The 144179-nt window shown below is 47.7% G+C and overlaps 1 protein-coding gene and 1 long non-coding RNA gene across 11 annotated transcripts; one reads left to right on the plus strand and one right to left on the minus strand.

Annotated features, from left to right (window-relative positions):
• Positions 1 to 25553: 25553 nt before the first annotated feature.
• BASP1 (brain abundant membrane attached signal protein 1) lies at positions 25554 to 83396 on the minus strand. Of its 10 annotated transcripts, none has more exons than XM_038535435.1 (2): positions 83298 to 83396; positions 25554 to 27235 (listed from the first exon to the last, which is right to left on the minus strand). In XM_038535435.1, the coding sequence occupies exon 2, from the start codon at positions 27223 to 27225 to the stop codon at positions 26527 to 26529; it is 699 nt and encodes a 232-aa protein (XP_038391363.1). In that variant the 5' UTR covers positions 27226 to 27235; positions 83298 to 83396; the 3' UTR covers positions 25554 to 26526. The 10 variants fall into 10 exon arrangements, with proteins under 10 accessions (XP_038391363.1, XP_038391359.1, XP_038391357.1 ...); XM_038535431.1 differs by lacking the exon at positions 83298 to 83396 and adding an exon at positions 83077 to 83228; XM_038535429.1 differs by lacking the exon at positions 83298 to 83396 and adding an exon at positions 83068 to 83216.
• LOC106558747 lies at positions 83098 to 85074 on the plus strand. Its single transcript, XR_005358691.1, has 2 exons — positions 83098 to 83614; positions 84416 to 85074. It is a non-coding gene; the product is annotated as an uncharacterized LOC106558747 (long non-coding RNA).
• The last annotated feature ends 59105 nt before the right edge of the window (positions 85075 to 144179 follow it).

Consider the following 144179-nt stretch of genomic DNA (forward strand, 5'->3'; position numbering starts at 1 on the left):
GTGTCGGGCTCCGTGCTAAGCATGGGACAGAGCGGGCTGGAGACTCTCCCTCCCTCTGCCCCTCCTCCCCTTATCTCTCTCCCGCTTCTAAAAAAAAAGAAGAAGAACAGCTTGCATTGTATACACATAAATGAATAGCACTTCCCTCAGAGTTGATTTGCATTAGCCCAGAAGCATGAAATAGCATATGCATGGTGCCTTTTGCACAGAGGACACGCATGAGCTTTTAATCAAATACACCGTAGGACAGGGCACCCAGGAGTTCAAACACAGATCCTTGGGCCCCACTCTGCTGTTTCCGATCCCAAAGGACTGGTCTGAGCCTGACTGTGCTATTCTCACTTGGAGAATTTGAATTTTAGATGATTTTTACACGTCACAAAAGAGTACTCACGTTTTCTAACTGCTTAAAAATACGAAAGCCATTCTTTGTTCATACAGTATTAGGCAACTGATCGAACCTGGCCTGTGGGTGGACCACGGTTTGCAGACTTTTGACTTAAGAGTATTGATTTCCAAACTTGAATATCATCAAAAATCCCAAAAAAAAAAAAAAAAAATCCCTTGAAGGTGGACACCTGGGTGGCTCAGGGGTTGAGTGTCTACCTTCAGCTCAGGGCTCGATCCCAGGATCGAGTCCCACGTTGGGCTCCCTGCCTGGAGCCTGCTTCTCCCTCTGCCTGGGTCTCTGCCTCTCAATCTGTGTCCCTCATGAATAAATAAATAAAATCTTTAAAAAACAACAAATCCCCTGGAGGAGTTGCAAATACTTCATGGAACAGTAGAGTTGGCACAAACTCTGTAGGTATAAACTACACCAGCAACCGAATCTCCCGGGGGAACCGATTTAAAGTTCTCCTGGGACCCGGTTTCGCTCAGAGGTCACCTGACACCTTCCCTGAGGACCTCCCCTGGTTCTGACTATTTCACACCGGTGTGTGCACCGCCTTCCAAGCCAGGGTCAGCCTCCGGGGGGCGTGTCACTGCTCCGTTTCTGATCCTTCACCAACAGCTGTTTGGTAGGAAATCTCTTGCTTTTCCACCTACAAGCTCCCCGAAGAACATGGTTGGAACAAACATAGCTCGAGGAAGGTGGTTCTCTTTCACTCTGGGGACGTTTGTCGGGGGGTGTCTTGCAATCTCCCATTTTTGAAGCCATCCCGATTTCTGCTAGGGGCCACCCGGGTGACACTATTTACCACTCTAGGCTCTTTCCATGATGCTTCGGGCAGTTGCCTTTCAGAAGTCACGTAGATGATGGAACACTAGATGCCAGCCTCATTCTTACTTGTGCAATTTGGTCCCTAATTCAATTTCTAGCAGCAGGCGTCGTCTCTGTCGCCTTCTCAGCAGATGCGGTGCAGTCTTCCGGATTAGCCCGATCCGTCGCCTTAGTGTTAGGGTACGTTCAGCCCGGCAGGCCCGTGTCCTTATCGTCTTTACCACTTGGTAGCATGCAAAGTACTTCTTAGTTAAATATTTTATTTTAGCCTGTCTCAGATTTTATCATTAATCTAAGACCTTTATTACAATCTCTCAGTGATATCTTGCACGTCTGTGCAACTAAACAAACATTTACTTTGTGCTAATACAGGGTCAGCTTAGTAGGTGGCCACCTATCAGCCGTCTGTGCCATCCTGCCATCGCTCTTCCTGACGTCCATGAGTTACAGCTCCACCCAGGCTTCCAACAAAAATCCAGAGGTTATTTTTCCTTATTTTACTGCCTATAAATTTTATGAAAAAGAAGAGTGAGGCCTAGAGAATTTAACCAATTTGCACAACGGAACAATAGTTGTAAGAATTATAACCCAGTTCGGCTCACTTGGTCAAAGCAAAGAACTACATCGAATATTCAGACAGGGACCATGTAGCTGGGGGATGGGAGGGTGGGAGGAAATTCTAGTCCTGGGAAAGGAGGGGAAAATGTATATACATATTTAAAGACATATACACACACACACACACACACACAAATATACTTACGTATAATACAATATGTAGTGTAGTATATTTTATATATATGTGTATCATTGTAAATAGTACAAAATAAAATATAAGAAAAATCAAAGTATGGTAAAAAATAATCATGCATATTTCAAGTAATACTAGAGAAGGAAAGAAAATTACATTCTATGTGAAAATGAGGCAGAAATGTCCTCTAAGTGGGGAAAGGACTAAGAGGAAGAACTCAGTCACGTACTGGTCACATTTACACAACGACCTTTAGATTTTTAAAAATTCAACCCCGTTTTTGTTTTCACTGCAAGCACAGTATGTGTCTCAGAGTATGTACTCGATAAATGTTTGTTGCATTGAATTCAAATGACTTTGGTTTGCCAAGATTATTTCTTTTTCATAGCGCTCTGAAGGAAAAATCTTTAAATGGATTTTTAGCCGGCCTTTCACAAACGTCTCTGCGGCGCTGGCCCAGCCGAGGGTTTGTGTCTGATTGTCCGGGGCGGCTCCCGTCTCTGCTCTTGCGCTACAGTTCCGAGGAGGAGAGACCTGCCAAAGGGCCCCTGGGTGGCTCGGTTGGATAAGTGTCTGCTCTTGATTTCGGCTCAGGTCATGATCTCAGGGTCATGAGATGGAGCCCCGCATCGGGCTCTGCCCAGTGGGGAGCCTGCCTGACATTCTCCCTCTCCCTCTGCCCCTTTCCCCTTAAAGAGAGAGAGAGAGAGAGAGAGAGAGAGAGAGTCCCTACTGTCAAATCACAAAGAATTCAGCAAACATGTTAAGGGCCTTGAAGCCAACCAGTTTCTTCAAGGAGTCAGCCGAACCCCGATTTCCGTTTACATGCTATTGCTATCATTGTTCAAGTCAACTTCCCCAGGCAGGGAGAACAGAGCTTTTGCTTGGGCTTCAGTTCCGTGTCTGCATTTATCTAGAGCTTGCAAACACCTTCCGTCCATATTGCTGTAAACAAGAGAAATCAGGGGGTCGGGGGCGGGGGGGGTGCACTTGAGAACTCCTAGTTGGGAATCATCGCAATCAGATCTTTCACTGCTACGTAGGCTTAGAGATGCCTTTAAGCTCCCATCAACCTTTAGAATTTTTTTTAATGCAGTTAACGTTCCTGTGAAGAGTTTCCATCCAGTAAGTCAAACTGCATAAACTCACCGCTTCTCCAACTAAACGTTGTTGTCTCAAAAGGCGTAGGATGTCCGTTTAGAGCTCATTCGTGCCTACAGTTCACAAATTTATACGAAGCAACAAAATTTCACGTCTGGAAGAGATTTTCTTCAGCCTTCGTACTCTTTAGACCTGTCACTTGATCAGGCTGGGGAGGGAGGGAAGGTAACCACACACCTTTCCCGTCTGGGGTGATTTTCCATTTATTTACATGCATACACTCTTTTCCTTTGCTACACATATGTGTGTTGTGATTAAAGCTTAGGATGGGTCAGAAAGTCCATCCAGTCCCACCTTCTAAACTTTGTAATGAGAAAACCAAAGCCTAGAGAGATTGAAATCCCCTCCTGAGAGGAGGAAAAGGGCCAGAATTAGAAACCAAATCTAATGACTCCCTGATGACACTTGCCTTCCCTATAGCATCATCGGCCCTTTCTGCATTGTCACTTAAGTTCTTGTTTACCTATGTCTCATCTTGCCAACTGGACCGTCTTTAGTTTGGTCCCAACGCCATTCAGTAAGCATCATCTCTGCTCTGGGCATCGTCCTAGACGTGGAAGTAAAAGGTAAATGACACCTGCCCTCCTGCCACGAATGTTATTCCCTTAGGGGACCCGTGATCATTAGCAGTGAAGAAAATCAGGACTTGGTTCATTCGCCAAATAGGTATTGGGCTCCTTCTCCTAAGCAGGCACTGTTTTATGTACAAGGGTGAATAAAAATAGTAAAAATTCTGCTTTTGTAGAGATTATATTTAATTGGGAGGAGAGGCAAGGAAAAATTAACAAATAAATATGTCAGCTGCTTTAAAGTGCTGTAAAAACAAAGAGGTGAGTCTGGGCCCTGTTTAAAAAAACATGTTTAAAATGTTTAAAATGTTTAAACATTTGAACATTGTTTAAAATGTTTAAAAATGTTTTTAAAAAATATTTATTTATTTATTCATGAGAGATGCAGAGAAAGAGGCAGAGACACAGGCAGAGGGAGAAGCAGGACTCCATGCGGGGAGCCTGATGCGGGACTCGATCCTGGATCCCATGAGCCAAAGGCAGATGCTCTGCCACCGAACCACCCAGTCGTCCCTGGAGGGAACTTTCTAATAAAGGGTGTCTTTTGAACCAAGACATCAAGTGAGTGAGACCAACCCAGCTGCTTGCTCTTTCCCACTGGGACTGTCACAAGCGCTTCAAGGTGGGATGAAACAGGGTGAATATAGGGTTATCGGAAATTAGATCCCTTTGGTTCAGTCCTAGGACTAGTCTCTTAAAATTCGTATTACTGAGACGAGCCTGACCTAACACAGATGAGCTGTTGCACCTGGGCACGGGAGCGGTGTTTAGCGCCTTCTCGGTGTTGCGGCTGAAACGTTGTCATCTTCCCAAAAGGAGCCCCCGTATCTGGAAGCGGTCACTCTCCGTCTCCACCAGCCCCCGGTAACCACCAATCTGCTCTCTGTTTCCCTGAATGTACTCTTCTGGGTGTTTCATGTAAACGGGATCCTGCGGCAGGCAACACCCTCTACTTGGGGCTTCTCTCAGGTGGCATAAGGCTTCCGCAGCTCATCCACGGGCAGCGGTGTTCATTCCTAGCACTTTCTTCCTTCTGTGCCTGAAGGCCAGCCTGTTCCTGTGGAGGCCACGTTGAGGGGTTCGGCGCAGATCGAACCCACTGGGCTGGTCTCACCTTTGAATATCGTGACTAAAGCTTCTAAGAAAAATTGTGTACACGTGTTTGAGGACCTGCTTTCAAGTGTATTTTTTTTTAAATTCCCTTCTTCATCCATTCCTGAATCTGTTGAAAAGTCATGTTTGGGCGCCTGGCTGGCTCAGTCGGTTCAACGTCTGCCTTCTGCTCAGGTCATGATCTCAGGGGCCAGGGATGGAGCCCCACATCCGGCTCCCTGCTCAGCGGGGCGTCTGCTTCTCCCTCTGCCCTCCCCCCTGCTCCCTCCCTCCCTCCCTCTCTCTCTCTCTCTTACCCACACACTCTCTGTCTCTCAAATAAATAAAATCTTTTTTTTAAAAGATGCTGTTCAAAACTTTGAAAAATATTTAAAATGACTCCACAGTGATGAAAGGCCGAATGTATTTTAACCTCCTAAAGGAGTGCCGGGCACGTAGGAAGCCCTCAATAAATAGCAGTTGTTATTATCAGTAATAATAATTAAAAGAACACGGTGCTAAACAGCACACGGCAGAAGGCAGACGTCACAGAGAATTGGTCCAGTCCAGGCAGGGGGGAGGAGGGGAGGAGACTCCTGCGGAGGATCCAGCTTCCCACCTGCTCCTACGACGCTTCATCCACCCCAGACACCTCCCAGGGACTGAGAAACTGGCTGGGATTTTTCTCAGCCAGTGCATGCAGTTTACCCGTCAGCCTATAAAATATTCACTAGTCTCCAGGTTTGCCGGTGAACTTGCTCTGGGTTTTCCTTGAAGTCACACAAAACTCATGGTGAAAAGCAAGTGGAAAGAGGTGGTTGTGTTCCTGCCTGTGTAACTTGGCATTGGCCAAATCTCTCGTTTATTTATTTTACACGCAGCTGCTGACATCACCGCCTGAAGCAATATCCAGCAGGCCTGATCCCGGCTTGTTAGCCACCCAAAGTCAACACCGTTGACAAAAATTGTGACCATAAAATTTCATTTTTAATCTAGAGCCAAATATCTGCTCAAATAATCGCCTGATGATCCTTTCAAAGTATTAGAATTTTGGAGAAATCTTTCTGGGACTTGTTCTGTGACTTCAAAGGGCGTATCACTGGCATCGCTCTACTTCCCCATTACATTACGGTTATTTTATCTGCCCCGATGAGCCTCACCGAAGGTTGCAACACCGACCCTGCGCTCGTGCTCACTGAATCCACGCAAGACCGTCACCCTGCCTGGGAGCCGTACGAGTCTCTGCTTAGTTAGACTGTGTTTCGATTTCTAACAATTATGCCTTCTTTTTTCTTTTCTTTTTTTTTTTTTAATTTCAACTAAAGGTTCCTTCACACGTTACAATAGTAATCCTGTTGGTGGAAGACTTGTAACACCTAGATGAATTGTCGTTGGCAGCTCCTAGCCAATGCTAATTTAATGTCCCTGTGAAGTGACAGTCTTGAGAAAGACGTGTCTTCCTTAAGCAAATAAAAGTTTTCTTCACAAGAAACAAGATCCTGTTCACATATGTGCACTAAGGCTCCTTCACTTGCAGAATCAAATTCTGTCTTTAGTCCCCAGCAGAGGTGTCCGTCTTCTCAAAGAATCAGATTACAGGCCAGCTTCCGGAAAATTCTCCGCAAGTGTCGAAAAAGATACACAACGTGAGGCCTTCAGTCTCTCAGAGCTCAGTGACTCCACTGAGTTATCGGCACAGCTTAGGCCAAACTCCAAACAAAATAAACACCATTACAGGCGACATTTTTCTGCAGGAGAAATATTTCCTAACCTTGAACATTTGTTGCCGTTGACCCAGTAAACTACACCGTGCAGACGAACACAAGGTCTCTGATACGTGGCATCGGTGAGGCTGCAATTCCCACTTCCAACCAGAAGGTCTTCAAGAGCAAGGTTCTGTGTCCCTGGTGCCTGGCAATCGGGGTTGTGATGTTGAAGGACTACGAAAATGAGTAGGGGCTCGATTCCTGCTAGTTGCTGAGCAAAGAGGTTCAATAAATGTCCCTTCCTAGACCTTGAAAACTCAAGGAGCAAGTGGCTATCAATATTGCCAAAACTATCAGAAGCATTTTAATCCTGTATGTGCAAGTATTGAGAAGGTTGTTCTTGGGGGGCGGTGGGGGGAAGACCAATAATTCTGTAAGAAAGAGTCATTTTAATTTATGCTGCTGTAGCCGTGTTTGTGATCGAAAAGTTTGGAAGTTCATCAAGAGGGGAATAATTAAATAAATTATACCAAGAATTCTCTAAAAGCATGACACAGGGGACGCCTGAGTGGCTCAGTGGTTGGGCGTCTGCCTTCGGCTCAGGGCGTGACCCCGGGGGTCCTGGGATCGAGTCCCAGCTCGGGCTCCCCTGAGGGAGCCTGCTTCTCCCTCTGCCTCAGCCCCTCCCCCAACTTGTGTGCTCTCTCTCTCTCTCTCAAATAAATAAATAAAATATTTTTTAAAAAGAAACTTGATAAACAAGTAAAAATATCAATAAGTTTCTCATGACAGATATAATCCACTCTGACTTTCCTATTTCCATGATTTGATGCAAGTGTGTTTATTGTGCTAGAGACAGGATCGTGATTACAATTTATTTAATCTGAATTCTATTCCCAGCATCCTAAATTTGCCCCAGGCTGCATCTTAATAGTTTAGAGAGGCCTATGACCATCGAAGAATAGTAACTAGAGCTTTCTTTTGTTCTGTTATGAATTCGAGGTTTTAAGAATAAATTATATATAAGCTTTTTTTTCCCCTTAGTACAGCATTTATAACTAAAGAGTATATATAATCCTTTTGGGAAATACATTGCTGTCTAGGTTTATATTCTTCGAATACACTATTGTTATTATACTATATATTATATTATTATGCAACATTACTACATACTGTAGCTTGAAGTGGTGTCTTAATACACATCCTTGTCCTTAACGCGTATCTTATTAGATGCGAGGAGAGCATGGGGGAACTCGGAGATGGAGTGAATTTCAAAAATAGATAAGGCTGACATGATAGACTCAAATCTATGGGCAAGATGTGTTCCATAAATGGCTAAATTAAATATTTTTTACACATTTAAAAATATTTTTAAAAATCACATTAACATTAGCTCCAGGTATACAACACTGACTGATATAAAAATTCAGATTTAAATACTACACATTTTAAAATATTTTTAGGGACACCCTGAGTGGCTCAGCAGTTGAGTGTCTGCCTTGGGCCCAGAGCATGACCCCGGGGTCCCGGGATCGAGTCCCACGTCGGGATCCCTGCAGGGAGCCTGCTTCTCCCTCGGCCTGTGTCTCTGCCTCTCTCTGTGTCTCTCATGAATAAATAAATACAATCTTTTAATAAATAATAAACAAATAAATAAAACAAAAGTATTTTTAGATATTGCATTAACTGTCATATAAATTCATTAATCTCCCACAAAAAAAATCCAAAATGAGGGCTTCTTTTGAGAAAAAATTCTGGCAACTCTGAGCCCGCATTCACTTATAGCAACCATCCAGAGAAGCTGAGGGGCAGCCAACCAACCTCGGAGAACAATTTGCCACAGTCCCCAGTGGGCCCCACATGGTTCCAGAGCCCCCTGAGTTTGCAATCTCTGGGTTCCCCACTCCTGAGTTTGCAATCTCTGAGCTAGAGGACAAGGCAGTGTTAGGGAGCAAGGAAAGGTGAGGGGCAGACAGCAGCTGTGATGGGAGGGGGTGAGGGTGAGAGTCAACGGTTCCGTATACCACACACACACATCGTGCAAGCTCACAATTTTACAACTTAATATGACACCAGAATGTCACTGCTTAATACCAAAGACTGGTTAGAGCCTCCCTGGCATCTGTAGGCAGGAAGAAGAAACCAAAGAGGAGAGGTAGGCACTCCTCATCACAGCGTAACCAAGGGGACCGCTAGTGTCTGGGGGATGAAATGAAAAGAAACCAACCCATGGATGGCATTGAGCATAATTTAAGCTTTTCTTTGTAATTTGGTTGTCTTTAAGCGCCCCAGATATTTTACTGTGCACTGTGGTGCAGGTGCTTCACTTTCAAGCATTCTTGGAAAATGTTGGCTGAGATTCCTTAGCTTCACTTTCATTCTTCCGCCTTTATCACTTCAGTGTATTCTTTTATTATTTATTTTTTTATGGGGGTAAAATTGACATGTGGCATCACGTTGGCTCCCGGCGTACCACATAAGGACTGAGGACTGGAAGAGACTGTGAGTTGATCGCCGCCATAAGTCCAGCAAACATCTCTCACCATAGTTGCACTTTGTTTTTTCTTGTGATGGTAACTAAACTTATACTTTAAACAGGGAAAGAAAAGGTGCGCTTGCCCCATGCTCGATGGACTCAGGCCATGATACTTCGTCTACTTTCATGGCTTTTCGGTCTCCTCCCTCTACACACAACCACTGCTGATAATCCGTTCACCCTCTTTCTCACCCACTCCCTTAGTTCTTGTCTGACACTAAGAACTTCTGGAGAGCAGTGCCTCGTGGGCTTCATAGCATGAATTTTCCTTGATTTCTGTTCATGGTTTCTTTGGCTTCTTTCTGGGTTCAAGTTTCATGAGTTTCCTCAAGCCTGACCCCACCCCCGTCCCGGAGGACAGGGACATTGTAGTGCTAATGCACTGTTTGGTTTTCACAAAACATACTTACAATATTTTGTTGGTTAAAAGAAAAGAATGGGGGCACCTGGGGGGCTCAGTCGGTTGAGCATCTGCCTTGGGCTCGGGTCATGCTCCCAGGGTCCAGGATCGAGCCCAACGTCGGGCTTTCCGCTCAGCGTGGAACCTGTTTCTCCCTCTTCTGCTCCCCCTGCTTCTGTTCTCTCTCTCTCTCTCTCTCTCTCTCTCTAAAATAAAATAAAATCTTAAAAAATAATAAAGTGGGTTTTCATTTTTAAAATAGGAAAAAATGTATTTCTTTAAAACAAAAAAGTGACTTTTTACTGCTGGAGATGTGCATAAGTGTGGCCACCAAAGTGCCTCAGTCCTTAACCGTTTATGATTTTGGCTCCAGATACGTACTTATAAAGGATGCTTGCCCCAGTTTATGAGGGACCCAAGATAAATATATTTTTCTCAATAGCTAGAAAACTTCTAATAAAAACAACTTCAGAAGGACCCATCTCATTTCCGTTATTAGCTCTACTCTGCCTTTATGGAAAAAAGCGTGAACTGATTCTTCCAGAAATTACCATCAACGTAGCCATAATCCTTACACTCTCTGATGGCAGGAGGGCAGAGAGTGATGGTAACAGCGTCACTCGTCCTCTACTGCGCTGTTGTCTATCAACCCTTTCGTGTCATCACCGAAGCTTCATGATTATGGCCCATTCCTTCCCTGGGTTCCTTCTCCACCTACTTACACGCACCTACACACCTGCGAACACATGTGTGGAGACCCGCTGCCCCACCTTGTCACCTGTTGGCCCACATATGAACTTTATCTAAAATTCAAGCCTGAATCTGCAATGTCTCAGTCCAATTCTCCTTTTATTTTTCTATCTCTAACAAATGTGGCATATCAACCTCGCCCCTATCTGAACTCATTATCTATAAATAATGGGCCCTCCCAAAGCACATTAGTGCTTCCGGAGGAATGTTGCCCTTTTAGAGGTTTGATCCCCTAGACAAACAGGGCATGGAGCTCCAGCCACATTTCCAACATGAAAAATAGCCCTTTGTTTTAAAATTATGATTTTTTTTCCTAGGGAAAACGGAATATAGCTTATGATGACCAAGGCACAATTCCTCGAGGCAATAATTGAGTAACATTTTTCTTCTTCTGAAAGTCAGACTTTTGAAAAAGTCTAGCCATCTTGAACACAGATATGAATACAGAAATAGGTTCGGCATTACTGTGGAAAAATCCAGATTATTAAGTCAGAATGTATTGCTGGCTCTGCGTTCACAGCGCCAGATGCTGGCGGACAATGCACCAAGCATGTTTATGCCCAGTACTCGGGGCTTCACCCTTCAGACGGGAGGAAAAAAATTACTCTTAAATAAAATGGCAATGCAATCAAGAACAAGTAAGGCTTTAAGGCAGATTGAAAATAAGATGCTAGCCATACATCCACGGAAAGTCAGCAATATCAAAACGTGTGGATGCTGTCAAGCACCCATTTGAGATGGAGATTTCCATAGAGACAAACCAGCGAAGATGGAAGCCGCACTCCCCGAGGACCCGGGACTAGAAGCCGCATTTATCCCCACAGGAACCTCCTGGGGTAGATGCTGTCATCACCCCCCTCTTACAGATGAGATCAGGGGTGAGCAACCGGCCAGGATAATCAGCAGTTCCAATCAGAACTGCCCCTGGAGCCCAGCAAGAGAACCCCAAGTCTCTTATTCACCCCAATTCCATCTGCCTTCAAGAGCAAGAGAACTAAATCTTTCCTTTTCCGTTGGTGCAGCTTTTTGTAAGGACTTTAAGTGGTAAATAAAATCGGGTCTGCATGTGGCACCTTTCTTAAAAACCCATCTGGTCTTACGTCCATAACTTTGTACTTCACGTTCAGGGGAGCTTCCCTCCTCGGCCGTATGATCAATGAGCTGAGGATTTAGGGACAGGTCTTACCATTAGGTGAAGAGGACAGTCCTCTCTTCGATGGGACTTAAGGATGTCCACCTCCAGAAACAGCTCTCCCAGCCACTGATTGCTCTGAGTGATTGCATCCCCAGAGCGCATGTGGGAACGGCCACATGGTGACAGTTTGATACAAATGTGTCTTCAGCCTGGTTCCTGCCATCCCAATGATCCCGTAGCCAAGGGTGGCATGGGGGGTGACAGCGTGCTGTGGCAGCAGTGGCAGGTCACAGGAGGTGTTTCAATCACCACCTCCTCACCCCCGCGTAAGGGAGGAATTCCCACCAAGAGTTGTGCAGGTGGCCAAACACACGGTACACAACACGGGCCAGATGACAGCAGTGGTTTGTGAGTCACACGTGCTCACAGCCCAGGGGAGGGGCACACCGCTCGCAGGGTGCAGGGGGAGGCTCTTGGGAGCAGCATGAACATGAGGGGCTGCGGGAGGCTGGCTTTGTAGTCACAAGGGCTGAGGTGGCTCTCCCCTCCCGAGACAATGTGAGGAGCTCGTGTGGGTAATTCCGAGGACTGGCCGGAGCAGAGAAGAGCAGGCCCAGCATGGGTCTCCATGACGGGGGCACCGACTGGCTGGGGCACCTTGCCCGGGGAGCACCGATGGGGTTTGGCCCTTCCAGACTCTCCCAGTTTCCCCCAGATGTGGAGGCAACACATAATACTGGACCTTAATCTTAAGGCTTATGCGACAGGTGGACAAGTGTGGGGAGAGATGGAAGAGAGATGAGCTAAAGTGGGGAGGTTAGGGCCCTGAAACTGCAAAACCAGGTGATTTGAAGAGTGGGCTGGAGGTGGCTCCCAGCAAACTTGAGGGAAGACCTCCCGACGGTGGAGTCTCTACAGAGAAGTAGAGAATGGGTTGTTTCTTCTTAATCACTATTTCTGGCCCGGCAGCCTGGAAGTTAATGATAAAGCCAGTGAAAGGAGCTCTTTGCTGTGTTACTTAAAAGAGGATGGATGGTGTGTGATCGGACTCGTCTTTCACTTCTCAACTGATAGCACTGGCAGCTTAGGTACGAGAGAAATGATGTTCAAAATAGCTCAAACCTAGACGGTGTCTGTTGAGCACAGACACGGTTTCTTGTTGACAGTTTGGTCATCGATATACACGCAGTGTGATGTCTGCCTGGGAGACTGGCAAGATGGTGTTAGGTGGTTCTGGAAACCAAAGGAAACACAAGAGTGAATCACATAGTTATTTCCTCTTCAGTGTTCTTCAATCCAGAGCAAAGGCGGGTTAGAGTCCCCGCTTAGGCGCTAGGTCTTTACCCCATCCTAATAAATACTTACCAATCTTTCTGCAGCCAGGACACCTCTCACCCCCAGGCAGCGGCGGCCCACACCATCTGCCTAGAATTCGAGTCTACTGTCTTGCAGTGTCTCCTATTTACGGCAAGGTGGAATGGTTTTCCATTTTGATAGCGAAATAAAGTTTTCTTTTTGAATAAACATGTGTCCGTAGAATTAGATAAATCAGTAAGTGAATTTGAAGAGAACATTAAGTCAAGGTGTTGTATGAATGCAACAAAATTAGGAAGTTTATACATGAGCAAATGAAAGAAAACTTTGGATTAGAGACATTTTTAATATGTGTACATGTGTGTAGGCGTACCTATATAGTTATGACATAATATATATCCTGATCAGTCTCAAGTCTTCTGAAGTCTGACAAAGAATAGCCTTTTTTAAGAACTAAAAAAATCTACAATCTCTATTTTTTTGTGTGTGGGATAAGCTGTCAATTCACAATGATAGTCCCAAGATTAAATCTCCTATTTCACAAAAAAATGCTTTTCCCTAACTGACAACATAGTAGTAGGTGATCAAACATGCATACTCTACAGTCGTGTGTAGAAATCTAATAGTGTGTGAAGGCAGTAAGCTTTATTCCTCATGGTAACAAGAAACATCTGGCTCATGAGCCTGGGGTCCTGTCTAGAGATTAGGCCAAGAACTCTTCCCCAGAACTTTTTAGAATACCCTTGTCTCAAAATTTCAGTGCATGGTTCTTCTATTGAGTGAACCATCATCAAATGATCAGAAACATCAGGATCATCCTACCTCCCCACCACCCACATCGCATCTCGGCACGTCTTCAGGTAGTCAGATGTATTGTGGTGGAAAGATTACTCTGGAAGAACTGGGCCTAGCCATAGGCCTGCCCCCTTAATATGGGGAATGCCTGGACTCTTGCTAAAGGTAGAGCCAAGTCTGGCAACAAAACCTGGTACCCAGAGAATCTGGCAAATTTCAACCAGTCTAGACAAGTAGTGAGTGTTAGGATGTAGAAGATGGAATAATGGTAACAGGATCATCTGCAGAGGTGTGAGGGGCAGGGGAGTCTAGATAACCAGCAAAATTCAGAAATTCTACAGCCAGCCTCTGTAGAAGCCTATGTTTTTAGGAAGCCTATGTTGGCTGCTGGCTGAGATCCCACCACTGGCAGTGAGCTCAACACCAGGACTCCCAGTCTAGAAGAGGAGGAGCATAGGTTTATGAGGGCATAGGTTCTGGGATATGCTGCTCATCCTCTAGCCTAAGGAGGTCCAAGGTGGGGACTGGGCCTCAGGACGAAGGCCACAGAGCCTTTATAAACATCAACGTTGATTGAGCTAAGGCTTCGGAAGCCCCCTGCACTCTATACTGGAGGCAAAGATGAATCCTAGTGTGGTAGTGAGGCAATACTGTCCAACATTTCATGTTTAAGTCTTGCAGTTTTTCAGATATAAAGAGCAAAGCACAAAGCCTAGAGATATTTTTTTTAAGTACCAGACTGGAAGAAATTAGATACATGCCTATGCCATATATTTTCAGAAATGGACACCCTACAATCGCACAAAATAATAATTATTTGAAGTCCCCTAAGACCTTGCTACTCAATACGTGGAGCAGGGCCCAGCAGCATGGACATCTCCTGGAAGCTTCTCAGAAATGCAGTGCCTTTGCCCCAGTGCAGACAGACCCACAAATCAGAACGTGCAATTTAACAAGAGCTCTAGGTGATTGAGATGCGTATTAGTTTCGGGAAATACTCTGAGATGTATACTAGCTAGCCCACTTCTCTTTTCAGTGTGTTCATTCATGAAAATTTAGAAAATTGCCTTTCTTAGGCAGAAAACTCTCCATCATAGTGACTATGAGGAGTTATCTTTAAACATACTCGGTAATTGGCGAAGGTAAATAAGCTAAGAAACTTCCTCCTATCTCTATCCTCCACCTCTACCATTTCAGAACGGCAAAAATTCCCTTGTACTCAGCAAACCTATAATCAGAAATGCAAGTGGGATGAAGACTGGTGCACACAACAGGAGTGCACACGTTCCCACACGTTTGGGAAAAGCCCTGGAAGGTCTGAGGACAAGTTGAAAGCTTAAGCATCTACGGTAAATGCTTATATGCTTGGGTGTTTTGCTACATAAATCAGAAAGATCTTCAAATTTTGACCTTGTCTACTGGTTGAGTGCTCAGGTGGGTTATCAGCTTCTTCCTCATTCAACTTGCTAGTTCCCAGTTGCCGTGCTCCTTTCTGGGCTCTATCCGTTTTCAGGCATCTGTCCCGTCTACAGCTCTGACCTCAGAACCTTGGCCTTCCCAAATCCTCAGAGATCACATGAGACTCGCTTGTAGCTCTTCCGTAAACTCTTCCTCTTTCATTCTCAAGGAACAATGCAGAGCCATGGTCTGAGATATAAAAAAGGCGCCACAATTTAAAATACTTTTAGACTTAACAAAACTGAATCATCAGCAACATTTTGGTCTCTTCTTGCTTTTGAAAGTTGTGGCGGCTTGTAGGTGGTATGAAATCTCTCATAAGTATGAATATGCTTTTGCTTCAGAGAACAGGGAGATAGAAAAAATTGGAAGAATTTGATTCGAGCATCAGGAGGACCTCTTATGAGTGAATCTGAACTATGGAATATAGACAGTTGGGAAGCCAACAAAATGACCCTTCGGAAAAGGCAACCAAGATTTCATCAAAGTTATAGACCACGGATAGATCCAGATATCTCCTTGGAGACTGGGATTATAAGACAGTATCAACCAAGCTAAATACCATGATTGGCCACAATTTCTCCTTAAACCCAGATGCCAGGTTATATGAAGAAACTACCGATGTGAGCGTTTTTGTTAATTAGAATAATCTATGTACTTTATAATTTTCATACAGATTGTTTCCATGGTATCAAAAATTCGATCACTGAACAAGCTTGAGTATGATAACAGTATTTTTTTTTAAAGTGCAACATAGGTGAGGTGAAGCATCTTTTTTGTATGACTTGTGTAAATGAAGAATAGTAAGGATTTTTTTCTCTAGTCACTGATACATAATGAAGATATAGGTAGGTGTGTAGGTACAGCATGCTAGTACGTGCTTTAGTTGATGGAGATTATGAACACATTTTTTCCCATTAGGAAAAAAAATACCATGGTTCATAAAAAGAAAATCTATAAAAGAATCGTGTGTGTTTTCACTGGAAGTTTACCAAATCACCGTGTGTAACATACAGAGAGACGATAACATTTATGTTACTTTACTGTAGGGGCTTTGCCAGAATAAACTTACTCTCTAGTTATTTAATAACTTTAATGGATTGATTATAACTTGGTATGTAAACTCCTAGTTCCTTGTTTTAAAAAAGATAAAGTTATTTAATGATTATTAGTTAGTCGTTAGAGAGACTTAGAGAATTAGGTAAGAAAACACCACCTCTTCTAATCAGTCTAGAGCAGCCCATTGAACTTCCCAGGGGACCTTCAAAAAAGGCTGAATCTCAGACACTGAAACGGATCTCAAATTTCTCAGGACTCATGAAGAACACGACAATAAATGTTACTTTGACCAAAGAACATTAAGCAAAATAAAGGCCTTGCTTATTGCTTTTGTTTTGGCCAAGTTTAAATTGAGCAACAGTATTTTCAGCAGGATCTCTATGAGGACTTCTGTTCAATGCCTGCCCGGTCCCCTGTGGAGACTATTGGAGATCCCCTGAGATCCAGTAAGAGATGGAAGCTTCGTGATGCAATTTCTCCAACATCTCCATTAAGTAATAATACTCGGCTTCAGTCTGTGAGTCACAGATGTTTGTCATTTGTAATATCTGAATTAGGACAAGCCCTCACATCCCTTCTTTTCCAAATATGATTTACATTTTAAATTCATTAATAAGATAATGGATTATGTTGCTACCAAATACAGGACTGGCTATATTAATTGAGTTAAAAATGGGCAAGCATGACACGGTTTCAGTGGTTCTAGGATGATCTTCACTAACAATAACTGCCCCGCGCCCCCAAAGCCACCCCACTCTTCCCCCATAACTATTTCCCCTCCGCCTGACCAGTTATCTGAAATTGAACAATTGGGAATCATTTTTACTTTTTTTTTTTTATCTCATTTTAAAAGTCAAAGAAGTCTGGGAGAGGACACAGAGGTCATATTACACAAATCATTTACATCTCAACAAATATTTTTAAAATACTAAGTGAGGCAACATTCAAAGCACTAGAGATAAGGAAACAAGGAATGTGCCTGCCCTCCAGTCTCTCAGCCTAGTGGGTTAGAAGCCCATGCCTCTGGCTGCGGGGGAGCTGTGTGCCAGCTACAGGGGCCCTCGGGAGCTGTGACACTCCGGTCTCCTTGAGGCCGAGGGGCTTCAGAACCAGGGACAGGACCGCTGGAGAAGGAGTAGACCCCTACAGGCCCTGGGGGTAGGGGTGGAGAAGGCTAGAAATACGCAGGGCGGGGACTGTGAAGGGAAGGAAGTGCAGGCCCCTCAAGGACAGAGCAGCGGTGACAGGTGACTTTGAGCGCATCCAGTCAGCCCGTAGGTTAGGGAACATTTGGGGAAAGAGGAAGAGGCAAGGCTGCACGGTGATATTATGAGTTCCATTTTACAGATAAAGGAGGGTGAAGAACTGAGAGGTCAAGGAACTTGCACAACAAGGTCCCTGCGCTCGTAAAGTCTCAAAGATAAGCTTCCAGCCAGAGGACCTGCCAGCAGCTTCTGGATGCCGTTTGGGAGACAGAGAGGCTCAAGAAGCATAAAGTCACCGGAGGTCTTCAGAGAGATTTCAGGCCATCGGAGCCACGTGCTTAGCCCTCCTAAGGTGGGTGGTGCCAAGCAGGGCCCACCCCCCCACGCTCCCCCCCCACCACCCCTGTGCTTTACATGAGGGCCAGCCTGCTAGGGCTCCTGAGGCCAAAGAGTGGATATCTTAGAGAAAATTAAGGGCTTCTCCATTCTGCTCACTCAGGTAGCATCTACTTCCAAGAAGTCACCACCCAGAGAGATGCAGGAGCAGAACTGATGGCCTCCCTACCCATTGCTTTGGAGGGACCACACCCCAGGTCTTAGGAAACAAAACCCACGGCCTTTAGGGCCAAAACTCTCCATGCTCAAAGGGAAAGAAACAGCCTCATCTCCATCTCTCACCTCCAGTCATCGGCCAACACCCAGCTGTCAGCTATCACGGGTCCCCTCTTGCAGTGACTCCATCACCCCCATAATGCATTCTGCTTCCTTGCAGACTTAGCTGGCTTTCCTCCCCAACCCCAGCCTCTGCCACCATATGCATGGAACCACAGCGTCACAATCAGCAAACTCCTTTGTACCCTCAATGCTCTTCTCAGAGCACCCCTCCCTTCCACGTCCTGCCTCACTGAAGCCACTGGGCACAGGACACGTCATACACACAGGATGAATAAATACCATACCAGGCTCAATCCATAAAATATGTTTTTGCTTTAAAAAGAGAGATTTATCATAAAAATCAGGGTGAGGGGAAGAATGAAATTGCCCCAATCTTCACTGTCTCTGGTTCCAGAAAGAAACGCACATCCCAGTACTATATCCATTTGAGGAGCACTTAAGTACCAGGCCCTGTGCTAAACCTTTGTTTCTCACCACCAGCCCCTGAGGCAGAAACATTGTCTAGTTCTCCAATGAGCATTCTGAAGCTCCAAAAAGTTACATCTGTCCCCAGGTCCCGGAGCCACCCGAGTATAGAGGCGGGACCCCAATGACTTCACCTGCCGCACACAAAGGTAATTGGTTCTCCCTCCTTGATTCACATCTGTGCCACCTCTGTAATTTGAATATTTTCAGGAAAACCATCTTGAATTCTGATGCCCACCCCCACCCCCCAAACTGGTTTCCATACACCGTGTAGGTCATGTATTATTTTCTTACAAAGGAGGCTGTCTTCTCTAGGATAACGAGGGTCTCAATTCCACCGTTATTGCCTTTGTATTTCCAAGAAAGCATTAAGAATTACATTTTCCTAAAAAAAAAAAAAATACATTTTCCTGTGTAATTTAAGTGGACGATCAAGCCAGAGCTTACGGGCCTAGTCTTTTTAAGGAACTGAGGCCTCCACTGCGGCTCACAGAGAACATATCCTGAGCTGGTTACTCCTAGATTGTGCTGAAAATATTCACAGTAACCCTAGTGTTATTATTCCCTTTTTTCTAAGGGGCAAGCAAGCCTCAGAATGTTAAGGTAATTACTTCAGATCAGAGTATAAAGCCACAAAACCCAGATTTTAACCCGGTGCCTTTGCAATCTTGTGGAAGTCACACTATCAGAGTGCATCCCCCAGAACAGGGCCTCACACAACTCTTCCTATCCCCGTACCTTCCATAAGAACTCTGGACTCACAGTCACGGCTAGGGGCCCGGGAGGTTTTTATGCCAACATCCAAGAAGACTTTATGCCCCCAGGTTGTCTGGCATCTAGGAACCCCTGCCCCGCCTACTGGAGCAGAGCTTCTTGTGGTGAGACATGCACGATGCTCTTTTAACAAGCATCCACATCAGAAAGTGTTCCAGGTGATCTTGCATCCTAGGTGTATCCTCCTCAAGTCTCTGTTACAGCTGGATTGGGGAGTTGGGGGGTGGTGGTGGTGGTGGAGACACAGGGGTCAAGGGCAGGTGAGTTCCGAGTAAACTCTCCGGCTTCCTGAACAAACGAATAATAAGGGTTATGCAAAGTCAGAAAGAAGAGCACGCCTGCTCGTGTACTCAGGAACCACACATCTAAAGGAGGGTGGAGGGGGTCAGATGGGGGAAGGGGAGTAAGAGACACAGGCTTGCAGCCTGGGAACAAGCAGTCACAGGAGCACAAGGCACAGCAGAGGGGACACAGTCAATGGCCCTGTAATGTCCCTGTTGGGTGACCGCCGGTGGCTCCGCTCTCAGTGAGCACAGCACAGGCACCAGCTTGTCTAGGCCCTGTGTCCTGCACCTGCACCCAGTGCGGCAGGGGCATCAGCCACATGGCAACAGCAGCCACGACCACACTGAGGATGTGTGTCCTTTATAGTCCTGGCCCAGGGTCAGCATTTGCATGTAGGGACAGAAGTGAGGAGGGACAGAAGGAGGGAAGGAGCAGGGAGGGCAGGGAGCAAGTTAGGACTTCAGAATTTCATTGGCTGACAAACAGCCACCACGGCCACCACCACCACCTAGGAAATGAGGGGAAAGACAAGATGCAGAGGATGGGGATGAGGAAGAGAGTAAACAAAAAGCAAGAAGTTCTAATGAGGCTCTGATGAGCAGCAGGAATGGAAGCAGCTCCCTTTAGACGTATTCTGATTAGGCTCGTTTCCGAGTTGTGTCCCCATGGGTTCTGTTGCTTGTTACCCGTGTGTTTTATTTTGAAAAGGTAGGATTTGCTCTGAATGTCCAGGCAATTTCAGCTCCTGCAAGAGGAGGCAGCTCAATAGGTAGCAAGTGGAATATAGCCTCCATTATACTCGGCCTGGAAAAAAAAAAAAGAAGAAGAAGAAGGAGAAGGAGAAGGAGAAGGAGAAGGAGAAGAAGAAGAAGAAGAAGAAGAAGAAGAAGAAGAAGAAGAAGAAGAAGAAGAAGAAGGAAAGAAGAAGCAGAGAAGACGAAGAAGAAAGAAGAAGAAGAAGGAAAGAGAAGAAGAAGAAGAAGAAGAGAAGAGAAGAGAAGAGAAAGAAAAGAAAAAAAAAAAGAAAAGGAAAAGAAAAGAAAAGAAAAGAAAAAAAGAAAAGCAAAGAAAGAAAAGAAAAGAAGAAGAAGAAAAAGCCCACTCTGGGGAATTTGCATATGAGACTTGGGTGCACTGCGGTGGGTGATGGGCGGGGGGGGGGGGGGGGGGGGGGCGGGGGCAGGTCTATTCTCAAATGGGGGAGCTGGGACAGGACGTTAGACACTGGGCACTGAGCTCAGGGGCTTCACCTGTCAGAACAAACTCCCCAAACCTGCACAAAGACAGTGAAAATCACACAGGCCTCCCCCTTCTCTTCAGGGTGAAGGTTGGCCGGGGAGGTCCTCAGCAGGGTCTTGGCCTTGGCCTTCCCTTAACGACCCCACTTTATCAAAGGAGCTGGAAGGTTTTGTGTTGTTGGGTTTTTTTTTTTTTTCCATTTTTCTTCTCCATCCTTTTTATTAACAAAAATGTGTTACAAGAGAATTATCTTCCTCGAGGTTAAAAAAAAAAGTCACCTTTTTCTACTAAGTAACACCCTGATGAGCTGGCTTTCTGGTCGCTTGGCCCTCTTAAGGGGAATCCAAGCCACAGTGAGGATTAATTTATTCTATTCCAAGGCAAGTGTTTGGTGCCTCTCGTAACATATTTTCTATGTCAATACATTCATAGCTTAAAAAGCCAAAATAGTGAGGTTGCCAGTATTAAGCCTTTCTCACGAGTGAATTAGAACTCAGTCTTCAATATATATTGTTTTAACTTGCCAGAATGTTTATGTAAGTTTTAAGAGACAGATTTCTTTCTAAGTTTTAATTTACGTTTCTGCAGGCACAGCTTCAGGGAAGCCCATAGCTCCACCAGGTTTTGCTTTCATTATCTGAGACTCGGCCTCAGAATTAGGAAATGTATGTGAAATCATATTTAAGGTGAGAAAGCCCCCAAACAGCATTTTTATTGTGGCCCCTTTACGCCTACTCTCTTAAATCCTGGCTATCTAAGCAAAAACATATGTGAAGAAGGCAAATATGAACACTCCCTGAGTGATTCTAAGTCGGTGCACATTCCTTCCTCACTTTGTCATCTGACAATTTAACACGTGGGCCTGAGGGAGCTAAAACAAAAGAAATGGATATGTTGTATGAGGCCAATTAATTTACAAATGAATGATATTAAAAGTGAACTTTCTAGAATCAGGGAAACTCAAGAGAAACATAAAACCACACTCAAAGGGAAAAAAAAAATAAGGAACACATGTTATATTTGGATCTTAAGAAATATGCAGGTCAAGTGTACATGAGATAGAGATACACGATATTGTTACTTGATTTTTCTGAAATGTGTGTACAGTTACACTAAGAGGATTCTTTTTACAGGTAACAGTTCTTTTCCAAAAATGATATTCACTCTTTTTTACTCAAGTCTGTATGTGGCTAGAAGAATACAGGTTCAAAACGAAAATTGCTCTTAATAAAATGAAGACTGAGAAAGACTCAGAGGAATGTACTAAAACAGTGGTTTCTGGGGTTTGAGATTCCATACATTAATAAAATCTCTATCGTTAAAAAGGCATGAAACGATGGCATCTGGGTGGCTCAGTCGGGTAAGCATCTGCCAACGGCTCAGGTCATGATCCTGGGGTCCTGGGATTCAGCCCTGGGTAGGGTTCCCTGCTCCAGAGGGAGCCTGCTTCTCCCTCTGCAGCCTCCCCTGTTTGCACTCTCTCTGTCGAATAAATAGTTTAAATCCTAAAAAAAAAAAAAAAAAAAAAAAAAAAAAAAAAAAAAAAAAAAAAAAAAAGCCATGAAACACACAGGCTCGGGATAAGGTATAGCTTTTTATTTTAAACCAAAGACGTTTATCTTCATGAAAAGCTCCCTACATTGCCCTTTTCACTTTTCCAGTAGCAGAAAGGGTAATTAATAATAATAATAATAATAATAATAATAATAAATTAAAATTTCAACTTAATTACAAAAAATAGCAGTCCCTGAACTAAATGTTTAAAATATTAACTCCTTGGCAGACCAAAAGCAGTGTCAGCTATAAATGAGGTAAATCTTGCCTCCTTTATGAGGATGCACATAAAAGCTCATCTGATTAATCTCCCAACTCTTAGTGTTATTTGGCGTATTCTTAGCATTACCTTCTAAGCGTGCAGTTTTCTGTATTGAGGGAATTAGTTAAAAACAACCATCAAAAGAATGAAGATTAATATCATCAGTTTTGAGGCAATGAGGCTGATCACCAAAACAGTAAGTTTTATCAACAGTAGGTTTTTCCCCATAAATGAAACTTGACTGAAATTGGCTGTGTTCTCTCTGTAAAGGAACAACCTCAGATGGGTGTCCCAAAGCCACCCCTTGATAGAGGACATTAAGTGACATGTTGTGTGCATGTTCCAATGAAGACAGCATGTGTCAATGTCCCGTGATGATTCACATAATGAGAATTAAGGATTCTGGATGCCTTGTGAAAACAGACTGTATGTAGCTGCTGGCACTTACCAGTTTGCCCAACTCAGGCAGCTGAAGAACGTCTAGATCTTGTCAGCACCAGAACTGACCACCAATTCCCTACTGTACACAAGGCCTTGGGTCTTGACCCCACCGAAAGACTCTCCACGATTGGTGAATCGTGTTCCCAGATTGTGGCCAGGGGTGCCCTCCGCCTCAATGGACAGGGTGAAGATGGTCTTCTGCTAGCTTGAGGCCAGGCAGGGCCACCCTGGTATGTGGTGCACCCTAGCTCTTGGGATTTGGGTCCATTTCCATCATGCAGAGGCAGGACCTTCAAGGTAGAGGGACGAAGCTGGCAACCTTGGACAAATTCATCTTCATTCCTGCTTCCTCCTTACAGGACACACATTAGGACCCCACCAAGCATTAGACCCTGGAGCCCTCTGTTCCTCATAGATGTTGTGCCCATGCGAGTTGGTGGGCCAGGTGGGTGGTGCGTCCCGACAGTGCTGACTTGCCTGTTAAGTACAGCCTGTGTATTGTACACTTTTCAGTTTAGATCGTCCACGAGGAGGGTACAATCTAGGTTGCTCCAAAATTAACATGGATTGCCCAGTTGTTCCCTTCCTGACTGAGTCAATTACTCCCACACATACGACTTTTTCTGCTGAATATACGATTTCAGACTACATCTCAAATTTCCTTAAGTATGGTAAAATGGAATGTCATGAATCACGGTGAGGTTAAAAGTCTGATTTAAGTATTTTGGTGACCACATTTATGTCTTTAATTACTTGAACACAATTCGAATAGAGTTAGAAAAGAGAAAGAAAATGCATACTTGGCTCAGATTTTAATTCTCCTCTATGTTACCCAACACATCTAAGTGTAAATCAACTGAGAAAAAAAGTCTCTTTTGTTTCACGTATCCCTAACCAGTGATTTAAAGTAATAAATGCTAATCCAGGAGGCTGATTTGATTTTTTTTTTTTAGATTGTATTTTTTAAGTCATCTCTATACCCAACGTGGGACTTGAACTCACGACCCTGAGATCAAGAGTCGGATGCTCCACTGACTGAGCCAGCCAGGCGCCCTGCATTTGATTGTAGTAATCACCAAAAACCTTGCCCCAATTTTTCATTAAAATAAGAGGAAAGAAGTCTGTGAATATATAACATACTGCTTCCACCAATCACATTTATCTGTAAGAAATGCACAGCATTTACTATTAGCAGCCATATAAATGTGCTCCACACTTCACTGCAGCTGCTCTCTCCCCACCAGCACCACCAACCGAACCCCCAAGCTATTTTACCACTGGCAGGACACATGGTGAACAACCTGGACATTCCTCTGCCATTTTCTGTACCCAAAACAGCTGCTTGGTGGTTAAGGTAATAACATATTTCATGTATGCTGGGCTTTCAAGCATGAAGATTCAAACTCATTTCACTATAGAAACAAGAACCAAAAGTACCAGAAGGCGATGATAGACGTGAATTGAACCCAACAGGTATAATATTTGCCCAGTATTCAGTTTCACCATTTCTTCTTCCAGCTTTACCCCCTGGCAACATCTCAGGTGTGGTTTACGCTGCAGACCTCTCAGAGGTTGACTGGAGACAAGTTCTTCCACCCGTAGGAACAGGACCAGGCTCATGTGCATCTCCTGTATCACTAATGTCTCTTTGGAAATTAATTCCAGGATACTGACCCTTCACCAGTCCTACAGAAGATTTTCCTTAGAGTGTGCAACTATACTTATTACTGATTAAATTACCACCCAATCCCACTCCCCCACAAAAGTTTACCTGATTCGATCATGAGGAACCTTTTTGTGGCCAGGGTTACATTCATTTTCAAGAGTTTTTACATTTGAGATTTAGTTTCCAGAATCCAATCGGAAAAGATCCAGAGTATTATCACCAAGAGACCCAAGAGACTAAGCGTCACTGCTTATCCCGGCTCTCCAAGCTCTTCCTCCTCCACAGAATATGTGGAAATCTGAGCAAGCTCTGGGGGAGAAACTGAGGAAGAGAGTGCCATCACATTTGTTGCTGCGTATCTATCCTACAAAACTGTCGCCAGGCAGGTACACAGACTATACTAAGTATTTCCCAAGGGAAAGGGGTCTTTCCTTAGAGATCATAGAGGCTTCACCCTCTTGTAGGTAAAGCAGAGAGGCCTGGAGGTTAAGTGACTTCCAAGTCATACAAGTCATTAGTGGCAAAAGCAGGACAGGAATCCGGCTGCCATGAGTCCAGGTCCATACTTGCTCTCACATGCTGTCCTGACAGCCTCCTCATAGCCCTTGGGTCCCCTTTCCAGGCTTTGAACGAAGAGGATAAATAAATGGATAAAATAACATGATCATCACTGGTCTCACAACGTGCATACATGGGACGTTTCTCCTAATTCTCTTTCCCAGCTTTCAAGGTCAGCTGCACTTACTGTCTCTTGTTTTATTCAAAATATTTGTTCCAAGTAAATCAATCCCCCCTGTTTTTGGAGGGCGCATATCCGTAGCTATTGTCAGTTTTCAATTTAGCCTCTCCAAGATAATTTATCGACACTGATCCACCAGCTAATTGTTTAAACAGATAACGTTCCCAGAAGTGTGAGCATACTGCTCTAGACACCTAACCAAATACTACCAAGAAAGTGCCTAATAGGGCGCTCTGTTGTCTCCGGAGGAGATCACCCAGGAGGAAGGAGCGGTAAAAGAAAACCAAGAGTCTTCATCACTTCTTTTTAATTGTTTAACTTTATTACTGTTGCACCATTTATACAATTACATATAATTTCAATGCATCCATTGTACATTTTTTTGTTTTTTTTTTTATTTTTATTTTTTTCCATTTTCCAATGAGTGGTGTGTTGGTGTCTGTGACACAGAATGGAAGAGAAACCGGAACTGCAATGAACGCAGACTTTTTTTTTTTTTTTTTTTTCATCTCCACTGACCAATAAACAGAACTACAGGTGCACCCAACCACGGACATGCATTAACTCGTCATGAGAAATCTAGGGAGGCTAAGTAGGATGAGAGAATGTTTGTTACTCCCAAAAATACCTGGGGAGGAAGAATGGAGTGTTGGCATCGAGATACATGTGGACAGGCTTAGTGGGCTGTCTGAAAGTTGGCATTCATCCACAACATTAAAAAAATATCAAAATAAGAAAAGCTGTAAATTAACAAGAAAACACAGAAAATACTGCTTTCATAAAGATCTGATTGCCTTGGCAGAGGCCCTGCGGGCAGAATCAAACGCATCACTCCCAACCCCCTCGCAGAAGACAAGATACTCGGATCTTAGCGGCGGAGCGCATGTGACAGCAGTTCAGGTACAAAAGATGTACTGTACTTTCAGACATTGAGCTTTAAAATCCAGGACTGATTGGTAAAGTTGACTGAAGGTATATTAGATATTTCCCCGACAAAAATACTATTTGGATTCTCCCCACCCCCTCCCTCCCTCGATGGGACAACATCCTTCTTTTTTGTTGTTGTTGTTTTGTTTTTGTGTGTGTGTGTGTGTGTGTGTGTTGGTTTTTTTTTTTTTTTTTTTCTTTCGTGTTTTTCCTCCTTGGGCAATACATATCATTACTTCCGATGTGAAACGAGTTAGTAGAGGAGAGAGAGACAGAGGGGAGAGACACAGGGGGGGACACAGGCGGCGGCCCGGCCGGCCGTCGAGTCAGTCGGCCGGCCGTCGAGTCAGTCGGCCAGCGCGACGGCTTGCTCGGCGTGGCCGGCAGGGGGCGCGTCGTCCGCGGGGGCGCCGGGGGCGGCGGCCGAGCTCTGGGCCTGGGCCGCGGCCGAGCTCTGGGCCTGGGCCGCCGTGGCCGCCGGGCTCTCCTTGCTGGACGGGGCCGCCTCGGCGCTGCTGCTGCCGCCGCTGCTGGGTTTTGAGTCTGAAGCCGGGGCCCCGTCGCTTTTCGTCTCCTGCGCGCCGGGAGCTGCGGGAGCCTCAGTCTTTGCGGGTTCCCCGGGCTCCTGGCCCTGCTCCCCCGCCGCGGCCGCGGCCTGGGTCGCCGGCTCGGGCTCCGCGGCCTGGGGGGCGTCGCCGGCCGCCGGCTCGGCCTCGGCCTTCTGGGGGGGCTCGGCCTTGCCGTCGGCCGCCCCCTCCGCCTCCGTGGGCTCGGGCTCCGCCTTCGGGGCGTCTTCCTTGGCCGCCGCCGTGTCTTTGTCGCCTTCCTTGTCTTCGGGCTTGGCGGCCGCGTCGGGCCCGTCCTTGTCGGCCTTCTCCTCCTTGCCCTCCTTCACCTCGGCGCTCTCGGCGGCCGCCTGGGGCTCGCTCTCCTTCGGGGTTCCCTCCTCTTCGGTCCCCGCCCCTTCGGCCTTCTTGTCCTTGTCCTTGGCCTTCTCATCGTTCACGTTGTACCCCTTCTTCTTCTTGCTCAGCTTACCTCCCATCTTGGAGTCTCTGTAACACAGCACAACACGACAGGGCACAAGGAGGGGTTACTCGTGGCTGGGGGGGCGGGAAGGTCGTGCCCCTGCCCCCCACCTGCCCCCACCGCCCCAGCCCCACGCGGGGGGAAGGTCGTGCCTCCTGACTCCCACTGCCCCCACCTGCCCTCGCCGCCCCAGCCCCACGCGGGGGGAAGGTCGTGCCCCTGCCCCCCACCTGCCCCTCACGCGGGGGGAAAGTCGTGCCCCCTGCCCCCCACCTGCCCCTGCTGCCCTGAGCTCCACGCGGGGGGGGGAAGGTCGTGCCCCTGCCCCTGCCCCCCACCTGCCCTCCACCTGCCCCCACCTGCCCCCGCGCCCGAAGCCCCACGCAGAGGGAAGGTCGTGCCCCCGCCCCCCACCTGCCCCCTCCACTCCGAGCCCCACTTGGGACTCGACCCTGAGCCCAGTGCCAACGCTCAACCACTGGGCCTCCCAGGCGCCCCCAAAGGCTGAAATCCCGAGCTCCAAGGTGATGGCCTTAGGAGGTGATGAGGCCGTGAATGGGGCGCCCCCACCCCCACAGAGGGCAGCACAGAAGGGACCCCCCCTTCCCCAGAGGTCCCCGGACTCAGCGAGCTCAGGCATCAGAGCGCCCACGACGGTCCCCCGGCGCCACATGGGCCTGCACCTTCCCCTGGGGCTTCCCAGCCTGGAGAACTGGGAGAAATAAACTCTGATTTACACGCCACTTGGTCTGTGGTAGTTTGTTTTAGCAGCCAGCATGGACCACGACGTTGCCTCTGGGTAGGAAAAGTGAAAGAGGCCACGGTTCACCAATAAAGACTCCAGAATGTTCACGAAGCCTACACTTTAAAATGGTTACCAGGAAAACAAAAATAATAAAATAAAATAAAGTTCACGTTACCTGTATTTTGCTACAATCAAAAATTATAAAAAAGAAAAGAAAAGAAAAAAAAAAGCAAATTATAGAAAGATAGAAAGTAAAGAGCTCAGTGATCCAGTGTCTCCTTGCAGCAAGTTGAGGAAATAATCAACCGAGATCAGAGAATCCGCGATGATTAAACACTAAGCTTGTCGATGGTAAACAGAGGTGGAGCAGTGTTTCTTTCTCATGTGCCTCCTGACCAACAGCCTGGGGACTGGGTGTTGAGCACCCGTGCACAAAATGGCAGATGCAGCCATTTCACATGGTGGTAGAGCTGGGAAAAGGCTTCATCGTCTTAACATACTTTCCAGAGAAAGGGCAGAGCCGTAGTGAAGGACAAATCTCAAATTTCTAGAAAATAATCTCACACTACAAACTCCTTTGAAATTCCCTTACTCGTATATATGCCCACATAAGCACACGTATCTTCAAAGACCAAAGGCAAGTAGTATTGGGCCTATTTCCTGATTAAGCAGGACCAGATAAAGGAAAACTATCGCTCAAGAAATGAAAAGCACAGATAGTGTCTCCAGTTACATTTAGCTTGTTGTGTCAGACTTGTATTCATTGCTTTCTGAGATTTTTTTTTGGCTTAAAATAAAGACTTCTGTAGTATATAAAAATGTCCTTCGTGATCAATTACCTGATTAGAATTCAAACTAATTCGATGGTCATTAACAGACTTTCTACTTCAGGTGAAGTCCTCAGCTCGTTGGAGGCCTTTGATTCTGGCATTAGAAACTACAACTGAATTTGAATCCTTAATTTTTCTCCTCTGATATGAAAATGAATCCCAATAATCCAAAAGTCCAAGAGAGAGCCAGCCTTGTCCCTGGCCCTAGTGGAGGTTAGAATGTATAGGTGACAGGTGACCTGGTTCTGTCTCAGGTGAAGGACTCTGGGCTGAATGATAAAGTTCTCATTGACCAGTCACTTTTTTCTTTTTTTTTTCTTTTTTATGTCATTCATTTAGAACAGAAAATTTTATTCCTTACAGTTCTTTGAACCATGATTCAGGACAGTTAAATAATCTACATTTATCTTTAAGCTGGGTGTTGAGTAGGAGAACACTATTCTTCAGTCAAAATTTGTCTCTATCTGCTCATTTCCACCCTATATGTGAATTTCCTGTCTGGAAGGTCTTTCATATTGGAGGAAGAAAAAAGCAGTAAGTTGAAAGATGACCGAAATAATTTCCTAGTCTGAAGGAAGGCCTTTATTATGTTAGGAAAGAATTTCTCTTACACATCTCTTTTAAAAAACGAATGGCTTTGGTCACAACCCACTTCAGACATCCAATGGGCTCTATTTGACTTAATTTTTGGCTATTTTTCCCTCAGAAGTGGGGGGCAAATATATACGGCGGTAGAAATACAATTAAATATACTTTAATCACATAAGCAATCACAAAGCAGTAAATGAAAATATAAAGACAGAAGTTGGACCAGTGTTCTCAATTGTAGTTTATGACTCTGAGTTCTTAACCAGCCAGTGTGCAGGACTTTCAGCTCTGATATTTCGAGATGTATTTTGGTACAATAGGTTAGAGCTAAGAAACAGAACACCTGACAGCTCTGCTTTTTCTATGTATCCTCCAATTCTATAATAGAAACCCATATACCAACTTAGAAATTACAGAATAGAAGACAGAGTACAAATGCGGTGTGCCTTCTGAACAGAACATAGGAGTGCCTCTTTCTGACACACACAGCATGAAATTCTATATAGCCATCCCCAGAGGCTTAAAATCATGTTGGTTTACAAACCTAAAATCTGTGTTACTAAAATTGGTTTTCTGAAACACAGGGCCACTTTCTATTCTTTCAGCCCAGCTGCGATTCATTTCTGGGTAGGAAATGCATGCACATAATCAAGTTGTATGTAAGAAAGTCTCCATCCCTATTTGTTTTTCAAACACCAAGTTAATAAACACCCTTACTTTTTGCTAACTTTCTTGTGTTCGTTACACTGGAGTACCAGAGGAAGAAGGCTAATAGAAAAGCAGGGTAGTCTGGTTGTTTCCTAAGACAATGTGGATGAAAGACTTGCATATGCGCAGGGGCAAATTAACTGTAATTTAAAAATCTATTAATGGTTTCCTGAGTGTCAAGCAAAACCCTAATCCTAAACTAATCCTAAACACATTACTCAATGATCTTATTTAATCTTCTCAATGATACTTACCATTAGGGAGTAAATAGACCATTAGCATCCTCCTTTTACCCATATGGAAATTCTAACTAGCTCATGGGGCAGTACTATAAGCAAAAGGTCAAATCCAACAGAATTAAGGCGAAAAGGCACCATCCAGGAGATCAAAGGGAACATCAGAAACAAGCTGGTAACCGGACAGAGCTCGTCTCAGGAATGTGACCCACCCTGGGTCACAAGGTTGATGCAGATATGGGGTGACTCAGAACTCAAGATGTCATCAAGATAATGATGAAATTCAGAATTTCAGGTATTCCCTGCCCCTAATCTTTTCATGGTCCCATTTGTCAGTGAAGCTTTGTATCAGGATCTTTAACAAATAAGGAGAACACTGGGCATGTATTTTAATTATTTCTCTCATATCAGCTACTTCTAATTTTCAAAGAAATTAATTGACGTAGAAAGTTTAAAAAAAAAAAGTTTAAAAAAATAAACCAGCAACAAATAATCACTTCACTTAAAGCTAAGTCTGAGCTACAGTGAAGGCTAAGACCACCTTTGCATTTCCCCACATCTGGGACACTCACTTGTCATTAAAAACCGAGACCCACGCCGATGCATTAAGCTAAGCTCCATGTGCTGATGCAATAATCAAACACTGCTGTTGATCTCTTGGCTTAAACAACAAGTTTGAAGCAAACTCCAGAGTTGTCCTTTAACATTACAATCTGAGGTCACAAGGGCCAAAACTATAGATTTATGGCTTCATGTTGGCATAGAAAGTAACAGTCAACAACACAGAGAGCACTCGGCTGTGTTTAATCTGAAAATTCTGGACAAGAATTATTTCATGGAGTGTTTGCATGTTGCGTCACGGTTGACTCCTAAGATGTTGCCATGAATCCCACCTCCCCAGCTCACCTGCCCGGAATCCTTGGGCAAGTGGCTTAACCTCATCGTCCTTCCATTTCCTGTAGGGTAAAAAAAAAAAAAAAAAAAAAAAAAAAAAGCCAACCTTAGGAGAATTTAATGTGAGGCATCAGGCCAACATCTGACATTTCATGAGTCTGCAATAAATGTTAATTCCTTTCCCCATCATTTAATTTTCCAATTCTGAGGTAGTTCTGGGCTTGTAAACCCCAAGGGAATAGCAGAACATGGGCTTCAAACACACAAGCTCTGCAATCAGGCCTCAGAAGCCCTGTAATTAAAAGAATATTTAAAAATATTTTGAGATGTCATCTTAAAGATTTGAGATCTCTCAAGTCATCTCAAGAAGATTTTTGGTATGCGTGTTTCAAGCTGGCTCCTGCTGACCAGCTGTGTGTGCAAGAGAAGCTTGCCTGACAGTTAGCTCTTGTCACCATACTGTCACCATGCTCTATAGTTAGAGGGACTATTTCTTTGATCCGAATGTTTTAGGTACAGAAGACTCTTTTTAAAACATTAAGAGTCTATTATAGCAAGAAATCATTTTCCATTTCAGTCATCAGGATGACGACAGACCCAAAATCTGCAGTTAAAACTCATTTACTGTCTATTATATATGTGAAAGGCCAAAAATTTGGGTCTATGCCTTATCTCAACTAAACATCCATTTCTTATGAAGGGAGGTAACACCGTCAAATGCCCCAGCCCCCTGGCTTGTTTTCAACTTTCTGCAGAGGATTCCTTTCTCCTATAAAGTGTCAGTACTCTAATCCTATGAAGGTCCTAACATAGTGTTTGAAATCTCCCACAGCTGTCCTGTGACTTATTCCCCCAATCTTACAAAACCAGATCTCTCTCTAGTTGGAAACAAATACCCCAGAAGAATTAAAGTCCTGCTTTTCGGTGATGAGAGGAGAAAAGGATGACTCTAGCGCTGTTCGTGGGCCAAAGCGACCTGGAACAGGAAGAGGGAAGCCAGAAGGGAGGCCAGAAAGGTCAGAGGAGGGACCCTGGTGGTGGTGCACTCTCTACACCTGCCAGGGATCTCAGGGGCAGCCTCCACACCCACCACCTCCTGACACTGACCTCACAGCCCTCCCACTACACAGTGTCTCTGTTTATTGGCAGCTAATGACTTTTCCTAATAAATAATAGTGTGTATTCGTGAACTTTCATGAAAACTCCAAGGGTGTGTTTCTCTAACACCTTCAGAGGGGGAAAGGCACATAAAAGAGCAACTCCCTAGTGAGGCAGGCAAGGTAAGGTGATGGGTTTGGGCCTCAAACGAGTACATGAAGGAAAGTAATAAATGGCCTAAAAATAAGGTTATTAATTCTTTCTCCAAAACAAATATTCTGTTGAGTCTTGAAGCTGACAAGTATTTTTTTTCTTATAAAACAAAATCCTGTTTACATGTTCAACTAGGAAGTTGGATACTATACATCTATCCATTAAAAAAAAGAATATGTGATCCTATAGATCTTGAAACCTAAAAAAAAAAAAAAAAAAAAAAAAAAAAGGATGAACTCTTAAGAGCTTAAATTTTACATTAAAAAATTTCTCTGGGGGATTAAGGGCAAGAAATTTGAAAGGCTGTAATCAACATACTCTAACAGACGCCCTAAAGTACAAAGTTCTCCCAATTCATTTTTACTTTCCACTCTAGGAAGCCTATCAGGGCACATGGAAGATGCTTCTTAGCCACTGAAAATCACCTAAGTCATATTTATTTTGTACGCACAACCCCCAGTTACATGGGGTCGAAATCACCTCTGTACAAGCCGAATTCCCTCCAGAATTTCATTAAACAACAATTCTCGCAAGCTCTAATAGGGTCAGCTCATCCAGAACTTTCCTGATCGGTACTGAAAAATCTTCTTACCTTAAAACAAACCAATCTATCACCAGCACAGCCTCCGGAATTAAAATTTAGTTTCTCATTTTGGGAAAATAAAGGCAGAAAGGCAGAGGACAAAATGTCATCTAGAAAAAAGTTAAATAAATTATGAATTTCTTTAAGATGTGTCAAAAACAAACCACCTAGCACTCAGTATGAAGTTTGCTAAAAATGGCAAGCGTGCTGAGTGCTGGTCCCCAGCTGTCAATAATTTGCTTACCACTGAGCAAATCACCTTCCCTTCTGGGTCTCAAATTTCCTATTCAGTAAAACGAAGATATTTAAAGTTCATTCTTGGGGGCGGGGGGCAGGCTATGTGTGTGTGTGTGTGTGTGTGTGTGTGTGTGTGTGTGTATATATTTATGAATGCTTGTGACGTAACAAAATGCTATGTGTGAAAAATGTGTGTGCTCACCATCATGGTCTGAATGTTTGTGTCCTCCCAAAATTCCTAAATTGAAAACTAATCCCCAAGCTGATGGTATGGGGAGGCGGGGCCACTGGAGAACTTTCATGAATGGGTCTGGTGCCCTTATGAAAGGGACCCCACAGATCTCCCTCACCCCTTCCATAATGGTAAGGACGCAGCAAGAAGTCGGCATTTTGCAACCCCAGAAAGGGCCTTCGCCAGAACCTGACCATGCTACTCCCTGATCTTGGACTCCTTGCCTCCAGAACTGTGAGAAACAAATCTCTGTTGGGTCGAAGCCACCCAGTCCACGGTTCTCTCTTAGAGCAGCTGGAACAGACTAAGACAATCAATGCAGTTCTATATTCCTGCTAATGATCATCACAAAAACTTACCCCATCTTGCACCCTGATGATTACACTGACAATCAGTTGGTTTACTGCTGCAATTGGATTTCTTTGTACATCTAATGTATGATAAATGTACCATAATTTCGACAAACATGAAGCTGGCTAAAAATTAGAAATAAAAATTTATAAAACATCTAAAGATCAAGAAATATTTTTGGATGTTTTCAATTACACTTATTTTTTTATTTTTTTAAAAGATTGTATCTATTTATTCATGAGAGACACAGAGAGAAAGAGAGGCAGAGACACAGGCAGAGGGAGAAGCAGGCTCCCTTCGGGGAGCCCAATGTGGGATCCCAGGACCCGAGGGTCACACCCTGAGGCAAAGGTAGATGCTCAACCACTGAGCCACCCAGGGTCCCTACACTTTTTTTTTTTAAGATTTATTTATTTTAGAAAGAGAGAGACAGGGAGGTGCATGGAGTGGGGAGAAAGAGAGGGAATCTCCAGCAGACTTCCCATTGACCAAGGAGTGCAATATGGGGCTCAATCCCATGACACGGAGATCATGACCTAAGCTGAAATCAAAAGTCAGATGCTTCACCAACTGAGCCACCCAGGCCCCCCTTCAATTATATTTAGGAAACATTTTCAGAGTATATCAGCTCCGTAGGTAATGAGTGGGACTGGACCTGAACCCTGAAAACATGTCAGATGCAGACATAACTGTCAGAAAAATTACATTTCTTTGGCTTTGCTCATGCAGAACTATTCTGTGGTGTTGTGTTTATAGAAGATGCTCACTTGTTTCCCTTGACCTACTTCTGATGGGTCATCTACCAACCATTGGTGGTCCTGCTCACCAAGATCTGCCCTATGCCAAACTCTAAGGAGCATTTTCTAAAAACAATCAAAGGCTAACCATCTTCCCTTTTATGCAATGCTAAAAATATTTTTAAACTATCTTTTCAATAGAATTTAAGTCCATCTACAGAGGATCCTTCAGAAGTCCCTCAAGCTACCATGACATTCCGTTTAGTGCTGTGTAGAAATATTGAGAAAAACCACGAAGGAAGTTCTTAGGTCCAATTTGATACAACGATTTATCCACCTAACACTCAAAAAAAAAAAAAAAAAAAAGTCAGTGACTTAAATGCCTCGTCCAGAATTAGCAGAGAGCACCAACGGTGTTTGCAAAGCCTTCAGGAACACCGCTTAGTATAAATGGGGGACCTGTCTTCTTTCTAAAGCAAGATTATACTGTTTCATGGGACACTAACACGAAGCACTTAGTCATGTGTGGCCTCCTGACAAAGTCTATTTTGTCTGCCAGAAACCAGCTTCCACCCACTTGCTACGGGTGAGAAAAATTATCTAAGCAGTGATTAGATTCACTTCTTCTTCAGTAAGTGCTAAAATTCTCAAGCTCCTAACCACAAACTCCTTCAAACCCAAGAGCTGGCAATCAGCATTTGCGATTCACAGGACAATTTTGCTTCTACCTAGAGGTTGATCTTCTCATGGGGGAAAAAATAGTATCTTGAATTTTATGGGAAAAGGTGGCTTAAATTCCTGAGACAGAATAAATATGGATTGGCCAGTACCATAAAAATGGTCTAAATTTTGCCAAAGTTGAAGGTTTTCACAAAGGACTCCTTCTCTTTTCCTTCTTTTGAGGAATCCGAAGAGCTTAACACATAAGCACTATTGTCACCCATCAATTTTACCGTCTACTTGGGTAGGACACTTTTTGTTTTTTTTGTCTTTAGCTGAGCACAGAAATATGGAATATTTCTTCCAAGGGGGGAAAAAAAAGAATCCAACTTGTTCATAAAGGTCCGTATCTTTTTAGATTCTATGTTCAGAACTTCATTAAACAGGTTTACCTGAGACATCTCTCATGAATAACTTTTTTTTTTTTAATCAAGGTAGAATTCATTTCTACAGTTATTGTCACAGGGAAGCTACACAAAACTGGGACGTATCACCATTTTTACAAAGCTATCAGAAAGCAACATTCTATTTTTTTAAAACTATTTTATTTACATTTGAGAGAGAGAGAGAGCATGTGGAGAGGAGAGGCAGAGGGAGAAGCAGATGCCTCGCTGAGCAGGGAGCCCGATGCGGGGCTCGATCTCAGGACCCCGGGATTGTCACTCGGGTTGAAGGCAGACACTCAACCGACTGAGCCACCCAGGTGCCCCAGAAAGCCACACTTTAGAAGATTTTATTTGCAGTCTGTATGTTGGGAAAGAGTCCAGGCTAGTGATAGGTTTTAAATGCCAACTTTGCTTTGGTAACATCAGCGTGAGGTCATGGTGACTTTACACACTGTAAGGGCAAAGATTCATCGGCCTCACATCAACAAGAAAGTAAGCACGTGACTGAGACAGGCGGCACAGGACATTTCTCATTTTGAATAAAGTCTCTCTCCACCTCTCGTGCATGGATCCTTCTGGAAATCTACTCCTCCCTCAGACCCAATCGTTTTCTGCCATTTTTAACTTATGACAGTGGAAGCCCAAGATTCCCTCCTGTAAGCCTTCTCCAGCAGGACCCGTCCAGGGCACAGAAGAATGAGTCTCTCTCACACTCCGGGAGTCACACCTTGACTCCACTGTGCACCAAAGCTAAGGCAGTGGCATTCTGGAATAGGAAGCCCGTCCAATAGGTGCTCTGTCCCCCCCCTTCCCCGTGCTCAGAAAGGAGCCCAGGCTGGCAGACGCCAGTTGCTGTGGCGTGGGGGAGCTCCTTGATGCTCAGTAGCCTCCACAGACAGAAGACAGCTCTCCCCCTTTCAGAGCGGGGACTCTCAAGCCCTAAGGCTGCTATGAGTGGAGACACCTCGACGGCCTTCAGCTTCAGTTGAGAAAACTGCCAGTGTTTTCAAACATAGGAAGGCAGAGGCCTGCTTACCTGGAGAGCACCTATGGCTACTCTAGCCATTATGGAGTTGTTCCTCTGGCTTGGCAGTGAAATGTGGGGCTTCTGGGAGCACATCATTCACACTTGCCTTTCCTGAGTCCCCAAAATACAATACTTACTGAACAGTGTGGCTGGGGTGCAGGTGAAAGAGAAAAGGAGAAACGTCGGATCAAGAGGATGTCGGAGTAGAAGAAACAGCGGCATCGTCATGACTAACTTGAAGATTTCAATCCTTTGAGGCAGGTCTCAGGAGCATGCCCACCAGCCACCCCGGAGAGTCCCTCTGGAGAACTGGGTCATCCTAATGGCTTGCTCGCCTTTTTTTTTTTTTTTTTCCTTTCTTTTTCCAGGACACTCCTCTCACCTCCATCGTCCTACTGCCATCAAAACAGACTTGGGTGATAAGAAATGGAGAGAAGGAGGATTTGAGGAATCTGCGTGTCTTTGGGGGAGCACCGGGGAAGGAGTCTGCTTCTGCTGATTACCTGTGTCACCTGACAACCTCCTCTCTCCCAGGCTATGCTTTCTTCCTCTATGTAGTGGGGAAGATTTCCTATTTTGCTAGATTTTTAAAAGTTTTTTAAATTGAAAAATATGTTTCTTGCCTCGTACTTCCCAGATGATTTTTTTAATGGTAGCTGAAGCACACTGGTACATTAGCTTCAGGGCTGAGACACAGTTGAGTCAACAAGCCTGTACGTTATGCTGTGCTCACCAATGTAGCTGCCACCTGTCAGCACGCAATGCTGCTGACACCACGGATTGTATTCCCTACGCTGTACCTTTCATCCCTGAGACTCCCTCAACCCGTAACTGGAAGCCAGGGTCTCTCAATCTCCTCTTCAGCTGTTTTTACCCAACCCCTGGGCCCCTCCAAATAGCTATCAAGAACCCATCTGTGTCTTGGTGGCAAGCAAAATTATTGGTAGTTCAATGTTAATATCTATCTTTGCCCATATACCGAATTTTAGATGTGCTGATGTGCAGAGAATTACCACTTGTGATGGCTGATTCTTTATTTCAGTAGCACCGTGCTGGTTCTATCCATTAGCATTGCCAGAGTCTTTGGAACAAAAATGCAAGCCCCAGTGACAGCACTGCCCCACTTCAGCAAATGCAACCTTGCATAATGACATAGTTTCCAGGCGTTAACTACCTCACAACCATGCACTGTACCCTTTCACCAATCACTACATACTCCACAACATCACCCAGTTCCATTTCTCATTAGGAAATTAGCACATTTTTGTTACTCGGTCAGCGAGCAACACAATTCTGTGACAATGAAAATCACTGGTATACTTAACTGGCATATAAAACCAAACTAGAAAAAAATGACTAATACAGAATTTCTCCCATATGATCCAAAAGTTACTATATTTACAACCTCACACGCTATTCCTATTTATGCCTTCTTTCTCTGCGCTAATAATATCTAGGCACCTTCCTATATAGGCCAGTTTGAATCATCCAAAGGTCCCATCCATTGTCAAGTTTTGATTTTGAAAATGCCAATCTGGATGAACTAACCATTTTACCTAGAACCAGGGCAAAGGAGTTTTTAAGGATGATAGAGAACAGATTACACAGAATGAAGACGATGACTCCACATATATAGCAACACAACATGAACATGCCACAGCGTGCGTCAGAGACTGGAGTGTTATTCCTGGTTTGATTGCTGCTTCATGGTGTGATCAGTGCAAGACGCAGTCTCTTTGTGATTTTGGTTCCATTCTATAATCAGAAGAAAATCTATCTGCTTCACAAGGATGCTGAGAATGAATCAATGTTTCCTGAAAAAGTTAAATGTACAGCGGGAGCATAAGAACTGTATCCTTGAACAAGCGATTGTGAATTCAGGGCTGCGAAGCTTCAACAGGTTTATAAACAAAGCAATCCATTATTGATTTTTTTAATGTAATCTATAAAGTCAGAACTGACTCATGAACTGCATCTGCAAACAAACTCTTCACCAGACCAACTGGGTTTATAATGACTCTGGTCACAAAAATATCCAAGCCAAAGCAAACATTAGGATAAGACTGGGGGTGGAATTGGCCTTTTAAGAAAGAATCTACAAAGAATGAAGAAACACAACAAATTCAAAAGCTATATTCAGGGGCAGCCCGGGTGGCTCAGCGGCTTAGTGCCCCCTTTGGCCCAGGGCCTGATCCTGGAGACCCAGGATCAAGTCCCACATCAGGCTCCTGCATGGAACCTGCTTCTCCCTCTGCCTGTGTCTCTGCCTCCTGTGTGTGTATGTGTCTCTCATGAATAAATAAATAAAATCTTAAAAAAAAAAACAAAAGCTATATTCAGGAGATCCCTGGGTGGCTCAGCGGTTTAGCGCGTGCCTTGGCCCAGGGTGTGATCCTGTGGGTCCCAGGATCGAGTCCCACATCAGGCTCCCTGCAGGGAGCCCGCTTCTCCCTCTCCCTGTGTCTCTGCCTCTCTCTGTGTCTCTCATGAATAAATAAATAAAATCTTTAAAAACAAAAAAACCCAAAACCTATATACAATAAGAACAGAGGAAAGAAGGCAGTTAAGTCCAACGATTTCTGATATCAACAAACGACTGCTCCTTTTCTTTTAAATAGTTATAACTTTTATTCTAAAAGAGAAAAAAAATGAAGATCCTATTGCCTACATGTGTTTTTGGGATTCCTACCAGAGTGCGCTTGGTCGTAGTGATTTGCTGTGAGGTTTTATCAATGCCTGGTGATGATTTCCATTGTTGGAATTACTGTTCTCAGTGTCTGGTTGAGTCAAAGCTTCTCTAGTCAGCAACTGTAAGATCACTCCACAGAGGGGATGGGAATGTCCCTTGGGGAGAGGGAACTGTAGCAAGAATTGTCAACCTATGTCTAAGTTTCGAAAACACTTAAGAGAGTTTATCCCTTTGTCATAATAAAAAGCACTGTGAAACCCGCACCCCGATGTTTCTAGCAGCAATGTCCACAATAGCCAAAATGTGGAAGGAGCCTCGGTGTCCATCGAAAGATGAATGGATAAAGAAGATGTGGTTTATGTATACAATGGAGTATTACTCAGCCATTAGGAACGACAAATACCCACCATTTGCTTCAACGTGGATGGAACTGGAGGGTATGATGCTGAGTGAAATAAGTCAGTTGGAGAAGGACAAACATTGTATGTTCTCATTCATTTGGGGAATATAATAGTGAAAGGGAATATAAGCGAAGGGAGAAGAGATGTGTGGGAAATATCAGAAAGGGAGACAGAACATAAAGACTCCTAACTCTGGGAAACGAACTAGGGGTGGTGGAAGGGGAGGAGGGCGGGAGGTGGGGGTGACTGGGTGACGGGCACTGAGGGGGGCACTTGATGGGATGAGCACTGGGTGTTATTCTGTATGTTGGTAAATTGAACACCAATAAAAAATAATTTATTAAAAAAAAAGAAAGTATACTATGAAAATGTGCAAGAAATACTTGGAAAAAAGGACAGACACACTCATACTTCTACAACCCAATTTTCCCAAAGAGTTGATTAAGAAGAACTAGATCTATAAAATCAGAGAGGTCTCTGATACAAATGAAAATGAACCACAAGTGACATCTCTATTATTCTCCTTCATTAAGTACAGAAGCATCCTCAAGTTACCTTTGGGGATCTCTCAGCAAAAACCCGAACAGACAGGGGCACCTGGCTGGCTCAGTCGGTGGAGCACGTAACCCTTGATCTCAGGGTTGTGAGTTCTAGCCCCACACAGAGATTGCTTAAACATAAAATCTTAATAAAAAAAAAAAAAAAAAAAAACATGCTGAGTGACCTCAAGAACTTCAAGTGTTCAGAAATTATTCTAGGAAAACAGACCTATCTTAATGGGAAGACAACTTTTTTTGAAGTGGGTACAAGTATAACAAGCCATGAACAGGACAAGTGAGCAAAATGCATCCCGTAGCCTGACAGGGGAGAAGACATACAGAGACAATTAAAATGAGAGTAAGTGTCCTTAGCGAAAAATCATAGTTTTCCCCCAAAGAGATTATCTTTAGTTGGAGTCAGGGCATCAGGAAAGTTTAATAGAAAAGGCGGGATCGGAGATGGTAGAAATACGGAAAGAACTTACATCGTTCTCAGTCTGCTTAGGACTCTTACTACTTAACTTTTAGGCGTATTAAACTCATGACCTGCCTCATCAATCCTACAAGGAAGGAACTGTTACTACCTTCACTGTACCCCGAGGACACGAAGGCGTGTTGCAGGTATATTCACCTAGGATGCTCATGCAACTACTAGCCTGGAGATGGCATGGGGCCCACGCATGCTGGCTCTTACACGAGGCCCCAGCCACCACGATCCACTGCCTTGAAAGACGGCGACACTATACGTAGACGAAAATAGGAAAGTAGAAAGTCTGTACGTGAAAAACAGGAAGGTCTAGTTCAGATTGCAAGAAAACCCTCGAGATTTAGGAGCTAGGAAAGGATGTATTTACCTGGAGGGAGGGATGATGGAATATAAATCTATAAAAGTTGTCTACTAGGATGTTGGTGTTTAGGTGGCAGGAGTGGAAAATGAGCTCTTAAAGGAGCTGGGAAAGAAGAAAAGTGTGTGTCTCAGAAAGTTGCTTTCTGAGCAAGGGAGGGTCTTAGGAGGCAGCGTGGAGGTTGTGCATGCTGCTGCAAAGAGGTCAGGAGAGATTAGGACAGAAATTGTGCAATCTGGTCTGGTGAGGAGTTGTCAGCTACCGACCCTGGAGTGACTCAGGTAGAAGAGTGAGGACAGTGTCCCTTAGAGAGGGCTCGGAGTGCAAAAGGAGCCAGAGCATATGCACAACGGTCCGCGTTAAAGAGCGTTGCTAAAGCAACAGCAAAAGTCAAGACAAGAATTTGCAACGCTGTCAAGACAGAGTTGGGAAGAGCTGCAAATACAGATGGGGGATGGGAAGAGACCAGGAATAAAGAAAGGGACTAAAGGAGAAACAAGGAGGAGACATCACTGATGGTTCAAGGTTTTGGAACACTCAGGACGGAAGTCGAAGTCGAGCTTGGCCAAGTTTACTTACCATACGGATGGGGAGGGAGAGGAAGGAGTGAGGGCAAGTCTAAGACAGGGGCGTGCCCAGACCCCGCACCCACATCACTTTCTTCCAGGTCAGTATGGTCAACTCGGATTTATTCCGGAACAAAGACTCGCTACGATCTCGGTAAGACCTCTCTGTAGTGAATGTTAAATCATGAGCGTTTGAAACACTTGCTTATCTTTTAGTAGCTTAGGTCCCTATCTACCTACGTCATTTATTATTTTATCACTTAGCTTCTTTCATGTCACAACACTTAGGATTTCTCCAGGGCGAGGAGGAAAAAGACATTTCATCAACTAAGATCCTAAGGGTGACCACTGACCACTGACCCCAGCGAGGTCTTACTGTGGAACAACTTGATGTGCAAAAGTAAAGCAAATAGGTTTCCTGCATTATTAAAGGGAAGCCAGTTGGTCTCTAGATACTTACGTTCCATGTAAGTATAAGGAGGACACCAATTCTTAAGAACTACTTTTCTACACTTATCTTTCCTGATCATACAATCTGGTCTAGAGCCTTCAGGAGGGTCCATCTGTGGCTATTGATCAGTAGCACCGTTGCTTAGTTCCGTCGTATTCTCGTGTACTGGGTGGGCAGTTGTAGCAGTAAAACCAATTTCGCCTTCCTTGAGCATTGACCTAAAGAGTTTCTTCAGGTGTATTTAACATGTACCTGAAAACCCCCGAACAAAGATTTCATACTGGGTTGCTAATTCACGATCATTTCTCGATAAAGATTGCAGACCCAGCACACACTGAAATATGCAATTTTCAAAGTATGAACTTCTCAAATGGAAGAACCATGAGTGTAAATCCCGTCATATAAACTCAGCTGTCACTTAGCAGTAGAAAGAGGTACGCACAATTATAACCGACACGACCGTTCCATTAAATGAGACATGGCCAAGGTCCAGGTATCACCCAGGATGGCAAATCCTATGGCACTAGGACTCATGGCATAATTAAAGAGGAGGATGCACAAGTCACTGCAATAATACTGACAAGATTTTTTTTTTAATTTTTATTTATTTATGATAGTCACACAGAGAGAGAGAGAGAGAGGCAGAGACACAGACAGAGGGAGAAGCAGGCTCCATGCACCGGGAGCCCGATGAGGGATTCGATCCCGGGTCTCCAGGATCGTGCCCTGGGCCAAAGGCAGGTGCCAAACCGCTGTGCCACCCAGGGATCCCCTGACAAGATATTCTTGAAGTTTTTATATACGTAATGTAGAAACCAGTTTTTTAAAGTTTGCCTCCCACCAATTGTCCATTCACCCATCAAACCAAATCGATGACGGTGCTAACGCTAGGACAGAGGACAGTTAAGCTTGTCTTTGACTATAAAGCTGACTGAACGCAGAGGGTCTTTTTTTCCCCTCCCATTTAAAGCATCCTGCCACATGCAGCCCACACTATCAGAACACACGTGTTACTTATTCTGGTCAATAGTCACATGTGCTTTCGGCGTCTGCTGTGCATTTATGTCGTTATTTGTGTGCACGTAACGAGCGGCCCTTTACATGCAGCCTCCTGACATCCAACTGCATAGGGATCACCCGTCGGCTTAATCAGTAAGAGCCAGTACGTGAACCACAACCAGCTCAGGAAATGCAAGCTAAGATCACTCCAGAACCACTCCTCCCATCCACAGACCCGGGAGACTGGCGTGTCCTATCACGGCAACTAATTTCAGACTCTCGAGACAGAATTAAATAAAGCACAGGGCTGGGGGAGGACTTCTAGAAGTGGAGATATTTCTGCTGCTTCCTGCCGAACTACACAGACCTTCCTGGGCCTGCAGCCGCAACCGACTGCTCGGGGCTGCCCGCTGGACAAAGATGGACGGACGGACGGACGGACGGACGGCCAAGGCGCGGGCAGCAGGTCCACCTCCACGGGGAGGAACTGCAGCTTGTTGCCAGTTTCTCCATCTCTGATCACGAAGGGCCGCTTCACACGTTTTATGACCATTTAAAATTGCCCCATATTGACATTTTAACGTACCTTGTGGTTCTGGCATCGGTACTGAATGCAGTATCTCCAGCCCCAAAGCAATTTCATATTTTAATCATTTTTGATGAAAACCATCCTAAAATATTGTATACATGCCCTTGATTTTTTAAACAAGGAATCTGCTTTTTGTCTTGGTGTTAGGCCTACCAGAAAGCAAATAAAGGTTTAGGAAACCTCTGCTGAATTAAGAAAGAACGTATTAAATCCACAGGCGGACACTACGCGCCGTGGCTGTTTTCAAGAGGTCCCTACAGTGTCGAGTTTTAAACACAGCGTGACATGTAACGTACTCGTAACGCACCCCGGTCCCCCCTTTTAGGAATGGCCACCTGGCTCTTGAAATTTCTCAACACGCCCTGAGCAGTGTCCCTGGGTCTTTTATCTCCAGACCCTTTATGGGTCCTAAAAAAAAAACAACCACAAACCCTATTTTTCCACCAGCTGACCCTGTGAGAGCTGAAGGCGGTGGCTCGGGGGCCACGCACGGAGCAGTGCGGCCCGGGATGCGCAGCGCCACCGAGGCAAGGCAAGCTTCTGCAGCATCCGTGAAAAGCGAACCGTGAGAGTCCCGAAGACCAGGGTGGCTCCTGGTGGCCTGAGGGCTGGGACCAAGCTGGAAGGACAGCTCGCTGCATCCAACCGGGGGGCGCGTCCCCCAGCTACCGGCCCAGCTCAGGGCCCAGTCGGCTCTGCCACCCGGTGGCCCACCCCTGAGCACCAGCGGCCACTTTCCGTCCCGACACCTGCTACCGCTTACCCCGGGGCCCTCACCCCCTGCCCCCCATCCCTCCCCTGGCCTCGGGGCAGCCACACAAGGAGCAGCACCGGCAGCTGCACAGGAGTGGGGCGCACACCCCAAAGGCCCCGGGCCCACAGCTCGGCTGGGGGCACCGCACTAGGCCAGCGGCGGCTCTGGGGACCCCCTGCCCACCCCCCGGGCCTCGGGTGCCTGCTGGGCCCGCAGCCCCCCAGGCCACGCTGCCTGCAGGAGCACCACTGTGATCCCCTGGCAACGGGCCCCCCTTCCTCCAGAGCCTTGGTGGCTCCCCGGGCCTCGGCCACTCGCTCTCACCCGGGCAACAGGAGTGGGGGCGTCAGAGGCCTTGAGCGGCTCCGCAGGGAGACCAGGCCAGGCACTCGGCAGGCCATCTGCAGCCACCTTCCCCTTCCCCTGCCCGGTTAGAAAGAAGGCCCGGGCCCGGGGCAGAGCCCCCAACCCAGCCACGGCCCCCACCTGCCCTAGCAACACGGGCACCGGCCTCAGCGAGCACTTCAGCGAGGCCCTCCCGAGCGGCCCCAGCAGCCGCTGTCCCCTCCCCAGGCCAGGCGCCCTACCCGAGGCCAGCCTCCCCCACCCCGCACCCCCAGGCCAGCCTCCCCCCGCCCCGCACCCCCAGGCCAGGCGCCCTCCCTCCCTACCCGAGGCCAGCCTCCCCCCACCCTGCACCCCCAGGCCAGGCGCCCTCCCTCCCTACCCGAGGCCAGCCTGCCCCCCGCTGCACCCCCAGGCCAGGCGCCCTCCCTCCCTACCCCAGGCCAGCCTGCCCCCCCCCTGCACCCCCAGGCCAGGCGCCCTCCCTCCCTACCCCAGGCCAGCCTCCCTCCACCACCCAGGGCCTCCTCGGCCACCCTCCTTCCTAGGAACACCCTCCGTTTTGCAGGATTCCTTGGAGCTCCCTTCCCCTTGCCAGATGGGGCGCTGCCTCTCCCTCAGGCATCAGTCCACGAGGCCAATTAGCCAATTAGAGCTTTAAATGTACCCGGTTAAACTTCTGTGCCTGAAACCATTTCTCGGCCGCGTTAACGTGTCATGGGTGGGAACTTCGAATTTCAAGATGAAGTAAACTGAGGTAGAACAGATCACCCACCGTATTCAAAACGGGCCAACGAATGGAAGTTGATTCAATTACGGTCAAAATAATCATTTTCCTTAACATTTCAATCCTAGATTAAAGCCTGCAATACTCATTATATAATCTGTAGATTTTTTTTTTAAGAGCAAGTAAATGTTACTAAATGTGCAAAACCTTACAATGATAAGAACAGATGCCTCCTGGTGAGAAAAGATGAATGCCAACTAGGAACACCAAATGACTAAGTGAGCCCAGTATATACGGGGAAAATGTTCCAGAAAAAAAAAAAAAAATCAAAATGTCTTGAAATGTGCTTTAAAGAAACTTTGGGAAAGAGAGAGAGTTTTCCAAACTCTATTTCCATCTTACTTGCTTTAGGTAAGACTGGGAGGCTGTGGCAAAGGGCCACGCACAATACTCGGTTTTGCCCATTTCACCTGTTTTGGAGTTCAAGGATAGTTTTAAAATGGAAATATCAATAAACCCTTTTCCTAGGAATATGTTATTTTCCATCTACAGCTATAAAGTAATATATTCAAACACAAAGTAAAAGAACTACCACATATCCTTCCTTAATCTTAGCATAAAACGCAGGCAAGAAGTCAGCCATTTCTCTATTTTTTCCTATAGGCTTAGAAAAAGCAAGTCAAAAAAATTGATTGCCCAAGTCCACGAGCAGTTTTCTTGGAATCAGGGAGCAACTCGCTGCGTTCCAAGCCACACCAAGATCACGTTGCTACCGGCCCGCTGACCAAATGCTAAATACCTTCCCAACGTGTGAACTGAAAACCAAGCACCTACACTAGGCCTCAGGAGAGTCCCTCTTGGGCTGTTCAGGCCACAACAGAACTCACCCCAATCACCCTCCTTGGAACTAACATCATTAACTGCATGATTTTGTGAACCTGAATCTTAAACAGTATGCGTTCAACTTGGGTTTGAATCTCACTACGGCCGATGTGGAGAAAAGGTAAAAGAAATATAGAAAAAATGAGGCTCAGGTCATGATCCCGGGGTCCTGGGATGGAGCCCCGCATCAGGGCCCCTACTCAGCACAGTCAGCATCTCCCTCTGCCTCTGCCCCTTCCCCTACTTGTGCACACCCTCCCTCCCTCTCTCTCAAATAAATAAGATCTTTAAAGAAAAAATTAAACTTCCTGACAATTTACAGCTCCTTGGTCTGAAGGGGCTCATGACTATGACAGTCCTGGAACCCTTGCTTCCAAATTCCTTGGAGACTTCTGCTATTCCTACATCCCTCCCAACTTAGAGGTATATAATCAGTCATGTCTTACAACCCCGGTGCAGCTCTTTCTGTCCACTGGTCCTGTCCCCCGGCTTTAATAACATCACCTTTTTTGGCACCAAAGACATCTGAAGAATTCTCTCTTGACAGTTTGCTCCCAGACCCCAACATTTCACATCTAGAGCCACTACTAGCCCCTATGGTAAGCCATTTTTTTAATTCCCCAAGGCTTGGTTATTTCATTTGTGATGTAAGTGACTATATCACTGCATCCCTTAGGTCTATATCTGTAGTCTCTGTACAAATGTGCAATAATCGTGTGCGTATTGGATCAGATTGTATGGAGCATTCAAACCCACTTAACACATTTCTTCCGGGACCACCACAAACATCCAGGCACTGTCCTAGGCTGACTCCGGGTCCGGAGGTCTTGCAGGTTCTCCACCACAGCAACACCACACCTCTTAACATGGTCGAAGGTAACAAGCAAGTAAACGCTGGCCTGGAGGCTTGGGTTCTGACAGCGTGGCTTAAGCAATTTTAACAAGTGCACTAAAATAAACAGTCAATTATTTTGCAAGAGTTAGAGCAGAAAATGTATAGGGGGTGGCCCAAATCTTGTCTAATGTGGCTTTCTGGGCTCTCCTAAGGATGCCTTCCAAATTTTTTATGCACTAAGATGTGGAACAAGGTGAGAGTTGCTAACATGAGGTGCGCTAAAGGCAAGGGTGGGAAGTCGAGCTGAGACCAGACACCTAAAGATTTCACTCAATCAGGCACAAATTCCTTCCGATGAATAGGCAAAGGATGTCATCCTACGCACTCAACCCCTGTCTCCTACGTGGGCGTCTGCAGTTCCGCGTCCATGAACCTGCTCTGGCCTGGAGAACGTTGCTAAATGGAATACCCCAGTGATGGTGTGCGTCTTAGGCAGTCCTGAAGTTCTGACAGACGTGTTTGAGGAGAGGTGCACTGTCCTAGTAAGAAAGTCAAAGGCAAACATATGTCCATTTAAAACAGACGGCAGAAGTGAGAGAGAAGACGTATCTCACATGACAAAACCCACCTGACTTACACAAGCTGCCCAAACTCGGCCTCAGGAAAGGTTCTGAGAGTTCTACTGCTCCTTCCTGCCACCCACCTTGCATTCCCACAGCTTCCTACCCTGTGACACCATCCAGAGCAGTGGGTTACAAATTGCAACATTTCCTGATTGACACTAGGCATCAGTGTGGGGTAAGAGATTTCAAAACACCACGCAGCCTTCGCCTGGCCTAGTACCACAGATTCTACAGGACTCTTAGATGTAAGGAGACTATACAAGAAAAGCTTGGGAGGTAATGCTAAACTATGACTCACGAGTCTGTTTTAACGGAGAAAATCCTAGCAAACTTATTATAGTATTAAGTGGGCAGATTATTTTACTATGTCAGGAACATGGAACCTAAAATAGATTAAGCTGAATCAAAGGAAAAGAGAATCTTCATTAGGACAGCACCCCCCCCTCCCCCCGCTGACTAGACACCTCCCCTCACATCTCTGCACCTACGACGTTTTTCTATAAAACAAACAGACTCAGCTACTTCACCTCTAAAATTTGAGACATCTAAGATATTGGTACAATATATAGAAAATTCGCAGGTCCAGGACTAACTAGCTACATGTTTGGAACAATGGTTCCTCATAAGTAAATATATAAATAAAAGATGAGAATAAATTATCATGTAAAATAAAAATTAAAGCCATGTCGTTAGCCAGCTGGAAGACTGAAAAGACGCAGAGTGTGAATTAAAAGGACCTAAGACCACGCATAAAAAGAGGGATCACCCATTAAAATAAAAATCAGTTGTCAGAACATTGTTCAGTGTCAATGAAACGGGCTGGCCAACCCGGCATATATGAAATAAAGGCACCCAGCACAGATGGTGCTCTAGGATTTCGTCTCTCCACTTTATACTGGACCCCTTACCTAATTTAAGCCTAAAATGTCTTAGGAATCAGTACAAGCATGACATATGAAAAAACCTCATTATTCTAGATCACATGACTCACACTGTGACAACTCAAATGGGGGATTTGCAACTCTTCATCAAATTAAAACCTGAGAAATACACGTAGTTCTTCAAAACGGTCACTGAGTTCTTGACTATCTACAGGAGGTTCATTGCAAATTGGGCGTTTTTTTTGAATTATTTCATTTTACTTATTCATACAGATCTATTCCACTTGTAACGTAGCTCTGAAAGTAGACGAGGCTAAATGTTTTTTTCATTTAGGATTAGCAGAACTTGACAGTCATGCATGATTATCACAGACTCTTACGATCCCCCATACCCAGTCTTACAGTCCCTCCAGGCACTCGGACCTTTTACACAAGGAGAAAATAGTTTATGTCCTGTTAAGTCATGCAGAAGCCGAAGGTCACGCAGACACACAGCACTCAAAGGCTGTGAGAGTACAGGTACTAAAGGGGCCATCCTTATGGGCGCCTGGGTGGCTCCATCGCTTAAGTGTCCAAACCTTGATTTTGGCTCAGGTCATGACCTCAGAGTCTGGGATCAAGGCCCCAGTTGTGCTCCATCCTCAGTGTGGAGTCTGCTTGAGATTCTCTCTCTCCCTCTCCCTCTGCCCCTGCCCTAGCTCTCACTCTCAAAATAAAATCTGGAAAAAAAAAAAAAATGCCATCCTGTGTTACTGTAATGCATGCAGCCTAACTGGGAGGGAAAGGCACGTTTAAAGGAACATAAAAGGTGAACTCTAATTATTTTAGCAAAAATTTGCTCTATGACAAATAAATGAGAACTTAAAGCTAAAAAAAAAAAGAATCTGCTTAGGAGTCTTTACAAATTAATTATGCTCATTTGTCATAATCAGCACTTTTTTTGCATACAAAATGCTAATGTCCTCTTACAGTTTGTTCTTTTATGAGAAAAAGCGATTTCCCTTAAGACTCTAGTCTAGTCCAAATTAAAAACTCTAAACTATGGTATAAATTAAAGATCTGCGATTTGGACACGTTGTAGAACTACTAACATGTGAATTCCACTTTGCAATGCTTTTCTAACATAGCCCTGCACACCTGCGGGATACAAATAAAAAATACCAGATGAGCTAATGTAGAAGGTTTTTCTGTTCTTTGAAGCCTCCTGAATGCACTGGAGTCTTCTTACCGCTGGGGAATAAAACGCAGGGGGACACCTGGAGGGCTCAGCGTTTGAGCGTGTGCCTTGGGCCCAGAGTGTGATCCTGAAGACCTGGGATCGAGTCCCACATTGGGCTCCCTGCAGGGAGCCTGCTTCTCCCTCTGCCTATGTCTCTGCCTCTCTCTGTGTGTCTCTCATTAATAAATAAATTAAATCTTAAAAAATAAATAAACAAATAAAAAATAAAACGCATGAGAACCTGCCAATAGTGTGCGTATCCAACTCTCCTCTTTCTAGCCTGTAACACTAGGGGTTGGAGTGCAAACTGATGGTGATCAGAACAACTCAAAAGTCTCAGTCTGGTGATCATGGGGTTGACTTGGAAAATACAGATTATTTTGAGACATTTGGAAGGACACTGGTTAGCTCAGAATTCTATCAAGACTACATAGGACAAAATAGGAGAGAACAAAACAGGGACTCTGATTTCCTACTTTGCATCTCTTCTCCCCCAGCTACTGTCATTACACTTAGAAAAGATCATTACAGAGATACAGTTGATTTTGAAAACAACACTAGCTAAGTACTTTTCTGACTTCCGGAAATCAAAAAGAATAACTCACTACATCCACAATTTTGTCAAATGATTTTACTTGCAGAATTAAACACAGAAATTCTGGCATTTATTGTTCTTCCAGAACAGGAGTTGGCAAAACTGGGTCACCTGCTTGTTTTTGAAAATAGAGTTTAATTAGAACACAGCCCATCCATTTGCACCACAGCTGCTATCTGTCGCACGGCTGACAGAGCCCAAAACATTTACCGTCTGGTCCTTGGAGGAAAAGTTTGCGGATCCACTCTCTGTCTAGTCTTAGAGGAACACACCAACCAGTGACGTAATGCCTACTATCAGATGAAGGTGTGATTCAAGTCTAAGAGATGCCACAGAGATCAATCAGGCACTTTTTTTGGCTTGCAATAATATTATCAGAAAAGAAGATGGTCACATGGGAATGTCTGAAGATTGGGAAACAAGATAGTCTTTGTCGTCGTTGTCGTCTTCTTCTTCGTTTTCTTTTTTAATTGTCATCGCTTACTCTGTGTGTTCTGACCACTTGAGGGCAAAGAGCCTCAGGTTGTGGTGTTAACACAGTATTTACCAAGTCAAAAACTCCTGACAGGTCACTGAACCTCTCGGGAAGCTGAAGCACAAAACCAATAAACCAATAAACCAATAACGGAACCAATAAACACGCTAGGCTTCCAAGCCTCAGTCCTATCTCCCTCTGCTGCATGGCAAAGAGTGCGTTGCCTAACCATGTAAGCCTGTTGTTCATATGCATGAGATGGTGATAATAATACCTCAGGGTGAGAGAAGATTTACTGAGAAGACCTATTAATGACTTAATGAGACAACAAAGACTTCAACGTGCTTCTTGCACTGACAGTATGGGCTTGTGGTGCCCTTCCGATTACATCACACCTAGCCTTCTCTGAAGTTAAAATGCTCATCTTTGTGATGCTTCCATAATATCAAACAATAGTCCAATGGTGAAAGAGAAGCTAAAAAACCCACAGCTACTGGGGAGCCTGAGTGGCTCAGTTGGTTAATCGTCCAATTTTGGGCCAGGGTCATGAGATTGAGCCCCAAGCTAGGCTCTGTGTTGCCTGTGGAGTCTGCTTAAGACCCTCTCTCGCCCTCTCCCTCCACCCCTCCCTGCTCCTCTAAAAAAATTATATTGAATTTAAAAAAACAACAACAAAAAGAGAAAACACAGCTATGGCTTCCCTCTAATTTTCCAAAGACCTGTCTTTCTCATTTTCAAGCCTCAACCTAAGCTTCTCTCTTCTGCTCATGACTTCCTTCTAAGGTTCACAGAGGCATCACCCTTGGTCCTTATCAATTCAACTCTTGCTTTTCCTGGGAGACTCACCCGCTGGCACAGTCCCGAGAGCCTTCTGGGATGCTGAGGGTTCCTCTGTCTTATGTCCACAGCTTACCCACTGTTACTTCCTGGGCTACAGACTCAGGTAAGCTGTGCTATTCCACGGACCCGACCCTGACATCTCTTGGGTACCTCAAACTCAAGATTCCTCCAGGTGAACTCATCACCACCTTTTCCACCTACCTGAACCTACTCCTTTTCCCATGTTCCCATCCGACATTAGAACTACCCCTACCCCATCCCCTGCCACCCAGGCAGATGTATAGACGTTTTGTGGACCAACATACACCATTGCAACCACCACCAATCTGGTATCCAACTCCATTACTACTAAGTGCTGGCAGACAAAATACGGCCTCAAGTGTTCTGGGTACTTCTGAAGAAAGAAAGCTTGGCATTCCAACAGCCATTCTGAACCATGAGGGCAGAAATCCACACGGAGAAGGAAAGCTGAATCACGGGAGCCTGGCACCTTGGAAACCCCACAGAACCGCCACATCAGCCCTGGAGCCCATCTTTGGAATTTTATGTAAAAGAGAATCAAACTTCGCTCTCATTAAGCCATTATAATTTAAAATTTTCTGCTCTATCTATGCAAAAGAACCCAATTCTACCAGAGTGAAATTTCTCAAAACCACTCTTCAAGCAGCAAAAAATTCAGGTGAAAATATCTCAACACATGTGGTGATAAAATTATTCATGGGACTTCCCTCCCTGCCATGACCATCTCTCAAACACATACATTTCCCAACAACTGGTGGTCAGAGTATGGTAGCACCTGAAAATACCGAGTCTGTTCAATGAATTCACCACAAAAAAATATTACTGATGCTGTGAAAAATAAATAGTAACAAAAATTAGGTTGATTTTTAAGCACCTCCTGTGAAGCCAATGCAGCTAATGTCACAAAAGAGATACATGCATCAAAGAAGACATTTTCTATAAAACGCAGTTTTTGTAAAGAGCTAAGTGATATTTTAGAGTCAATGAAACAAACACCAAATTGGCATGGGTGTCTGTTAGTATGGAGACCAAAGAGCACAGGCAAGTCTTAGCAATCAGTCAAAGTAAACAGAATCCTCAAAACACATGCAAATGAGAAGGCTTAGGGATGGTCAAAAAAAAAAAAAGACATAAAGAAAGAAAAAAGGTATCAGATTGTGGGTTTAAGAAAAATCAACAAAATAGGAAGGTACAAAGCAGGCAAAGATAGAGAAATGTTAGTTACAAGAAAAAAGCCATTTATATAGAAAATATGAGAGTCTACATTGAAGGCATAGACTCAAGAAGAGACTGTGTCACAGGTGATTTTAAGTAGGATTTTTAAAAGGAGGGGGGCCCCTGTGGCTCAGCGGTTAAGTGTCTGCCTTTGGCTCAGGGTGTGATCCGGGGTCCTGGGATCAAGTCCCACATTGGGCTTCCTGCAGGGAGTAAATAAACAAAATCTGTACAAAAAAAAAAAAAAAAAAAGAAAGAAAGAAAAAATGATGGGAACTGCCTCACCCTGATTGAAGAGGATTGAAAGAGGTCTCTGGAGCTAGTAACTGAGTCTGGCTTTTCAAATTCCATGTCCGTAAAGCACAGCTATGGAGCCTTTTGCTAGCTGCCCTCCCCAGCCCAGACAACCATGCAGCAGACCCTGGACTTTGCCACCCAAGGGGATGAAACTCTGACTTGCGGCCACATGCACACATCCAACAAGAGAGGAGCACCTATCTGAAATACCTTTGGATTTTCTTCTGGCTGAAAAAACAAGGCTTTGTGAGACTGACCCGCAGTTCAGGTCAGATCCCCCCACCAAGAGGTGAGGCAAGGCGAGGCCTGGGAGGGGACATTTTCTGATCGGCAGGCCCTGCAGCCATGGGCCAAGGGAGTCAACTCTCAAGCGCCCAGTAAAGTCCAAAAGTTGGAGATCTCCAAGAAAAAAAATAGAGCCTACAAAACAGAAAAAAAAAAAAAAAAAAAAGCTCCAGACTTTAAGGAGTCAGCACTTACGTGCTGTTACAGACTGGATGCTTTTGCAGCCCCACCAAATTCTCATAAGGAAACCTCATCCCCAGTGTGATGGTGCCTGGAGGGAGGGCCTCCAGGAGGCGGGTGTAAGGTCCCTAGGGTGAAGCCCTGATGAATGGGATCAGTGCTCTTCTCACGCGGGCCCCAAGGAGCACCTGGCCCCCTCTACCACATGAGACAAGGGCAAGGACACTGTCCTCAATCAACCATGAAGAGGGCTCTTATCAGACACCGAACCTGTTGGTGCCTTGATCCCAGACTCCCCAGCCTCAAAGCTGAGGGAAATTAATGCTCATGCTTAAGCCACTTGCTCTCGGGGCTGTTGTTAGAGCTGCCCGAATGGGCTCGGACAGATGTTCCACCGAGCTCCTCCAAGTCAGCACATGTAGATTTATCCTTAATGTAAGATATATTTAATTTCAAGTGTGAGCATTTTCAGGTCTAATATGATGTGGTATTAGCACTCCATCATTAAGAGATGCTAGAACTTGTGGAGAGGTGGTACGTGACTAGAACAAGGTAGTCAAGCAGCAACAATATGTAAAAGCACTTTGTTATTGTTTTTAAAATATGTTACTTATTTATTCTTGAGAGACACAGAGGGAGAGGCAGAGACAGAAGCAGAAGGAGAAGCAGGCTCCCTGCAGGAAGCTGGATGCAGGATTCGATCCCACGACCCAGGGATCACGCGCTGAGCCGAAGGTGGATGCTCAACCACTGAGCCCCCCCCACCCCCACGCCCCTGTAAAAGCACTTTAAAAGTTATTTAAAAAGCACAATTGCAGTGTGGCCCTGTATTTTTATCCAGATGTTAGGGCATCACCCAGTGTCCTCTTGTTTAACGGGGGCACCCGTTAACATGCTTGTTTCGGGAAGCCGTGCGATCCTCCAGGCTGAAAGCAACTCACGTCCTACAAGTGCAACAAACACACTGTCTCCTCGCTTCTGGGTTTGAAAGAACACCTCGGCGACCGAACCTGGTCAATGCCCCAACTTGGCTACCTTGATGCTCAAGTGTACACAATGAGAACGTTCCACCGTAGAGCCCATGCTGCACCGTCCTTACCCCACAGAGCGCACAGCATCCTTATCCTGCTGAGCACGCACTGTCCTTAACCCAGGGAGTGTGCACCGTCCTTACCCCGCAGAGCTCACACTGTCCTTACCCCACAAAGTGCACAGCATCCTTACCCCGCTGAGTGCGCACCATCCTTACCCCGGCGGAGCGGCCACCGTCCTTAACCCAGGGAGTGCACACCATCCTTAACCCGCGGAGCGCGCACCGTCCTTAACCCAGGGAGCGCGCCCCATCCTTACCCCGAGGAGCGCGCACCGTCCTTAACCCGGCGAGTGCCACCGTCCTTACTCTGAGGAGCACACAGCGTCCTTACCCTGCGGAGCCCGCAGGGTCCTTACCCCGCTGATCGTGCACCATCTTTACCCCACTGAGCATGCACCATCCTTACCCCGCGGAGTGCACAGCATCCTTACCCCGAGGAATACACTGGGTCCTTACCCCGCGGAGCACGCACCATCCTTAACTGGGGAGCGCACACCGTCCTTAGCCCACAGAGCGCCACCATCCTTACCCCACAGAGCGCGCACCATCCTTACCCTGCGGAGTGCACAGCGTCCTTACCCTGAGGAGCACACTGCGTCCTTACCCCACGGAGCACGCACCATCCTTAACCAGGGAGCGCACAGCGTCCTTACCCCGAGGAGCGCACGTCACACTGTCCTTAGCACTGTCCTTACCGTAACAATCACTAAGCAGCACCATTTCCCAGACTTATGTCCAACCCAAGCTGGACTTAAGTTTAAATAATCCTGCTGAAGTGGCAGCAGAGCCAGATCCAAAGAGAGGCTGCTCTGATGGGCACACCTCTTGGTCACCTTCCCCAGGGAACAAACCCTGGGCAGGAACCTGGTCTTGCCATTCCCACAGTTCCCAAACAGTGGCTGAAGGTTCAGTGTGAGCCAGAGAGACCGCTGCACAGCTGAAGGGAGGATTCTAACACTGTGACTATGGGCAACCATCTACAGTATATTTACTGGAATTTTTTTTTTATACACACACATTTTTTCGGTTAGCTCTACACCTCATGGAGCGCTTGAACTCATGACCACAAGATCAAGAGTCACATGCTTTCCCGACTGAGCCCACCAGGCGCCAGGCGGCCCACACTATCAGTACTGACTCGAGTCAAACCACCTGTTCACTACCCCAGGTCTGGAATATCCCTCATCAGCTTGAACTGAGACAATCTTAAGTAACTGAGAACAAGACAAAGGAAGACTCATGACCCTGGGGCACTGGCCAGTCTGTGGCCAAGATAGCTTGACGGTGGCCCAGTTGCAGAGATTCACAGTTTCCCTGTTCACTAATGCCTTTCCCCCAGGAAACAGTGAGGCACTGTTAAAGAGACCACAAAAATGCTAAATATGTTCCAAATCCTCTGCAGTGCACTTATCCCCTGATTCTCATAACACAAAGTCTTACCGATTCTTTTAAGTTGAATCTGGGACATGGGACGTGCCAGGATGGATTTAGACTGCCATTCTCACGTGCTTAATTCTGGCCACTGTCTCACACTGAAAGAGGTACACTTTCTTAAAATTAACCCAGGAGTGACTCCGTCAAAGACCAGCTTACGTGCTGGGCCAGGAACTTCAGAGACCACATCAAAGGCGGCTCCCAGCCCAGCGCACCTTTTGAAGGAGGATTCCAGATAAGAGTTGGAACTTGCAGAGCAGAGTCTACGGACACACACCCATTGGACAACTGGTATTCGACTATGTCTTCACAGTTGGATGAAGACACAGTAACATTTAGGGTTTTCATTCCCTGGCACCAGAAGAAAACATCACCATGACCTGCTGTGTGTGTATGCAGTTGGGATCCACATCCTTTCGAGCGTCTGCAGGGCTGTGGATCCAAAGCCTGTTGGATCCACGTCCAGACCTTGAACCCAAGTATAAGAATCTGACACTCAGAAATTGAAACGACATTTATAGGGTAAGGCAAGATGACGGACAGCAGTGGGGGTGCCTCTCCTCCACGGTCGCTGCCAGAGCTCAGATTCCCAGAGACCCGGGGTGAGGGGGGTGGGGTGTAAAAACACACTTTGGGAAAAGGTCTTTCATGGAGGGGTCTGTAAAGCAAATTGTGAAAACAGGCAATTCACTGAGGCTCCTCCTTCCGATTCCTCTAAGTTGCAAATACCCCGCACAGTACCATTCCTCTAATATACGTCCTATTCAGAATTCGAATTTATTAACAACAGTTGAAATAATAACCAGAACCCCACTCTAAATCTAAAAATCGCCTTCCAAGTCCACTAGTTGGCATGGAGGGTAGCCACCTGGCATGAGTGTTACCCCCACTATCCACGTGACAACACTCGCATCCGAGGGCCATGGATTTGGGGATCTCGGTGCCGCTCTGTTAGAATGCACAATTTGACGAAATACCAGTCCCACTGGCTCCCCCTCATCGCTCGACGGCTATGGCGGCTCAGTTTTCAATATAGTTTTCAGGGTTGATGTGGCCGCGGCGATCTAGAATTTCTACCCTTCCCAGAGGTGTTTTACGAGAAGGGTTCCATTCTTGTCAGTACAGTTGAGACTGTTCTCTGAAGACGCTAAGCCCGTCTTCAATGCTGGGACAAGCTATGGTGATTATTTCTGGCTAAAAGACCTCTTCCAGATGCTTTTTAAAGAAAGATGTAATTATTTATTTGAGAGAGAAAGAGAGAGCATGCTTGCGACGAGGTACAGAGGGAGAGGGAGAGAGAATCTCAAGCAAACACCCCACTGAGCGTGGAGCCTGATGCAGGGCTGGATCCCAGGGCCCTGAGGTCATGACCTGAGCCAAAATCAAGAGTCAGATGCTTAACCAATTGGGCCACCCAGGGGCCCCGTCCTCCAAATACTTTTGAGTATGATGGGCTCTACTCTGAAGCCCTCTCCAAGAATTCTAGAAAAACTCTAGAAAATGTCTTTCCCATTCTACAGTCTTCTTGACATTTTTTTCTCTGTCCACACGTGTCACTGATACTATTCAACTTATCGGTAATTCACTAAATTGCCCAGTTTTATATTTCGACTCTGCAAAAGCGAACACAAGCTCAAGCATCACACACACACCCTTCTGAATCCTGATGCTTCCAAATAATCCATCCTGATGCCAGCTGAGTTATCCCACACAATGAATTTATTCCCTATGATCTCAATTTCTCCTCTCTCTCCTTTTCTTTTCTTCCCTCCCTTACCCCTTTCTGTATTTTTGTCTTTTCTCACCCCAGCAAGTTTCCTCCGTATTTTTCTAACAGTAAGGGAGATACTCTGCCCCCCGGGGAACAACTTTGTAACTTTTTAGGCAGAGCCTAATAATTTCTAAAAGCCTATAAAATCATACAATTTATTTATCATTAATCTCAGAATTTTATACATTAAATCGCTGAGGTGAGAATGTTTACAAAAGAAATGGAATTACTCATAGAGGCAAAGTGGTATTTGCAGATTTGTATAGATTTATTCACAAAGTATCACGTTTGGCATTTAATTTAGCATTTACACAATGTCTATTAACAATTGGAATGTAATAGTGAAACCAAATAGTGTTAATGGAATAGCTCCACTGAGGCAAAAATAGCATCAACAAGGATAATAAAATACACTCCGTCTTCAAAATGAGGGAGCAAAAAATAATTCGTAAAAAAAAAAGACATTTTAATTTTAAAATAATTTTAATATTAATAATTTAAAATGTTAAACGTGAACACAGTTTAATGCAATTTATTTGATAGCCACTACGGGGGGGGGGGGGGCGATGTCTTATTTCCACACTGACATTTAACTACCTCTTTAAAAACTGTAATTATGGTATCGTTAATGCACGTCAGTGCAAATATATATCCCATGACATACTCCTATCAAGTCCTAGTTAGGTTCAAATGCCCCTTGGGGTCAGACAGTATGGACAATCGTAGTGTGTGTGCGGGGAACCCGGAGTCCCCCTTTACCATGAGTTCCCTCCTCCCTAAAATGCAGGTTGAAGAGGCGACTCCCAGGATGCAAGGTCAAACCCCAGACCGCAGGAGTTACCAAGCACCACACAGGTCCCCTGATACTCGCGGGTAACACAGTCCTAAGCCAGCATGTGTTTTCCTGATACTGGGTGACACTCTTACACTTTATTAATGCTTAAGTTTCACTACAATTTTTACCTGTACAGACAAAGCAAAGCAAACAGCAGCGACAACTATATAAAATCGAGTCTGAAGTTAAAGCAGATCACTCATGAGCATAAACCCAATTATACTGGCATGAATTAAATTACTTGCTAAACACACACACACACACACACACACACACACACACACACACACTGCTGGGCCAACCTTTCATCTTACTACTCTGTCCTCCAGACCCTGGGAAGGTGTAATGTACATTTACTTATCAAGAAGGTATCTATGGGAAATATTTAACATGTAGATTCCCATAGAATAGAACCTTATCCTCTATTTAGGTTTGAGAACCTAAAATATCAGTTAGAAATCTCGAACTTGGGATGCCTGGGTGGCTTAGTGGTGGAGCATCTGCCTTTGACTCAGGCTGTGACCTCAGGGTCCTGAGATCGAGTCCCACATCAGGGTCCCTGCAGGGAGCCTGCTTCTCCCTCTACCTGTGTCTCTGCCTCTCTCTCTCTCATGAATAAATAAAAATATTTTAAAAAACAAAGAAAAGAAACCTCAAACTCTGTTTTTCAGTTAACAGTATAAGCAAATATTGGCAAAGCATTAAATTTACCTGATTGCACATCGTACCCAGCACATACTACACTGGAGAAACTGTGCCTGATGAACATTCTGGCAAGAGCTCTACTGCTTTGTTTTCTGTGGGTAGAGGATAAATATTCATTGAAGACATACGAAGAATGGGATGCTGGAAATTGAGCCCTACATGGAACAGCTGGGGCTGGTAGCACACAGCTGACATTACAGGCTCACAGGGGAGATGGTTAAGAGTCATGCACAAATAAGACAAGTTCACCAACAATAAGATCTCACAATAAGACACTGTCCATGAATCAGCAAGACAAATTCATGGACAAAAGATTTACAACGTGTCATAAATGCTCTAAGGAAACAGAGATGTAGAGATGAGATGGGAAAGAATGACAGTAACCACCACTCCATCTTCAGGTGTGTCCCCGCCCCCCCGCCTGGCTAATCCATACAATAACTGGAATTAGACCTCTTTCATGTGAATTAGACATAAAAGTAACTGGAGTTGAGGAGGGTGAAGGAACTGGCTCCAGCTAACGTAGACACATACAAGGTGTGAAGTGAGGACCCAGGTCCAGGTGGATCTATCACGACACCCCTTCATCACGTAGGCAAAGGGGCCGGGGTAGGGGGCATCTGGGACACCAGTGGCCCTCGGGAGCCCTCAGGCACAGCAGTGGCCATGTGCCCTGGCTCTGCTCGAGTTCTGGGGCAGATCTACGAGAGCTTCAGGATCTAGTTCACTTCCAGCAAATGCAGCCCATGGACAGTACTTATGTAATGAAGCTGAATAAAAGTTACCCAAATTGGAGGCAACATGTAACTTTTCCTATTGACTGGGAATGCTTCCGGGAACTTACTAGCCTGGAATGTGGACCAAGAAGGGGCAAAGTCACAGTGGCCACAAATCTCTTACTTCTTTCTCTGTGTCAAAATTCCATCATTTGTACAATGGGATAACAACAACACCCCCCTCATCGGGTTGCTCCACCTGAGAATGTCAGTCCCTGGAAAGCTGGGAGCACTGCCTGCGTGGCACCTGGTTAAGCCTGGTTCAGGAACCAAAAGGTTTTATTTGGTTGTGTCATAATTAAAAGAGATTATATAAAATGTTGTAAAATATCATTTAAAAAATGAACTCTCTGCAGAGTTTTGTCTTCCCTGTAATGATGGTTTTATGCTGTCAGCTTAGAGCCGAAATCACATCAAGCCAGGCTTTTTATTTAGGAGTCTTTGAAATTACATCTCTATTAACAGTTCCAACTACAGGACTACAGACTGAAAGAGGAAATGCAAACATCATCACATGGTGAGAATGACACTTCCAAAGGCTTCACCGCCACCATGGTAGTTAGTAGTAAAAAGGATTCTCAATAAGTACGTATTCACAGATTTGGAGGGAATCCAAACTAGAAGAGTTTTGCCTCACTAATTGAAGCCTGGATTTTCAACCGTAAGGGGACGATAGGAGACACAAATATGCCATGCATATCTGAAATCCCAGCTGGGCCCTCATGAGAATCAGCCTTGCTTTGCAAGGCCTTGGAAGGGAGATGAATGAAGCTGTAATTTGGATTGAGCGCCTGGGCCACCTAAACACATCCTGGGGACACTGAGGCCTCCATCCCAGGATGAGTGTGAGGTCAACAATGATCACCAAATCTACGGCCTTCTGCTACAGGTACCAACACTGACCTGTTTATTCGGATCCTGAATCTGGAGGCTTCAAAAATGGTTTATCAAGAAAAAACAAAGGGAGCGAGAAGACTTTTCATATATGCCATATCTTCTTCCAGAAGGAGCTAAATATGCCATGTGTAATATTTAGTTGTGTCCAGGTACGAAGGAGGTACGTGGCTTTATCTGTCAACTCATTTATATATTCTATTGGATGAAGCCACCCCACTGGCTTCTTATATGGGTAAAATGAGGAAGAACGAAGCCAATCCTTCTTTCCTAGGCATTTATCAGAACTAGACACTCCTCATTTGAGTGGAAAAATACTCAAAAATTTACCGAAGTTGAACAGAAAGCAGATGATTAACAGTTTATACTCAAACAGAAATTTCCATGTATTCTTTGAAAAGTCATTGTCATACCAATATTTAAATGCAATTCATAATGAGTCATGTTTAAATAGCAATATCATTTATGTCACACTTCAGATATTTACCAGAAATTATGAACAGTTCCCGGCACTAGGAAATAGGATGACAAGCTGGAGATGATGTGAGGCAGGCAGAGTGACGGGGGGGATAAAGAGGAAAAGGTGAACCAAGTCTAATGGGAAAGGGCCATGGTCACCCTCAGGCATGTTCAGTTGAGACCACGTGGGGGCCAGGCAAGCATTTCTCCTCGTTTTCATGGATTCCACAGAAACCCCTGACCACAGAGCATCAAATGCTCAACACGGAATATTAAAGGTTTCTGTGCACCGTTCTGAAGCTTGACATTCATCTCCATTAACACTTAACTACACGTTTCATCAAATAAACATCAAATTATTCCCAAGATAAACATTGGTAGGTGTTAGTTGAAAGGGAGAGACGGGAGGCTCAAGCTTCTTCAGTGTCTTTGAAGTTTAATTTTGGTTTCAATAAAAACTCAGAAAGGCAGCTATGTCAATTGAGTTGGTTGAAAACAGTGACTACTTTCCTGTGTAAGAAGGCTGAAGGCTGAAATGATGAGAACCGAATGGATCTGTTAAGATTTTAAGAAGAAGGAAAAGTCCAGTGCTGTTCTTTAAAAAAAAAAAAAAAAAGCAACTTCAATACAGAGAAAACAGAAAGGCACCTAGATAATAGACAAAAAATATTTCAAGTCAAAAACCAAATATAGTAGCAGTCGAAGTGCCAAGCTGAAAAGACACGGATTCCCCCAAGAAAGCATTCACATAACTACGCAGCCTCTTCACGCACACACGGTGTTGTGCTCCGGGTTGGGGACACAGGTGCTCTGACTTGAGAACACAGCATCAGGGAACATCCAGCCAGTTAGGTGATGGAAGCCCCATTGAAATACCTCATTCCCACGCACAGGGTCCACACCTGAAAGGCCTGCAAGTTCAACCACAGACTTGAGTGGTTGTCCTTCCCCAGAATGAAAGCTCTCCAAGGCACTAGAGCAAAGAACTGCAGCCTGTGCTTCAACCCAGAGCAGCATTCCTGGTGAGCTCAGAGGAAGGTTCCTCATGTCCCTAATCAGATAGCCCTATCAGTCCTTGTTTCAACACTTTCGTGAAGAATCCTTGGGTGTTTACTGCAGTGTGGGCTGGAAGATTCCATGAACAAGCTTTCAAGTTCTACAGAAAAATTCCAGAGCTTTTGAAAATTTCAGGGGAATTACACAGCAACACACCAGCTTTTTTGATACACAGAATTGGGACTTATTTATATCAAGACTGCCTGTTAAAAATTTTTTTTAAATATGGATCTAATTAAACATGTGCATGAACCACATCTAAAATACTCAACCTTTAAATATCAGAATCTCTGAGGACTTATAAATCTTTCTTAGTATTAAAATATTTGGGTTTTTTTGTTTCTCTTTGTTTAACAATGACACGAAAACTAAACCCGTAAGACATACTTGCAGAATATACTCAGCAGCCATTTAACTATTTAGGCCGGAACATCAACACAAAGGGAATTTCCTATTTACCAGCCGGGAAATTAGCTCTCTGAATGATTTGCCCAAGATCACCACCGATGTATTCACTGGTTTAACACCTGTAATGAGAAGTCATTTTTGCTTTGAGAGGTAGAATAATAGAATAATCTCAAGGACTAATACACTGATTCACATTGAGGAATTACTCTGGCCACCTACTGCCTGACGTTCTAGGGAACCCACACTTAAGCAGACAGGGTTCCCATGAGAAATGACCATCTGCCAGTCAGCCAGGACGGATGGCAGGTAATACAAATCTGACCAGAAGCGGAAGGCTGGAGGAACGAGAAGACATTGGCAACCACCCTTGCCCTAAGCTTGCTGAGATTAAAAAAAAAAGAAAAAAAAAGAAAAAAATCATGTTCAAGAGTCTCAGTTTTTTCTGTAAACTATTTGCAACCTCGGAGTCCAGAGAATCCAGCACTTTTGGGCCAGAGGGACTAGATATGGAAGAAAATAGAATTCCCATAACAAAGCACTGAGGAAAAATCATGTTATCTACATTAGCACTGCAAACTGACCCAATTCAGAAGAGGCTCTGGAATTAACATTTTCCAAAGCAGATTTTATCAGAATAAAATGTTTTCTTTGCCCAGAGATACCCCTTCTTTTCATCATATGTCATGTGTTAATTTCGGAGTCATTTCCATGCACCCCCAATTCGTGTTCCTAGCGATTACACTTCTCTCCAGAATGAAGGACAAATGCCACTTATACTTTAGATTCAAGAAGTTAGCCTCCCTAGAATAAAGATTTGAAGGGTCCTGCAATCCATTGTGAGATTTTCTTAGAATCTTGAAGACAGAAGCAACAGCAATTCTTCCGTCATTCTCTCCAGCCGAGGGCCTTGTCAGGGAGCGAAGCTGCCAGGAGGGAGCACCTGCTGCGGACATCTCCCCAAGATGGTCCTCCCTCAGGCACCGTGTGGTAGAGACGCGACATATACTCTCACTGTGTTTTCATTACTAACTAGTTTTGGAAGGCCCTTCCTTCCATTTCTCATCCCTAAAGTGCTTTGTTTCTGATGGAAATGTAAGCTGTATCAATGGCTTTTCTATCTGATAATTAAGACCTTTAAATGAAACAATATCAGTCCTGAATATCTCAAAAGTGATAGTCACAGAAAACTCTTTAAATAGTTGCCAACTAAACTTGGAATATCTCACGTGGCTTAGTCAAGTGAAGAGGCGGGTCATCTGACCTACAGTAGAACAGAGAGAAGACAGAAGCAATGACTGATCCAATCCAGGTGGTTAATTTGATGGCTATCTTCGGGCCGATGCCTCTCCCATATATCGAGAGGCCAACACTGTCTCATTGTAATTACTGGTGTGCTTGTTTGCTGTCACCGACTGGAAGCTCCTTAAAGGAAGGCAACCACCAGTCTTTGCATCTCCCAGCTCATTCAATAAACAAACATTAATTCTGCATGGTTTAATGTGGTTTGTATTTCCCCACGTTGCATTTAACAACAGAAAGATCCCACGTTGGCTGCTCATTTGAACTACTTTTAAAAAGCTTAGTCTTAAAAAAAAAAAAAAAAAAAAAAAAAAAAAAAAAAAAGCTTAGTCTTGACTCAGATCTTTACATAAAGGATACATTCATCACAAAAGCCGTATTTGTATCTTTTCACTATATAATGTGTTTTTTTTTTACTTACAGCTGCAAATGTGTGAGTGTACCTCATGTGCACCCACCCCAATAACAATAACATATGGAGCAGAAATAGAATAACCTTCAAAACTGAAGAGGGTGAGGTGAAGCACGTGCTCATAACGACTGAAGATGGAGGCCCAGGTGAATGTTCCTAGAATTCGAAGACGACTGAATCTAAACCTCTACAGCAATATTGCTTGGGCTTCCTTAATGCAAGTCACATCAGAGGGTTTAAGGAAAAATAAAGGATGGAAATATCATCCAGTAAACTGCTTGGAAATACACATCAAAAGGCATATCTGTCATCCAGTTTGTGTCATAAATTCCTGCTCAACCATCGATACCATGTCATTCCAGCTAATTACATATTCCAAGTACCTAACCTACAACGAGGCCAAGGCTTCCAAACAGAATATGAAGTTAGGAAGACTAAATGGTGCCTCCTAAGAATAAAAAAGTTAACTGTAAAGAGGTATCACTGCCCTTTCTATTCTACTACTCAATTTAAACCAACCTGGGTTGACCCTATGGATCGGACAACCTACAGCTGCCCTCTCTCCCTTTTCCTGATGGCCAACTTCTTCGATGGACACGGAAGTGCCCTTCTGTACCCTGGAATGAGGGGCATTAGGGGAAGGAGGTCCCGGCGGCAGAGAATGCCACTGGCTAATCCATAAACTGAATTCATTTAAAATGAGACCACTTAAAGACTAAGTATTGATTTAACAGTCAGTATAAGTAGCAAGTGTTTTGGGTATGAATCATGTGCATGGTCTCAGACCCCAACTCAGCTCACAAATGTAGCATTAAGGATCCCAATCATCTCAACTATAACTACACTTGAGTGTGTAAAAAAGAAACCTGTTATAACAAAAATTTTGCAAATAAACTACCACTATCTAGAATGAGCGGATTGTGATGGTCAGATACAGGTGTACTGAAACCCTGTATTATTATTTCTTAAATACAGGTTGATCCAGAAATCCATTTTGTATCAACGTAAAGAACTAGAAGCATTTTTTTTTTTTTTTTTTTTTTTTTTTACTTCATAAGAATTCCATCACTAAGACTTGGCTTTAGGAAACCAGACACAGATCTATGAGAGATCTCAGAATTGACACTGAGAGTATTTATTGCTCTAATCGCCTTGGTTCAAACTAAAGCACAATGCTCAGGGAGGAGACGAAGTGTATGAAAACAAGGAGGAGAGGAATCACAAATGATGTGCCCCCCGCCCCCTAAAGGAAACACTATGGCCTTTGCTAAAGGTTCATTATCAGCTGGTGCCTGGACTTGAAGGCAAAGCAAATAACAACATTCCAAAATAGGCCTAATTTGTACAGAATGATGCCAAATGGCCAAATGGAACATGCTCTTCTGTGCATTCGGCCCCTTCTGCAACCAACAGGTTCTGAGCTAGAAACTGACACCCAAAGATGAAGGAAGCTAGCTAGCTCCAGGCCTGGAGGAATGCACAAGCTGGAATAAGTGGTTACAGCACAGAACCTGGGCCAAATTTATTTTCACTTTGTTATAACCAATAAAATGTGCAAAGATTTAAAGCCACGTGGCATCTGGGGGCCTACCACGCCCAATCTCACAAAGGCTCTTATGAAAAATGCATGGGTGAAGTCGTTCGATAATGATTGATCCAGTCTGAACCCATGATATCTGGTAACTTGGAGGAAAGGGTGAGGACTAAACCTAAACCAGCCCCGGCCTCCATTCGCTGTGGTTTATTTCTGAAAAGATTCCATAGTGTAACAGTGCTTGTTCCCCACAAATAATACAGTTTCACTCTTCCTTGGAGACTCTACCTAGGGAGGAAGATTAGATGCATAAGCCATTAGTACTAATTATTGGTAATGTCTCAGGGCTTTAGGACAATTACTACTAAAGTTACTGCCTGGAAACAGAATAATCACACTAATTGGAGTTCATCCTATATTCATCTTCATAGTAAGCACAACCCTGAGGTGAAATTTGGTGTCCATAAATGGAAGCCATTTCAGCTGCCAAAAGTGATTTTCCAAAGATGCAGGCCCCCCATGAATAGAATGAAGAACAAACAACCTTGCACCCTGTGAAGCGTGGCGAGCGTGGTATGCACCAAAACCGTCTTACAAGAACACTGAGAAGGGGCAAAAAACCAATATGTTCCCGCCTTCTATCCTTTTCATCCAGAGGAGTGGAGACAGCAAATAATCACATCCGCTTTGACAAATGCAAGAACAAAAATGCCAAGTGCTACACAAGGTGAGGACAGGCAGGAAAGGCATCTCTGAGAAAGTGGCATTTAACTGAAGGGTTCTTGGCCAGTGGGAGAAAGAATATTCCAGGCAGAGGGAACAGTAGGCAAGAGCCTGCATGCAGCAGCCTTGAGAGAACGAGGGTGGACAAGAGAGAAGGATGAGGGAGTTTGAAGAGGAAACTAGAAGATACATGTGCAGGAATTTACAGATTGGCAAGGATTTTTATATTTTATTCTAAGTGGACCAGAAAGTCATGATATAAAGTCTTAGGTAGAGGGATGTAGCAGGGTATTAAGGCAGTAATCAAAGAGAGGAATAGAAGCCTTAGAAGCTTCTGTGAGGTTCATGGCTTAGAGCAGAGGGTACTGAACATACAGAGAGACAATGACAAGGGAGGCTTACGGAGCTGGGTCACCAGGAAGAGCCCAGTTTTAGGGAATCAGAGGAAAAAGGATTGACCAAGAATAAGCATGAAATGAGGACCATGGACATCAGCTTGAAAATAGACATTGCGTAAATTAAAGAGCTAAAATTAAAAATCCTATTACTTGCAGCACATTTTATGCAGAAAGTAATTGACCACATATAAGCTTTTATAAAAGACACTAAATAGTACCAACTTTCAATTATTTCAGGGTCCGTGGTTTATCTGGTGTAGTAAAATTGAATTGTTATATTCAATTTCGTGGTGGATTAATGAGGTAATATTTTCATTGCCATAGTTAACACAACATGACGTGACCTGAAATTTGAAATACAAGGAGGCAATGGGTGAGTCACTCCAGAGGACACCCTCCAACCCTGCTTTTTCAGAAAGTCTCTCAAAAGTGTTAAGCACAGGCATATGCCCACATCCGCATTTGTTGAGAATGCCCCTCAAAAAATCCCATAAGTATCAGTACTTGTTTCGTTATTTGGAAAGACCCAAAATTTATTAGCCTTGATTTCTGAAGTCATCAAGACTTGACACAATTCCTCACACTTCTCACCGTCCACTCCCTAGTGTCCCAACTGCATGCTAAGTAAACCTTTCATCAAAACTCTAACCGCTTCTCACACACTTGCCTTTGCTAAAACCCGTCTTCCAACACCTCCAGCCATGGAAACCTGCTCCATGGTGAGACTGCGTGTGGTGAATCCCTACCAGGAAGCCGTGATGCTAGAGGAGGATTTTAAATCAGCCTACACATCTTTTCCACTCTTTCCTTTACAATAAGTTCTCTCTGCCATTGTCACGATTGGTAGGACATTTTAAAAAAATTTTTTAAAGATTTTATTCATTTATTCCTGAGAGACACAGAGACCCAGGCAGAGGGAGAAGCAGGCTCCATGCAGGGAGCCCGATGTAGGACTCAATCCCAGGACCCGGGGGTCACGCCCTGAGCCGAAGGCAGATGCTCAACCACTGAGCCACCCAGGGGCCCTTGGTAAGACATTTTTAAAGAGGGCTTACCTCCAAATAACTCCATTTTCATTTACTCAAACTAGCTAGTTCTTTACACTGTACTAAGTAAATCTTTCTCTCACGTCCTTTGTTCGCGCTCTTGTAATATTTGGGTATGTGCATGTCCTTGCACATGGGAAAGCCTATGGGCAGGGGCAGAGAATCTTAACAGGATGCCAGAGTACAACCCAGGTTTCACCACACACTACTACTTGCCGGTTGGTGGCAACTGCCCAGGGCGCGGTGTCGAGAATTCCAAGGCCTCTTGCAGGTACCAACGTCCACCATGACCACAAGGGAGCAAACAGTACCTGCCTACACCCTTTGCCATCCCCAGTCCAATGAAGCCACAAAAACATGACTTTGAACCTTACGCCAGGCTTGACATTTTCTAAGGACATGAATCTTGGGGGGAAATTAACTTCCCTGCATCTCATGTCACATGGAGGCACTTGGGTTTGTCCCGCATGGATTGGTGAGGACCAAACCAGGGGCTCAAGCACCATCGATTCTCTCCACCTTCTTCTGAGGGGCAGGGGCGAGTGAAGCAGCTTTTCACACGGGACTTTGGAATGTTCCTCACCATAGACCACCTTTCCTAGTATGAATGAGCATGAGTTGTTACAGGTTGAGCTGTGTTCCCACAAAATTCATACATTGAAGCCCTAACCTCCTAACAGTATCTCAAAATGTGACTCTATTTGGAGACTGGGCCTCCAAGAGGGTGATTCAGGTAACATGAGGCCATGAGGAGGGGGACCTTAATCCAGCAGGACTGCTGTGTTTACAGAAATCAGGAAGAGACACCAGGGGTGGGTGTGTGTGCACCAGATGCAAGAGGTCCCAGCAAGAAGGCGGCCACCGCAAGCCAAGGAGAGACAGAAGAAACCAAGAGTGCCAACACCTTGATCTTGCACCTCTAGGCCCATACGTGATGCGAAAACCAATTTCTGTTGTCTCAGCCACGCAGAGGGTGGTGCAGTGGGAGCCCCAGGAGACCAAGACAGGAGCGCCCCGTCCCTCCCTCCTCACACTCAGACACCAGGACAAAGGAGCAGGGGGCATACTAACAATGGGTCACTGAGGGCTGACCCAGAACAATGCGGTTCTGCTGGCTTTTTCTACTTACCAGAAATCCTGCCCACACAAGGGGAATCCAGACATGCCCAGAACAGAAAGGAATGGTGTTCCCCTCTCTCCGGCCAGAAACCCAGCTGCAAAATTACCGAACAAGAACCTCCAAGCACGGCCCGTTCCAATCCTTTTCAGAAGTGTTTCACAAACCTCTGTTTAACAAGTAACGCCACTGCTCACAGGTGCCCCCTCCCTCCGGCCCCCTGAGGACCAGACCGCTTAATTAGGCAGGGCGATGGTTCAATACGTTCTCAGAATCAGGTTTAAATGGGAATGCCAATTAAACCGCACACTCACCACCGTGCATTTTAATCCTCTAAAACAGTTGTGTAAGCAGTGAGATGATTTCTCTGCCCGGCAAACTATGCAAACAATTGCCAACACGCCAGGGCCTGCTGGGTTGGTCGTGCTCTGCGCTGCTGCTACTAACAACTGTCTCAATGCCCCAAGGGTCTGGGTTGCCTTGGCTTGGGCTTTGCAGAACCCTCCCCCCACTCCCCATGTTACACCCTCTTCCAATAGGAATCCAGCCCAACGCAAAACTGGCTTCAGTTTTTTTTTTCACTCCTCTTAGAAACAGCAGTGACATTTTTCGCAATATTACATCATCCTGGACTTCCTTGCCTTTTATCGGAGATTCTTGGCTACCTCACTATAGAAAGGAGTGACAAAAGGTCCTCCTTTGGTCCTATGCCCAGCCAATGGGCATCGATTCTGAAGCGAGAACTGCAAGCAGTGGCTCTTGGCTTGAAGAAGAGCAGTTAAAGGGGGAATGGGAGTACACCTGTCCCAGGGGGCCAACTGCTCCCTGTAAGCAGCACCTGCTAACGTCATGGTGCTTGCTGCTGGAAGCAAGGCCTTGGTCAAAGACTGTGTTACCGTGGGCAGCACTCAGGTTCAAAGTGCGACAGAGTGGCCTTCTGTAAGCAGGACGGGCTAATTAACACTGTTGTTTCGGTGGTGGTGGTGGTGGGAGGGGGTGATGCGAAGCCGATGGACATTTAGAGTCACTTTTAGAAAAATTCACATGTTTTGGGGCCCCTGGGGGGCTCAGTGGTTGAGCGTCTGCCTTCGGCTCAGGTCGTGACCCTAGGGTCCTGGGATCGAGTCCCACATCAGGCTCCCCACAGGGAGCCTGCATCTCCCTCTTTCTGTGTCTCTCATAAATAAATAAATAAATAAGTAAATAATAAGTAAATAAATAAATAAATAAAATCTTTTTTTTTAATTCACTTTTTGTTACACTCTCTGATTCAGAGTTGGTTGAATGTTGAACCTAAGATCTTAGAAACATTACGAGAGCTCCTTTCCCACCGCGTTTATTCCATTCCCTATTCCAACTACCATGGAAGTTGGAATACTTCACTCTTACCTTAGTGAAGTCCCGTGGAATAGAATTCCACTGTGTTAAAGTCACTTCTGTCTGCATTGTGGCCAGTCGGGGTCTCCTAGGATGGCCACCCACCCAAGAGACTCCAGGACAGATGAAATAAAGCTAAACTCTCTGGATGGTGGGAACAAACCCAGTCAGGTCAGAAAGGAAGGAGGGAAATGGAGTGAGCTATTAATGTTTTTATTTCTTACACCAGCAAGACCTTCCATGAGACTTCTCAATCATCAGCCAACCACTGGACTGGATGAGGGACAAAAGTAACTTGCAGACGGTGGCCGCGTGAAGAAAACACATACCTGAGAAACCATTATTCATCTTGAGTTAACAACCTTGTAGAGAACGTTGCTACAAACACCTGTTACCACGTGTCTGAGAGCCAAGCCCTGGAAATTCTAGAACCAGGTTTCCCAAGTCCAGTTGGGTGAGCCCTGGGAATTCGAGACTAGAGGTCTCGACAAAAGATCACCAGGGCTACTGAGGAAACCTGACCTGTCAACAGGGCGGTATTCACTGAGGCTGGGAGATCCTGAGAAGCCCCAGGAGCCAGGGTCACCAGCAACTGTTGAGATTCTTTCATGAGTCACTTGGAGAAGATTCCAGACCACCTTCTCTAATCATATGAATGTCTGTAGTGAATGCCGATGCGGTCACGTAACCGCACCCTACCTTCCTGATGCGATGCAGGACGAAGGAGGGCAGAAAGTCACCTCTCATCTCCCCACCTCTACATCACTGATTTCTCTAGATTTTCCTTTCTCCCGTTCTCGGCTCAAAGATGCCCGAGGCAAATACAGACGCCCCTACTCTGCATCCAAACAGCTGAGAACATCCGTAAAGGCCAGAGGCAAACATCCCTCCAGCCCCTACTGTTTTCAAGACAAGCTCAGAGAAGCTAGGACAGTACTCCATAGGCCCAGGAAGACCTTTCTTCTATATATTAAGAAATAGGACCCAGCAATTGCACTGTTGGGGATTTACCCCAAAGATACAAATGCAATGAAACGCCGGGACACCTGCACCCCGATGTTTCTAGCAGCAATGGCCACGATAGCCAAAGTGTGGAAGGAGCCTCGGTGTCCAACGAAAGATGAATGGATAAAGAAGATGTGGTTTATGTATACAATGGAATATTACTCAGCTATTAGAAATGACAAATACCCACCATTTGCTTCAACGTGGATGGAACTGGAGGGTATTATGCTGAGTGAAGTAAGGCAGTCGGAGAAGGACAAACATTATATGTTCTCATTCATTTGGGGAATATAAATAATAGTGAAAGGGAAAATAAGGGAAGGGAGAAGAAATGTGTGGGAAATATCAGAAAGGGAGACAGAACATAAAGACTGCTAACTCTGGGAAACGAACTAGGGGTGGTAGAAGGGGAGGAGGGCGGGGGGGTGGGAGTGAATGGGTGACGGGCACTGGGTGTTATTCTGTATGTTAGTAAATTGAACACCAATAAAAAAATAAATTAAAAAAAATAATAATAAAAAATAAAAACTTAACTAGAAAATTAAAAAAAAAAAAAAAAAAAAAGAGAGAAATAGGGACGTTCTGGAGCACCTGGTGGCTCAGTGGTTGAGCATCTGCCTTTGGCCCAGGGCATGACCCCGGGGTCCCAGGATCGGGTCCCACATCGGGCTCCCTGCATGGAGCCTGCTTCTCCCTCTGCCTGGGTCTCTCTGCCTCTCTCTGTGTCTCTCATGAATAAATAAAATTAAAAAAAAAAAAAAAAAGGAAATAGGGATGTTCTTACAGTTACTAGATGGCTGCTCTTATTGTCTCTTTTGATACAATGTTTCCCCAACTAGACCCTGTTACTACGTAACTTGGCGGGTGTATTAGTCTAGTCCCGAGGGTGTGTGTCGACAGGTAAATGAGGTGGCTCCGTGCAAAATCGGTTTGCCAAGCCGTCCAAGAAACTTGTAATTTAGAGAGCTCAACCAGGAAAGGCTGTTCTCTCTTGTCTGTTTCTTCATAAACTTGAAAAAGAAGTTTCCATTTGGATTTATTTTAGGAATATATTTCTGACCTACAAAGCGGTAATAATTAAAAGTATTTATAAAAAACTGTGAAGTCACACGGATTGCAGGTTTCCCTGGAAAGAACGTACGTCCGTCGACGCTTGCTCTCCCCTTACCGGAACGTCTAGATGGATCCTTGTAAATATGACATTAAAACCGTATCTCATCAAAAGTGAACTTACCGCAGTGTCTAGCTCATTTTTAAATATGAAATTAAAACTGAATCTCACCCAAAGTGAACTTACCACCGTTTCTCCAAGTGTGAATGCCCACAAACAACTCACAGTGCTCAAATAAGTTTCAAATACCTGATTATTAAGCTCTCCAGTGTGTTTTAACAACGTAAGGCCTTAAGGGCCATATTTTAACGGCTACTTCAGGAACCTGCAGCTCTCTTAAATCCTCTAACTCGGCCCCAGTGCTATCCGAGGTAATTCTAAAGAAAAAAGATTCAACCTCGGGCTTTACGCAGCTCTCAAACCACTGAGCCAGAGAACCTCAGCAATCCACGGAAGAGCTTCCCCAGGGTGGAAGCTCTGTCGTGTCCACCCTTCCCCAAGACACCCTGGATCTTCCAAGGGCCTCCCTGAGCATTTCCTAGGGCACAGCGCTTGGGCTATGCACTCACTTCACAGCCCCCAAACCAGCCTAAAGCCAACTGGCTTTCTTTTCCAATGTGTCCCCTCACTCCATAGCACCTGCCCGCCCCCCCGCCCCCAGCCAGCACCACTGTTCATTTGAGGAAGAAAGCAAAGATGTGACCCCAAAATTTAGTCTTATAAGTTATTTTAATGCGTGCCATAAATGCTTTGGCATGTGAAGGAAGTCACGTCCTATAATGCAAGAGGGGTGAGGTAAGTTGAAGGGGAAAGATGGCATGGAGTAAAGCCATAGCAGGTACCAACCGCAGATAAGGGGCACCAGTGGTCCCCATCAGTGGCAGAAGAGATTCATTCTGCAGAGGAGAGGGGGAGAGGGCAGCAGGGAGAGACATACAGGATCAGGACTGGATTTTCAAAAAATGGTACCAGGGTCAAAGAATGGTAAGAATTTAAGTTACAGACATTGAGTAAGAGTTTGACTCAATTCCACAGAAGGGAGGGGCAGCGGCAGGGAGGCTTTATTGGGAAATAACCTGGTTTTCCACTGGGCCACTAACCAGCTCATGAGACTTTGAGTAAGCCACCAACTTTTCTAAGATCCTTTTGAGTTCCAAATATAATTGTTTAGGTCACAAGCTTTCAAACATTCTGGGAGGATGACACAAGTATTTACAAAAGATTGAGGCTGGAGTTAGGGTGGTATTTGAAAGCAGTCACCGATTTTCTGCAAAGGAATCCTACATGGAGGCAGAATGAAAATGGGTTCACAAAGATAGGACTCAGTTTGCTTCTCGTCGGGCGACCCTAAGTGCATAGCAGGAAGGAGGTCAAGTAGCATCCCTGGTTAGTAACGGGGCGAATTACAGGTAAGGCATCTAGGTGTGTATCTCCCCTTGCGAGGTGTATTGAGGAAAGCAAAGGGGCCAACCAAGGCCATATCCATCTAAGAGTCCTTAATTCGGAGCGGCCACCACCACCATCATCATCACCATCCAAGAAAAGGATGACTTAAGGACACTAGGCCAAGTTCACTATGACAAGAAGCACTTCTAATCTACAGGTCACTTAACGTATGTACTGACTCAATATTTATTCTGCATTGAATCCCTTCTATAGTAAGTAATTTTTCTTGAAGAACTTAGGATCCTCTCTCTCTCTAAATGAATATCAAAGATGCTAATCTATTAGAAGGTCTCCCATTATATTCCATGTCCATTTGACATAAGACAAAATGGCCAAGGCTCATGGAAAACAGTGTCGCACCAGAGAGCAGAACAGGGCCACCGATATGGATGTGAATTCTATGACTTTCTATTAGCTCTACAATCTTATGGTCATTACTGAGCCCTCCATTTTTCACTTACGCCTGGGTAAGATGCATTTTACAATTTGTTTGAGGGGATAAAATTCAATTAGAGCATAGGATATACAAGGAAATATCAACAAATGTCCAATCTCATCCTTGCACTTCTCCAGATTAAGCAACAACAAAAAATACCCAAACTTTCATAGAGGAAAACATTTAAAAGATACAACATCCCTATCCAAAACGTTTCCTATGGTGAATACCTGACAGATAAAGTAAAATACAATTTCCCTCCTACATCTGTTAGATTCAAAAACCTGTTTAAAAAACCATTAGAAAATGATTTAACTCGGCTGGCTCAGTCGGCTAAGCGCCTGCCTTTGGGTCAGGTCATGACTGGGGTCCTGGGATGGAGCCCTAGGTGGGGCTCGCTGCCCAGGGGGAGTCTGCTTCTCCCTGTCCCTCCGCCCCTCCCCCAGCTTGGGTGCACGTGTGCACTCTCTTTCTCTCACATAAATAAATAAAACCTTAAAAAAAAAAAAAAAGAAAGAAAAGAAAATGATTTAAGCAAAATGGAAATGACTTTACCTTCACCTAAGAGCAAAACTCAGTGTCCAGAAGGTCAAATACAAACCACTTGGGCAGATCCCCGATTTAAATACCTGAAAGGTTCAAACTGATTCCAGGATCCATCAAACCCAAATATCTGAAAGTCCAAAGAACTTCCTTTTTGCTTTTAAGAAGCCAGGGTGACCAAGGTCTCCATGGGGATAATTAATTCCAAGCATTTGGTCAACAGGTGACGACCTCTACATTCCTGAATAATAAAAGTTCAACTCCTGGCATAGGCTGGTGGGGATGTGCGCAAGCAAGCGTATACCACGTGTCCTCGGAATTTCAAATATCAAGAGTGGTTTCTATCAATCTTAGTCCTAATGACTTACTAGTAAGACACTCCTTTCAAATGCAAACGAATGCATCTGGATCCCGGACACCACAGAAGCTGAGTAGGCTCAGGAATCTGAATGAATTATGTCTGTTCCCCAGGTCATACAGTCTTACCCAGATCTCAACATTATCAAAACAGTAAGCCTTTCTCAGAAGGTCTCTGAAGTGGCAAGGACTTTCTTTCTTTTTTTTTTTTTTTAAATATCAGTTCCATATGGAGGCTAGGGTTGTACTAATCAACCCACTCTGGACTTTTGAAACCAGTACAAGTGCCCTGGCAACCTATTCAAGGTACCATGGCTACACCTGGAGGGTCTTCCTAAACCTCGTACTTCTACATTCAACCAACTTCCATCCAAGGCCCCACGGCCCAGGCCTGTTTTGCGAGGACGGCCTCTGAAAGGAGCACGTGAATGGCTACAGACGGAGGGGAAGGCGGGTTCTCTCACCATTTTATGGTGAATGTGCTTTACAAAGACATACAGAATACGTGAGGCAGTGTCCTGGGTGTTTGACGACTGCACTTAATCCTTGCAAAGACTCAGCTGTAACCTGCATTTCGTGGATGAGGACTGAGGCACAGAGAGACGCTAAGCAATCTGCCGAGAAAGCCACACAGCAGAGACCGGATTCTTAAGCCAGTGACGGGCCCCAAGTCCAAGTCCACCACACCCCGCCCTCCGTATCATGCTTTTCTAGGCATCATACTCCCTACACAATGTACAAGCGACGGCTGAAATATGTATTTAAAAGTTTAAGCAACAAACCGATGAAACCCAGTTCTTTCTAAAATGAAGAAAAAAATCATCGATTCAAAAACAAAGTTCATAAAATGTTTAAGTGATAAGGAGGAAATATGGTGCGAATGCATTGCCTTCCCCACGAAACGCCCTTTTTCTATATCTTGAAATGTTTCCTTATGCCCCAGGCCCCTGGTGTGCATGCAGATGGTTTCTATTTCGAAGCCTCCAAAGCTTTCAGGAATTTATTCCTAGACTTTGAAACCTGCTCGCTTGCAACCTCCCCTCACCGATGGCCTTGGCTAGTCCAAAAACTCTCTGCTTTCCCTGTTTTTGTTTGAAAAAAAAAAAAAAAATCTACTGCCTTTGGAAAGCCTGATTTTTTAAAGTTATTTAAATCCTCGGGTTGCAGAAGCAGGAAAATGCACGACAGGACTCCTCTGCCTCCACGTCACCCCATTTCTGACGTCCAGAGGGAGGAGAATGCTGTTGGATCAGCGTCGCTAAGGCCCGTGTCTTCTCAAGATCACAATTTACCTACAGGCTGGTAAGAACTGGATTCTACACGCTCATCTTTTGCTCTCGTAAGGTTCAGCGGACACTTAACCTCGGTGTCTGTCTAGAGAAACAGTGGCGGACGGAAGCGCCTGTAACCGAGCCCCTCCTTTGGCAGGCTGGCAGCGTCGGGGCTTCAGGACTACCCCTGTATTTTCTCAAAAGAATGTCAATGCCACCTCTGGAGTTACGTAAGCGGCCCTGGGAAGTTCAATGAGGGTGGCTACCCTGGCTTCGTCCAATCCACTTTTGGGCAAATTCCCACAGTGTCCCATTAAATTTCAAATACGCACATGCATGAGGACACTAGTTAGCAATTATGATAGCTGAGCATCCCTGAAAGCGAACTACCCCATTTCTAAGCCTGAAACCCCGAGGCCTTGATTAATCAGCTTGGGCCCCAACTGCAGCTCCAGGCACAGGAGAGAGTGGGGGCGTCAGTCACGCGGACCGCGCGGAGGTGCAACGGCGAGGTCAGGAAGCCTCGGGGAGCCAGTCATTGTGCTTCTGCGCTGTTTAGCCGTATGGGTGGTCCTTAGTATCGTGGGAAAATGAACGATTATTATCTCAATCCTACAACTGAAGTAGTGAAACTCACGGAGGCCTCCAGTAGTCTGCCCACCGGGGTTGAGCCGGAGTCTAGGGATTTTTCAAACCCAGTCACTTTGCACTGTGCCTCGGGGTGCCTCCCCCAGACATTCAGAGTATTTTCTCTTCGAAAACAATTCCGGGCTATTCACAACCTCAGAGCCAAGGGTGGTCGAGGAGACCTGATGAATGCTAGATGCTGCACCCATTTCCCTGAGAACCGCAGCTCGTCTACATCTCAGAGTGTCCTCAGTGGCCCCCCGGCTTCCCGTTCACCAGCTAAAATGATCACGAAGACGCTGACCCCTGGTACAGAAGGGGTCAAACGGGCAGGTCCAACCACATGCAACATAAAGGCCTAAGCAAATCGGGGCATTTCTTTCAACAGAATCAGACACCAAAAGCGATTGCTTCTGACACAGGAGAGTTGACAGGCCTTCTTGGGATGTTTTGCAAAACATGATTTTAACAAGAGATTAGAAAAATAAGGCAGAACAATTTTGTAAGTCCTTTATTTTGTGAGCATCGTTCATTACAGCTTTTAAAGTTCAGGAGTGCCTCAACGTGAGTTTGTAAACCCGTAAATGAACACCTTAATCCGAGACGTTCAGAGCAGCCCATTCGTTTTACACCGCTAGAAATTGGAAAGGAGCTTCTTAGGACCCTAGCTAGACGCCCCCATCTACGTACATATATTTAGAAAGAACAAAATTGATTACTCTCCAAAGACCAACACGAAGCACTATTAAGTAATATTCTACACAACTAATTTAGTTTCGTTATCATCAGTAAGATTTCATTTTTTATTGCATGTGTACATATAAGTACGTGTGTGTATGTGTGTGTATATATGTGTGTGTAAGCATGTGTGTATAGACATGGCACCTTAAAAAATAGTTTTGGATTTTGCAAGTCTTTACAAAACTACTGTGTATAACACCCAGACATCCATTTTACAGTGACTAAAACTCCCCCAAATGTCAATTTTTCATACTCTGCTTATCTTGGCCATGAAGCGAAAATGGTTTCTAAAGTGTTCTTAATGTAAATTTGTTTCAAAAACCACAAAAACTAAAGAGACGGAACGCATCACATCTCACGCTATCATGTGACGTGTTCTGGTAAATTCAGTAAGATTGTAGAGATGCGCCCAAGGATAGGCAGCTGAAGCCCTTAGAGCTCTTCCATTGGACATTCAAATTAGGGTGGTCCAGCAGGAGAGAAGGTTCTCTTCCGCACGCCATAATGAAAGCATGAGCACCAGTTAAGAGACAAAAATGCCACTGTCAATATGCTCATTGTGGGCGCCTTTTGTCGGAAGGCCCATTAGCTCCCTTTCTCCACCTGCCAGGGACTGCCAAAAACCAAGCAGGATAAAAGAGTAAGGGAACTGATGATTTTTGCAAATTCGGTTTAAAATTTATCTTGCTTAAAAACCAAGACTTACTGAATTGGGGGCATATTGGTATATATTTGCTATCAAAGCCCATCTACTCCAACTCATCTCTCCCTCAAAAGACATAACCTCAAAGGAAAAGAAAAAAAAAAAAAAAACCTGCAGAGAGCCCTCTACACCGTAATAAGCAGCTCAATACTAAGGAATAGAGAGGGTACCAGCAGCTACCCTCTCAAGTATAGGCCCGGCCATATTAAACGTGATCAGTATCAATATCCTTTTATTAAAAGGAACAAAAGAGATGACTTCCATTTTCCTGCCACATGTTGTCCTGCCAGGGTGTGCCGAGAATACTTAAACAGAAAATTTGTAATGGGCCATTGCAAAAATACGGCATGTAGCTACTTTCTATCCATAAGTGGCCTTTTGGATGGTACAATAAAGTAGCCCCTAAAGTCAAAAAGAAATCTGAATGGCCATAACCTGGATGATACATCATTTTGAAGAAAATCAGCCATCAAAGGTACGGGTATCATGGCTTCTGCTAGACATTGCCAAAAAAAGAAAAGAGAAAAAAAAAAAAGTGGGGGGGAAGCATCATGAATTCAGTCAAGCATCTTTACCCCAGCAGCCCCGGTTGCCTTCTTCCTCCTCCCCTATCCGTGATTCCCTTCTCCATGGGGCTGGCCTTTTGGGATCCCTAGTGAAACAATGAGGCAGGAATCCAGAGAACAGACTGGGTTCGGATTCTGACAAGGTGACCACTTCCCCCTGCTCCGCTCTGTAGGCCATCTTGTTCCCACAAACGCCAGAAATGTCTTAATTTCTTCCAAGTAGTGACACTAGGGGCGGATAGCCACTGTCAGTTTGGGGACCGGCGTCCCTTAATCAAAGGACCAGCAGCAAAAAAAAAAAAAAAAAATCTGTCAAATGGTTAAGTGATGCAAATCGAGGGGGCCTCCATCACTGCGGTGCAATGGGCTATGGGGGTGGGGGGAGAACAATGGGCAGCTAGGAAGGAAAATTAGTGTTCGGTCACGAATATAATCCACAGTTTGCTCTCAGCACCAAGGATAATCTTATTTTTCATCACTAAGAACGCCAAGGGCGAGAGGCAACCTGGAAGAAGAAGAAGCGACGCGCGCGCGGAGCCCCCGTCCTCTGCGGCCAAGGGTTTCACGCAACATTCGGGGCAAACGCCTTTGTTCCCCGGCGCGCGGAGGGGGTGGGTGGGTGGGTGATGGGGCGCTCGGCTGGGGCTGCCGGGGGCCTCCACACCCAGCTCTCCGGCGCATGCGCCAGGCCGAGACAAAGGAATAGGTAATTACGGCCCCGGTTCATTCATTCGGCCCGCAGCGCCCGGCCCCCGAGCCCCGGGGCGACCCCGCGAGGCCCCCGCCCCCCCCCCCCCGCGCCGCCGGCCCCGCGGGAGCCCGACGGGGTCCGCCCCAGGCTGGGCGCCAGGCTGCACCCGTGGGCGCCGCGCCCTCCTCCGCGGGGCGGTCGCGCGGGCGGCGCGGGTTCGAGGCCCGCCCGGGGCGGCGGCGTCTCCGGGGAGGCGGGCGCTCGGCGAGTCTTCCCCGAGGGCCGCGGGGCGCACCCACCCGGGGCCCGCAGTCCCCCCGCCTGTCGGCCGCACCCGCCGCGCCCCCCGCGGCCTCCCCGGGGCGCCCACGGGAGCCCCCAGCAAGCCCGCCCCTGGCCCGGGGGCCGCGCCCCGCTCTCCGCCCCGCGCCCCGCGCGCCCCGTGCGCCCCGCGCCCCCTCCCCGGCCGGTGACATCCGCTCCCGCGGCCCCGCGGCGCTCCGGCAGGTCCCCGCCGCGCGCCCCCCGGCCCCGGGCCCCGCGCCCCGCGCCCCCCACCCCTGCGCCAGGCTGCGCCCCGCGCCCCGCGCCCCGCGCCCCGCGCCCCTGCCCCGCGCCCGACGGGAGCCCCGCGGAGGCCGCCGTCCGGAGAACAAAGGCCGGGGGCGCGGGGGGCAGGGGCGCGGGGCAGAGGCGCGGGGGGCAGCGGGCAGGGGCGCGGGGCCCGGCGGCGGGGCGCCCTCTTACCGGCTCGGGTGCTGTGCCCCCGGGGAGCGCGGTGCCGCGAGCGGCGCGGGTGCGGGCGTGGCCGGCGGGTGCCTGGCCGCGGGCGGAGGCTGAGTCCCGGCTCGACGGCCGAGCCCGCAGCGAGGAGCGAGTGGGAGCTGCCGCCGCCGCCGCCGCCGCCGCCGCTACTGCCGCCGCCGCCGCTCCTGCCGCCGCAGCCCCTGCGCCGCTCGCGCCCGCGCTCCCCCTCCCCTTCCTGCCCAGCGCCCTCCCCCGGCGCCCGCCCGCCGCCCGCCTCCCGCCTCCCGCCTCCCGCCGCCCGCGAACCCCGCCCCTCCGCGCCGCCCCGGGCCCCGCCCGCCTCCCCTGCGCCCGGCCCCGCCGCCCCGGCCCCCGGCCCCCGGCCCCCGGCCCCCGGCTTGCGCGCGCCCCCCTCCGCGCCCCTCCCCCGCCGAGCCGAGCCCCGCGTCCGTGGGCAGCCCTCGCCCTCGCCCTCGCCCTCGCCCTCGCCCTCGCCCTCGCCCTCGCCCGCCCTCTCTCCGTCTCCCCTGGACTGGCCGCAGAGGCCCGCCCCGGGGTGCCCACGGCGCCCCCTGCACCTGCTGCCCGTCCCGCGCCCCGCACCCTCGCGCGCCGCGCCCGCCGGAGCCCCGGACACCTGGACACCCGGACACCTGGACGCCTGGACACCTGGACACCTGGACACCCGGACACCCGGACGCCTGGACACCCGGACACCCGGACGCCTGGACACCCGGACACCTGGACACCCGGACACCCGGACACCTGGACACCCGGACACCTGGACGCCTGGACACCTGGACACCCGGACACCTGGACACCCGGACACCCGGAGGCCTGGACACCCGGACACCCGGACGCCTGGACACCCGGACACCTGGACACCCGGACACCCGGACACCTGGACGCCCGGACACCTGGACGCCTGGACACCCGGACACCCGGACACCGGGACACCCGGACACCTGGACACCCGGATACCCGGACACCGGGACAGCTGACAGCTGGACACCCAGACGCCTGGACACCGGGACAGCTGGACACCCGGACACCGAGACACCCGGACACCTGGACGCCTGGACACCGGGACGCCTGGACAGCTGGACAGCTAGACACCTGGACGCCTGGACACCCGGACACCCGGAGGCCTGGACGCGCGGGAGGCCGAGACGACCCGGCACCGCGCGGCCGCAGGGGGCCGCCGACCCAGGGCGAGTCCGCGAGCGCGGCCGGGGCGAGGGCGGCGGCCCAGGTCCGCCCGCGTGGGGAGGGCGCCGCGCCGCGCCCCGCGAGGATGCTGTGGGCGGAGGGCAGGCGGCGGCCGAGCAGAGGCAGCGGCGGGTCCTGCGCGGTGGCGAGCGGCGGGGCCGGGGGTCGGGGGGTCCGGGGGGCGGGGGGCGGGGACGGGGACGGGGACGGGGACGGGGACGTCCACCCACCTGGCTCACCTGCCGGCGGGGAGCGGATGCGGGAGACGGCGCGGCGACGCTCACCCCGGCTGCTCGTCCTCAGACAAAAGCCCGCGTCACCTGCCCGCGGCCGCCGGGACCTCGGGGCCCCTCTTTGCGGCCCGCTGGCGCCCTCTGGCTGCGCCCGGTCGGCCTGGGCGTACCCGCGGCCCCGGGAAGCCGGCGGCGCCCTCCTCACCTGGGCGGGGCGCCCTCCTCACCTGGGCGGGGCGGCGCGTCCTCCGCCCTCGCAGGCCCGGGACGCGGACGAAGGCCTCCGTCCTCCGTCCTTAGGGGAGGATGCCACAGGCAGGTGCGTCCGCAGGCAACTGGGGGAGGTAAGTGCCTTTTCAACCAACAGGGGAAGAAAACAAGAAAACGTATCGGAACTTTACATGTCAATCAAGCAGGGCGCCAGGGTCCACCCAGGACTGTGCCTGCCAGGTGTGCGGGGGACCCCGAGGCTACCCGCGCAGGGCCAGGTGACCGCAACAGACTGAATGTTCGCCTTGTAACCAAAGGGCCTAGGAAAAAAATGGTGATTTTTTGTTTGTTTGTTTCTGGCTATTTTTTTTTCCTTTTCCCCCTTTCTTTTCTTTTCTTTGCCCTTTAAGTGAAATAGCAAAGAAGTAATTGCAGTACAAGGACTGGGAAGAGGATTACAACCGGGGGTGTCTCCCAAGCATTTCATGTCTCTGAACGGTTATGCTCAGTGATGTCGTATGTCCCATATTCATGCCTCCTTCGGGACCACCGTCCCCGAGGCTGTATGCTGAGTTTCTCAGCCTCCTGTCTGGGGCGGGTAATTTTTTATTTTGGATGGGGGAGCGGCTAAGGGGTAGTGTCAGGGCTCCTGTGGATGTGGAGCATCACAGCCGACCTCTACCCACTAGTTGTCAGTAGTGAGTATGCACCTGCGCACGCGCGCGCACACACACACACGCGCGCGGCACCATCACCACCCCCAGCAACACGACACCAGTTGTGACAACCCACAGTGCCTCCAGGCATTGCCAAACGACCCCCAGGAGACAAAAATCACTCCAGGTTGAGAACTGCTGGACCAAAATAAAATTTTCAATCGTCTTGGGCAAGCCTCTAAGTGTTTACTTTATCAGATCAGATGAGCATTTGCAATTGCATTAAAGCCCAAGACATCCACTGAATGTATCTGTTAGGGCCCCTGAGTAGTTGTTTCTTTAATATTCGGTTTTAGCTCTGCGATCTTTCAGACGTGTAAGTCATCTGAAAATTAGTGAGCGTCCGTTCCTATTGTGTTTTCATGAGAAGCCTCCGAATATTACCTTCTATTTTCCCTTTGTCCGATTTTTCCACCAAGAGACGACATAGGAAGGAATGTCTGTTCGCCTCCAGTGCTCCTGGCGCCGTTCATGAGGGCGAAAACCAGCCTTGCGAAGGTGTGACTGGAAAGCAGATCACAGGTTACCATAGAAATAGAGGTACAGGCTCACACCAAGGCAATGGCGTGTCTCCTCAGTGTGGTCTCCCATCAGATTTCGCTGTCCCCTCAAGGACTTTTTTTTTTAAGGAATTTTCTTTAATGAAATCATGATGTAATGGGCTGATAGAGCCATTAATCTCGGAATTTGTCGACATGCATCAAATGGTGACCAAAATGTCACATCTCAATCCTTTATTACATAAAATCCAGTATGGTGACGTGTGTAGTCTGAGTTTTACTCGTTCATCCAACATCTTACATTTTTAATGTGCGTGCTCTTGAAAAAATTTTAAAAACAACTCACTCAGGGGCTTTAGGAATAAGCATCTGAAGCTCTGGAATTGAGAAAATTGTTAACATTAACTACTGTGGATGCCACTGGCTGCTTAGATTATGAACTAATGGACTTGGACGCATATGGTAAAGTGCAATCTGTGACAAATTTCATTACCTGTCGACATTACACACACTAAAATAAAAACTGCCTCACTCTCCAAATGGAATGAATATATTCTTAATAAACAAAGCTGCACTTCCTGGGTTGTAAAATGAATTCTGTTGTCATTTTCAATCGCCTGCATAATTTGCTTCAGTGGAGCATAACGTGCACCACGAAAATACTCATCAGAAAGATAAATTATGCAGTGACTACTGATCTTTCTAAAAGATTTGCCAAAGAATTGCCTGCAAGATAATGGGCACATTGTCACCCAAATTACTAGTCAGTTTCCAAGAACTCCGGTGTCCGGCCTTCCAGAATGTTAGCGAGCGAGCGTGTCAAGTGAGGCGTGTCCAACAGATTAGTGTGGAGACCTCATCTCACCCCCAAACCTCGCCCACCGCTCCCGTATCAGCCAGCCAGGCCCGGCGTCTGCCTCGCCTCCCCTTCCTTCTCTCCTAAATTGTGGAAAAAGGGAGTGAGATCCCACATCAAAGGTGCAGACCGACGTGAGTGAGACAGAGGCGCGGTGACCTAGCGCGGCCCGCGTGACCCCGGCCGCCGTGGCCGGGCCTCTTCTGGCCAGCTCCTGTTCAAGGCCACCAAGGCCACCGTGACACCCACACAGAGAATTCGGGAAACGCGGCTCTAGCCGGAAGCACCGGCTGGGTGAGCGGGTTGCTGTAGACGTGCCCAAGGCCTGACCTGCAAACTGCGAGTTATAAAGGCCGGTGTGCTGTTACGTCTGAACGTGTGCAGCTTTTCTCCCCTGAAATGCATGTGTGACTTTCAATCAAAGGAGAATACGGACATCTGTAAATGTATTTCATGCCCCCCCCCCCATCCCAACCTCACCGTTCACACGGCCCCATGAAGGAACTGCCTTTGCAGGTGCCCTCCGGCTTCCAGGGAACGTTTGGCCCTACCCAGAGGCCTTCGGGGAGACGGTATGATGGGAAGGGGCCACTGGCACCTAACGGGTAAAACCGGCGCTGCCCAGTACCCTCCAGTACCCCCAGAGCGGCCCCGCAGCCAGCAATTATCCTGGGCTAAAACACCCGTAATGACAAGGTTGGGAAACCTTGGTTTAAGAGAGCATGAAGTTGGAAAAGACTCGATGTGTCTTAAGAGCACATCCTGCAGGGAAGCTGCCTCTGGCTGTGGGTCGGGGTGTCTCGCAGGCAGTGGCTGTGGGAGGTGTGAATGGGGCACATCTTCCCCGAAGCGGGCCCTCCGGGCCCCCCGAGCCCACCGCCGCCCACCTTGCAGCACCTTCACACAATCTGAGCGGTCCCTCCAGAGCAGGGCCAGCTTCCTTCCCACCAGGGGTTTTGAATTCCAGTCTGGGTCGCTGCATGCCGAGCAAGGGGCAGAGCCGGGCCTCCAGGCCTCCCGGCTCCAGCCTCCCCTTTCCGTCCAGTAAAACCTTAGCCGGGAGCCCCGAGCAAACGCGTGCTTACTACCAGGCATCGGACTCGAATCGGAAGGAGCAGGCCGGCCTTGGCACTACGCCGGAACAGTGTTGTCCAAGAGAAGAGGCAGGTGGAGAAAACCACCTCCCCCGTCACCCGAAGAGCTCCCATCCCAGCTCCCTGTCCCTTTGCACACTGCAGTGTCTCCCCTACCCCCATCGCGTCAGTCCCCAGATACTTTTCTTCTATTAAGAAAATACATCAAACCAATGATAAAAGAGGTTTGCCTCCCTCCCGTACAAAGGCTTTTTCTAGGTGGTGCCCGCCTGTTTCTCCAGAGCCGGGGCGTACTACAGCACAGGCCTTAATCCTTTGGCTGCCCCTCCCCCATAATCGCCTGTTAAAACCTTCAAAGAACAGGTTACCTTTAAATGGCATAAAGAATGTTGTAGAACAATTATTCACATGGCTCTGCTTTTGGATAAATGAGACGAAAGAGGTTCTAGTGTTAAATAGCAAGAGCCTGAGGTCTCGCCATGCCTTGTTCCTACCTGCCCCTGCTCTCAGATCAGCCCCTACTGGTAATTAAAGTATTTTTACTTCAACTCCAATGCAAGGAATGGTGCCCGAAATAAATTGCTAAGTGCAAAAAGCAAGTTGCCAAACAGAACGCAGAGGACGTACATTTCTGGGTATAAATTAATTAAAGGGTGCCGCTTGGCCTGCTTCTCCCGGGCAAATACTGTGCAAATGCCAGTATCTACCCAACTCTGCTCTCTGGAGAGACTCCCGAAGACCCCCAAATAGGTGCCATGACCCTCTTGTGTCTCAAGCCCAGGAATCGGCTGCTCAGACAAGGTCAACTCAATGTCAGAAGGAAGGATTTCCAGGCCAGGGTACTTGACGCAAAGCATCATGGTCCCCCCTCAAAGCGTCAGTGTCACAAAAGGAGTTGGGACAAAAAAGAAAAACGGTCTCGTTGGAATTACAATATTCATTTGGTCAAAATCAAACGCAAGGAAAGATGTCAGAAACCTATTTCTTAAATACTAAAGCAGGTTGCTGACCCGTACGTGTGGGATTGTGGCTTTGTGCCGTACGTAGATACCCGGGAAAATTCTGTGGGGTTTTGGCCCAAACTGTTACCAGTGGCTCCCTTTTCAGAGGTGAGCGGAGGGTGGCTCAGCTGTCTAACATCATGTTAGAAAGTCCTGTGTGGGGGGATCCCTGGGTGGCGCAGCGGTTTGGCACCTGCCTTTGGCCCAGGGCGCGATCCTGGAGACCCGGGATCGAATCCCACATCGGGCTCCCGGTGCATGGAGCCTGCTTCTCCCTCTGCCTGTGTCTCTGCCTCTCTCTCTCTCACTGTGTGCCTATCATAAATAAAAAAAAAAAAAAAAATTAAAAAAAAAAAAAAAAGTCCTGTGTGGAACGAGTATTTCTGCGGTGACCATTCATTATTTTGGGACTCAGAATATATAATTTTGCACGTTGCTCAGGAGACCCGTTCTGGGCCTAGAAATCACCACTTGGAGATTGCCTTCTCATCAGCTTTCCTGCTCTATGGTTGTTTTTGTTTTGTTTTGTTTTTGTTTTCTAAACACCATACTTCTGCTTCTTCACCTTTAAATTAGTGGTTTGATTGAGACGAGGAACGTGGCTATAGCCGGGAACTCCCCTTTGGGCTGCTGGGCCAGGTCTCGGGGGCCCCCACCCCATCTACCTCTAATGCAAAAAACACCCTCCCTAGCTTTTGAGGTGATTGCAGGAGCAAGATGTTAGCCTAGGGCTGGGTCCTCCTGTGCCACCCACATGTGGACTTACTCTGGGCGCCCGTGGCCCCATCGTAATCACGCCCGAAACTCGGGTTTCTGTATGTTTTCTTCGGAATGTCTTCCTCCGGGTATCTGAACGGCCTCCTGTCGCTCGGCGTTGCTGCCGAGTCAGAATCACTCAGGCTTTCTGTCTTCTACTGGAGGCCAATTATCTTCCTTTCGGCATTTTACTCCCGATAATGCTGCTGTGACAACTTTCAACACACAGTTCTCATCTCTTGAAATGTTTTCTTGGTTTAAGTTTCTAGAAAGTGGGATCCATCCATCACTGCTGTGTCGATTTTTATGGTTTTGTCCTCCTGTAAGATTTTGTTTTAAATATTTTATTTATTTATTAATGAGAGACACAGAGAGAGAGAGAGAGAGAGAGAGGCACAGGCAGAGGGAGAAGCAGGCTCCCTGCAGGGAGCCGGATGTGGGACTCGATCCCGGGACCCCGGGGTCACACCCTGGGCCGAAGGCAGGTGCTCAACCGCTGAGCCCCCCAGGCGTCCCCCTCTCGTAAGATTAAACAAAATCAGGGCAACCAAAAGAAACTCAGAATTCATTTCCCCAGGGATTCAACCCCAATCTATTTTACAGCTCTTCATAGGTGCAAAAAATGTTGTTTAAGTCGCATGTATTTAATTAGGGACAGGAGGAGACTTTTTTTTCTTTCCCCCAACGTTGATTCACTGCATGGGTTTCGTCTGATGTAAGTCTGTCTCTCATGCAAGGGTTAATATCAAAACTGTTGATAAAAGTCTTTTATTTATCCCTTTAGACACTTTTTAACGGGAAAGGTGATGGCCTTCTTACCGACCAGTTGCCTTGACATCTGCTGACCCGGCTGGAATCGGACAAGGACAAGCAGCGTCCCAGTGGCCGTGCAGACAAGCTGGATCTTTAGACACGAACGGTTTCAAGTCCTAAGTGCCTCTGCTTCCGGCTTTGTGAGTTTGACCACAGATCTTCATCTCACTTAGTCTCAGTCTTTTCATCTGGAAAATGGAAATGTTTACAACTTCACTGGGTGGTTTGGAGGATTATACAAGAAAATGTATCTAAATCCCTCAGCCAGTTCATAAGACACACTCAGAAAAATGTGTCCTGAAGAAGCTGATGTTAGGGGCGCCCGGGGCGGGGGCTCAGGGGTGGAGCATCTACCTTCCGCCCAGGGCATGAAGGGGGTGGGCCTGCAGGGCTCCCCCCGGGGGGTGGGGGGGACATGCTGCGGAACCCAGGGAGGGCAGACAAGCAGAGAGCACAGCCTTTCCCCGAGGCCTGAGAAAATAGGATTGGCCTCAGCCCCCGTAACTACCCATCTAAAAATTTTAAAACACGACCCCCTGCCTAAATCTCAATTTTATACTGTATGTCTTATTCACTGACCATCTCAAAGGTACGGATACTTTTTAAAGAGAAACTAAAGACCAGATTCAAACACCAAGTCCCCGCCTCCGGGCAGGTACAGTAGGACGGAGAAGCTTACCATCCAGGGCACGAGGTCGCACACTTCTTTTCTGAAAGGGCCGAACAGTGACTCTTTCAGGTTCTGCAGCCCACGGGACTCCTGTGGCTCCTGCCAAAGCCCGCCCTGGGGGCAGGAAAGCAGCCACAGACAATGCAAAAACAGGTAGGCAAGGCTGCGTGCCAATAAAGCTTTATTTACAAAACCCGTTTGGACACAGGGGGTGCAGGTTGCCCATCCCTGCAAAATTCACCCGTAGACTAGAATAAAGTAAGTTTCACGCTTCCTCTCACAAATTCAGAATTCTCATTTTACGTGCCTTAAAAAAATTATTCTGGAGCAACAAATAAATGCAAGCAACAAAAAGGAGCTCTGCAATTTTTTTTTTTAACGTGCTACATAGAGTGTCGTGTGAATATTTTCTATTCTCAAATCATTTTCTTTTCACTATGCTAAACTCTACATTCTTCAAAGTCTCCAAATCCATTCAGATGTTTCTTTCGTCAACTCCAAACGTTTACGACTGACACACGAGGTGATGAAAATTTGCATTTAATCCTGATTTCCATTAAGAGGGGCTTACACTCACTTCTGAAGCTTATTGTATTTTAATCTCATTAACTTCACATTTATTGTCCCAGTAATTGAAATATAGCTTGACATATTTGCCAGTCTAGTCTGGAATTACCCCCTTGTCGGGAAGCAAAATGGGGGGAAAAAAAGCAGAAGAGAAGATAACACGTTTAAATGCAAACAATATATTAAGCATAATAAATGTCAGGCTTCCTGCAGGACATTTTCCTGAAAGGAATGTTTTTAAATATTATACAATAAAAAACTTTTGCTTCGTGATATGGGATAGCAGACGGACTCCAGCTAAATAAAATAGGTGCAGACCCAGCTCCATTTATCTTAGATTCACCCCTAGAGATTGCAGTTTGCAATCTGAGTCGGAATTTAATTCTTACTCTGTAATTAAATGTTGAGAACTGTTCAAAGGTCCTAGTCTGGTTTAAATCGAAAATGCAACAACATGCTGAGATGCTGTCTTTTTAAAAATTCATTTATTTCTTATTATTAGAGAAGGAGAGAGGGGGGAGGAGCCGAGGGAGAGAGAGAACCTCAAGCAGAAAGAACCTGCTTCTGGCACAGAGACTGACTCGGGGCTCCTTCCCATGACCCCAAGACCATGACCTGAGCTGAAATCAAGAGTTGGATGCTCCACTCACTGAGCCACCCAGACGCCCCTGAGGTCCTGTCTTTTTAAATCACTGTTCACACTTAAAAGTGGAAGGAACCGAGTTGCCCAAGAACGTACAGCCAATGCCAAGCCCCGCAGCCCCCCGGGGGGATGTCACTAATAAATCTATATCAACTAATCATAGATTTGGGGCAGCTCTGGTGGCTCAGTGGTTTAGTGCCACCTTCAGCCCAGGGTGTGATCCTGGAGACCCGGGATCGAGTCCCACATGGGGCTCCCTGCGTGGAGCCTGCTTCTCCTCTGCCTGTGTCTCTGCCTCTCTCTCTGTGTGTGTATCTCATGGATAAATAAATAAAATCTTTAAAAAAAATCATAGATTTTTTTCCCATGGCCAAAACATCACAGATAGTGCCATACGCAGATCCCACTGCCCATTAGACCTCACCCCAAGGTTGACCCGTAACTGTCGCTTCCGAGAGAGTTCGGTCCCCATTGTACAAATTGGAAAGCCCTGGGGTGAAAGAACCTTTCCGCGTGCTAAGCAGCCTTCTCTTCATCACAATCCCGTTCTGCTTCCATTTCGGGGGCCCCAGGTTCCCCGGACACCAGGGCAGGCTCGGCGTGCCTGCTCCCACCGCATGAATGCATAGGCCGAATTAAGCACATTCATCAAGCACCTGCTAAAGAAACCATCCCAGGGACAGCCCCGGTGGCACAGGCGCCTCCTCAGCCCAGGGTGTGATCCTGGAGACCCGGGATCAAGTCCCGCATCAGGCTCCCTGCGTGGAGCCTGCTTCTCCCTCTGCCTGGGTCTCTGCCTTTCTCTCTCTCTCTCTCTCTCTGTGTCTCTCATTAATAAATAAATAAAATTAAAAAAAATAAATAAACCATCCCAAGTGCTGGGAACTCAGCCACCAGCAAGGCAGATGTGGTTCTCATGGCACAAGAGGTAAAAACAACGTTTAAGACACTTTGTCGTGGGGATCCCTGGGTGGCTCAGCGGTTTAGCGCCTGCCTTTGGCCCAGGGCGCGATCCTGGAGTCCCGGGATCGAGTCCTGCGTCGGGCTCCCTGCATGGAGCCTGCTTCTCCCTCTGCCTGGGTCTCTGCCCCTCTCTCTCTATGTTTATCATAAATAAATAAAAATTAAAAAATAAAAATAAATTAAGACACTTTGTCGTGATGGGAAGCAGAGGGACAGCGCTTCAGCTGGAGATAAAGTGGGACGAAGGGCAGACTGGTTCCACTGGAAGCCACTGAGCGCGCGTAGGTGCAAGGGCACAGCAGGGGGAGGAGGCAGCCCTTGGGAAGGTGAGAAAGGAGGTCATGGGACACACGACGTCCCTGAGTCCTCAAGAAGACGAGAGCCGTTTGCACCCAGGGAATAGAAAAGGCAAGGGCTGCCCTCGTAGCGGCGGGGCTGGATGGCTCACAGGCGACAGAGGGGACACGGGCCCAGTGCGGCGGGGTGCGAGGTTGACAAGCGTGCAAATGCCAGCTCATGCACACGAGGCCTCCGGCTGCCCCCGTAAGCTCCAGGGCCGGGCTCCTGCCCATCGCACTGGGGATGCCAGGTCCCCCGCAGCGGTGTCTGCTCCCCCCCCCCCCGCTTAGGGGCTCAAAAATATTTGCCTAAGGGGAACACCGCACAGCGACCCGGGCCAAGTCTGATTTTCTAAATAACCACCGGGTGGCAGGCTCGTGCAAGGAAACACAGTGTCACCTACTGGGCAAATTCTTAGCGCTAAATAAATGCTAAAGCCAGAGAGGTGGTGACCTTTTTTTATATATAAATTTATTTTTTATTGGTGTTCAATTTGCCAACATACAGAATAACACCCAGTGCTCATCCCGTCAAGTGCCCCCCTCAGTGCCCGTCACCCAGTCACCCCGACCCCCGCCCACCTCCCCTTCCACCACCCCTAGTTCGTTTCCCAGGGTTAGGGTGGTGACTTTTTAATGAGCATTTTGATAAACTAGAAACCAACCATGGCACTGGGGTGCGTGTGTACTCACTTTACATGTGACAGACAAGACCTGATGCAACCCCGAGAAAGGAAATAAAACGCAAAGACTGGCTAAGCCCCCCAGGAGTTTTCAGATACGCTTCTGGTGATGTGAGATTATTTCCTCTTAAAATTATTTCCCCAAAGTGAAATAGGATCCTCTCTGAGACCCCCTAAGCTGTCTAAAATCTAAATCTTAGAAGCTGAGTTTTATTCATACAAATGACATTAGGTTGGCCCACGTAAAGTAACCTCTCGGTGTTATTCCTCACGGTAATATCTTACCGTTTTATTTTTCTTTCCCAACTGTACCCTGGAATAATATCACGCAAGTGAAAATTAATTCTTTTTCTTTAACGAAAGTGGGATGGGGCACCTGGGTGGCTCAGTAGGTGAAGCATCTGCCTTCAGCTCAGGTTGTGATCCTGGGGTCCTGGGATGGAGCCGGAAATCTGCTCCTCCCTCACCCTCTGCACTGCCCCCACCACCACTTGTGCTCTCTCTTGCTCTCTCTCTCTCTCTCTCATATAAATAAAATGTTTTTAAAAAGAAAAGTGGGACACAAGGGGGTTTGATTCTGACATTTCTGCATAATCAGGGCCTTGATACTGTGTTTTTGGTTGGGTTTGCTGGCTTTGTTTTGTCTATGGTAGACGGTATTATTCAAAATATTTGCTGCCCTCCCTGGTGAAGGAATGTACTTCCCCACCCACACGTATCAGACTCGCTGCAACACGTGAGGTGTCTCTCCATGACCTTGAATACAACCATCCTGACCCATTATGGCCAAGAAGGACCATGTGACTTACTTTGGCCACATTGAACTGAAGGGAGAAATGACATGTGTCACTTCTGACCAAAAGTTTTAAGAACCAGCTCATGGCTCCCCATGTCTCCCACTCGTTTACCCGAGACTACCTGTTTTCATCCAGATGCTGCTGCACCTCCTGGATCCTTGTCATGCAGCCTCATGGTGGACACGCTGTGTGGGTGAGAAGTAGACATGTGTTATCATAGGCCCCTGAGATCGGGCCGGGGGGGTATTTTTTACCCTGGCATAACTTACATAGTCTAAGTGGACTGACACGATATCTGTGTCACTCACAGAACAAGTGAACAGATGCTGGTTGTAAGAATCAGTGAGCTAATAATACCTATAAAATACTTGGTCTCATGTATGGTCTATATTAAACAATGGAAAATATTAAGTTATTAATATCATTAATCATCATTCATTCATTCATTTTACCTGCCCTATTCATGATAAAACACATCTAGGCTTCACCTAATTTGCATGATAAGATGTTGGCTTCATTGAGAAGCTTAAGATGAAATTTAGAGTCCAATAAAGAAGCTAAGATACCTTCTACATGTAAAGTGATGAAACGTATGGATGATTAAGTGCTATCCATGGGACGCACATACTCAAGAATATTTATTGAACCATTAATGTTAATTTCCCTGACACCCCTGCTCTGTCTCTGCAGCCTCTATTATTCCAAAAGTACACATTTCCTTGACTGCTAAATACAACCAGCAAAAGAAATTACTTAATCTAAAATGTTCTGATTTTTTTTAATGTTCTGATTTTTTAATTCAATTCCATTAAGTAACTTTGTGCTCTTCACCTCTAACAGTGAGTTCCTGGCATCAAGAAAAGGAAAGTGCACACTCCCCTACATGTCTTGGCTCAGAGTGACAAAGCAAAGCCTATTAAGTACCAAATGAGAATTATTTTTATATCCCCTTAATATTTCTGCAAGAATGCATTCTGATGTTCCAAAGAATACACATTTCCTTTCACAATGGTGACAACTTAGTGTTCTTAAGACAGTTTTGGGTAGTTGCCAGTTAACAGCCAACTTCCTGACTGATGTAGATTCTGGCCTGCAGTTCCCGCTGCTTCTTTCAACCCAGATCAAGCATCACAAATTCTATCCCCCCAGACAATTCACAACAATACTTCTGTGAGTGGCCCTTTTAATAAAAAAAAAGAAAATGAGTTTAATCCTTTTGTGGGAAGGTTTGAAAGCCAGTTTTCCCTACAAAACCTTCAAAGGTCCAATACTTGGAGATGGGAGATACCCAAAGTAGAGGGCAATGCAGATTAGTTAAACATTTCTATGTAGGTGAGTGTACCTCCAGATTCCCTCCCAATTATTCAATAGAGAAAACCAATTCCATGCTCGCTGGCCCCCAACCTTGACTGGAAATGTGCCCTAAAGAAACTGATTTCAAGAAGCAGCAGTCTAGTTGTTATTGGCAAGTAGAGAGAGTGAGGCACAAATCTGAAAATAGGGGAGTCACTAAAGCCAACCTAATGATAGTAGATTACCCAGCGCACTTCCAAGAACCTGATGCCAGAGGTCACAGCCAGGAAAATCCTGCCCCTGGAACAAAAGATCAGAAGCTTCTCTGGGGAGCTGGGTCCCTAACGGAAAGGTCAGTGCGGCCCCTAGCCAAAATTTTAGTTTGGCACCCATTTTAAAGCCCACTTGTCCACAGTTCTGTCCATACACACACAGCTTGCAAATGGCTTTCAAGTATCTTGGTCTTAATTATAAAGGATAGCCAAGGATCATCAGGCATTTAAGAAAAACTTGCAAAATGATTTGAAGACTGGTAGGAAGGACTCCAGAGGACATAGAGGTGATGCAGGAATGGATGTGTGGGTGCTACGTGTACCCTCAGAGCTATCAGGGAAGAGAGGTTAGTCACAAAATAAGAACAGGAAGATAGACAGGAAACAAGCATCAGAAAGCAAGAGATTTCCTGGGAATTAAAAATATGATAACTAAGGTACAACTTCAACAGAAGTTTATTTTTTTAATATTTTACTTATTTATTCATAAGAGACACAGAGAGAGAGGCAGAGGCACAGGCAGACAGAGAGGCAGTCTCCATGCAGGGAGCCTGATGTGGGACTCGATCCCAGGTCTCCAGGATCACACCCTGGGCTGAAGGCACCGCTAAATCACTGAGCCACCTGGGTTGCCCTAGAAGTTTAGAATATAACATGCAACAAATCCTTAGAAAGTAAAACAAATATCAAGAAATAGAAAATAGGACAGACAAGGTTCAAAACAAGAGGCCCCACATTTCTGAAATTCCAGAAGGAGATCAGAAAGGAAGAAATTATCAATGACATTACAGAACATTTTCCCCAGAGCTGAGAATCACAAGTCTCCAAATAAAGGTGCACGCTGGATGCCTAGCACAATGAATGAAAAGATCACAACAAACATCCCATCTTGAAATATCTGAACCCTGGAGATAAAGAGAAGATGCTAGAACCTTTCAGAGAGGAAACCAACAAATGGAATCAGAAATCAGAATGAAAATACTAGAAGATAAAACTTTAAAATTTCTAAAGGAAAATTATTCTCAATCTATGATTTTGTACCCAGCCAATCTATCCACCAAAAGTAAGGGTAGGATAGACATTTTCAGACTTTTAAGGACCCCCATCAGAATGAAGGTTAATACTAAGGAAGAAATAGGACATGGAGTCCAAAAAGAAGGGTGTCCAGCACAGGACTGTGTCAAAGGGAAGTCACAGGATAACTACTGTGCTCTGGGCTCAGACATCAGTTGACCCAGCCAGATTAGAGCAAGTGAACAAAATCTATGGGAGGAAGATCTCCCAGTAAAACCTGAATGAAAAGATTGCATGATGCATTTGAGAATTTGGAAGATAATACTGACAGATACTTGGTAGTGTTTTGAGAGCATTTGGGAATAAAACCAATAGAGTTTGGGGGGCACCTGGCTGGAACAGTCAGTTGGGTGTCTGACTCTTGGTTTTGGCTTGGGTCATGATCATGGAGTCCTGGGATCGAGCCCTATGTCCAGCTCTGTGCTCAGCATACAATCTTGAGATTCTCTCTCCCTCCTGCTTGTGACCTCTCTCTCTCTCTCTCTCTCTCTCTCAAATGGATGAAAAAAATTAAAAAAAAAAAAAACAAATGCAGTTTCAGAGTTTCAGAGAGAGCAAAACGAATGAGAAAATATGGCAACGTCAGGAAAAACAAGTTTGTAAAAAAGAAATGAACTCGTCTAGGCTAGTTGGCTCTGTGGTAAACCATATTGGGGCCCTAATAATGTGAGTGCTAATAGTTAAAGAGTAAATTGTGACATATTAGGAAAACGCAAGGATGAAAAGGGGGGGAGGGAAAGACAGGAGAAGACCATTGGAACACCCTATCGTATTCAGAGCAGAAGTTCACTAGACAATGTCTACAAGTGGCAACTCAAGAGCTAGAGAATGAGCAGTTACATTTGGAGAAAATTGCCAGGAGAACCAACTAAGAATTGAAAAAGAATGTTTGTAAAGAAGGAGAAAAGAAGGATGGGAAGGAGGGAGTAGGAGAATGGTATTTTTCATGATGAGCCTTTTTGTACTGACAACATTGTAAATTATGTGCATATGTCACTTTTTAATTAAAAAAAAAAGAGAATGATACAATACAGGCTCATCATCAAGGAATTACCAATCCAGTTAGGGCGATAAGACACGAGCATGGAAAACTAAAATAACAATAATAAACATTTCAATAGCAATTAAAATAAAAAACAGAAGACACCCCAACAAGGCAATTTGTCTAATTGCCCAAAGACTATTTCCGGAGTCAGAGATGGGAGTGCTCACTGCAGCCTTGACATTGTCAGGGAAGACTTGGTGGAGCGTGAGGTCTGTCCTACAGTCCCTTGGAAAAGTGGAATTGTCTACTTGAGCATGAGGAGGGCAGTCCAAGGACTCATTAGAGGTAAAAACCAGATGTGCCGGAAGGGGAGAGCGAACAATCTGTGTAGACGAGGGTCTAACCGTGTACATCCACTTTGGGTCCTGCAGGAGCCATCCAACCACGGGACCAGAAAGGCCAATGGGGACCAGGCTCTGGAGGATCTAGGAAGTCTGGCTGACATATTTGGACCTTCTCTGTAGAGGATAGTCTCCCAGGGGATGCACATGCCCCCTGAAAGAGCACAGAATGGGAGGCAGCAAGGACGCCTCAGGTCTTCTCTTTTTTTGGTGTTAAATATGGAAATTGATGCTGATTTTTTAAAAAAATTCAAAGGGCGAGCACACACACCAGGGGAGTGACGGGGAGGAGCAGAGCAGAAGGAAAGGATGAGAGAGAATCTTACGCAGGCTCCGTGCCCAGAGTGGAGCCTGATACAGGGCTTGACCTCATGACCCTGAGATCGTGACCTGAGCTGAAACCAACAGTTGGACGCTTCTGTGACTGAGCCACCCCGACACCCAACACTGATGCTTTTGCTCAGCCTGTATGTTAGAAGGTCAATAGGTATGTTAGTTTATCCCAAAGTGATTGGGTGACAGAGGGGACTCCTCCCATTTCTTAGCTGCTTGTTTATTGTCACATTTTACAGCGTAGTTGGCTCATGTTTTGCCTTAACTAACCCTCCAAAAAAGGGACAAGTGGCTTAAAAAGATCCCTGGAAAGAAATGGCATGTCGAACACCCTACTGATAAAACGAAGCACAGACAAGCGGCAGAAAAGGACAGCAGACCCACCGGTTCCTGAGCACGCAGTAAAAGCAGCAGTCATCAGGTCACCTGGGACAGTAAGCTGGACAAAACGTTTTAAATGACCCGGAAGATGTATGGTCTTGAGGGCTTGTACTCACTATTATTAAAGAAGAATCTTGCCCTAAATGCAATGCAAAACATGCCTTTCAATGGCGATTAATGGCAGGATTCAGCACCAGGACAAGCAAGACATCTAAGACTTTCTAGGGGCGCCTGGGTGGCTCAGTTGAGCAACTGGCTCCTGGTTTCTGCTCAAGTCACGACCTCGTGGGTCATGGGATCGAGCCCCACATCAGTCTCGGTACTCGGTGGGGAATCTGCTCAAAGATTCTCTGCTATCCCTCCCCCCATTTGTACTCTCTCTCTAAAATAAATAAATAAAATAAAAATACTTTCTATTTCAGCTTAAACTCATCTTATTTATTTATTTATTTATTTATTTAAAAAAGATTTATTCATTTATTTATTTATGATAGACATAGAGAGAGAGGCAGAGACACAGGATGAGGGAGAAGCAGGCTCCATGCCGGGAGCCCGACGCGGGACTCGATTCGGGGACTCCAGGATCACGCCCTGGGCCAAAGGCAGGGGCTAAACCACTGAGCCACCCAGGGATCCCCAACTCATCTTTTTTTTAAATAAATTATTTATTTGAGAGAGAAAGCACATGTGTGTGAGCAGGGGGGAAGGACAGAGGGAGAGGAGGAATCTGAAGCAGACCTGGGCTTGATCTCATGACCCTGAGACCATGACTAGAGCTGAAATCAAGAGCCGAGCACTTAACCAACCGAGCCACTCAGACGCCTCTAAACTCCTCTTTTAAAATTCTCTGTGGTTGTGTATTTTATCACATTCATATGATTAGCATAATAGTATTTGCATATTATTTATATGGCATGCTGATTTTTTCCCCACTGAGTATGTGTGGTTTCACAAGGGGTCCAAACCCTCTTCTGTGGATGATGGGAAATTCATGAGGTTTCAGGATTGCAGGATGTTGTGCTCAAAAATCTGCTGGAAGGAAAAGACTCAGTCGTATGGGAAGGGATTCCATGAATATTTATGTAGGCACAGAGCAATGGTGAGCTCACTGAGATTAATCTACTAGCCCTCGAACTGAAATGATGGAATGAACTTGAGAGATACTGCAGACGATCAAGAAAAGAGACAGAGTGGCTGGTTTCATAAGAGAGGGCATCGGTCATGACTGCCCGCTAAAGGTAGTCATCACCAGCGTAAGGCACGTGAATGTTTTTTTTTTAAGATTTTTATTTACTTTTTCATGAGAGCCACACAGAGAGAGGCAGAGACACAGGCAGAGGGAGAAGCAGGCTCCATGCAGGGAGCCCGACGTGGGACTCCATCCCAGGACCCCGGGGTCATGCCCTGGACCGAAGGCAGACGCTCAACCACTGAGCCCCCCAGGGACCCCAAGACACGCTAACTAATGCTAGCTTTTTGAGTATATCGCCCCTTGTTCAGTCCTCAATGAGTACATAATTCTACTCAAAACCCTATTTCAGGGTCACACAGGGTTATGCCCCTACAAGCACTTTCTTAATGCTCTTACCCCAAGGGAATAATTTAAGGTTATTAATAACTTAATAACCGCCCTACTTAGTCCTTCCCTATTTTTAAGGTGCTTTCACACGAATTAGATGTTTAAAGCGTCAACACATACACAATCATCAACACTTCCAAGGTGCTAAAAACGCTCCTGGTGTTGGTTCTAAGAACTTGACACATCTTACCTCTCTTCATGCTCATCAAAAAATTGATACAACTATTAGACCCATTTCACAGTTGAGGAAATGGAGGCCCAGAGAAGATAGATAACCTGCCCGCAATTAATTGCTAGAGCTCGATTCCAGCCCAGGGAGCCCAGCTCCAAACCACACGGTAACTGCTGCTGCAGTGTAATTACTGTAATTGCTCAAAAACACCTGCATATGATTCATATTTTTTTTGAGATGGCAACTGATGCAGTTGTGTGAGTTTTCCAGGCTTTTGCTCTAAAAATGTGTGAATTAGAAATAAGCTAATTTATTTTCTGTCTGACTAGTAGACACATGGAAGCCTCCAACTCTAGACACAGGCGGTAAATCGAGAGAGAAAATGCAACGGTTACAATACACAGAATGACTGGGATCCGTGACCGAAGGCAGGTAGGAAAACATTGACAGTTGGGAAATCACACATTAAATGTGGGAATAATGGCTGCCTGGGACCCTGTAGGAAATGTTCGAGCACATTCTCCGAGTATTGGTGTTTCCCTTCCCAGAGGACCACAAGTCTGGTGGCTTCAAACAACAAATATTGATGCTACTGGAGGCCAGAGGTTCAACCCCAAGGGTCGGTGCGGCTGCATTCCCTGGAAGCTCTAGAGAAAAATCCGTTCCTTGCCCCTTCCAGTTTCCAGTAGCCGTCACCTTTTCTGGCATCTCTCCTGTGTGTGTCTTTTCCAAAGACACGTGTTGTTGGATTTAGAACTCACTGGACCAATCCCAGATGAGCTCCCCATCTCAAAATCCATAACTTAATATAACTACGACACCCTGCTTTACAAATAAGGTAACATCCACATGTTCCAGAGATTCAGATGTGGACATATATTTTTTTTTGGGAGAGGGCATCATTCAGCTCACTGAATGAAAAACCAACACATGAAGTGAAATAGTTGAAACAGGGGGATCCCTGGGTGGCTCAGCGGTTTAGCGTCTGCCTTAGGCCCAGGGCATGATCCTGGAGACCCGGGATCGAGTTCCCCATCGGGCTCCCTGCGTGGAGCCTGCTTCTCCCTCTGCCTGGGTCTCTGCCTCTCTCTCTCTCTCTGCGTCTCTCATTAATAAATAAAATCTTTTTTTAAAAAAATGTTTGAAATATATCATTAATTCAAAGGTTAGGAGGACAAAACGAGGCAACCTGAAAGATACACAGCAAATAAAAATAGGAGTGTGTGGTGTCTACGCTCTCAGAATGCACAAAATAAGGGGTGCCTGGGTGCCTCGGTCAGTTAAGCGGCCAAAGCTTGTTTTCAGCTTAGGTCACTCAGGTCATGATCTCAGGGTCCCGAGAGCAAGCCCCATGTGGGCTCCATGCTCAGTCGGGAGTCCCTCTCCCTCTGCCCCTCTCCCCACTTGTGTTCTGTCTCTGAGATAAATAAATAATTTTTTTTTAAATGCACAAAATAGGGAAGCCTGGGTGGCTCAGCAGTTGAGCATCTCCCTTCAGCCCAGGGCATGACCCTGGGGTCCTGGGATCAAGTCCCACATCAGGCTCCCCTCAGGGAGCCTGCTTCTCCCTCTGCCTGCGTCCCTGCCTCTCTCTGTGTCTCTCATGAATAAATAAATAAAATATTTAAAAAAACAAAAGTAAAAATAAATAAAAATGCACAAAATAGGAGATCGCACCAATTGTGTAAGTGTCCAATGTCCATTGGGCATTAGGATGTTGTAGCCCAGTTGGAATAACACATGTGAAAAAGGAACTAGGAAAAAAAAATCAAACAATTAAATATTTGTAAAATAAGGCTTGCCAAAAGAGGATAAAATGTTTGAACATGGAAAAGACAGAGCCTGGAAGATAAGCTAATTGCTGGTGGCGCAGCAGGTGAGGGCTCTCAAGAAAGGTCTCTGCTGTGGGCTTTTCTTGGGCTCACGGGGTTCTAGAAGGTCAGGGGCTTCTCCCAGGGGGTTGGGAATATCTCAGGTGGGAGCTTCCGTGTGGGGAGACCCCGGCCCACACCCCATGGGGAGGTGGGTCTCTGTTCAAAGCCAGTGCTGGGCTGCGGGCAGCCTACGGGCGGCGTCAGCCTCTCCAAAGACAATTGCAGGGAACCTCTGCTGGCCCTTTGCCTCTTTCGGGTGAAGCTGTGACTTTGTGGTGTGGGGAGACCCCACCCCATGATCTTAGGCCGGTTCTGGCTCTCAGCGGCTGGCTCTCGGGGTCCGTGAGCACGCTCCCCTCTGTGCACGGTGACCCGGGCTCAGCTCTGCGTGGCGCTCAGAGGCCCCGAGGTCTGACACTCTCAGGCGGCCTCCATGCAGGCCCAGGCCTGGGGGTGGGGGGCAGGCTCTGTGACCCCGGGGGCGGCTTCCCCTCCGACCTAGTCTCTCCTTACCCCAAGCCGTGACACAGCGGAGGTGCCCTCCCAACATGCCAGCCGCCAGCCGCGTCTGCTTCCAGGGCCAGAGGCCAGTGTGCGGACACCGGCCAACTCAGGACAGCCCAGGACCAAACGAGAGGGCCTCGTGGTGTCATGTGCTCCCCCGTCCATACAGACACACGGACAGAAAGCACGTTTTCCCCGAGCAGAAACGTCCTGCTAAAATTACGTCTTGTCTTTTGTATTAAATTGTTTTTCGTTTTATGAACCGATGGAGATAGTTCATTTTTAATGAAGGCATTTTTAATGCCATTAATCCTGGAAACTTCTTTTGCAATTAGCAACCTTTCCTTAGTCCCCCACTAAAAATGGTGGGTATAATCACTTTGTGGCTTCTCTGGAAGATCGCAAACTCCAGAAATCTCTGCAGTAGCTTTACCATCGCTTTGGAGAAGCCTTGAGAACTCCCCTTCGAGCCTGGGCCTCACACACCACCGGCCCTCACCCTTTGCCATCCTCAGTCCCTTGGAGGCTGCTGAGCAAGGACGGAGGCCACAGGGCCTTCATCTCTGCGGTTGTGGACCTGGACGGGAGGAACCACCGGGGCAGCTGGACAGCCCGGCCTTGGCGCAGTTTGCACTGGGGCTGCAGGCAGGGCGGCAAAGCAGTAAGCCTGGCCTTCCCCTGGGGACCTGCCGTTCCTCCCCAAACACGAGTCACAGAGAATCCGCGCCAGCCTTGCCCCGAGGGACCCAGCCCCATCCTGCTCTTAAAACTCGAGGGTCACCTGGTCCCTTTAAAGCTTCCCTACAGCTGTGTGCTGGGCTTCTTTCGCTTCCTAGATGCCAGGACCATGTTCCCCACCCCAGTCCCAGGGCCCTCAGGGAATCGCCTTCTCTGCCTACAGGATCACCTCTCCCCGTCCTCCCCACTCCCCTCCTTGGCCCTCCCCTTCTCCCTCCTTGTCCCCCTTCCCCTCCTCCCCTCTTCTGCCCTCCCCTCCTCGCCCTCTTGTCCCCCCTCCCCTCCCATCTTCCCCTCTTCCCCTCCTCTCTTCCCCCTCCCTTCCTCCCCTCCTCCCCTCCCCTCCTCTTTCCCCCTTCTCCCCCCCTCCCCTCCCCTCCTCCCCTCCTCCCCTCCTCTGCTCTCCCCTTCTCCCCTCTCCCCTCCCTCCTTTCTCCCCCCTTCCCTTCCCCTCCCCTCCCCTCCCCTCCCCTCCTCCCCTCTTCCCCCCATCCTCCCCCACCGGCCCCTCCCGTCCTTGAGAGGAGGAGGAGGAGGAGGGGAGGAGGAGGGGACGCGCAGGTAATTTCACGGGAGCAGCGGGAAGATTCCACCGCCACAGCTTTCGGTCATGTGTCGCGGATCTTTAGTTGGGGGAAAAGCCTCAAGAGCAAGATACGGGCCCACTTAGAAAACCCTGAGTCCTTAAAGCACGTTCCCGGGGTTCTGCCCACGGCCCCGCCGGAACCGAGCAGGGCGCCCGGGGATCCAGCAGGGGCCGCTGCAGCCTCGCGCTCGGGGACCCGCGGCCTCTCCCCGCAGCCGCTCGGGCCCGGGGGGCGGGGGAGGGAGGGGGGAGGGGGGAGGGGGGAGGGGGCTGCCGTCACCTGTGCCGGGGGGGGGGGCATCCGGGATTGGCCGAGCCAGGGTCAGCGGCCTTGGGGCGCCTCACCCCGGGCCCACGCCGAGCCCCGTGACCCGCCCTCCCGCAGCGCGAGCCTGCCCCGACCCCGCGCCCCGCCCGACCCCGCGCCCCACACTCCGACCCCCGCACCCCGACCCCGCACCCCCACCCCCCGCACCTGCACCCCGCACCCCGCTCCCCGACCCTGCACCCCGACCCCTGCACCCACGCGCGACCCCACACCTTGACCCCCGCACCCGCACCCCACACCCGCTCCCCGCACCCCGACCCCCGCACCCCACCCCTGCACCCCGCACCCCAACCCCTTGCGTCCCGCCCCCGCCCCCGCCGCCCGCTGAGAGGCACGGCCGCACCCCGAGGCTCTGCTGCAGGCCAGGAGGGAGGCGACCATCCCTGCGCCGTGGGGTCCTCCGAGGGGGGACCGGGCCGAACCGGCCTGCGCCGCGGGAGGGGGGAGGAGGGACGGCCGGGCGGGCGGTGCCCTGCGTTCTTTCAAGACAAAACAAATCCCCTTTGCAGTTTTCCTTAAATTAACTCCATTTTTTGTAAAGGCATTTGATTCGTTGAAAGCAGCTTGCGTGTCTGGGACTGAGCTGTGAGGCCCAGGAGGGTGCTCCGAGGGTGCTCTGGGCGCCCCCACCTGAGCCCCCTGCACCCCCAGGGCCGCGGGTAGGACCCGCCCCTGCACCCAGACGCCAGACGCCGCCAGTGCCCGGGGTCCGGGGCAAGAGCAAGAATTCACTTCTAGCTTGGTCAGCGTTGGGGGTTGGATTGTGCTCCCCCGAACGGTGTGGAAGTCGGGGCTCCCTAGTGATTGCACCTGGATTTGAAAAGGCCCTTGGGGGGGACTGGAGTGATGAGGTCATCAGCAGCATGGCTGTGGGCCCCTAAGAAGAGGTGACTCCCGGGCGCACAGAGACCAGGCCTGTGCCACCGAGGCCTTGACCGGGTGACGCCTCGGAAGCTAAGGACGCCCCAGGGCTGCCCTGTTGGGGAGGGAGGGATGCACCAGATTCCACCAGGGAGCCCTGCTCGCACCCTGACTTCAGCTCTGCAGCGCCCAGAACGCTGAGAGAACACATTTCCCTTGTCCTAACGCGCCGGCCAGTGGCCTCTGTGACCGCAGCCCCAGGAAGTGATGTGATCGTTTATGACCAAATCCAGAAACCCTCGGGGACTTCTGGGAGTGGCACTGAAGGGCTACTTAACTAAGCAGGGGGTTTAAGGACATACTTCCTTTCTCTCTCCCTCTCCAGTTTTTCCTGTCTGACCCCAATACTCCAGTTTTTAAAGTCTAACACTTTATTTATCTTTAAACACAGAGCTCTTCGTGATCTCTGGGGATGTGCCCTTTTTCTTCCCCTGGTGTATTTTGTGTGGCTCCTCAAATACCTAAGAACGTCATAGTCCAGGTGATATTTTTTAAAACTTTTACTCCTTCCAGTTCCTCTAAGTATTTGACGTAAATGTTCCCTGTTCTTCGTAACACCTTAAAGGCAAAGATTCAACAAGAACAACAACAAAAACGGTTACTTTCAACCTCAGGAAACACAGAGCCAAGTTACCCATCTTGTTCGAAATCACGTAACTGTTTGGTGATACACAGGGTTGGCGAGATAATTCTCCCAGCTTCTTGAATTGCCTCCTTTAAAAACGTCACACGGTTTTATTGTATTTTTAATTATCCTCCTGTAAGAGAAGAGTGAAGACGGCCTCCAAGATCCTGGTCGATCAAGAGTTGCCCTTTGGGGACCTTGTCTATATTTTGGACACACGTGCCCCCGACGTGCTGGGAACTCATAAAACCTCAAACTGAATGATACAAGTACATGGTCATGTTCTAATTTGCCAGTATCCACGAGAACTTCTCCCCCTTCCATCCCGAGAAAGAGGAGAGAGCCTCCCAGCTCCCCCAATGCTGGCACAAGCCCGCACGGGCCAGGCTAACCCTCCCCGGCTCCCGCCCCGCGGGCCCAGGACAGGGAGGCCTTCGCTTGCCCACCGTCGGGCCCCAGGCCCCAGCCCCCCTCTCCTGGTCTGTCCCCCAAAAGGAGGCGTGGGCCACGCTGGGAGAAGTCCCTTCCTCGTCGTGCTGCCCCTCGGGAGCCCCAAACGCCGGGGGATTTCCGAGAGCACCGGGGAGAAGTCGGGGAGCGGCGGAAAACCAGGGCAGCAGAGAACCCGGCTGCGCTTGCCGAGGCTGGTCGCCCTCCCGGCTCCTCGATGGAGCCCATTCGGCCGTCACATGGTGAAGGCTTCTCGGCCTCCTGTGTCCCCGCTGCCGCGGCACCACGTGCGGTGCCATCTCCCTTCTGGGCGACGCCGTGTCCGGGGCCACTGGGCCCTGAGGTCAAGGCTATGAGCGGCCTGGGGCCCAGTCCCCGGTAAAGGGGGACACCGGGACTGTCCGGGGCTGTCGGCCCGCAGTGGGCAGTGGGAGCCTGTAGCCTCCTAACGATCCCTATCGTGGGAAATCATGAAAACGCAACCATGGAGTCATATGACCTTCGTGCGACATGAATGACACACTCATCGCAGCCCTTGCGGTTTGCAGGGCACGCGGGCCGCGCGGCCACGGCTGAGGGCTTCCGGCTGGTGGTCCAGAAGGACACAGGCAGGGGACAGGGCGGGTCACAGGAGGCGGGCCAGGGCGCAGGGGACGCGCTCGTCCCAAGTCAGAGCAGTCGGGGTCTCGGGTGGGGAGCAGGCCGCCTGGTTCTGAAGGGCGGTGACGTTCCCTCGGGTGACGGGGACGGCGGGATCTGGGAGCAGCGGCGAGCTGGCCCCGCGCAGTCGTGCTTAGCCATCGGTGGGCCGCGCTGTCTGCGCATCTGCCCGGGGCCCCGCCCGCAGCCCGGTGCTCCGGGAAGGCTCTGCGTCCTCCAGAAGAGCCAGCGACCCCTGAAGCGTCGGCGCCCGGTCCAAAGTCACACCACCCGGCGGGCACCGCGCCAACGATAGGGCCTGGCTCTTGGGTATTGCAGGCAGGGTCTCGCCGCGGCAGATGCACGCGCGTTCTCACCGGGCGTGGACGCCGGGCCTCCGCAGGCCCGGAGAGGTGGAGCAGCGTCCCCAGGGCTCACGGGCCAGACAGCAGGTGGGCAGGGAGGGGAGTCCCGGAACATCAAGGCCCTGGCAGAGGGGACACCGTCCACAAGGCAGAGAGCACTCGGTTGCAGGGGCCGAGGCGCGCTGGCCCCGCGCGGAGCCCCCGGCCCAGCTGATGGACGCGGGGACGTGGAAAAGCAGGGTCATCCGGAGCAGCGGGCTCTGGGTAGGTGGGCATCCTCTGGAGAGCCCCGCGGACACAGAGGGATTATCCACAGAGGGATTATCCGAGGCGCCCACACAGGCCAGGGGACGAAACACGAGACAGCAGCCCCAGGGAGGACCCCCAGGGCGCCGCGGGGCCTGGGGATCAGAGCGACAGCAGGTCACCCGGGGCCAGTGTCTCGGAGACACAGAACGACAGGCGGGATGGGACCCGCCAGCCTCCAGGGCTCGCAGGCGTCAGGGTGGTTCTGGCCTCCACGCTGCCCGGCCCTGGAGCCCCAGCCTGGGCCCTGGTGGACCCCCGAGTGCGGGAGCAAATCCAGGGCCGCAGGAGAATGGGCGGCCCTGGGGGCCTTGGGGGCCTTGGGGACCTTGCCCAGCAGGGCGGGAAGATGCGACAACTGTCCGGCGGGAGATCTGACGCCAGCACAGGGGGCGACCGCCCGGCTGGCCCCTCGCATGTCTGGGGGGCAGGCGGGCTCAGAAGAGCAAGCCTCGCGGGCATCATACCGGTTAGGAACCTGACGCACGTGTCCTGGCCCCCCGGGTCCGGCCAAAGCTCTGTGGCAGCCACGGGACTCACCCCAGGGGCCCGGCTACAGGCTATTTCTCTGTTTTCGGGTCATAATTCCATTGGGATCAGTCTCAAGCAGCCCCTAGGTGCACGTCACAGGCTTTCTCCACCGTCTTGTACTCCTGCCATCCCTGACCCCTGCCAGGCCAGACCATGTTGAAACGGTTTTTGAGTGTGTTTTTTAAGGTTCCAGGAAAACACACACACACACACACACACACACACACACCCAAGTCTCCTTAGGGAAGGAGTTTGAGCAAAATGCTTTTCTGCTTCCGTTTACTCCGCTGGATGGCTCTTGCGAGCTGAGAACAGCTCAGAACTACAGCCCCAGTCGTCGCCAGCCACTGTTTCCTTTTCCTTGTCCCTTGTCTTACTGAGCAAAGTGTCAGACGTGCACAACATCATGGAGGAGAGAACAACGAAGCCCTGTGTAGCCATCACCCAGCTTCGGCAAATAGCGGCGTGTTTTGGCCACTATATTTGGGAAACACGTTCCAAAAAAAAAAAAAAAAAAAAACCCATAAAGAAAAAAATGCATTAAATGTTATACAAAATTTGGAGCACGTTCCCCAATCCCTCCCGTATTCCCTCTTACGTTGGAACCCAGACTGACGTAGTTCTCAGCACGGATTACATACAAGCTCTTGTTGCAAACTCCCCCCTCCCCAGATCCTGAATTCCAATCACATTTCGGGAATACCATTCAGTTAGAGGAGTCAGGAGGCCCCCCCCAAAAGGGAACTTATCTCCTTTTTCACTTACTCTTCTGAATGTGACTCTAAAACAAAACCCATCACTTATGCCAAGCTCACAGTTTACTTGGTGGGGATTTAACCACATGGAGCAAATTCCAGTAAGAAGCTTAAGAAATTTCCCAGCGAAAGGAATGGTGGGGTGGGGGTGGGGGTGGGGGTCAGGGAGCAGGAGTGGTACAAATAGCCCTGGATTTCTGAAAACTCCAGCCAAGTCGTGCAAGTTTAGTTTCAGTCTGCTGAAACGGGGGCCCCGGGAGATCATTTTCGTGTGAGTCAACGGAGACCATTCTAGAAGAGTCAGAACTGTCCACGACTCTTGAGTAAGGAAGAGACGTGGGCCCGTCTGTCAGACGTTTCTCAAAAGTAGCTTGTCATTCCCCTCCTCCCTGTCCATCCCCCCTCTTTCTCTTTCTCTTTCTCTTTCTCTTTCCTTTTGGTTTTTTTTTTTTTAAGAACTTGCCTTATTAAGAAAAGGAGAACATACAGCATCAATATCAGCAGCCACACCATTACTTGCCAAGTCCTTCTGTTTTCTCTTAGCAGGTGAAAGGGGCAGGAGAAGCCTGAGCGGTGGGTACCGACTCTAGCTCACGGTCTAGCCACGTTCTTTATCACCAGAGTCACTTGAAACCTCCCCTTGTGGGACTCGATGAACTCAAATGACTGCCTTAGAACATTGACAATGTCTATGTGACAGCAAACAATAGGTTTGGGGTAAAAACAGACAGGGGACTGAAATCTTGACCCTGAGGCATCTCCACATCCACCGGTCTTACCCCCAGAAACAAAATGCCCAAGGCAGGCATGTGTCTACAGTGATGCAGCCTCACAGAGGAGGGCGGATCCATCACACACAACAGAAATGAGGAGGCCCGTACCTCCTGGGGCCTCAATGCCCCTGGTGGACCCCGTGCCAATGGTAGAACATTCTGGAATGGAAGAGTTCTCCTCAAGGACCCCAGAGGTGGCCTTCATCCACCTCAGACAACTTCTCCCATTGACTCTTGCCAAAGAACACCCTCCAGAGAGCCTGGGCTCTGTCCACACCACATCAGGGGTCTGCGGGTGCTTTAAGCTCCACGACCCCATGCACTTGGGTTCTAACACGGGGGAGGAGGTGGGCCTGGAGGCGGCCCTTTGGTGACGTGTGAACCACGTGAACTATGAGCACAGACTAGGGCTCAGCGCTGGCCAGCGTGGGCTCAAGCCGTAGCTCCTTGCAAGCTGGCGACCGTGGGAACGTCTCTTGCTTTCTTCGTAACCTCGAGAGAGGACCCCCTGCGTCGCAGGTTCTAGTGAGGCTCAAGATCCTTAAACATACGTAAAGCGCCTGACTTGTGGAATCCGCATACGCACGGCCCGGCCCGTATCCTCTTTCTCAAACGCTGTGATTTCAAACATCAGGGAGTCTGGGAAGTTTGCCTTCCTGGACCACAGTTAGATAATTGCGTCCAACAGATTTCTCGCCCTAACTTACTAGTCACTGGGGCACGAAGAGCACACACATGCGAGGCAGGACTGCGGGAAAATACTCAGGAGATGGACGTGCTGCGCGGCTCCCGGCCTCTGTGACATGCTTTACATATTTCTTCCCCTTATTTGTTTCAAGTCACTTAGACATAAGAGAAATGGTGTAGGTTAAACCAAGCTGAGAAAGTGAAGTCTTTACAAAGTTTATATTGCTAATTAAATTAAGGTTTCCAGCAGATTAAGAACAAATGACTGAATTCCCCAAAATATTTCCTTTGATCTCAAGATTTTTTTTTTTTTTAACTTCAAAGAAGAGGCAGCAGGATCACGCAGGCAACGGCCCGTCCTTCCCCTGCAGCGAGGGGCTCCTGGTCAGAGAACTTCCAGGGGTCGGCTTCCAACAGAGTGAACGCGGCCGTGGGCGGCCTGCGTAGGCCAGACCCCGGGCGCGGGCCAGGAGGACGTACGTGAGGCAGAAGGTGGGCCTGTGAGGCCTGGCCCTGCCGCTCACCCTTATCCCGTGAGAAAGTCACTGGACCTCAGTCTTCATGAGAAATGGGACACTAATACCTAACCTGTTAACTCACAAGTCTGATATAAAAAGAATGTTGGGTCTTTGGAGTCATCAAATTCCAAAATAAGATTAAGAAATAAATCCCTGGAGAGATCCTGGGGAAATCCTACAGATTCCTCCTGGGGTGGGTGGAGGGGGGCGAGCTCTGGATCTCTGGCGCTCGTACTAGCACTAGCAGGCGCTCCACAATTCTGGGCCGGACGAGGAAGGGCTTGATGAAGATGGAGATGACGGGTGGGCCCAGGGGCTCTCGGCCCCTTCGACTTGTCCTTCCCTCCTCCTGGACCACCCCGTCCACTCTGCCATGACGGCCCCCGCTCTACTTGCTTCTCGATAGAGTTCAAAGGAAATAGTAGGGTTGGGGAGGCAGAGGAGTGATGGGGGCGGGGGGACAGAAGTCATCCAGCAGCAAGGATGGGAGAACAGCTGTGGGGACCAAGGGGACTTCCCACACGCCGTGGAGGGGAGCCGGCTCTGCCCCCAACTGTGTGTTGCAGGCTGACATGACAAGAGGCTTTCTGCACCGTTCCCCTCTTCCCTCTGCCAACTCCGGGCTGGGTAGATGACACATTCATGCATTTCCAGGTTTCCGTCAGCCTGGAAAGACAAACACTTACTTATCAGTGATACAACCTCACGTCTGCGTGAATTCTTAGTCACAAGAGTGGGTTTGTGAGGCAGGGCAAGCCAGCCCATGACTCCTGTGATGAGAACATAATGAATAATAGGAGGTGGAACTGGAAGAATGTTCACTACCTCCTTTTCTAGATGTTTTTCTACCTATTTCTTGGAGCTTCTCATTCCCATGATACTGTGGGACAGACTTTATGGACCAGAATCCGAGAAAAGGGAAGAAGCGGACAGGATGAGCTTTGCCGGCAGCTCTGGGCGGGGATGGGGACTGGGACGGGGCGTCCTGTGGGGTCCCCTTCTAGGTATTGCAACATCGGCGCCCCCAAGCCGTAGATGGCGCGGATTTCCTAATCCACGGCTGCTGTGACTCAGTCCTCGGGAGGGAGTGACTCAGTGGGCCAGCACCGGCCGGCCCCTGGGTGGGGACCCACCCGGAGATTCACCGTCACCGAGGATACTGGAGACTGCAAGTCCTGGGCCGCCTCCCTCACTGGCTTTAAGCCTACGGACGTGTGCTCATCTCACCGGAGCCACGCAGCGTGTCCGCCACGCGCTTGGTTCTAGTCGGACAGCGTGGGCAGCGGCGAGCGGGGCGGCCTCTGCTCTCAGTTTCCCTGGGTTCAGATCCCAGCTTGGGCGCTTCCTGGTGGGGGGATCTCCAGCAAGTTACTTCACCGCTCCCAGGCTCAGTTCCCACCTATGTAAAATTAGAGAAAACAACAGCCCCTCCCTTCCGGGTGGGCTTTAGCACCAAGTTAGGTGGTATATGTAACCTGCGTGGCCAGGGCCTGGCTTCTAATAAGCACAAGTAATAATTTACTAATAAGTAAATGCTAGTTCTAATCAGTCATCTTTCTTCATTAGGGGTCCTTGGGGGGGGTCTTAGCGGTTGAGCATCTGCCTTTGGCTCAGGGCGTGACCCCGGGGTCCCAGGATCAAGTCCCAAATCAGGCTCCCCGTAGGGAGCCTGCTTCTCCCTCTGCCTGTGTCTCTGCCTCTCTCATGAGTAAGTAAATAAAACCTTTAAAAAAAAACTATCTTTCTTCATTAGTATCATCCTCTCCTTTGTCAAAAGAGGTTTCCCCTCTTGGGGACCATGGGCACCAGACTTGACGCTGCCCATGACAACATGCAGAGCAGGAAGGGAAGTGTGGGCGGGGGACAGGGCAGGCCATGAAAAGACAGGAGCTTCCTATACCTCTCCTTTAGCAGGAAGAAAAGTCTTTCCTGAGCAGCCTCACCCCTTTACACTAGAACCCAAAGGTCAGGAGTGGGCCACGTGCTGAGCATGGCAATGCCTGGCAAAGAGGACCAGGTTAGACCTTCGTGCTACCCGACATGGTAGCCACTAGCCACAGGAAGCAATCTTGAGTTCAATCAAAACAGATTAAAATTAGAAATTCAGTTGTTCAGCCACACAAGCCACATTTCAAGTGTTCAACAGCCACACAGAGCTAGTGGTCTCCATTGTGGGTACAGACCATTTCCATCTCCACGGAAAGTTCTGTTGGACAGTGCTTGGAATCGGCGTCCGCGCGGGAGGGACCAACTTTCCCCAAACAAAATCGGCGCTGTGCTCACAAGGGAGAAGCAGAGGTGCCTACTGGGTTGGTGGTCAACAAGGAGGGAGGAACAGGAGGGAAGACCAGCACAGACGCTGGTGAGATCAGAACAGTGGAGTGAACACGGTGGCTGGCAGAGGAGACTCCATGAAGTTAGAGAAGCCCCATTAGGCTTCGAGTTTACCAAGCTACCTCCCTGCTGCTTAGGATCTCCTATACACAGGAGCCCAGGCATTCGATGGTGGTAGAAATCAGAATTATCAGTGAGGATTGGTTAGACCCGTCCTCTGAGTAGTTGCTGAAAGACAAAAATGAGCCTCCGGACTGCATACGTTCTGGACCCCAACCTCGCATCGCAACAAGGCTCTGCAAACCACCAGGCTAATGTTGGCTATCTTCATGATTGTCGTGTGAAATGGGGTGACACCAACCATATCCCACGTTATATAATCACCATGAGGCCCAACAGATAAGACGACAAAGCCCTCAGGAAAATCTTAACCAACGTACCTACCACAGGATCATCACTGGCTTACCCTGGGACTCGGGGAGCAGTAAAGGCCCTCTCAGTGTTGAGGAAGGAGTCAGTTCCCTGCACAGGAATGCAGCCAAAGTCATAATAATAACTGATGTGCAGTTATGCTTAACTGTATGCCAGGCATTTGCTCAAGGTCAGGAAGTGCCAGAATGAGATTGGTGCCCAGACACTCTAGCACCCGGGCCAGGCACCCTGCCATGCTTCCTCTGCAGACCTCGGGATGACTAAGCTCTCTGGGGATCAGTCAGAGCAATGGTCCTCAAATTCCAGCATGCATCAGAATCATCTGGAAAGCTTGTTAAAACACAGATCTCCAGGCCGGCAGCGCGCTGGAGCACGTTCCTCCTATCGGCTCAAAAGAGCCAGTCGCAGGTACCTCTCCCCAGCTGCGTGCTCTGTGACGTCACGTTGGTAGCTTGCAATCAGTCATACTGGGAGAATTGAGACCACAGGAATCAGAAAAGTCTGAGGCGATTTCTTCCCCCAGGATCTTACACCTTTGCCGGCACGCCATCGGCTGGTGTCCATCCCCGGAATCTCTGCTTCAGGAAATCTTGAGTGACGCCGGAGAATTTCTTTTTTTTTTTTTAATTTTTATTTATTTATGATAGTCACACAGAGAGAGAGAGAGAGAAGAGGCAGAGACACAGGCAGAGGGAGAAGCAGGCTCCATGCACCGGGAGCCCGACGTGGGACTCAATCCCGGGTCTCCAGGATCGCGCCCTGGGCCAAAGGCAGGCGCTAAACTGCTGCGCCACCCAGGGATCCCTCAAACAAATTTCCAGGTGATACTGGTTCTGTTGGTCTGGGGACTGCACTCTGAGGACAACTTAGGAAGCCGTTTTCAGAGAGCCCCGAAGTGGAGAACATATTGGTGTCCTAAGTCACCGTTTTCGAGAACAATGCTGAGGATCTCATCAAGGAACGTGGGCTGCAGATGACGGTGTATCAGATCCGTACTACCAAGAGCTAATGTCTACACGGTGTCGGCCGTAGGCAGCTACTGTCCTCACCATCCCGTGTGTTACCTATAGGGTTCAACCCTCCTACAGTGTTGCACACGTGCTCTGGTGTCAGAGTTGAGGCCAAAGCACAGAATAGTCGAATGACTTGTGGAAAGAAGGTTGTACAGGGAGGAGGTGGAGTTGCTGAGATGTAAACTAGGGCCGGCTGGCTCCAGCGCCTATGAATGTAACCACTATGCCACAAATCACAGATGAGACCTGACTGTAGCTCGGCCAAAAATAAATCTACTAACAGTTCCCTAAAAAAAAAAAAAAAAAAAAGTAAAACAACTTCAAAGAATATACAAAAGGGAATTTGAGTTTGTTTTTTCCCACCTAGGCTTTCCTGGCTTAAAAGAAAATGGATCAAGAGGTTTTCAGTCCTCTCATTGGACTTTCTTCAATATCATGTGCAGAGCAGACCACCAGGGAGGGAGAAAGTCGTTCTCCTAGGTCAGGGGTCAAGAAACTCCGGTCAAGGACGAGGTCGTGAATACTGTAGGCTTGGCGGGCCATCCGGTCTCTGTTGCAGCGGCTCAGCTCTGCCATTGTGGTTGGAAAGCAGCCGCGGAAACTAGGTGGGGAGTGGGCATGGCTCTATCTCAGTGAAACTTTGCTTATAAATACATGCATTGGGCCCTATTCTGTTAAGGCTGTAATGTGATGACCCAGCCCAAATCAACGTAGAAGTGACTCCTTGTTCCTAAATAACCAGTAGGAACTATACCTTCATTAAATTTATGCAGAATTTAAAAAAAAAAAAAAAACAAGCAAGCAAGAAAACAAAAATCACCCATATATCTGAATAATGACTTGATAGATACTAATGGAAATCTCCTCAGAAGACCATCCATTTCTCTGTTTCTGGTTTGGTTACAAAAGCTTTCTCCTTGGTTTTAGACTATGCGAGTAGGCTCTGTTGGTGGAAAATCATGCGATTAAGGTAATGGTCCACAGAGCCAAAATTTAGTTCGGCTTTAGTCCTCTTGGTCAAGACGGAAATGAGAGAAATAGAGGAATATGACCTCATGTGACCATTTCATAGACATTATGACTGGCTTAGAATTTAGAGTGTAGGGCAGCCCGGGTGGCTCAGCGGTTTGGCACTGCCTTCGGCCCAGGGCGGGACCCTGGAGTCCCAGGATCGAGTCCCATGTCAGGCTCCCTGCATGGAGCCTGCTTCTCCCTCTGCCTGTGTCTGTGCCTCTCTCTCTGTGTCTCTCATGAATAAATAAATAAATAATTTTTTAAAAGACAGAATGTTTATTCCATTTTATCAATCAACACTGATGCCCAAAAAATGAGATGAAGGTCTGTAAAGGATTTGAAAGTTAGGTGTACTAGATCCATCTCCTCCTTACGTTGACATTGCCACCATCTTGCTAAGCACCTCTAGAACTTTTCTCCTGGGCTGTAACCTGTCCTTGATTCCAGGCTCTCGTGCGTCGGATCCCTTTCATAATGCACATCCCTGATCCTTTTGCACTCGCGAGTAAGAAACTCTCTGCATTACCATTGCCTTTGACGTAAAGTCTGATTCCTCAGCCTCTCATTCAGGACCTGGTATGACCTAGGCTCATTTTTCTCTCTCCCAGTTTATCTCAAAGGCATCCAGTTTTCTATTCCCACATAATCATGTCTTGAGGAAGGAAGTTCCAAAGGCTTAGACAAGCATTTCAACTAAAACAACAAAACCACATAGCCATGGGGAACCATAATCACAGCCAAGAGAAAGACAGAGCTGGAGGCAGCCAGATAATCAAGAAATCCAAGAGAGGAACTAGGACAAAGTTTCAGAAGTAAAGCAATAGCGTATGACATTTCCCCTCGCCCAGGACGTCTGGTACTGGGTGTCCAGGCGGACCTGGGGCCGCGAAAGAACTGCAGAGCTGAGGCCCCAGGTCAGTACTTTCCACACTTGCTTTCCATGAGAATCACTCGGGTGGCTTTTAACATCAATATTGGTAGTCCTCATCTCAGACCAAGGAAAAGGGCCCGGGAATCTGAAGCTTAACAAATGCCTAAGATAATTCTTAGGATTGTTCAAGTTGGTCGAATGCTGACTTCACATTAAAATCACCCGGAGGCCATGTAGAGAGACCACAAGGGGAGGCCACGTGGAGGTGGGCTGCTGACAGCCCCGCTAAAGCTCCAGCCGAGAGCCGGGCTCGACCGCCCGGCATGTGTGTGAAGACACATCCAGATGACCCCAGCCCCTAGGCTCCAGGATACCTCATTTGAGGCCCCAGACACTGTAGAACAGAGACAAGCCATCCCCTCTTTGCCCCGTCTGAATTCCTGACCAACAGATTCCAGAATCCAATAAAATGGTCTTTTTTACATTTTTTTTCAAAAAATCATCTGGAGAGCTTTTTTAAAATGCCATGGCTTAGATCCTGTCCCCAAGACATCCTGATTTATTTAGTCTGCAGTGGGATCTGGTATTAATTTCCCTCCCTTACTTTTTGTCATAAAAATTTTGAGTATCGAGAAGAGTTGAATAAATAACAAATAGAAATCTGTGGATTCATTACAACTGTGAATATTTTGCAATAAGATAGATACATAGATGATGATGATGATGATGACAGATGATAGATAGATAGATAGATAGATAGATAGATAGATAGATGATAGATGATAGAGCTGAACTACTGGAAAATAATTTTCAGACATGACATTTGACCTCTACATATTTAAGCATGAGATTATCCAAAACAAAGAGCAGGATCTGACAAAACACGATACCATTCTCATGTCTAAGAAAACAATTCCCTAATATCTAGTCCATATTTAAATCTCCTCAATGCTCTAAAAATCTCCTTTTATGCTCTTTTTTGAAGATAAGAATCTAATCGAATTTCATACACTGCATTTGCTTATCCAGATTCTTTGGTCTACTGCTCTCCCTGTTAGTTATTTATGTTCTTGGAGCGCACCGACTTCTTGAAGAACCAGGTCGGTGGTCCTGTGGAAGGGGCTACGACGTACACTGGTCTGAGCGTCTCCTCATGGCATCATCTCACTTACACGTCTATTCCCAGCTGCTCCTAAACTGGAGTCGATGTCTGTAGAAACTAGGTTCGGATCAAGGATTCGGGACAAGTTTAATTATTAAGAAGTGTACACGTTACATCGTACCAGGTGACGTATAATGTCAGGTTGTCACACTCCTAGTGACGCCGACTTTGATCCTCTGATTGAGGGGATGACCGTCTTACGTCTCCAATAAAACACCTTTTGTTTTTCTACTTGCAATTGGCAAGGGATCTGTGAGGTGATTTTCTGGCCCATAAGTGTCCTGTTCTCCTGACAAAATCTCACCTGGTGGTTTTAGCACAGGCTGATGCCCCTGGCCTGGAAGAACTATTTAGTTGGGAGTTGCAGATGGCGTTTTTTGTTTTTGTTTTTGTTTTTTTTTTTACTTTTGTATTAAGGCATAATTCACATGCGTAAAAATTCATCCTTTTTTTTTTTCTATACAGTTTTCCAATTCCTGACAAATGTATGTAGATTAATCTGCAACTGTCACAACTGCTAAGATAGAGAATGGTTCCCCTGCCCCCCAGGCCCCAACCCGCCCCCCACCTCGAGGATTATGGTCCACACTTCCTCGGCCACCACCAATACGGGTTATGTCCCTTTAGTTCTCCTTTTTCCAGAATGTCACCTACGTGGAATCATACATTGTGTGGCTTTTTAAGTGGCTTTTTTCACTCCACAAAGTGCATTTGCGGTTCGTCCACGTGGTTTCAGGTATCACTAGTTCTTTCCTTTTTATCGCTGAGTAGTAGTAGCCCAATGGCAGAGGGTAGTAGCGCTCATGGACCCATCTCCAGGTTGAGGGACATTTGAGTTGTTTACAGTTTGGGGCGATTCTGAATAAAGCCGTAAAAACATTCTCGTTCAGGGGCGCCTGGGTGGCTCAGTTGGTTGAACGTCCGACTCTTGATTTCGTCTCAGGTCATGATTTCAGGGCCGTGAGATCAAGCCCAGAGTTGGGCTCCCGATGGGGATGGAGTCTGCTGGTCTCTCGCCTCCCCCTCCGCCTTTCCTCCCGTTCCTTCTCTCTCTCTCTCTCTCTCTCTCTCTCTCTCTCACATAAATACACAAATACATAAAGTATTTAAAGACACATTCTCGTGCCGGTCTCTGTGTGAGTGTGGGTTTTCATTTCCCTCGGGTAAACACTTAGGACTAGGGTTTCCAAGTTGTTGACTAAGGGTATGTGTAACTATGAGAAACTTCTGGATTCTTTCCTGCGGCGGCTGCACCGTCTAACACACCCACCGCAATGCAGGAGAGCTAAACGCTCGTTTTTCCTGGTCTATCATCCTTTCGATTGCATGGCTGTTGTCCCATGAAAAAGAGCATTTTCTCACCAACTTGAGATGAACTATGGTCCTTGTTATAAAAAAAAAAAAAAGTAAATGCTAGTTCTTTTCACTTAATCACCAATTTTTAGAGTAGAGACTTTTTGTAGCAGTCATTTCTGGTGGGAACAGGTGAGGTTTTCAGTTTCCTTCATCTGTTTAGCTCTTTCTTTTCTGTACTATGGACTTAGGATTTTTTTTTTTTGTACTCCGTATTTTAAATCAATACCATTTATTATTCTTCAAAATTCTCAAAGTGTCCCAAATTCGCCCAATGCGAATGCTGTCAAGTTGGTCCCAGGGCCTTTTGACATGACTTTATTGGCTTTTGATTCTTCTTCCCTTTCTGGAACAAGAAGATTTCCACTCTTTCTTGAACTTTCCTTGAGCCAGGCCTAGAATCAGCCATTTCTCCAAGAAGACTGTTTCCTTTAAATGCTGCTTAGAAACCACCTCTGGACAGTAGGCATCTCACGGTTTTAGGTTCTTTCCATGGAAATACACACACAGACACACAGACACACACTTTAAATCAAAATTAAGATATCCACATGCATACAAATCATGAATTCATACCAATATTTCCAATTAAAATGTAGTCTTCTTAACTTCTTTGACTCTTTAACTTGAACCTCTTTTTTCTTATGCCAGAAATCTTGATTCCTTTTCTTTTTTAAAGATTTATTTATTTATTCAAGGGGGTGGAGGGGCAGAGGGAGAGAGAGAGAGACTCGAAGCAGACTCTCTGCTGAGTGTGGAGCCTGACTCGGGGCTCAATCCTAGGACCCTGAGGTCGTGACCTGAACTGAAATCAAGAAGCGTTGGCCGCCTAAGTGCCTGAGCCACGCAGGCATCCCCAGAAGTCTTGGTTCTTAATAAAATTAGCATATCTACTAATTTGCTTTATTTCATACTACAAATAAGATAGCTTCGAGATCCCAATGTTGGAAGTACTACTACTACTGACACGGCTGAGGGAAGGCTCAGATTGGGTTCTTTGTGTCCTTACGTGCTTCCCGTTAGGGATGTCCATTCAGATACTGAGGGCGAAAGTCTCTCGACATGCCTCTTGCTCTGTGTGATTATGCTTCTAACTGGGTGTGCATTTTAGTGCATTCGGCCCCATTTGTCTTGAATTCTTGGGTCTGGCCTTCATATGTTTTATGAGCTCCCTAGAGCATTCCAGCTGCAGTTTAAGAAGCGCCGCCTCGGTGGTCGGTCCTCTACGCTCTTTCCCTCCCTTGACGCGGCTTCTCTCTCATTTCCCTTCACTGAAACTCCGTCTCTCTCCTTTCAGGCCCGCCTCCCCGTGCACAGCCCTCCCTTGATCCCACGAGTCACGAGTAGCACTTCCCTCCTCTGGGTCCCAGGCCTTTTGACGGCTCCTGATAGAATTTTAAACGTTCCACCTTGCACTACCGTCCTTGTGCCAAGGGTCTGCGGACCTTCGCTGGGAAGGACCAGATGGAAGTATCTAGGCTCTGTGAGTCACGCACATCCCTGCCAGCCACCCTGTCTTCTTTACGATTCTTCATATTCCGAGGGGGCAGGAGCAACCAAAGCAGGTGGTACCTGGAGATTTGGCCTTTCAACGTCGGCCAACACCTTCTTGATGTCATCTTGTCATTCGTTCAAGGACCTTGGGGGCCGGAAAAGTCTGACTTGTCCCCGCAGGGAGCCCCCCCTCACAGCAGAGCACCCCCGGGAAGAGATGTCACCAAACGTTTATTCGATGCATGAATTACGATATTGTGATGCGGCACTCTTACAGGGCCCTGTGGTTAACCCGGAAAATTGAGGTGTTGGGACAACGAAAACAGTGGGTGTAAGCAGACAGCGTCGGTCACAGTCACCGAGAGGCAGTGCCATCGGCCGTGTCGGGTCACGCGCCAAGCCTTCTTGCACAGAGAGCAGAGGCTGGTGGGGTGTGGGTGCCCATCATCAGGTGGGGGGCTGCCGGGACCACACGCAGGCGTCAGGGGGACAGAAAGACGGAGGGAGAGAGGGGGAGAGAGGGAGGGAGAGGGAGGGAGAGAGGGAGAACGAGTCCAATGGCCATACATGTGCAGAACAGACAGGGCGCCCCTGTGGCCCCAGGGGTCGGGGTGCCGGGCGGGTGTCACCCCCGCGGGGAGGCTGGGCGCCAACAGGGCCAGGAGGGAGCTCGTGCCCACCGACAGGGGCCGGGAGGTGGCCCCGGGGAAGGCGACCGAGACTGCAGCCCTCGGGGCAGGGAGGCCCGGGTGGTGGCCAGAGGGAGAGGCCACCAGGGCCCCGCGCACAGGCCTGTCCCCTGGCGGCGGCGCCCCCCTGCCCCATCGGTTGGGCCCAGGCGCCTGGGGAGCCGCGTCGTGTCCCTGCACCCGGCGCCCCGCGTCGGCGACCTGGCTTGTGCTTCCGAGGAGCAGTGAGTGAGCCGCAGGACACCAACAGGAAATTCCACTGGTGAGATAAGCAGCTGTTCGTGCGGAGCCCCGGCCGGCCCAGTCCTCGCCGCCGCGACCCTGCCGGAGAGTCAGCATTCCTCACCGTCCAACAGGAAATGCTTTGAAAAGAACTTTTCCGGCTAATTTGGACTCTTCCACTCTCGGAAGGACAAAATCCCTTCTGTGCTTCATTCGGGCTCCTAGCCTTGCGGTTTGTAAGCCCGGCCAGTGTCTAACAGTGTCCCCGTCACCACGTCACGGGCATCAGCACGTGCCCTCCTGCAGCCACCTCCAGCCTGTCGGGAAGACTGATAAGGGCAGTCTTTTTTTTTTTTTTTTTTTTTTAATTTTATTTATTTATTCCTGAGAGACACACAGAGAGGCAGAGACCCAGGCAGAGGGAGAAGCAGGCTCCATGCAGGGAGCCCGATGTGGGACTCGATCCTGGACCCCGGGGTCACACCCTGGCCTGAAGGCAGCCGCTCAACCGCTGGGCCCCCCAGGGGCCCTTAATCAAGTCAGTCTTCACCCGACTGCACAACTGGCCACAGTGCATTATTATTTCATTCTTGGATCACCCGGGTGGCTCAGCGGTCCCGGGGTCCTGGGATCGAGTCCCCCATCGGGCTCCCTGCAGGGAGCCTGTTTTTCCCTCTGCCTGGGTCTCTACCTGCCTCTGTGTCTCTCATGAATAAATAAATACAATCTTAAAAAAAAATAAAAGAAACTGAGAGCCTGGCATTATATGGAACATGCTCTGGTTCAAAAATATGTTTCTCTTTCATTTTGGGGCTACTAAAACATTTAATACTCTCCCTGCAGCATCTATTTAGCATCCTCTCAACTGCCAGGAACACATCTCCAAAAGCCTGAGCGTTAAGAGACGTAAAGAACTGGCCAGGGTGCGACGCCGCCACAGAAACGGGGGTGGTGGTGCACGCGAACCAGGAAGGCAAGACATTCCGCGCGAGCGGCAAGGGTGTTATCAAGGATTCACTCCCAGACCATCAATCACCAAACCCTAAATACCATTCCCATCTGCCTCTTCCTTTTCATCCCAGCTGCTGCATCTCCTCCCCTTCTCTACCCTATCATGGACAAAAAAGGAAATGCGGAAGGGCCTTGGGTTTATTTTCAAGTAAAAGCAAAAGACCATAATTTTATCCCCATCAGTAAGATATTTCTGAGCAGACATTCTCAATCTATGCACGTTTATTTATAAATCACACACACACACACACACACACACACACACCACTCTTAAGTAGGATAAAACAGCAGCAGAATTTAGTGTTGTTCTTTTTTTTTTTTTTTTCAGATTAAAGAATACATCTGCACCCAGTTTTCTTCTACTATTTTCTTGCATACCTTTTTAGGTAAAGTGTCCCCTGCAGACTGGGAGACCACTGCTCAAAACAGCCACCAGAGCAAACTTGCTGAAATGATATCAGCTCATAATTAAGACCCTGGCAAAGTCCTGCAATTATGGTCTTACTTGGAAATAGACCCAAGGGCCTTCTGGATATCCCTCTTCAGCCTTCACGGCACCACCACCACCACCCCCCCATCACCCCTCTGCTCTGATGATAAAGATGAACAGGAATCTGCTCAGATAAAGACCCTACATGTCCCCCTTCACCCTCGTCTTCGTGCCCCTCCTATCAAGCCCTTCACTCTAGTCTTGCTGAATTTTTGGCAGCAGAGGAGCTCAAGCAGGGAAGGCGCTGGCCCACTCACGGTGCTCTTGCAGGCCAGATGCCAAGCTGTTTTCCAGTTGAGAACACCCCTAGGGGTTAACTGGCCAGAAGTCTGGACTATGACTTCCCAGGAGGATGACGAAGTCTCCTTTTTGGTGAAGGTGATCAAAGAGTACAAACTTCCAGTAACAAGATAAAAAAAAAAAAAGTCGCACGGATCTACGGTACGGCCTGGTGACTCTAGTCAGCAATACTCTATTGTGCATTTGAATGTTACTAGAAGAGCAGATCTTCAAAGTTCTCATCACAAGAAAAGAGAATTGTAACGATGAGATGATGGATCTTAACTAAATTAATGGGGCCTCGTTTTGGGATATATATTGACTATCAAATCATTATGCCATACCCCTAACATTATTACGTGACATGTACTAATTTTAAAAATTAATAAAATGAACTTAAAAGTAAGTATAAAATGATAATAATAATAATAATGAAAAGAGTCCCTTTTAAATAATTTTAAATCCTGGGACGCAAGATGAGTTTTGTTATATGACAGAGAGGAAACGAGCCGTGTACTTTTTAACTGGCTCCGACTGGCTGTAATACAAAATACAAATCCGAAAAGTAATCCCAACACGCACCCCCAGACCCTCTCCGCTGCGCATCGTATGTATTACTTCATAGAATCAACTTAGGCTCCTTATCCCCAAGCCCCGGAGCTGCCTGTACCTTCTGCAGTTGGGGTCTCCTCCGGTGGGATCACCGTCAACACTGCCTTCCCGTGCAGCAACCCCAGGGCCTGTGCCCCATGTCTCGGTGGACTTCACGCCCACTCCAGCTACCACCCCCCCACCCCACCTCAGAGAAGTCTCTTAAATTCAGCCCCTCCCCCACGATTCATTGGTCCAGGCCTGCAGCACTTCTTGCTCAGAGTAATTACAAGGGCCTCGGGTTTGGAGCACCCACCTCCAGGCCCTCTAGCTCTGCTGCCCAGTTACGTGCTTAAAAAATAATAATGATGATCAGCTTAAGATGTTTTTCCCAATTAACGACTTGTAGGACTCCTCTCAGTTGTGGTTGTCCCGAAACCCTTGTGTTCGTACGCCTCAGCTAGTGACGTTTCGAGTGCACACCCCTAAAATGATTACTTGTTCAAAAATTAGGAACGCGTCTTACTGTGCTCGCAGTTTTGTGCAGATCATAAAGTAACACACACATGGAAACAAATGTGAAAGTCTGAGCTGATCCCTTATATCGTATTTTGGGGTCATGAAAAGCGTCATGTCAAATACCCACCATTTGCTTCGACGTGGATGGACCCGGAGGGTATGATGCTGAGTGAAGTAAGTCAATCGGAGAAGGACAAACATTATATGGTCTCATTCATTTGGGGAATATAAAAAATAGTGAAAGGGAATAAAGGGGAAAGGAGAAAAAATGAGTGGGAAATATCAGAAAGGGAGACAGAACATGATAGATTCCTAACTCTGGGAAATGAACTAGGGGTGGATGGAAGGGGAGGAGGGCGGGGGGTGGGGGTGACTGGGTGACGGGCACTGAGGGGGGCACTTGATGGGATGAGCACTGGGTGTTATTCTATATGTTGGCAAATTGAACACCAATAAAAAATAAATTTATAAAAAAAAAAGCGTCATGTGTCCTGATTATAGTGACGGTTAGACACACACACACACACGTTATTTAACAACTGTGTGTTAAAATCCAGAGACTTGGACACCAGTAAAAAGTCAGTTTTATACCACTTATGAGTTCAGATATATCACATTTTAGAACAGTATGAGATAAAACTCAAAATTAATAGTTGATGTACTTACTTCCCCCCTCGTACCGGGACTACCTCTTGTGTGTCCTGAGTACGCGCCCCACTAGAGGATCACAGCATTAAATTCAAACGACTCGGGTTGGCACTTTGGCTGCTCCTGAAGAAGCAGCAGGAAAACCCTCAGGTCACCGGAGAGCTTTTCCACTCGTTTCGGGATGACGACAGCTCCAGGTGCCTGGCACGGAAACACTGACAGTAAATGTGAACCACAGAGTGTGTAAGGCCATTTGTGTTCTTCTTCTAGAACATGTACTTGTTTTAAATTTGCTTTTGTGACCTGCCCGGAGTAATGGCACAGAAAAGCACTGGCTGGAATGATCCAGTCCAGGGAAGAAATGCCTACAATGCTAAGTAAAAAAATCACCTATCAGAGTAAAGGACCCGGGGGCACCTGGGTGGCTCAGCTGGTTGAGCGCCTGCCTTCGTCTCAGGGCGTGACTCCAGGGTCCCGGGATCGAGCCCCACATGGGGTTCGCTGCTCAGTGGGGAGTCTGCTTCTCCCTCTCCTTGGGCCCCTTCCCCCAGCTCGTGCTCTCTCTCCCACTCTCTCTCTCAGATAAATAAATAAAATCTTTTTAAAAATCCAAAGTAAAGGACCCAGAACCTCAAAAATATGGGTGGGGAAGAACACCACAGAAGGAGGTTAGGGAGGAGAGATGGGGATCGACCCCCTCCCAGGAAGGTCTCACTCTACATCAGCTGCTTAGGGGTTGAAAACTTGGAGCGAACTCAGACAAGCGCCCCTCACATTTCACCAAGATAAACCCACAGAGTCTGCCCGTTTCCCAGAGAAAGGAAGACTTGTAGAAGCTTCTGGACACCCAGGAGGTGTCCTACCCGGCAACCCGTGGAGGTGATAGGACTCTGCAAAGCCGGCGCCCTTGGGTCTGCAAGCTATTTCACAGCTCTATTGGCGACTCTATGGCGCAACCAGTTTGCATCCGCTTCCCAGGATTTCTCGCAGCTTCCCTGAGCGCCTGCATGCGGCGTGTGGGGCTGGGGATTCCTTTTCTTTTGAAGCAGCTGTAACATCTTATTAGTTTCCTCATTTAATCCTGCGTGTTGAAGAGTATATGGAGGGGCCTGGGTGGCTCAGTCGCGGAGGGTCTGGCTCTTGGTCTCGGCCCAGGTTGACCTCAGGGTCGTGGCGGGAGGCCTGCGGCACCCTGCTCAGCGGGGGCTGCCTCCCTCCCCCTCTCTGCCTCTCCCCCAGCTTCGTGCGCTCCCTCTCTCTCAAATAAGAAAAATAGACCTTTAAAAAAAAGAATATATTTGAGACATGTTCATCTTCCCAAGAGTCATAATTTTGCCCTTTGTATACAAACTTTCCCTCCAATGCCAAGACCCAGGAAAGCCTCTGAGACTCGTCACCATGTCATGAGAAACAATATCCTCAGGATAGACAAGCGAAGAACCAAAAGCAGTTTTCCCTCTGATCGTCTCTCCGAGTAAATAGAGGTGTTGGGGGTGCAGGGACTTCAGCTGCCTCTGGCTTTTGTTCTCTGAGCTCTAGAAAGAAGCCTTTGCAGACAATCCTCTGCTAAAGGGGAAACAAATAAAATTTTTAATTGAAACTTTTATCTTCAGATCTCCCGCAGGCTGGCAGAAATTTGAGGCCAGCCTCTCCCTTCCTTTCATTTCCCAGCCACTATCTCTAGGACGCTCTGCTCAGCCGTACGTAGATACTGCCCTCGCCCCTTGTGCTCCCTTCCTGCAGAATGCGGGAGGGAGGCGGGGGAGAGACCCTCAAGGCCCTGTTAAAGTCACCTCCTCCTGTGACAAGCCTCCAACACCTGCAAGCATGGCTAAGTACATCTTTTCCCAAATTTTCACAAAACATGTACAAATCCCTACGGCTCAAATGCTAACACTTAGTCTGTTTGCATGAAGATCAATTTAAGAAAACTCATTATTCCCACCTTGCACTAGAGCTTCACCTTGAGGGTGGAACTGTGTTTGTCTAAGAAAATCTCTGATGCCCTGAAGGGCTAGAAGGTGAGGCCCTGAGGGTGTAAAGTAGATGCAAATTGCAGAAAGATAGTTAAGCAGCCCTGCCTAATTAGTGCAACAGAACCAGATGGATGGACTTGAGTGAGGTGGGGGAGAGCCAGGGGGGAAGGTAAAGAGAAGAAAGGAGAAGGAAAGGGGAAGAATGGAATTAGAGTCCGTGGAAATGCCCAAGAAACATTTTGAAGAATAGAGGAGTCCGTTATTCATTTTCAAATGAATCGCTCTGTGGCTCTGCAGTGGATGGAACCTTCCTTGTCATCAACCTGGCCGCAGAAATCTACCGTCTGCAGCTGCATCGTGCGCGTTGTATTTTAATGGATGGAGCAAATAATCAAAGCTTGAGTCCCATGTTTGGGTTGATTCCAAGGAAAAGATAGAGGAAGAGCTGTAAGACATAGAGTGGAGGATGAAAATCCAGCAGCAGCTAGAGGCCGGAAGCACAAGTGACGAGGACTGTGACCCCAGGAATGTGCACACGTTTGGGCGACGGCGTTGAGCTTCCCATTGTCCGGTGGGAGGGAGTCTGAGCAGAGCTGATGTAGGTCTAAGGAGGCCATGGTCGGTAGCCCAGCGGATGCCTGGTTTACCCAAATACAAGACCCAGTGCATCTGGAATCTTTGAAATCCTAAAGTAGATGCTCCTTGAGGACAGGAGGATACAATCTTCCTTTTCTCCAAGCAGAGCAAAATGCCTGCTTCGTAACAGGTGATGAAAGATTAATGCCCCACTTTATACATTTCAATTAATTAATAAGTACTGAAATGCCATTTGTCACAGCTTGTGGCCTCAGATACTATGACCGCTAATTTAAATCATTATCTGAAGGCACTCGAGGTTCCTATATCTATTACATGATAATATTATATTATTATTATTTATATTGTTATATTTCTTTTTCTCTGGGACTAAACCTTCCATAAACTTTGGTGGTATCAGTGTGTCAGCCCCTTGAGGTCATTATTGTTCTTCAGTGTAATAATAATGAAGATTCTGAGGATGTTCAGGTCCCAAGTACCCACCAGGGGCCAGAGGATGATGAGTTCTAGAGGAGCTGTTATGGGCTGAATTGTGCCTCCCCCTAAAATTCAGATGTTGAGGTTCTAAACCTCGGTAACTCAGAATGTGACAGTATTTGGAGCTAGGGTCTTTAGAGAGGCAATCCGGTACCAGGAGGTCATATTGGCGGGCCCTAACCCCAACCTCATTGGTATCCTCACGAGAAGAGGAGACTAGGACACAGACATGAGTGCACGCAGAGGAAAAACCGTGTGAGGATACTTCGGAAAGAGCCCTTCTTCGAGCCAAGGAGAGAGACCTCAGAGGAAAACAGACCTGCCAACTTCCAGAACTGTGAGCCATGAGAGAGAGCCAGTCTGTGGCATTTTTAATGTCAATCCTAGAAAACAGATACAGGGACCGTGTTTTCCAAACTCCACGTGGCCCGACAACTGCAAACGGTTTACAGTCAGTTGACTGGAATACCTTGGCTGCGAAGTCTAGCCGTACCTAACCCATGGTCTTACTTCCAACTAGGACTTAACCTAATCCTAGAAAACTACTTTTACTCAATTCTCTAGAAAACCTTTTAAAAAGAGACTCATTTGTGAATCTGGAAATACACAGAATCCCCTTTCTGAAATTGAAGTTTTACCACCATGGATCATTTCGACGCCATTTAAGAAACAAACCAAAAGTAAATTAGAATTAAGGGCAGAAATCCATGGGCTTTTTGTCCTCAACATGTAACGTAGACGAAATTATTATGAGGACACACTGTTCTATATTTAAGGGGCAGGAAATCTAAGAACCCCGAATGCCTTCAAGAAGACAAATCCTACAAGAGGAGTAGCCTAAGTCAGCATTTTCCAAGCCTTAGGTCAACAAGTCACATAATTAGAAAATATTTTGGGGGGGTGGGTGGGAAGGAATTATTTTAAACTAAACATTCTTTAAGATTTAAATCGAAGAATGAATTGGAACCTGGCCACAGTGCATATTAAACACAGCGCTGGTTTTCTTCCTCAGAGCTAGAATTTAAAAATCAAAGCTGCTATTTATTAATATACACTACACAAAAATGTTAATGTATATATGTTGAAAAGCCCGTTGGGGAATCCAAAAAAAAAAAAGGAAGCATGTGGAAACCTTGTCAAATACAAGCCAGGTGTGAATTTTGTCTTTTTTCCTTTTGTCAGAAAACTTCTGATTCACAGACTTCACACTGTAACTCTGCATTTCCATTTTCCCCACAGGTTAGAGAAATACAGCTAAGTAGAAAGGAAAATTAAGTTATGAATATTACCGGAAGACATTCCGTGATTTGACTTCTGGAATAAGATGAAGTGGAACCAAATTGCAAATTACTCAATTCACAAAAAACAGAGAAGAAAATAAGAGAAGGCGTAACTAGGGAAAAATGAATTGCATCAACTGTCCTTTAAAAACTGGAGAGGGAAAACCCCGTGTTAATTCCTTGGAAAATGTTGCTCAGAAAAAGCCGTGTGTTTCCAGAGATGGGGAGGTGGCACCTGGCCTAGTACTCCGGAAGCATCACCAACACAAAAAGAAGAAGCAGGTGAAGTTTCAGGAGAAAATCTCCCTATTTTCTCCTAACTTTCAAAGGAGGCAGCCTAAGGAGACAGGTGCCGGGCCTGACCCTCGCACCAGGGGAAGGGCAGGGGTGTGAGCGCCCTAACCACCTGCAGCACAGACGGGCTCCCGAGGGCGAGGCACAGGGAGCAAACCAGAGGACAGACCGAGCTGGTTGGGGGCTGGAGTACTTTCCCAGTTTGGTTCCACTTTGTCATCTTACCCCAGACGCCCAACAAGTCTGGAGGACGAGGCCTGAGGACACACAGACCCTCATTTAAAGCCCTCGGCCGCCGCTCTGCAGGTCACCAGGGCCCGCGGCCTGCGATGCTGTGCGACAGCGGCCACGTCCCTTCGCATCTCCTGGCATCGTCTTCGCATCCGTAAAATGACAATTATTGTGATACCTACATACGAGGATAAAATGAGCTGATATATATAAAGCATAGGGGCGCCTGGGGCTCAGCGATTCAGACTCTGCCTTGGGCCCAGGCCGTGACCCCGGGGTCCCGGGATCAAGTCCCACGTCGGCCTCCTCACATGGAGCCTGCTTCTCCCTCTGCATGAGTCTCTGCCTCTCTCTCCGTCTCTCGTGAATAAATACATAAAATCTTAAAATATATATATACATCTGCATATATATATGTATATATATATATAGCACTTAGGAAACTGCTGCTCATTTAGGAAACACTGTATTCGTTTTGACTATAATTGTTATTATTACCATTATTGCGGGACTTGTCCCTAAGTCTCCCTTCTCTTTCCCTTCTGGCTTAGGGCAAGTGTGGGGTGGCCCGATAAGGGCCGGGCATCACCTCAGATACTGGAGATTTAACATCGAAAGATTCAATGCCTGGCTTACTGAAGCTCTCAGTCCCTTGGAAGAGGTGAGGGGCAAACAAACAAATGGCCCCCCAAGCCCTAGCAGGGATTGCCCCGGGGCGTCCATGGCAGCGCGCTCAGAGCCCTCAGATTTATCTGAGGGAGCCCACTGCCAACACGAGCGTCAGCCCCATGAAGGTACAGTAGAACCCCCACTCCTCTTTCAGGGGCCAGTTGGGCATCAGTCATTCTTAAATACTCAGTTGATGGTCTTCCAGCTGGTCCTGCTCTGGTCTATGCATGAACATCAGCACCCTGAGCCAGCACCTTCTTGTCGTCCCTCTTGCACAATCTGCCCTTGGGGGGCTGGGTACATCAAAGCACCACAACACTTATCCCTTAAGCTCCCACATTACATGCATAAGCCTCCTCCCGACAAAATGTACCCAAGTCCTCTTCCTTCATGCCTCTTGAGTTAACACAGCCATCCAGCACATGGTCACATCCTATGTTCTTAATCTTCTTTATAATCCTTCTTCCCCAGTGCTGTGATCCTTAAGAACAAAGAATGGAGAAACCGCTCAAAAATAGCATCGCGCTGTATGGCCATGCTCAGTGGGCACCATTTTGTGAACAAAGCCCCAAGAGCTGTGCAGTCCACAACCTGAACAGCAGCTCTGCCAACGTGACTTCGAACAGAATGTGTACGTGGCGCGCTGGGAGCATGGTAGGCAGAGCGTTCCACTCTGTTTGAGAAGATCAGGAAAAGCTGTACAAAGCAAGTGATCGACCCAAGCCCTGAATCACAAGTGGAGGTTTTCTACTCTTCCAAAGACCTGGGGAGGGTGTGGTAGGGAGAAGAAAGAGTGTGTGAGGACTCATGGAAGCGTAAAACAGTGCAACATCCTAGTACTGCAAGATTAGCAAGGATGGGGGGATACCTAGAGCAGAGGAGGTGATGGGAGGACAGCTGGAGGCAAAAGGGAAGACGTAATCACGTGGGGACTTGCATGCTATGCCACTGCACCTGGGAGTATGGGGAGCCTCGGGGAGGAGGATGAGGGGCCCACGTCCTTGGAGAGAGTGGGCTACTGTGGAGAGCAGATGGAGCCAGTGTGTCGGGCCGGCGCCTGTGCCGAGCAGTGATGCAGCCGTTACAGTCCTGCAGCTAGGAGATATGGCCCCGGCCGGCATCAGCTGACACCCCGGAACTGATAACAAGCAGAAGCAGAGGCGGTCTGCAGGGCCCAAGATACACTAAATCCTTTCAAAAGGGAGGATTTGGGCAGCAGGCTGTCAGACTCTTCAGACCTGACCCCTCTGTGTCTGACCACTTGAAAAAGGCAGCTGCCTCTGAAGGCTCTGCCCCATTGATCTCTGCCCAGGACTGAGATCCTCCTGTGTTTGAACAACATAAGAAGCAGTGAGCGCCGAGAGCGGCCCCAGACCAGGCCAAGGCCCTGTCTCAATCGCACACCCACAGGCTGACTTCGTGTTTGGTTTGTTAACTTCCTCCTCCCTCTGTTATCCCGTTTGTTGTGCGGCTTCTCTGTGCTCTGCTCTGTGGGCCCTGTAAGAAGCCAAGTTAATCACATGGTGACGGGTCGTCGAGTTTGCAATGCCGAGCCTGCTTTATAACTACGTCAGCCTTGCTTTATGACGGAATAAAGCTGACAATGTGGAGAGACACAACTTGTGTGCGTGCCTTCACAGCATGTGACACTTGGTCAGATCTGTGCTTTAGAAAGCTCACTATAGCAGCGTAAATACTGGAAGGCCGTGAGGCAAGGCTGACCTGGGAGATCCCTGAAGAGCTCTCATCATAGCCTGAGAACAAAAGATGGGTGTCCATGTGCATTAAGGCAGAGATTCCAGAAACAGCTAAGACACACACTGTACAAGACATGTGGACTAACGTAACTAGAGGCCATGTGGGAAGAGACTAGGATAGCTCTCAGAGCCCCAACTCTGGTAACTAACTAAAGGATAGCTCACTTTTTACCAGTTCAAAAGTAGAACAGGTCTGAAAGGGTTGAAATAGGTTGAATTCAAAGAGGGGATCCCTGGGTGGCGCAGCGGTTTGGCGCCTGCCTTTGGCCCAGGGCGCGATCCTGGAGACCCGGGATCGAATCCCACGTCGGGCTCCCGGTGCATGGAGCCTGCTTCTCCCTCTGCCTGTGTCTCTGCCTCTCTCTCTCTCACTGTGTGCCTATCATAAATAAATAAAAAAAAATAAAATAAATAAAAAAAAAAAACAAAGAGCCATGAACCGTGCAGATAAATATGCAGATGAGTCACTGGCTGGCAATTTGAGTCTGGAGTTCAAGGAAAGAGCTGAGTTCTATTTCCAAGTCACGAGAGAAGGTGACAGTGCGTGAAAAGGAGGAGTGGAGATAGCTAGTGTGCATTACTATCTGGAGACTCTGTAAAAGAAAAGAGCCAAAATGCAAGGTTGAGGAGGGTATTTTTCTTTTTAAAGGGGACTTGAAACTACCTATGGATGCAAAAGATAAATAAGACAAGAGAGAGATTGAAGAATGAGAAAGCAAGTCTTACTGAGACTAGGTTAGGAAGCACATTTAAGAGCACGGTTGGAGGGGCACCTGGGTGGCTCAGGGGTGGAGCGTCTGCCTTTGGCCCAGGGCGTGATCCTGGAGTCCTGGGATCGAGTCCCACATCAGGCTCCCTGTATGGAGCCTGCTTCTCCCTCTGCCTGTGTCTCTGCCTCTCTCTGTGTCTCTCATGAATAAATACATACAATCTTTAAAAAAAAGAAAAGAAAAGAGACATGGAGAGAGAGGGAGAGAGCACAATTGGAGTTCACATAGAACAGGAATTTCAATCAATATTTCCTCAGCACCTGCTAAGTAGCTGAGCACCACAGTGGGCATCATTCTTTGTCCTCACAGAGCTTAAAACCTGGTCAGGTGGTAGGCATTAGTCAAAAACTCATAGAAATAAATGTAAAATTGCAGCCGTGATAGATGCTATGAAGATTTACAGACTGCAACAAGAGTTTATAATGACAAGAACTGACTTGCCAAGGTTTCAGTGAAGCCTTTCTCGTCGAGATAACACAAGTCAGACACACTATTGGATGAAGAGATGGGACTCCAACCCACAAGTTGGAGTCAACTAGAAAAGAGACAAGAGGAGGATTCAGTACGTGCGAAAAGCTCTGCAAAAGTAGAGAGTATGTGAAGAGCCAGGACGAAAAGTTAGTCAGTGTGGCTGAGCAGAGAGAGTGGGCTGGAGTGTGGGGAAAGATGAAGATGAAGATGTAAGTAGGCCAAGACCAGGTAGGACCTTATAGGCCATATCCAGGAGGGTTACCTTGATCTGCAAAGGGCTAGGAAGCCATGGAAGACTTTTAAGAAGATCTGGGGGCAGAAGTCATATGATCAGGTTTGTATTTCACAAAGTTAGCTTTATTTGCAGCTCAGAGAATGGGTTAGAGGAGTCAGGAGAGGGCAAGTAGACCCATTTCTGTCATCCCCAGAAGAAATGACGATAGCTTGGAAATGGTGGGAGTGGTGGAAACCGAGAGAGTAGATACTTTCAGAAGGTATTTTTGAAGTAAAATCCAATATGCTGAGGTCGGAGAGTGTTGAGGCTGCCTCATAGGTTTCCAGTCTACACAGACAGGGTGGGCTGCCAAAGTCAAGTACACTGGAAGTGGAGTGGGTTTGTGGAAACGATCATGAGTTCACTTCTAGATATAGTGACTTTCAAGTGTCTTTCCAGAAATTCAAGAGTAACTCAAGTGAGCTGCTGGACATGTGGGCCTGGATCTCAAAGGACACGTCGAAACGTAGGCATAAAGAGTAGGCATTGATAAAATAAGACCGTTCACGGAGAGAATGTGAGGAAAGGACAGGGCCCAAGGTGCTCAAACATTCAGTGGCTAGATGGACGGAAGATGGTCAGACTGAAAAGAGGAAAGAAGTGGCCAGAAAGATAAGAAGAAAACTAAGAGAGTTTCATGGCACAGAAAATAAGAGATGAGACCAGTTGAGAAAGAGCAAATATCCAAGAATGTTGCTAAGGAGCTTTCTTAGCAACATTTCCAAGAGTGGAAATGTCCACTGACACAGAGTTCAAGCAAAAACGGTCTTCCTGTGGCGATGGCGCCAGAAATCATCCTGGAACAGGTTGAAGGAGGAGCAGGAGAAGGACAAAATGGTCAACATAGACGGTTCCACCAAGAACTTGGGCTGAGTCATTGACTGAGAATGAAAGGGACGGAGCGGAGAAGGTGCCTTGAGGAGAGGGGGAAGTGTAGACGAGCAGCTGAGAGCCATTAAAGAGACGGATGGCCTCAAACCAGTAACGAAATGTAAGAACCGGGGAGACAGACTTCCATTAATTTGTCGTGGCACCAGTTTGCCGGGGTGGGCAATTCTCTCTAGCTATCATAGTCTGAACTGCGTTGAGAAATACCAAATTGCGGTCACAAAAGGAAAAGAACAAAGAAAAACAACAACACCAAGGAGACAATGAAGTTGAGAGGCTTGAGAGAGAAGCCCAAATTGTCCACGGAGCCCAGGCTCCATATGGAAGGAATTGTGGTTCTCAGGAGGCCCATCATTTTAGCTGAAAATGAGTCAGCCGAGGGATTAGGGACCCCAGTAAAGACGAAAGGCATGTGCGGGGAAATGCTGTGAAAGCTGAAATGGTAAGTGAAGAGGATGCTCTCGGTGCCCCCCAATATCTCCGCAGCCTGATGTCCTGATTTCTACTCAGACCATGAATTCTGGCCAGACCATGACTGGCTTTTGGCTCGGTGCCTTTTGAGGCCAGAAACACCGAGTCTTTGAAGTCCCCTGGATGCAACCTCAGCAACAACATAAGGGATTCAGCGAATAGCTACCCAACCCCTTCACTTTCCCCCACATGAGGTAACTCTAAGGATATTCTGTTCCTTCCCCTCCGGGTCTCTGTCCTCCCACTGTCCCGCTGGCATTGGCTCCCCATAAACCACTCGTGCTGGAATCTCTTTTCAGGGTCTGCTTCTTGTGAGACTCAAACCCAAACAGGAGGCTGTTGCCATCGACGCTTTCCGGGGTGACCGTGTTTGGGGATAACGGGGTGCAGAAAGTAGCAGTGGAAGAACGTTGTCAGAATGCTGCAGGGGTGAATGGGATTGGTTCCAAGATCAGGAAGGCTTAGAGGCCGCCACGTTGGGCGGTTTCTACACGGGTATCAAGTTGTCATAGATGGTGACCTGCAAGAGGCCTTGAACCCTGCACCACGGTTTCCATAATGTGGGAGAGAGGGCAGGAGGCCAGCGGATACCAGTGATCCCTGACAGCGTAGGGTAGATTTTGGTAGATGGCATGACCCAAAACAAAGAGGATATTTAAGCCAGGGAAAATGGAGTAATGTGTAGGCTCAGAAAAGAAGATGCAAGAGAGTGTTGACCTCTCTCTCCCGATTAGGAAGAACTGTAGAAGGAAGAGCGGCCCCACCCGAGAGGACCTAACTCAAGAAAAACAGGGTCCCTACGGAGGGACAGCAGATTAGTCTACAGTGAGTCACAAAGAAAGAAAGTCTTTACAATGGACAAGATGGAAGGTTCTGGATTGCACAAGAGGGGGTGAATCCAAATGGATAAACTCAAGAAGGCTGTGATAGGGAGGGAGAAAAACCAGCTGGAGGTTGTACACTTTGAGCAGGGCCGTGGGGTAACATCTCGGGCCGCCTTGTGAGGCAGGATCCTGGGAACCCGAGGCCCACGGGAGCAGAACCGGAGGAGCTGAACCAGGCGGTGTGGCTCTCGAGGCCACTAGCCCCTCTTCTGCACTGTCCCTGAGGGTCGGGGCTCCAAGGACTGTCTCAAAGGCAGGCACAGGAGTTTATGCTTCTATCACATAATACTTACACTTTTTTAAAAATGGTGCACAAGACATGATTGTGTGGGCCTATACAAAATAATGAGCCAATGGGAAGCAGCCATGCCCGTGCTCTGGCACCTTCAGGGTCACCTCCCTTTTTTACAACAATTCAGGTCAATTTTTACAACAATTTACAGCCACTTCTGCTGAAGTAAACAGAATTGGCATCCAGCAGGCTGACCTTAAAAGGCTTATTATTATCTGTCCTGGAGTCGTCTTAAAAAGGAATCTGCTATGTAGCAACTTCTGGTTTAGTCTGTGCCTTTGATGCATCACACAAGTTAGTGCAGACTGGCTTAACCTAATAACCCCCCCGCCCAGAGGAGGGCAGACTCGGGGGGACCCGGGCCAAGTCACGTGGTGCGCCTGGCGAGCTTGGCACAGGTCCCCTGACTCACCCCCCAGCCTGGCAGTGCTGCGGGCCCCAGAATGAAGATTCAGGTGAGGTAGGTTCTGGCCTCCATCCTGACAGGATGGACAACGTCATCTTCTTGGGCTTGAACTTCCTCAACTAGGTAGGTGACCCCGAGGCACGGGGTTCAATTAATAAGTGACACTCACTGTGATTTTTTAGGCAGATACCATATTCTGACATCCTGAAGCTCTAACCGGTTGCGCGTGCACTTCTCAGAAGACGGAAACATCACAGCAAATAGAACTGATTTGGGTGGAGAATTTAAAAAGATGCTTTAAACCACAAAATCCAGACTCTTAAAAAATTTTTTTTTATCACAGGCAACCTTCAAACATGAATGTAGACAGTCTCTGATTTTTAAATAAATTGTCTCATAAATGTCAGTAATTCAAAGTTCATTAGCCCCTTGGAAGCAAGAGTGAAGCGAAGGTTAGTTGAGTTCAGTAAAAACGGTTCCATGTGCCAATCACTATGCCAGAACCGCGGGGGTTCAGCTCCTGCTCCTCCGGAGGCTGTGAGTTTGCAGTGGGAAATCTCCTAGGTCAAAGCACAAAGGCCCGCTCAACCCATATATGGTTCTAGGTATCTCTGACCACTGCTTTTGACACCTTATTACTAAGGGAAAACACGTCCTTAGTTAGAACTTGGGACATCACACACACATTTCTCTCCCACTTGAGAGTGGAGCATCTGTAGATGCTTCCGGAAAGCAGAAATTTGCTTAATAGAAACCATCACCTGATAGGTTTATTACTGCACAAGATGAAAAGGAGTAACCCGGGGCGCCTGGGTGGCTCAGTGGGTAAGCATCTGACTCTTGATTTTGGCTCAGGTCGTGATCTCAGGGTCCTGAGATTGAACCCTGCATTTGGCTCCATACTCAGCACGGGGCCTGCTTAAGATTCCCTCTCTGTCCCTCTCCCTCTGCCCCTCCCGCCACCCAAGTCTATGCACTTGCTCTCGCTCTCTGTCTCTCTCAAATGGATAAATAATCTTTTTTAAAGATTTTATTTATTTATTCATGAGAGATACAGACAGAGAGGCAGAGACACAGGCAGAGGGAGAAGCAGGCTCCATGCAGGGAGCCCGACACGGGACTCTATCCCGGGTCTCCAGGATCAGGCCCCGGGCCGAAGGCAGATGCTTAACCACTGAGCCACCCGGGTGTCCCTGGATACATAAATCTTAAAAAAAAAAAAAAAAAAAAAAAAGAGTAACCGTAGGTGTAATTTTGGTCAACAGCGTTTAAAAAAAAAAAAAAAAAGTGTTGCCCAAAGCTTCCATGGCAAAGTAAGTTTAGGGAAACTAAGTTTGAACAGGGGGCTTTGCCGGAGAACTTCCTAAATGTCTCAATACGTTGTCTTTTATCTCCTAAAAGAAATGAAAAATGATAGGAAAGTCGTTTCTAAAATTCTCTGGGTACAGAACCATCTCGTGCTTGGTAGTTCTCTTGGAGTCGGGGTGGCACAACCATCCTGATCTTCCCAGGGTCGGGGGAGGTTCCTAGGGCACGTGATTTTTAGGACTAAAACTCAGCCGGGTCTGGGCAAACCAAGACAAGTTGGTCAACTTATTCAAAGAAGCCCTGAGCACGGCGCGGAAGATGTTGGTCACTGACTTTGGGGGAGCTCGGAATCGAGAAGCGGGGGCTGCGGCCTCCGTGGAGGCAGAGAGGGCCCGGAGCCCGCCGCCTCACCCCTGCCACCCCGGCTCCACTGCCCGTCTGTGGGCGCTGCTCTTAGCCGGGTGTCAGCAGATCAGGAGAGGTTGTGCTGGGTCTCCAGGTGCGGGTTTGGTGATACCGAGGAGTCCAGACGGGAAGCGAGTCCGGAGTTCTCCTCCAGATAAACCGAGACTCAAGGAATCTTTGGGGCCACCCGGGGGCTCAGCGGTTGAGCATCTGCCTTTGGTTCAGTTGGTGACCCCGGGTCCCGGGATCAAGTCCCGCAGGGAGCCTGCTTCTCCCTCTGCCTGTGTCTCGGCCTCTCTCTCTGTGTCTCATGAATAAATAAATAAAATCTTTTTTTAAAAAAAGACAGAAATCTTTGATCTACCCAAAGTTAGGAGAGAAGAATGCTGGTGTCAGGAATCATGCTAAATCCGAAGACCCGTCTCCCCAGCCGAGCCTCGCTGCGATGAAGGCTGAGGTGGCGGGAAGAGAGAGCAAGGTAGGCGGTGAGTCCGCGTGACCCCGCTCCCAGAGGGGCTGCACCCCTCAGCCGTAGGACGTGTCCCGGGCGCCTGGAGGGACCTGAGGGACCCGAAGGCCTGCGCCTGGGGGGGCTACCCCTGCGCCACCCAAGCTGAGAGGGGCGGCCTGACTCCCCACCACCACCACCACTGTCCGGCCCCTAAGCTGCAGTGAATTAAAATCGGAACAACAGTGGGGAAGTTGCTTGGAAGAAGGGGTGTTTTACACACGCGGCCATCGGGCTTGGCCAGCAGCCGTCGATCCGAAGGACCGAAGTTCCGTAGACGGGACCCATTTGCACCTCACTTCCAGGCACACGCGCAGGCCGACCGTTGCCACTGCCGCTTGTTAAAGTGACCTGGTTCCAGCAGATGCCTGCAGAGCCACCCTTGGGCGGCGGGGGCTTGCGGGCCCTTCGTCCCAACTCACGCAGCCGGAGAAAAAAATGACCATTTAAAGTAGGGATCAGGAGAACATTTACCTAAAGAACAACCATGGGGACAAAGAAGCTCATCTGACAGTTTATACTTAGGGGCAGCGCGGACTCCATCCCTAAGTCACTGGGAGGCTCTGCTCATTTCCCTTGTGCACGTGGCCGCCCGGGAGAGGGTTTTCTGGAAGGAAAGCTCTGGGCTATTTATTAAAAGTGGACACACGCAGAGTCAGTCGTGAAGGTGAGCTCGAGGGGCCTGAGTTTTCGTGGGTCGCTTGTGAACCTGCCTCTGTCTTTGGCCTTCCAAAGTGCATGTTATTTCACATCTATATCCGCCTTGCTTTATGGTGGGGAGATGAATACCGTCTACGTGGCAAGGCTCTTCGCTGGCCAAAATAAATGGTTTGAGAGTTCAAAAGAATAGGGTGACATAGTTTTCATTTTTGCTCCCAGGTTTGATGGAAATTAAAAGCAGACCTTGCAGGCAGATACCATGAATTCCTAATGGGGGCGAAGGCATTTACAATGAAAAAAAAAAATAAAAAAAATAAAAAAATAAAAAAATAAAACCTTAGGAAACTCCCGGCCCTTGGGAAACAATGGTTTGGGTGGAATTTGTTTTTCTGCACATCAAATGCTTAAGAACAGCTGTTTTTTGTTTTTTGTTTTGTTTTTCCTGAAACACACTTGCTCCCCCCCCAAATTTCCTGGCATTCATAATGGCTTTTGCCATGAAGGAAACGCGCCCCGGATTTCTCAATGTGCTCATTTATTGCAAATTTCATCAATTCCGTGTCTGTCATTAATGCTACCTGGTGATACACCCTGACTTTTATATCCTGGCATAAGAAGCAGTACCCCAAGTCACCTCTTTTTACTATTGCCCAGGAGAGCAAAGACGGGGTTAGGATAATTTCTTTTTGAATGATTGAGATACATGGGACCCCTGGGGGGCTCAGCGGTTGAGCGTCTGTCTTGGGCCCAGGGCGTGACCCCGGGGTCCCAGGATCGAGTCCCGCATCGGGTTCCCCGCAGGGAGCCTGCTTCTCCCTCTGCCTGGGTCTCTCTCTCTCTCTCTGTGTCTCTCAGGAATAAATAAAGAAAATATTAAAAAATAGATAAATGATTAGGGACAGCCCGGGTGGCTCAGTGGTTTAGCACCACCTTCAGCCCAGGATGTGATCCTGGAGACCCAGGACTGAGTCCCATGTGGGGGTCCCTGCATGGAGCCTGCTTCTCCCTCTGCCTGTGTCTCTGCCTCTCTCTCTGAGTGTCTCTATGAATAAATAAATAAAATCTTAATATATAAAATAAATAAATAAATAAATAAATAAATAAATAAATAAATAAATAAATAATTGAGATTCAATCACTTTTCATTTTTACCGACTTAACCTTTCCTGAAGTCGCGCATGCGACAGGCAGCCGGAGGCCCTCTGCTCCATCGAGCTCCTCTTTCCGGGGGCCGCGAGTCTTTCTCCGCATTCACAGCCTATAGGTTACAAGACTTGAAGAAACCAGCTTTCTTCGAGGCTTTGAATTTCAAGGGTTTGCTTTTGTGGTTCCCGGCTTTGGGCTCTGCAAAATACAAGCCTTTTTTATAACTAGATGTGGTTCCTAAGAGGAACTCCCGTAAAAGCAACAATGAAACCTGGCCCCATCTGCAATGTTTGGGGGTCACGGTATGTCAGAGGGTCAAAGACTTCAAGTTCAAAGTTGAAGAAAGTTTGCGCGCACATTATAGCCCCGGAAAAAAACATTAAGATAATTCGGCAGAGTGGAGAGGAGTAAATCACAGACGGTAGCCTGGTGCAGCCGAGTTCTTGCTGCGGGAGGGATCCCCCCAAAGCGCGGTGTTGTCGCCCCTCAACTCCCTTCTCAGCTCACTGTCGGGTGAGTCCGTGATTCGGGTCAGGGTCAGCGGGCGCTCCCCTGGGTCTCCCCCGTGGCGGGCCCCCGCGGCCGTCCCCGTCGGTGGGTGTCGCCGGAGGCACCTTGGCTGTTCTCCACGTGCCGTCCATGCTGCCCGGGTTGGGCCGGCCTGGCAGACGGGAGGCGAGAGGGCCGCACACAGAGGCCGCGAGGCCTGCCCAGGCTTGGGCTCCGCGCTGACCCAGGTCGTTACCCCTCGTGCTGGTGGGCAAAGCAGGCCCGAGTCCGGCTCGGCGTCCAGGAACAGAGGGGTAAACTCCAGCTCTTCGGGGACGGCTGTTCACGGCCGCGTCGCACGGACACAGCTACGGAGAGAGACAGCTTCGGTGGCCCTTTCTGTGACCTACGCAGCATCGCATCGCTTGGTGGAGCCTCAGGAGAAGCAGCAGGGCCTAGAGTCGGGAGCTACGGAAGCTGCACCTGACTCAAGGCAACACGAGGGGCCCAGTTTTGCTTTCATCTCTCTTTCTAAGCAGCAGTTCTGCTGCTGGCTCCCATCCATGGCTTCTAAAGGGCCCAGCTCCACACACCTAAGCAGGTAGAGCTTTTGCGTGCAGGAAATGGTGCCTCTTCTTCGGCTACACCCAAGCAAAGGCTTTTCCCGGATGGTGGAGTGAACGCACGAGGAGCTTGGGGTGTCTCTAAGGTTTTTAGGCATCTGGAAGGCTGTCGTTATCATCCACCGAGATGGAGAGGCTTGTGAGTAAAGGAGCTTTGAGGGGAGCCTGGAAAGTCCGAGAGAAAATTGACTAGTGGAAGAGTTCGTGACCACTGAGGGAAGGCGGGGCCTTGAGCCTGGTGCTGGCATTTGGTAGGGACACAGCTCGTCCAGGAAGAAGACGAGCAACGGCAGGCTGGAGAGGCACAGCCGCTGCGCAGAGCACCTGCCCCGGTACCAGGTGCATGAAGCCTCGAATCAGCAGGTGAAACAGAAGGTGACCCGTCCTAAGTCCTTTGACCTTCACGCTCACCCAGCAAGTGAAGAAGTAGGAAGCAGGAAATGGAGGGGGGACAGAGGTTAGGAAAGTAGGGGGCAGAGATGCAGGGGATCCTCATGGGGAGTCACAACAGCGGGCTGGTAAGTGCAAGCCCAAGCGTGAACTTCCGTGTGGCTCTTACAGGCCCTGTGGCCTTAGGCACAGCCCCCGATTGTTCCAGACTCCAGCTTGCCTGTACACACGATGCTGGTCCTAGCAGCAGCTCCCCTCCTGGGCGAACCTGAGGGTTCACCGAGATGATCCATGTGAAGAGCCTCACAGCCCGCGAGAAGCACACGGTTGTGGCTAATTCCAGGACGGTGGCTGTGGTCGTGCTCACGTGCAGGTCCATCTGCCTATAGTTTGCAGCTTATTTTATTTTATTTTATTTTATTTTATTTTATTTTTTGCGGCTTCTTTTAAGGTAAAATTCACCTACCATAAAATCAACATGTGATTCGGTGGCATTTAGCATATTCATGGTGTCGTACAACCATAACCTCTGTTTAGCTTCAAGATATGCCGGTCATCCCCAGGAAGACCCTCTGGACATTCCCTCCCCCAGCGCCTGCCAACCGCCAGCCTGCTCTCTGTCTCTAAAATGCAGGTCCTTCATATGACACGTGACCTGCCGTGCCTTTCCTTCGCTCAGCATCATATTTTCGGGGTTCGTTCCTGTTGTAGCACAAGTCAGCGCGTCACCCTTCTCTGTGGTCGAGGCACACCTCACTGCATGAGAATTCCACAGCTCGTTACCATCCACTCATTGATGGACGGAGTTGCTTCCCCTTTCTGGCTCCTGTCGGTAGTCCCGCCGGGAACGTGCCCACACAGGTATTTGTTCGAGCGCCCGCCTCCAATCATTTGGAGTACACACCCGCGAGTGGGATTGCTGGGTCACGTGTCGGCACTTCTGACGCCACAAAGCCAGACTGTAGAGAATAGGATTTTCCACCCGTTCACTCGACCACCATCTCCTACGGTCAAGGGCCGGGCTTCTCTCTCTTCTTTGGGTGCTTGGCTTTAAGGAGCAGGAGAGCAGAAGGTAGTCACTGTAAGTTGCTTCCTACTCAATGTTTTTCTACTCATTTAAAAAATGTAAAAGCCATTTGCAGCCCACGGAGCGCACAGCACCCAGAGGAGAGCCAGCCTTGACTTACGGGCAGTGGTTAGCCACTTACGTACGCCATAGGGTACCATGCTCTTCCATTACTCACAAGTATTATAGGGTTAGAAGGAACTTCAAATTTTTTTTATGAAAGAGCTGAACACGGCCATGTTCATAGGAAATAAACCTGGAAATGCTTCTCAGAAATGTATGCATCTGAGGATCCCTGGGTGGCTCAGCGGTTTAGTGCCACCTTCGGCTCAGGGCATGATCCTGGAGACCCGGGATCGAGTCCCACGTCGGGCTCCCCGCAGGGAGCCTGCCTCTCCCTCTGCCTGTGTCTCTGCCTCTCTCTGTGTCTCAGGAATAAATAAATAAAAATCTTAAAAAAAAAAAAAAAGAATGTATGCATCTGGATCACAAAATGTAAATGCGTTATGATGGCAGCTGATCCCAGGCGCCGCCAAGACACCACTGATTCTAAGGCCAAGAAATAGAAATCATAAAAGAGGGAAAGCACACAGGCAGCTCGGAGTTTTGCAAAAGGAAGAAAGAAACCAGCGACTCTGATGGGAGACGTGGGCTGAGTCCCAAGGGACAGAGCAGAGGGAGGGAGGAGAGAAGTCAGTCAGACCCACATCTCCAGGGTTTGACGGGCAGGCTGGCCTGGCTCGGGGACAGATGGACTTGAGAGCCATCCCACACCCGGTGAGCAGATTCCTTTTACCGTAGCGCCTTCCTTCACGGCCCCGAGTGAGATCCAGAGAATAACAGACCTACTGGCCTGATAGCGATTTCGGAAAGGAGCATCTTAATGATATGCTTTAGTTTTGGTTTTTCTTTAAACCCCCAGATGCCAACTCCCAGTCTCTGCTGGCAGCTCCCTCAA

The sequence above is a fragment of the Canis lupus genome, chromosome 4 (genome assembly GCF_011100685.1).
Source record: "Canis lupus familiaris isolate Mischka breed German Shepherd chromosome 4, alternate assembly UU_Cfam_GSD_1.0, whole genome shotgun sequence".
Lineage (NCBI taxonomy): Eukaryota > Metazoa > Chordata > Mammalia > Carnivora > Canidae > Canis > Canis lupus.

Bases quoted from the DNA above. Each gene is read 5' to 3' on its own strand.
- BASP1 (XM_038535435.1), bottom strand. From the start codon at position 27,225: ATGGGAGGTAAGCTGAGCAAGAAGAAGAAGGGGTACAACGTGAACGAT.